Source organism: Ylistrum balloti, unplaced genomic scaffold (genome assembly GCF_031769215.1).
Source record: "Ylistrum balloti isolate Yb309-2 unplaced genomic scaffold, AGI_CSIRO_Ybal_v1 Utg371186, whole genome shotgun sequence".
NCBI classification, from domain to species: Eukaryota; Metazoa; Mollusca; class Bivalvia; order Pectinida; family Pectinidae; genus Ylistrum; species Ylistrum balloti.
In genome coordinates this window covers 522,693-660,566 of record NW_026782646.1, presented here as the reverse complement: position 1 = coordinate 660,566, position 137,874 = coordinate 522,693, and the positions used below count along the sequence as shown (strand labels likewise).

Here is a 137,874-nt window from a genome sequence, read left to right as displayed (position 1 = left end):
AGATTCTAATTAGTCAGTCAATGACTTTGTCTACTTAAGTAAGATTCTAATTAGTCAGTCAATGACTTTATCTTCCTAAGATTCTAATTAGTCAGTCAATGATTTTATCTACCTAAGTAAGATTCTAATTAGTCAGTAAATTACTTTATCTACCTTAGATTCTAATTAGTCAGTCAATGACTTTATCTACCTAAGTAAGATTCTAATTAGTCAGTCAATGACTTTATCTACCTAAGTAAGATTCTAATTAGTCAGTCAATGACTTTATCTACCTAAGTAAGATTCTAATTAGTCAGTCAATGACTTTATCTACCTAAGTAAGATTCTACTTAGTCAGTCAATGACTTTCTCTAAGTTATATTCTAATTAGTCAGTCAATGACTTTATCTACCTAAGTAAGATTCTAATTAGTTAGTCTACCTAAGTAAGATTCTAGTTAGTCAGTCAATGACTTTATCTACCTAAGATTCTAATTAGTCAGTCAATGACTTTATCTACATAAGTAAGATTCTAATTAGTCAGTCAATGACTTTATCTACCTAAGTAAGATTCTAATTAGTCAGTCAATGACTTTATCTACCTAAGTAAGATTCTAATTAGTCAGTCAATGACTTTATCCACCTAAGTAAGATTCTAATTAGTCAGTCAATGACTTTATCTACCTAAGTAAGATTCTAGTTAGTCAGTCAATGACTTCATCTACCTAAGATTCTAATTAGTCAGTCAATGACTTTATCCACCTAAGTAAGATTCTAGTTAGTCAGTCAATGACTTTATCTACATAAGTAACATTCCAATTTGTCAGTCAATGACTTTATCTACCTAAGTAAGATTCTAATTAGTCAGTCAATGACTTTATCTACCTAAGATTCTAATTAGTCAGTCAATGACTTTATCTACCTAAGATTCTAATTAGTCAGTCAATGACTTTATCTACCTAAGTAAGATTCTAATTAGTCAGTCAATGACTTTATCTACCTAAGTAAGATTCTAATTAGTCAGTCAATGACTTTATCTACCTAAGTAAGATTCTAATTAGTCAGTCAATGACTTTATCTACCTAAGTAAGATTCTAATTAGTCAGTCAATGATTTTATCTACCTAAGTAAGATTCTACTTAGTCAGTCAATGACTTTATCTACCTAAGTAAGATTCTAATTAGTCAGTCAATGACTTTGTCTACTTAAGTAAGATTCTAATTAGTCAGTCAATGACTTTATCTACCTAAGTAAGATTCTAATTAGTCAGTCAATGACTTTATCTACCTAAGATTCTAATTAGTCAGTCAATGACTTTATATACCTAAGTAAGATTCTAATTAGTCAGTCAATGACTTTATCTACCTAAGTAAGATTCTAATTAGTCAGTCAATGACTTTATCTACCTAAGTAAGATTCTAATTAGTCAGTCAATGACTTTATCTACCTAAGTAAGATTCTAATTAGTCAGTCAATGACTTTATCTACCTAAGTAAGATTCTACTTAGTCAGTCAATGACTTTATCTACCTAAGTAAGATTCTAATTAATCAGTCAATGACTTAATCTACCTAAGATTCTAATTAGTCAGTCAATGACTTTATCTACCTAAGTAAGATTCTAATTAGTCAGTCAATGACTTTATCTACCTAAGATTCTAATTAGTCAGTCAATGACTTTATCTACCTAAGTAAGATTCTAATTAGTCAGTCAATGACTTTATCTACCTAAGTAAGATTCTAATTAGTCAGTCAATGACTTTATCTACCTAAGTAAGATTCTAATTAGCCAGTCAATGACTTTATCTACCTTAGATTCTAATTAGTCAGTCAATGACTTTATCTACTTAAGTAAGATTCTAATTAGTCAGTCAATGATTTTATCTACCTAAGTAAGATTCTAATTAGTCAGTCAATGACTTTGTCTACCTTAAATTCTAATTAGTCAGTCAATGACTTTATCTACCTAAGTAAGATTCTAATTAGTCATTCAATGACTTCATCTACCTAAGATTCTAAAGTGTCAGTCAATGACTTTATCTACCTAAGATTCTAATTAGTCAGTCAATGACTTTATCTACCTAAGTAAGATTCTAATTAGTCAGTCAATGACTTTATCCACCTAAGTAAGATTCTAATTAGTCAGTCAATGACTTTATCTACCTAAGTAAGATTCTAATTAGTCAGTCAATGACTTTATCTACCTAAGATTCTAATTAGTCAGTCAATGACTTTATCTACCTTAAGTCAATGACTTCTAATTAGTCAGTCAATGACTTTATCTACCTAAGTAAGATTCTAATTAGTCAGTCAATGACTTTATCTACCTAAGTAAGATTCTAATTAGTCAGTCAATGACTTTATCTACCTAAGTAAGATTCTAATTAGTCAGTCAATGACTTTATCTACCTAAGTAAGATTCTAATTAGTCAGTCAATGACTTTATCTACCTAAGTAAGATTCTAATTAGCCAGTCAATGACTTTATCTACCTTAAATTCTAATTAGTCTGTCAATGACTTTATCTACTTAAGTAAGATTCTAATTAGTCAGTCAATGACTTTATCTACCTAAGTAAGATTCTACTTAGTCAGTCAATGACTTTATCTACCTAAGTAAGATTCTAATTAGTCAGTCAATGACTTTATCTACCTAAGTAAGATTCTAATTAGTCAGTCAATAACTTTATCTACCTAAGTAAGATTCTAATTAGTCAGTCAATGACTTTATCTACCTAAGATTCTAATTAAAAGATTCTAATTAGTCAGTCAATGATTTTATCTACCTAAGTAAGATTCTAATTAGTCAGTCAATGACTTTGTCTACCTTAAATTCTAATTAGTCAGTCAATGACTTTATCTACCTAAGTAAGATTCTAGTTAGTCAGTCAATGACTTTATCTACATAAGTAACATTCCAATTTGTCAGTCAATGACTTTATCTACCTAAGTAAGATTCTAATTAGTCAGTCAATGACTTTATCTACCTAAGATTCTAATTAGTCAGTCAATGACTTTATCTACCTAAGATTCTAATTAGTCAGTCAATGACTTTATCTACCTAAGATTCTAATTAGTCAGTCAATGACTTTATCTACCTAAGTAAGATTCTAATTAGTCAGTCAATGACTTTATCCACCTAAGTAAGATTCTAATTAGTCAGTCAATGACTTTATCTACATAAGTAACATTCCAATTTGTCAGTCAATGACTTTATCTACCTTAGATTCTAATTAGTCAGTCAATGACTTTATCTACCTAAGTAAGATTCTAATTAGTCAGTCAATGACTTTATCTACCTAAGTAAGATTCTAATTAGTCAGTCAATGACTTTATCTACCTAAGTAAGATTCTAATTAGTCAGTCAATGACTTTATCTACCTAAGATTCTAATTAGTCAGTCAATGACTTTATCTACCTAAGATTCTAATTAGTCAGTCAATGACTTTATCTACCTAAGTAAGATTCTAATTAGTCAGTCAATGACTTTATCTACCTAAGATTCTAATTAGTCATTCTAATTAGTCAGTCAATGACCTTGTCTACTTAAGTAAGATTCTAATTAGTCAGTCAATGATTTTATCTACCTAAGTAAGATTCTAATTAGTCAGTCAATGACTTTATCTACCTAAGTAAGATTCTAATTAGTCAGTCAATGACTTTATCTACCTAAATGACTTTAACCTAAGATTCTAATTAGTCAGTCAATGACTTTATCTACCTAAGTAAGATTCTAATTAGTCAGTCAATGACTTTATCTACCTAAGTAAGATTCTAATTAGTCAGTCAATGACTTTATCTACCTAAGTAAGATTCTAATTAGTCAGTCAATGACTTTATCTACCTAAGTAAGATTCTAATTAGTCAGTCAATGACTTTATCTACCTAAGTAAGATTCTAATTAGTCAGTCAATGACTTTATCTACCTAAGTAAGATTCTAATTAGTCAGTCAATGACTTTATCTACCTAAGTAAGATTCTAATTAGTCAGTCAATGACTTTATCAACCTAAGTAAGATTCTAGTTAGTCAGTCAATGACTTTATCTACATAAGTAACATTCCAATTTGTCAGTCAATGACTTTATCTATCTTAGATTCTAATTAGTCAGTCAATGACTTTATCCACCTAAGTAAGATTCTAATTAGTCAGTCAATGACTTTATCTACCTAAGATTCTAATTAGTCAGTCAATGACTTTATCTACCTAAGTAAGATTCTAATTAGTCAGTCAATGACTTTATCTACCTAAGTAAGATTCTAATTAGTCAGTCAATGACTTTATCTACCTAAGATTCTAATTAGTCAGTCAATGACTTTATCTACCTAAGTAAGATTCTAATTAGTCAGTCAATGACTTTATCTACCTAAGTAAGATTCTAATTAGTCAGTCAATGACTTTATCTACCTAAGTAAGATTCTAATTAGTCAGTCAATGACTTTATCTACCTAAGTAAGATTCTAATTAGTCAGTCAATGACTTTATCTACCTAAGATTCTAATTAGTCAGTCAATGACTTTATCTACCTAAGTAAGATTCTAATTAGTCAGTCAATGACTTTATTCCACCTAAGTAAGATTCTAATTAGTCAGTCAATGACTTTGTCTACATAAGTAACATTCCAATTTGTCAGTCAATGACTTTATCTACCTAAGTAAGATTCTAATTAGTCAGTCAATGACTTTATCTACCTAAGTAAGATTCTAATTAGTCAGTCAATGACTTTATCTACCTAAGTAAGATTCTAATTAGTCAGTCAATGACTTTATCTACCTAAGTAAGATTCTACTTAGTCAGTCAATGACTTTATCTACCTAAGTAAGATTCTAATTAGTCAGTCAATGACTTTATCTACCTAAGTAAGATTCTAATTAGTCAGTCAATGACTTTATCCACCTAAGTAAGATTCTAATTAGTCAGTCAATGACTTTATCTACCTAAGTAAGATTGTAATTAGTCAGTCAATGACTTTATTACCTAATTTCTAATTAGTCAGTCAATGACTTTATCTACCTAAGTAAGATTCTAATTAGTCAGTCAATGACTTTATCTACCTAAGTAAGATTCTAATTAGTCAGTCAATGACTTTATCTACCTAAGTAAGATTCTAATTAATCAGTCAATGACTTTATCTACCTAAGTAAGATTCTAATTAATCAGTCAATGACTTTATCTACCTAAGTAAGATTCTAATTAGTCAGTCAATGACTTTATCCACCTAAGTAAGATTCTAATTAGCCAGTCAATGACTTTATCTACCTTAGATTCTAATTAGTCAGTCAATGACTTTGTCTACTTAAGTAAGATTCTACTTAGTCAGTCAATGACTTTATCTACCTAAGTAAGATTCTAATTAGTCAGTCAATGACTTTATCTAAGTAAGATTCTAATTAATCAGTCAATGACTTTATCTACCTAAGATTCTAATTAGTCAGTCAATGTCTTTATATACCTAAGTAAGATTCTAATTAGTCAGTCAATGACTTTATCTACCTAAGTAAGATTCTAATTAGTCAGTCAATGACTTTATCTACCTAAGATTCTAAAGTGTCAGTCAATGACTTTATCTACCTAAGATTCTAATTAGTCCGTCAATGACTTTATCTACCTGAGTAAGATTCTAATTAGTCAGTGAATGACTTTATCCACCTAAGTAAGATTCTAGTTAGTTAGTCAATGACTTTATCTACCTAAGTAAGATTCTAATTAGTCAGTCAATGACTTTATCTACCTAAGATTCTAATTAGTCAGTCAATGACTTTATCTACCTAAGATTCTAATTAGTCAGTCAATGACTTTATCTACATAAGTAAGATTCTAATTAGTCAGTCAATGACTTTATCTACCTTAGATTCTAATTAGTCAGTCAATGACTTTATCTACCTAAGTAAGATTCTAATTAGTCAGTCAATGACTTTATCTACCTAAGTAAGATTCTAATTAGTCAGTCAATGACTTTATCTACCTAAGTAAGATTCTAATTAGTCAGTCAATGACTTTATCTACCTAAGTAAGATTCTACTTAGTCAGTCAATGACTTTATCTACCTAAGTAAGATTCTAATTAGTCAGTCAATGACTTTATCTACCTAAGTAAGATTCTAATTAGTCAGTCAATGACTTTATCTACCTAAGTAAGATTCTAATTAGTCAGTCAATGATTTTATCTACCTAAGTAAGATTCTAATTAGTCAGTCAATGACTTTATCTACCTAAGATTCTAATTAGTCAGTCAATGACTTTATCTACCTAAGATTCTAATTAGTCAGTCAATGACTTTATCTACATAAGTAAGATTCTAATTAGTCAGTCAATGACTTTATCCACCTAAGTAAGATTCTAGTTAGTCAGTCAATGACTTTTTCTACATAAGTAACATTCCAATTTGTCAGTCAATGACTTTATCTACCTTAAATTCTAATTAGTCAGTCAATGACTTTATCTACCTAAGTAAGATTCTAATTAGTCATTCAATGACTTCATCTACCTAAGAAAGATTCTAATTAGTCAGTCAATGACTTTATCTACCTAAGTAAGATTCTAATTAGTCAGTCAATGACTTTATCTACCTAAGTAAGATTCTAATTAGTCAGTCAATGACTTTATCTACCTTAGATTCTAATTAGTCAGTCAATGACTTTATCTACCTAAGTAAGATTCTAATTAGTCAGTCAATGACTTTATCTACCTAAGTAAGATTCTAATTAGTCAGTCAATGACTTTATCTACCTAAGTAAGATTCTAATTAGTCAGTCAATGACTTTATCTACCTAAGTAAGATTCTAATTAGTCAGTCAATGACTTTATCCACCTAAGTAAGATTCTAATTAGCCAGTCAATGACTTTATCTACCTTAGATTCTAATTAGTCAGTCAATGACTTTGTCTACTTAAGTAAGATTCTAATTAGTCAGTCAATGATTTTATCTACCTAAGTAAGATTCTAATTAGTCAGTCAATGATTTTATCTACTTAAGTAAGATTCTAATTAGTCAGTCAATGATTTTATCTACCTAAGTAAGATTCTAATTAGTCAGTCAATGACTTTATCTACCTTAGATTCTAATTAGTCAGTCAATGACTTTATCTACTTAAGTAAGATTCTAATTAGTCAGTCAATGATTTTATCTACTTAAGTAAGATTCTAATTAGTCAGTCAATGATTTTATCTACCTAAGTAAGATTCTAATTAGTCAGTCAATGACTTTATCTACCTAAGTAAGATTCTAATTAGTCAGTCAATGACTTTATCTACCTAAGTATTCTAATTAGTCAGTCAATGACTTTATCATCCTAAGATTCTAATTAGTCAGTCAATGACTTTATCCACCTAAGTAAGATTCTAATTAGCCAGTCAATGACTTTATCTACATAAGTAAGATTCTAATTAGTCAGTCAATGACTTTATCCACCTAAGTAAGATTCTAATTAGTCAGTCAATGACTTTATCAACCTAAGTAAGATTCTAGTTAGTCAGTCAATGACTTTATCTACATAAGTAACATTCCAATTTGTCAGTCAATGACTTTATCTACCTTAGATTCTAATTAGTCAGTCAATGACTTTATCTACCTAAGATTCTAATTAGTCAGTCAATGACTTTATCTACCTAAGTAAGATTCTAATTAGTCAGTCAATGACTTTATCTACCTAAGTAAGATTCTAATTAGTCAGTCAATGAGTTTATCTACCTAAGTAAGATTCTAATTAGTCAGTCAATGACTTTATCTACCTAAGTAAGAATCTAATTAATCAGTCAATGTCTTAATCTACCTAAGATTCTAATTAGTCAGTCAATGACTTTATCTACCTAAGTAAGATTCTAATTAGTCAGTCAATGACTTTATCTACCTAAGTAAGATTCTAATTAGTCAGTCAATGACTTTATCTACACTAAGTAAGATTCTAATTAGTCAGTCAATGACTTTATCTACCTAAGATTCTAATTAGTCAGTCAATGACTTTATCTACCTAAGTAAGATTCTAATTAGTCAGTCAATGACTTTATCTACCTAAGTAAGATTCTAATTAGTCAGTCAATGACTTTATCTACCTAAGTAAGATTCTAATTAGTCAGTCAATGACTTTATCTACCTAAGTAAGATTCTAATTAGTCAGTCAATGACTTTATCTACCTAAGTAAGATTCTAATTAGTCAGTCAATGATTTTATCTACCTAAGTAAGATTCTAATTAGTCAGTCAATGACTCTATCTACCTAAGTAAGATTCTAATTAGTCAGTCAATGACTTTATCTACCTAAGATTCTAATTAGTCAGTCAATGACTTTATCTACCTTAAGATTCTAATTAGTCAGTCAATGACTTTATCTACCTAAGTAAGATTCTAATTAGTCAGTCAATGACTTTATCTACCTAAGTAAGATTCTACTTAGTCAGTCAATGACTTTATCTACCTAAGTAAGATTCTAATTAGTCAGTCAATGACTTTATCTACCTAAGTAAGATTCTAATTAGTCAGTCAATGACTTTATCTCCCTAAGTAAGATTCTAATTAGTCAGTCAATGACTTTATCTACCTAAGTAAGATTCTACTTAGTCAGTCAATGACTTTATCTACCTAAGTAAGATTCTAATTAATCAGTCAATGACTTAATCTACCTAAGATTCTAATTAGTCAGTCAATGACTTTATCTACCTAAGTAAGATTCTAATTAGTCAGTCAATGACTTTATCCACCTAAGTAAGATTCTAATTAGTCAGTCAATGACTTTATCTACCTAAGTAAGATTCTAATTAGTCAGTCAATGACTTTATCTACCTAAGATTCTAATTAGTCAGTCAATGACTTTATCTACCTAAGTAAGATTCTAATTAGTCAGTCAATGACTTTATCTACCTAAGTAAGATTCTAATTAGTCAGTCAATGACTTTATCCACCTAAGTAAGATTCTAATTAGTCAGTCAATGACTTTATCTACCTTAGATTCTAATTAGTCAGTCAATGACTTTATCTACTTAAGTAAGATTCTAATTAGTCAGTCAATGACTTTATCTACCTAAGTAAGATTCTAATTAGTCAGTCAATGACTTTATCTACCTAAGTAAGATTCTACTTAGTCAGTCAATGACTTTATCTACCTAAGTAAGATTCTAATTAGTCAGTCAATGACTTTATCTCCCTAAGTAAGATTCTAATTAGTCAGTCAATGACTTTATCTACCTAAGTAAGATTCTAATTAGTCAGTCAATGACTTTATCTACCTAAGTAAGATTCTAATTAGTCAGTCAATGACTTTATCTACCTAAGATTCTAATTAGTCAGTCAATGACTTTATCTACCTAAGATTCTAATTAGTCAGTCAATGACTTTATCTACCTAAGTAAGATTCTAATTAGTCAGTCAATGACTTTATCTACCTAAGTAAGATTCTAATTAGTCAGTCAATGACTTTATCTACCTAAGTAAGATTCTAATTAGTCAGTCAATGACTTTATCTACCTAAGTAAGATTCTACTTAGTCAGTCAATGACTTTATCTACCTAAGTAAGATTCTAATTAGCCAGTCAATGACTTTATCTACCTTAGATTCTAATTAGTCAGTCAATGACTTTATCTACTTAAGTAAGATTCTAATTAGTCAGTCAATGATTTTATCTACCTAAGTAAGATTCTAATTAGTCAGTCAATGACTTTATCTACCTAAGTAAGATTCTAATTAGTCAGTCAATGACTTTATCTACCTAAGTAAGATTCTAATTAGTCAGTCAATGACTTTATCTACCTAAGTAAGATTCTAATTAGTCAGTCAATGACTTTATCTACCTAAGTAAGATTCTAATTAGTCAGTCAATGACTTTATCTACCTAAGTAAGATTCTAATTAGTCAGTCAATGACTTTATCTACCTAAGTCAATGACTTTAACCTAAGATTCTAATTAGTCAGTCAATGACTTTATCTACCTAAGTAAGATTCTACTTAGTCAGTCAATGACTTTATCTACCTAAGTAAGATTCTAATTAATCAGTCAATGACTTTATCTACCTAAGTAAGATTCTAATTAGTCAGTCAATGACTTTATCTACCTAAGTATTCTAATTAGTCAGTCAATGACTTTATCTACCTAAGATTCTAATTAGTCAGTCAATGACTTTATCTACCTAAGAAGATTCTAATTAGTCAGTCAATGACTTTATCTACCTAAGTAAGATTCTAATTAGTCAGTCAATGACTTTATCTACCTAAGTAAGATTCTAATTAGTCAGTCAATGACTTTATCTACCTAAGTAAGATTCTAATTAGTCAGTCAATGACTTTATCTACCTAAGTAAGATTCTAATTAGTCAGTCAATGACTTTATCTACCTAAGTAAGATTCTAATTAGTCAGTCAATGACTTCATCTACCTAAGATTCTAAAGTGTCAGTCAATGACTTTATCTACCTAAGATTCTAATTAGTCAGTCAATGACTTTATCTACCTAAGTAAGATTCTAATTAGTCAGTCAATGACTTTATCTACCTAAGTAAGATTCTAATTAGTCAGTCAATGACTTTATCTACCTAAGTAAGATTCTAATTAGTCAGTCAATAACTTTATCTACCTAAGTAAGATTCTAATTAGTCAGTCAATGACTTTATCCACCTAAGTAAGATTCTAATTAGTCAGTCAATGACTTTATCTACCTAAGTAAGATTCTAATTAGTCAGTCAATGACTTTATCTACCTAAGTAAGATTCTAATTAGTCAGTCAATGACTTTATCTAGTCAATGACTTTTTATCTACCTAAGATTCTAATTAGTCAGTCAATGACTTTATCTACCTAAGTAAGATTCTAATTAGTCAGTCAATGACTTTATCTACCTAAGTAAGATTCTAGTTAGTCAGTCAATGACTTTATCTACATAAGTAACATTCCAATTTGTCAGTCAATGACTTTATCTACCTTAGATTCTAATTAGTCAGTCAATGACTTTATCTACCTAAGTAAGATTCTAATTAGTCAGTCAATGACTTTATCTACCTAAGTAAGATTCTAATTAGTCAGTCAATGACTTTATCTACCTAAGTAAGATTCTAATTAGTCAGTCAATGACTTTAACTACCTAAGTAAGATTCTAATTAGTCAGTCAATAACTTTATCTACCTAAGTAAGATTCTAATTAGTCAGTCAATGACTTTATCTACCTAAGTAAGATTCTAATTAGTCAGTCAATGACTTTATCTACCTAAGTAAGATTCTAATTAGTCAGTCAATGACTTTATCTACCTAAGTAAGATTCTAATTAGTCAGTCAATGACTTTATCTACCTAAGTAAGATTCTAATTAGTCAGTCAATGACTTTATCTACCTAAGTAAGATTCTAATTAGTCAGTCAATGACTTTATCCACCTAAGTAAGATTCTAATTAGTCAGTCAATGACTTTATCAACCTAAGTAAGATTCTAGTTAGTCAGTCAATGACTGTATCCACCTAAGTAAGATTCTAATTAGTCAGTCAATGATTTTATCTACCTAAATAAGATTCTACTTAGTCAGTCAATGACTTTATCTACCTAAGTAAGATTCTAATTAATCAGTCAATGACTTTATCTACCTAAGTAAGATTCTAATTAGTCAGTCAATGACTTTATCTTCCTAAGATTCTAATTAGTCAGTCAATGACTTTATCTACCTAAGTAAGATTCTAATTAGTCAGTCAATGATTTTATCTTCCTAAGATTCTAATTAGTCAGTAAATTACTTTATCTACCTTAGATTCTAATTAGTCAGTCAATGACTTTATCTACCTAAGTAAGATTCTAATTAGTCAGTCAATGACTTTATCTACCTAAGTAAGATTCTAATTAGTCAGTCAATGACTTTATCTACCTAAGTAAGATTCTAATTAGTCTGTCAATGATTTTATCTACCTAAGTAAGATTCTAATTAGTCAGTCAATGACTTTTTCTACATAAGTAACATTCCAATTTGTCAGTCAATGACTTTATCTACCTAAGATTCTAATTAGTCAGTCAATGACTTTATCTACCTAAGTAAGATTCTAATTAGTCAGTCAATGACTTTATCTACCTAAGTAAGATTCTAATTAGTCAGTCAATGACTTTATCTACCTAAGTAAGATTCTAATTAGTCAGTCAATGACTTTATATACCTAAGTAAGATTCTAATTAGTCAGTCAATGACTTTATCTACCTAAGTAAGATTCTGATTAGTCAGTCAATGACTTCATCCACCTAAGATTCTAAAGTGTCAGTCAATGACTTTATCTACCTTAGATTCTAATTAGTCTGTCAATGACTTTATCTACCTAAGTAAGATTCTAATTAGTCAGTCAATGACTTTATCTACCTTAAATTCTAATTAGTCATTCTAATTAGTCAGTCAATGAGTCAATGACTTTATCTACCTAAGTAAGATTCTAATTAGCCAGTCAATGACTTTATCTACCTTAGATTCTAATTAGTCAGTCAATGACTTTATCTACCTAAGTAAGATTCTAATTAGTCAGTCAATGACTTTTTCTACCTAAGTAAGATTCTAATTAGTCAGTCAATGACTTTATCTACCTAAGTAAGATTCTAATTAGTCAGTCAATGACTTTATCTACCTAAGATTCTAATTAGTCAGTCAATGACTTTATCTACCTAAGTAAGATTCTAATTAGTCAGTCAATGACTTTATCTACCTAAGTAAGATTCTAATTAGTCAGTCAATGACTTTATCTACCTAAGTAAGATTCTAATTAGTCAGTCAATGACTTTATCTACCTAAGTAGATTCTAATTAGTCAGTCAATGACTTTATCTACCTAAGATTCTAATTAGTCAGTCAATGACTTTATCTACCTAAGTAAGATTCTAATTAGTCAGTCAATGACTTTATCTACCTTAGATTCTAATTAGTCAGTCAATGACTTTATCTACCTAAGATTCTAATTAGTCAGTCAATGACTTTATCTACCTAAGATTCTAATTAGTCAGTCAATGACTTTATCTACCTAAGTAAGATTCTAATTAGTCAGTCAATGACTTTATCTACCTAAGATTCTAATTAGTCAGTCAATGACTTTATCTACCTAAGATTCTAATTAGTCAGTCAATGACTTTATCTACCTAAGTAAGATTCTAATTAATCAGTCAATGACTTTATCTACCTAAGATTCTAATTAGTCAGTCAATGACTTTATCTACCTAAGTAAGATTCTAATTAGTCAGTCAATGACTTTATCTACTTAAGTAAGATTCTAATTAGTCAGTCAATGATTTTATCTACCTAAGTAAGATTCTAATTAGTCAGTCAATGACTTTGTCTACCTTAGATTCTAATTAGTCAGTCAATGACTTTATCTACCTAAGTAAGAATTAGTCAGTCAATGACTTTATCTAGTAAGATTCTAATTCAGTCAATGACTTTATCTACCTAAGTAAGATTCTAATTAGTCAGTCAATGACTTTATCTACCTAAGTAAGATTCTAATTAGTCAGTCAATGACTTTATCTACCTAAGTAAGATTCTAATTAGTCAGTCAATGACTTTATCTACCTAAGATTCTAATTAGTCAGTCAATGACTTTATCTAAGATTCTAATTAGTCAGTCAATGACTTTATCTACCTTAGATTCTAATTAGTCAGTCAATGACTTTATCTACCTAAGTAAGATTCTAATTAGTCAGTCAATGACTTTATCTACCTAAGTAAGATTCTAATTAGCCAGTCAATGACTTTATCTACCTTAGATTCTAATTAGTCAGTCAATGACTTTATCTACCTAAGTAAGATTCTAATTAGTCAGTCAATGACTTTATCTACTTAAGTAAGATTCTAATTAGTCAGTCAATGATTTTATCTACCTAAATAAGATTCTAATTAGTCAGTCAATGACTTTATCTACCTAAGTAAGATTCTAGTTAGTCAGTCAATGACTTTATCGACATAAGTAACATTCCAATTTGTCAGTCAATGGCTTTATCTACCCTAGATTCTAATTAGTCAGTCAATGACTTTGTCTACTTAAGTAAGATTCTAATTAGTCAGTCAATGATTTTATCTACCTAAGTAAGATTCTAATTAGTCAGTCAATGACTTTGTCTACTTAAGTAAGATTCTAATTAGTCAGTCAATGATTTTATCTACCTAAGTAAGATTCTAATTAGTCATTCAATGACTTCATCTACCTAAGTAAGATTCTAATTAGTCAGTCAATGACTTTATCTACCTAAGTAAGTCATTCTAATTTCTAGTCAGTCAATGACTTTATCTACCTAAGTAAGATTCTAATTAGTCAGTCAATGACTTTATCTACCTAAGTAAGATTCTAATTAGTCAGTCAATGACTTTATCTACCTAAGTAAGATTCTAATTAGTCAGTCAATGACTTTATCTACCTAAGATTCTAATTAGTCAGTCAATGACTTTATCTTCCTAAGATTCTAATTAGTCAGTCAATGACTTTATCTACCTAAGTAAGATTCTAATTAGTCAGTCAATGACTTTATCTACCTAAGATTCTAATTAGTCAGTCAATGACTTTATCTACCTAAGTAAGATTCTAATTAGTCAGTCAATGACTTTATCTACCTAAGATTCTAATTAGTCAGTCAATGACTTTATCTACCTAAGTAAGATTCTAATTAGTCAGTGAATGACTTTATCCACCTAAGTAAGATTCTAATTAGACAGTCAATGACTTTATCTACCTAAGTTTCTAATTAGTCAGTCAATTTTTTTATATAACTAAGTAAGATTGTAATTAGTCAGTCAATGACTTTATCTACCTAAGTAAGATTCTAATTAGTCAGTCAATGACTTTATCTACCTAATTAGTAAGATTCTAATTAGTCAGTCAATGACTTTATCTACCTAAGTAAGATTCTAATTAGTCAGTCAATGACTTTATCTACCTAAGATTCTAATTAGTCAGTCAATGACTTTATCTACCTAAGATTCTAATTAGTCAGTCAATGACTTTATCTACCTAAGATTCTAATTAGTCAGTCAATGACTTTATCTACCTTAGATTCTAATTAGTCAGTCAATGACTTTGTCTACCTTAGATTCTAATTAGTCAGTCAATGACTTTATCTACCTTAGATTCTAATTAGTCAGTCAATGACTTTATCTACTTAAGTAAGATTCTAATTAGTCAGTCAATGATTTTATCTACCTAAGTAAGATTCTAATTAGTCAGTCAATGACTTTATCTACCTAAGTAAGATTCTAATTAGTCAGTCAATGACTTTATCTACCTAAGTAAGATTCTAATTAGTCAGTCAATGACTTTATCTACCTAAGTAAGATTCTAATTAGTCAGTCAATGACTTTATCTACCTAAGATTCTAATTAGTCAGTCAATGACTTTATCTACCTAAGATTCTAATTAGTCAGTCAATGACTTTATCTACCTTAGATTCTAATTAGTCAGTCAATGACTTTATCTACCTAAGTAAGATTCTAATTAGTCAGTCAATGACTTTATCTACCTAAGAAGATTCTAATTATTCAGTCAATGACTTTATCTTCCTAAGTAAGATTCTCATTGGTCAGTAAATGACTTTATCCACCTTAGATTCTAATTAGTCAGTCAATGACTTTATCTTCCTAAGATTCTAATTTATCAGTCAATGAGTCAATGATTTATCTACCTAAGATTCTAATTAGTCAGTCAATGACTTTATCTACTTAAGTAAGATTCTAATTAATCAGTCAATGACTTTATCTACCTAAGTAAGATTCTAATTAGTCAGTCAATGACTTTATCCACCTAAGTAAGATTCTAATTAGTCAGTCAATGACTTTATCCACCTAAGTAAGATTCTAATTAGTCAGTCAATGACTTTATCTACCTAAGTAAGATTCTGCTGTGGAAGGATGGACAATTTTTATCCAATGTGTTTGTGATAGTTGCCATGGATATATACGTAGCATAAAGAACTTACAGATAATATCTTTATAGGTATTTATTGTATATTTATACTTTTAATTCACATAAGCATATAACAGTGTAAGCAGAAATAAATGCATCAGATCAGATGACTTTAAGAATGGGGGATCCTTAATTCCCTGTTTGTAGTTGGGAGTAGTAAAATGTATAAGATGTATTGATGAATTGAGCAGCATGATTATATTTATGTTAAATACTGATAAGTACATTTAATGAGTAACAATAAAATTCAAGCAAACATCCACCCACTTCTTATACTGTTGGGCAATAAAAAGCAGCTCATCAAGCTAACAACTATAGGAAGATACTGACACCGGTGGTCAGATTCCTTTGCGAAAAGTTCATGTACAATGATATAAAAGCTTGCTAGAGCAATATACTCATATGCGCAAAAAAGCTCACATGACCGAAAGATCAAAGTCCTTATCAGTGGTCCATTTGAGAGAATTATGTAGTAAATGAAATTGCAATATGTTAGTGTATATGACATTATGAACATAACAGCAACTTTCATCAATATCCTTTACAAGTTAAGTGATATAGCCTGTTCCTGTTACAATTAGTACTTTTCGCAATAAACAGTATATTTCATTCGAAACATTAACATCCATTATATTTTGATATTATGAAGGAACAGACAGACTGGAAACTACACTTGTCAATGGCATATTGAGGCTACCGATGGTTCTGCTGGAATATTGCTTGATTTTGAAATGGGTGGTCTGAGTATTAACACATATGTCAACATACACGAAGGTAGGGTACATATTTTCGTTGCATGTGTTACTCGTACTTCAGATCAGAATTTTCTATATTTACACATTAGTTTTGGTGAATTATATGTTATTTGATTGGTTACATATTTATTTAAACATACTAATAAAACTTTAATAAACATGGAACATGGCTGTGGATTTGACATCTATTGAAGTTACTACCTCAATGTTTGCAGAAATTAGCAAAATTCTTTATTTAGAGTTTATAATTAAATGTGATTTTGGTATCCAAGATTCTTGCTTCAGTCTTCCTTTCAAATGACAAAATATGATATTTTTATCTGCGGTAATAAAATGTGGAGATGCTTTATCTGTTGTCAGGATGTGATAAGACTGGAACAAATCTCTACCCTGAAGAAAATGCAGCACCTGTTACAATAGCAGAGCGGATACAGATCGCCACAGGAAACTCCACATTTATTGAATTTATTGTCGAATCAGCCGGAGGTCAAGGCTTTCGGATAAATTATCTCTCCATTGCTTCAAGTGGTATGTTGTATGTTATTCTTAGTGCCAGTCTGTCAGATGTAGCGTTCAATATGTAAAAGGTAGAGATCAGTCGGTAAAAGAAATTTTCAAGTCTTTCTGATGTAGGGTCTGGTCATCAGATAAATTGTTTGTTCTGTCAGATGTATCTGGTAGATTAGTTTACGGTTCTGGTTGGCCAGATGAAGATTCTTGTCACTCAGATGTAGGTGTGATCTGTCTCTCAGATGTAGGTGTGATCTGTACATAAAAGGCTTTAGTCTTTCAGATGTAGACTTGGTCTGTCAGGTGTAGGTTCTTGTCTCTCAGATGTAGGTGTGATCTGTCTCTCAGATGTAGGTGTGATCTGTCTCTCAGATGAAGGTGTGATCTGTCTCTCAGATGTAGATGTGATCTGTCTCTCAGATGTAGGTGTGATCTGTCTCTCAGATGTAGGTGTGATCTGTCTCTCAGATGTAGGTGTGATCTGTCTCTCAGATGTAGATGTGATCTGTCTCTCAGATGTAGGTGTGATCTGTCTCTCAGATGTAGGTGTGATCTGTCTCTCAGATGTAGATGTGATCTGTCTCTCAGATGTAGATGTGATCTGTCTCTCAGATGTAGATGTGATCTGTCTCTCAGATGTAGGTGTGATCTGTCTCTCATATGTAGGTGTGATCTGTCTCTCAGATGTAGGTGTGATCTGTCTCTCAGATGTAGATGTGATCTGTATATAAAAGGCTTTAGTCTTTCAGATGTAGGTTAAATGTCACCCATGATAACTTTGAAAGTAAAGGATTATGTACAAGATATTGCACAAATCACTGGCCAACTTTTAGTTATATTCACAACATATCATCATGCCATTAAGGTCTACAACAGAGAAGATTTTTGTGGTAATCAGTCATGGTTAAGGTCAAAGGTCGCTCTTCATGAACACATTGACAGTTTAGCTTCATCTTCACAACAAAGCTTATCTATAGCTATGTCTACTACTGATAACAATTTAAAGATCATTGGTAAAGTTTAAACATGAAAGGTCATCCTTAACCAATTTAAGATAGGGTTTTGTCCGAGATATAACATGAACCACTAAGCAGATTTAATTCAGATTTACAACAAAGCATTACCTTACCAATGTTTACAATTGGTCATTAATCAAGGTTAAAGGTCAAAGTTCACCCTTGACCACTTTTGAAATAATAAAGCCTGTGTACACAATATGTACTTCTTCACAGTTTTATATTACACTATACATCACATTATCTCTGATTAGGTTTTCTAGGTCATCAGTCAAGTTTAAAGGTCAAAACATCTCTGTTGGCCACTTTTGAAATTTGAAACTTGTGTAAAGATATTTTATGAACCCTGAAAAATGTTAACCTCTTGAAAATATTTTGATCGAAAGTCATTTTGAACATTTTCTGGAACCTATATGCTGCTTATGTGTGTTGAGCCATAGTGATAGTTAATGTAGATTTCCCGTACTGATAAATGTCGGAATTACCTTCCACGAAGTATATCTACCCTGACAATGAACAGAAGGTTGGTGATTAAACACAGATTTAGAATTAGATGCAGTACAACCAAATCAATTCAATTAAATCTTTGTACCAAGCTCCTGTTTCATTTTTCTAGGATTCACCACTTATACTAGGGACCGGAAGTTTTGAAATTTCGGAGGTGAATGAGGAAATCAAACTAGGAATAAATCACTGTGAAAATAGGAAATGGAGAGGTGCAAAAACTGCATCATATTTGTCATGATTTTCAATAATGAATATTTCATCGATAATATAAAGTGCATTTGTTTATAATTTATCAACAATATAAAGTTCATTTGTATATCCTGAGCTGTGGTATTGAATCATGGCAGGCAAGATTACTAGCCTTCTCTACAATCACAAACTAATATATATCTCTTTCCTTTACATGAAGTAAAATGCATTTTGAAGTCTTTATTGTAAATACAATACACATATACTAATCTTTGTTTTTAAAGATAATAGCCAAGCATGTTCTGATAACGCTGGCGTGACATTGGTTGCTACAGATAGCCTCCAGTACATTACAAGTAACAACTTCCCTCAATTGTATAGTAGGTAAGTTTTATGTAATTTTGATGCTTGTGATGTTCTCAGAGTAGTAGATAATATCTGGTATATTACTAACTGTGATAAGATTATAGCCTTTTAATTTAATAAATGAATGAATATCTCTACATTTATCATTTTTCATGTTGTACATTTCATACTGTGGTACAATTGCAATATGAAAGACTAGGTATGTTACACATGGAAGTATGTTTATAGGAGGGTTATAGGCTAAGTACGTTACACAATGGTACAATTATAGGGATTGATGCAACTCTTAATGTAATAATGGCGCTTAATGTAATAATTATTACAATAAGCGTTATAGACTTTGTATGTTACACATTCTGTTACAATCATATGAGTGTTATAGGCTTTGTATGTTATACATTCTGGTACAATTATAGGAGTGTTATAGACTTTGTATGTTACACATTCTGGTACAATTATAGGAGTGTTATAGACTTTGTATGTTACACATTCTGGTACAATTATAGGAGTGTTATAGACTTTGTATGTTACACATTCTGGTACAATTATAGGAGTGTTATAGACTTTGTGACACATTCTGGTACAATTATAGGAGTGTTATAGACTTTGTGACACATTCTGGTACAATTATAGGACTGTTATAGGCTTTGTATGTTACACATTCTGGTACAATTATAGGAGTGTTATAGGCTACATATATTATGTTATGCATGATGGTACAATTATAGAAAAATTATGTTTCTTTTTTGTTTCAGCAACTTAATGTGCAAGTGGCGAATTAATGATGCAGGGTCCGGCAGAGGTGTCTTCCTTAAACTTCATCTCAACCATATCGAATGTACCAATGATAAATTAGAGTTGAGAGGTGCTTCATTTTATTATTATGTTTGTATTCATCTCCCTTTGGTCACACTATTCTTTAATATACTTATTCATGAGATACACATTTACTCACCAATTTGAAATGAATTCTTTTTTCAAAATGTTTAAAAATATTTTGCTTTTTGTCACTTTCATAAGCCAAAGTCTTCATTATGTGAAATTATATTGCATTTTAGATGCCAGTGGGACCACAACAACAAAGTGTAGTGACACACTGATCACATCACCAGAGAATTTTACCAGTGAAAGTTTTGTTTTGGACTTTATTTCAAATGCTGCTATACAAAAGCATGGCTTTGTATTAAGTTATATATTAGGACCTCCATGCAATGGAAGCCAAGTCCGGCTTGTAGCAAGTGAAAACATTCAGGAGTTTTCCTCTCCTTTTTATCCCAACAACTACCCAAGGTAAGTGGTTTTAGTCAAATGTAGCGGAGCTAGACTGTGTGTCAATCATCAGTTACCAGGTACATCTTAGCTCATATAATAGAGCATCTGCCTAGAATTTGAAGGGTCTTCGTTTCGATCCCCAATCTGGCGGTGCATTTTTCTGCTCCTGTTACACAAACATCTGTTGGACCAAGAGTAACAGAAACCATTGTGTAATCTTATGTTAACAATCAGTTTCTTGAAGTTATGGAAATATTCAACTCAAAAGTGCTTTAGTGTGCCCACGAGGTAAATTCAGAAGGAACCTTAACAGCATTCAAAACAGCCAATCAGAGAACTGTTATTTATTAAATTGACATAAAATTCAAGGCTTATCAAGCCTTTGTTATATGATTGGTGAACGTGTATATAAATTAGGTCATTTGAAGGTATTACATGTGAGAATCACTGAGAATTAAGTATGTGTTTGATGAAGGTGTAGAGGATATATTAAAAAACACAGACATTAGGGTTATAAATATTCGAAAAGTGATATTTGTTTAGATTAATCTGTCCTCAATTAATACCATGTGGTCCCTTACATCACGTTAACAATTCTACTGAAGAATTCTAGATGGTCAAAAATCAAACAATGAATTAGTCAGTACATAATGATATTAAATGTAAAAAATTGTTTATTGTGTGTGTGACTACTGCACATTTTTTTTGTATTAAAGCGCCATTCCTATCGGTTCTTATCAATGTATATGGCTAATTGAGTCATCTGACAATGTTGCCAATCTACTGCTAGCAATTGAAATCAAGAACTTGACTGCAGGGAATTCATTGGAGATGTTCCAAGGTAGGCAAAATATTCACTTCCTCTTGGTTACTGCTTTATGAATGTTTCCTTTCACATTTTTACGTTCTGGTATATCATTTCACATTGAATATGCTAAAAAAACTGAAATATTTGAACTGGAACAAAGTATTGGAGGTGATGTTGAGATGAATATTGATGATAGGAAATATATAGTCTATGGATGGAAAAGCTGAAATAAAATTATTGTTTTTTCTGTCTTAGGAACCATTTCAGGGACTAAACTTTTCCCAGAAAATAGTGTTGATTTGACATTGGCAGTTGGGGCTAATTTTGAAGTGGCCCCAGGAAAGGTGGTGATCGCGAGATTCTCTGTTACAAATTCTGAAAGTAGTGGATTCATCATCAAATATGTTGAACAGAGACCCATAGGTAAGTTCTGGATGTAGTCGATTCATCGTGAAATATGTCAGACAGAGAACCATAGGTAGGTTGTAGATGTAGTGGATTCATCGTGAAATATGTCAGACAGAGAACCATAGGTAGGTTGTAGATGTAGTGGATTCATCGTAAGATATGTTGAACAGAGACTTATAGGTAGGTTCTGAAAATAGTATTAGCGGATTCATTATGAAGTATGTGGAACACAGAACTAAGGTACATGTAGGTCTTAAATTAGTCGTTAAAACTGTTGATATATAGTCAGACCCTGAATTGTTTAACGTTCCCTCCATATACAATCAAATAAAAAAGGAACAGTGATAACTACAAATGAGAAATGAAAAATTGAGATAGAAGTAGGAAAACTGAAAAACAAGGACGCAGAATGCACACAAAAACAATTGACGAATCAAATGCTAACAATCCCAAATAAATGAACTTCAGCGCATCTACAACACATTTGTGGGAATGTTACACACTTCGGGGTCTGTATTTGTAAATGCATAGATATTAGATTTTATACAGTTATTTTATGTCTAGAGTGCTACAGGATAGTTTTACGAAGATTTGAACAACTGTGTTCCATCTCGCTGAGTGTCTGGTGATATCTATGTATAAATATACAATAACAAATGTGATGTGCACTTTTAAATATAAAATAATTTGTAAATTGAATGTCGAAGAATGAAAGAACGAATACGCAATAAAAGGAGAGATAGAGAAGATGACAGAGACCTAGACCTCGTGTTTAAAGCCACATTATATTGAAATTGACAATCTATTCGGTGGATTCCAGCCCCGGCATTTCTCAAAAAGTGCTAGCAAAATGAAAAGACTTTAACCAGAACAAATACTTTTTTAACTACTGCCATTTTTTCTCAACTTTGCATCTTTTGTTTTGTTCATTTGATAATAATTAATATACTAGCCCGCAATGAGACTGATGATGTAAAGAGTTTGAATTTCTGATTGCGGTAGATACCACACAAGCCTGCAGTGCAACTAATCTACAGATTACAGCTACGTCCAGCCCAGCATATCTTACAAGTCCAAACTTCCCAGATTTGTATCCAAAGTGAGTTATTCATTATTGGTATAATTTTATTCACATTGTAACCAAATCATTGTTCTTTTTTCCCTTAGGTATAATAATTATATCATGTGGCACTTTTGCAACACGAATCTCTTAACAATCACAGTAATTTGACACCTCATGATGAAATTACATATATCGTATGCAAATATTTTGTCAAATATAATGTTAATAGTTTCCAGTAACATTCTTGTAGTCAGTATATGTATTATAATATCAATATAAAGATGGAGAAATGTCTGTCAAATATCGCCCATTGTACAGTCAATAAAAACAACTTTCATATGTCACTGTACAGTTTATAAAATAGCTATCAAATGTCACTCACCGTACAGGCAATAAGATAGCTGTCAAATGTCACTCACTATACAGGCATTCAAATAGCTGTCAAATGTCACTCACTGTACAGGCAATCAAATAGCTGTCAAATGTCACTCACTGTACAGGCAATAAGATAGCTGTCAAATGTCACTCACTGTACAGGCAATAAGATAGCTGACAAATGTCACTCACTATACAGGCAATAAGATAGCTGACAAATGTCACTCACTATACAGGCAATAAGATAGCTGTCATTTGTCACTCACTAAACAGGCAATCAAATAGCTGTCAAATGTCACTCACTGTACAGACAATCAAATACCTGTAAAATGGCACCCACTATACAGGCAATAAAATAGCTGTCAAATGTCACTCACTGTACAGACCATCCAATAGCTGTCAAATGTCACTCACTATACACGCAATCAAATAGCTGTCAAATGTCACTCACTATACAGGCAATGTCAAATGTCACTGCCAAATGTCAAATGTCACTCACTATACAGGCAATCAAATGTCAGCTGTACAGGCAATCAAATAGCTGTCAAATGTCACTCACTATACACGCAATCAAATAGCTGTCAAATGTCACTCACTATACACGCAATCAAATAGCTGTCAAATGTCACTCACTATACAGGCAATAAGATAGCTGACAAATGTCACTCACTATACAGGCAATAAGATAGCTGTCATTTGTCACTCACTAAACAGGCAATCAAATAGCTGTCAAATGTCACTCACTGTACAGGCAATCAAATACCTGTAAAATGGCACCCACTATACAGGCAATAAAATAGCTGTCAAATGTCACTCACTGTACAGACAATCCAATAGCTGTCAAATGTCACTCACTAAACAGGCAATCAAATAGCTGTCAAATGTCACTCACTGTACAGGCAATCAAATAGCTGTCAAATGTCACTCACTATACACGCAATCAAATAGCTGTCAAATGTCACTCACTATACAGGCAATAAGTTAGCTGCCAAATGTCACTCACTGTACAGGCAATCAAATAGCTGTCAAATGTCACTCACTATACACGCAATCAAATAGCTGTCAAATGTCACTCACTATACACGCAATCAAATAGCTGTCAAATGTCACTCACTATACACGCAATCAAATAGCTACATGTATCATATGATGTTAGGTTTTGTCTTTTGTGTCAATTGTTATTATCTATGAAATATTAATAAGCTTTTGAATTCCAGTAACCAGAAGTGTACGTGGAGTATACACGACGGGGGAAGCTACAGAGGGGTCATCCTTCAGCTACTCATGTATGCGATCCATAATTCTACAAATTGTCAAAATGATGAACTTACATTACGTGCAGGTTGGTGTCAATAGAGATAAAGGTAAACATGTTTTGGTAATATTGAGATAAAGGTAAACATGTTTTGGTAATATTGAGATAAAGGTAAACATGTTTTGGTACTATTGAGATAAAGGTAAACATGGTTTGGGACAACTGAGATGAAGATAAACATGTTTTGGTACTATTAAAATAAAGGTAAACATTTCTTAGAAGTAATGAGATAAAGGTAAGTATATTTTGGTACTAATGAGATTAAGGTAAGCATGTTTTTGTACTATTGACATAAAGGTAAACATGGTTTTGGATAATTGAAATAAAGGCAAACATGTTTAAGCACTATTGAGTTATAGGTAAACATTTCTTAGTATTATTGTGATAAAGGTAAACATTTCTTTGTATTATTGTGATAAAGATAAACATTTCTTAGTATTATTGTGATAAAGGTAAACATTTCTTAGTATTATTGTGATAAGGGTAAACATTTCTTTGTATTATTGTGATAAGGGTAAACATTTCTTTTCATTATTGTGATAAAGGTAAAACATTTCTTAGTATTATTGTGATAAGGGTAAACATTTCTTTGTATTATTGTGATAAAGGTAAACATTTCTTAGTATTATTGTGATAAAGGTAAAGATTTCTTTGTATTATTGTGATAAAGGTAAAGATTTCTTTGTATTATTGTGATAAAGATAAACATTTCTTTGTATTATTGTGATAAAGGTAAACATTTCTTTGTATTATTGTGATAAAGGTAAACATTTCTTTGTATTATTGTGATAAGGGTAAACATTTCTTTGTATTATTGTGATAAAGGTAATAATGTTTTGTTACTATTGAGATAAAGATAAACATATTCTAATACTACTGAGCAAAAACTTAACATGTTTTGATGCTATTGAAATTAAAAGGAAACATGTTTATGCACCTTTTGATGAAATGTAGATACACACATCTTTACCTAGTACACGTATAATTGTCACATTTGTGTAATATCAATTTAGAGCAAATCAAAAATATAGACCAGACAAATTAAAACCCTAATTAAGAACACCATCGATATAAACGCTTTGAAATGTAAGTGACACATTAAAACAAGCAAACAGATGTAATTAGGTATTATTGCTATGGGTTTTGTTCAGTACCTGATGCAGTTGTACTTGAAGAATCAATAATTTTGTGCAATTCATCAGATATACACAATTCGTAAAATGACTTGATTTTGCATTTTTAAATGAATGAAACTAATCAGCTATATTCACTTACATTTGGGCTGATTTGATGTTGTGTCAAGTTCAGTTGATGTTGAGTGATCACTGACTATCACTAAATGTATTACTGTTTTACTTACTGGCTTTAATCATAGAGAACATTTTGTAGGACCAACAAGAGAAGAGACGAAGTTTTGCTCCGACACTCTGGAAACATCAACACAGAATTTTACTGATACTAGTTTTGAGATATACTTCAAGACAGATGCAACGATCAACAAGCGCGGATTTCAATTAAGGCATATTCTTGGTGCTCCATGTAATGATTCAGTTATTGAACTGAACGCCATCTCTGAACTACAGCAATTGGTATCGCCTGAATACCCTGCATATCCTGGGTGAGTTGAAGTGCGTCTCTGTCAGACTTGTCTCTGATAGCTGGCTCCTTGAGTGATTTTGTATGACACTTAAAATATTACACATGTTGATTACAAAGGTGAAAATTGCATCCTTTTTACTTATATTGAGATAGACAAAATGTGTTCTTGTTGTATTGATTGACTTTTTTCGAGGTTGCCTCATCTCTTAATATGGTAGTGATTTTTTTTATGTTCGCGTTTCAAGATGTATGTCGATAATAGTTTGCATTTGATGATTAGATTTCATGTTTTTGTTCAGATATTTATTAACAATTTCTTATTTTTTACCCTTTGCGCAAATGTCAGAACGTTGTACTCTGGTCCATATACGTGCTACTTCGTGATAACCCCCCAGAACAGTGCGGATGGAAATCTGATGTCCTTCAACCTATCTGGTATTGACGCAGTTGATAATGTAGTTATATATGATGGTAAGTTTATATCTGGTACTCCATAGAATGCAAAGAACTGTCAATTATGTCATCCTCTCTCGAATCAATACAAATGTTGTTTTTTTTTCATTTTTTGTAGTCTATATTCCAGTCACGTATACACACAAATTTATATTTAATACAAAATTTGATTTTGGTGAAGTCCTAAATAAGTTAGTATTGTCAGATGGGAATAGTGTAAATTGCTAAATGATTGTTGATATCATTAATTACCAATCATATTTGTATACCATGTTTTTGTACACACCAGGAATTAACAATTCTGGGACTCGGCTTTACCCAATCACTCGCAGAAAACGTTCAACTGGTATCACCAACCAGGTACTTGTACGTAACTCTGGATCAAGTGCATTTATTGAGTTTAGTGTAAAAAGTCCGACAGGATCAACTGGATTTACAGTGGACTATGTCTCCCATCCTGTCACAAGTATGTTGGTGTTTTAAATTATTCTGTACGTCTGAGCAACAGTTTGTTGTTAAGTTACCTTAGTTATAGATGGTGAAACAATTTATGACTGTTGAGGAACGTTCAAGATCTGTGATAATCACATTTATTTTCATAATTATCTCCTTCAGTTGTTACTCATAGTTTCTCACCAGAAAATTTGTATTGTTTTGTCTTCTCCTTCATCTGACTTTCTGCCACATATTACTTTTCTTGCAATAACTCTGTGCAACCCTGAGGTCCTTATCATTTAACTATGTAACAAAATACAATATTTAATAGTATTCAATTTAAGAATTGGGCCACTGTAAATCACTTAAGATTCAGCAAATACTATATTTGTAAGCTTACCTCTTTAGACATATTCACAAATTTTCACAAATGTTGATCTAGAATTTTGAGAATAATGAGGTATTAAAACATGGACTTTTCAAGAGTCAGATATCGGTTAACAAATCAACATGGATGCCATCTGTCGTGATTGGTTCTCCTCGTGTATTAATGCAGAAATACATCCCAAGCAAAATATAACTGATTATCAGTAGCTAATGTTCTAGGACAAGGAGATTAACTGCTAGAGGAGGTCACCACTCAACCAATTAACAGGTGTCCATCCCACATGTTCAATCCTTGTATTTGTTACCACACCATCAAATGATGCATTAACATTTTACCACATAGTGTATTATGACCAGATTTTGAAAAAAAAATCACGAAAATGAATTTTCTACCACGGAGTTTAGACCTGTAGGCAGTGAACATTACAATTAAGTTTGAATCCTGAATAAAAATGCAGGATAGTAAAATTGATATTTGTAAAATATAGATAATGTATATATCTTTCATTGAAAAAGTGTTGTACCTTCCCGATCAAGTGTGTAAATAACAAACATATTTCTATATTTGGTACGACTATTTAGATATTGATTTTGGTAATAAGTTAAATCAGTTAGCTAAAATCTTGGGTAACATCTTCCATTAATTATCATGGAAACAACAACATTTGTATTTGAGAACTGTATAAATGGTACATTCACCAGTGTTATAATTATTTACAACATTTATACTTGCATAGTTATCATCACATGTTGCTGCATATATACTGATACAGTTTTCCATAAACCCCAAGTCATTGTTCTTAAAAGTCAACAAAGGTAGTATGATGATGATGATGATAATGATGATGATGATGATGATGATGATACATGATTTTACTCAAACTTGTCCGTTGCTACTATTTGTTTCAGATAATACTGCAGCGTGTAACTCGTCCATGTCCCAGCTGGTTGCCACATCTACAATACAGTATATCACGAGTAACAACTTCCCCGCGGTTTATCCTAGGTAAACGTGGTCATTGCAAGGTGTCATTATTACCATTGACAAAAACAATCTTTTCATACATTTGCCTTTTAATTTGTAACTGCCTTTTTATGGTACTAAATGGATGTCACACATTTTATATTCCAGCAATGAGAACTGTACGTGGCAAATATCTGATGGTAACTCCGGAATTAGGATAATGTTTACACTCATCACCTATCAGATTCAGGAACAAGGCTTGGCGTGTGATGGTGATAAACTCGTTATCCAACAAGGTTTGTCTCCATACAGTTGAACCACGTTATCTCAAACTCTTTTAACTCTTAAAGCGGCTATTACCTTAGCTTTCAATATTGGGAAATGGAAAATTCGGCTTATGAATAATAAAATATGTCCATATTGTTTTTGTACATATTTTTGGCATCGGATCATTGTTTATCTTGACTATTGTTTATAAACATGTTCACGCTCGGTTTATTATGAAGAAAGCCGAGTGGGTCACATGGCTTGTTACGTAACAAAGTCATTTTGGCTTGTCGTGCGAGATTTATCTATGTCAATCGCGGACCTAAACTAGTTGGGCCCCAAAGTGGGTAATTACAATCAGAAAAGAAAAAAAACTCATTGTGCAGAAATGCACAGTAATTGATACATTGTCTGTACACATTAATAGATATTGTTTACCATTCAACATGTGTCTATGTGTTTATTATGAAGGTTATATTTATCACCACAGTCGTTATTCTCACAGTAACACCAGTACCGTCATATTTTACACTCAGAACGAATACCCCCACTTTGCAGCCAACAACAAACACATGTTGTCGATAGTAAATTTAAGTGAATAACAAAACTATTTTCATTCAACATTTATCAAATAACACTTTTATTAGTTTTCATAACATATTCACGCGTCAAACACTGAATATTGGACTATAATCAATGACAGACGGATACATTATGATTATAGGGCTAACGTTAAGCTAACCAGTCAAGCAGCAGTTTCGCGAATTCCGAATTCGTATTCAGTCCAAGATCCTCCTTCATTTTTTGCCATGTATTGATCTTCCTGTCTAATATACCTTCTAATATAAATCCTTGTCTGTCCTCTTTTCTGGTCTGACTCCTTCCTCTTAAGCTTGCTTGCACTTTCTGTAAGGTAACTTTTAGGTCCTTGACGCCTTGTCGTATTTGCGTCCACCATATTGCTTCTTTCTAGGCTTAAACGCATGCACAGCGTCTGGGTTACGAGCGGTAATGTATGAATGAAATCAAGACCACACCGTTTATATTCTTTATTTTTTAGATATCAATAAAAATGGTTGCAGTGACTTTTAATTTTAGTAATTAACAGAAAGTCTTAGTTTTGTAACATACTATTTGAAAATAGAACGTTTTATATCGTTTTCTTGTAGTGTTTTTTAACATTATAGTCGCTTTAAGATCCTGAAGAATTCCCACGGTTCCCACCAAGCTTTACACTAAGCATTCAAACTTACTTAAATCAAATACTTGGATAACTCCAAGATTTCCTATGGTCCCACTCACGAGTATAACAATGGTAAATCAGACCTTTCACATTGTCGCCTGACGGTTCTAATCAACTGCTAGTAGCTGGTAAGATCAATATTTCTTGTCCGCTGCTAGACTTGTTGAAGATGGTAGCATGGATTTCAGGGTAAAACTTTGTATTTTATGTGTCTCTCCAGTAACAAAGTTTTGTAGATAAACTCTAGAATCAGGTTGTCTATGCTTTATATGTCCGTCAGTTAACAAAAATGTATACACAGTGATGCTGACCTCTCTGTGAATCAGATTTTATGAAACATGCATTTCTGAAAGAAGTTGTGAGCATAGATGTTGTTCCTAGTTTCATAATTGTCTTGTGTTTCGTCCCTTTTGATGTGAAAGCTCACTTTATCATTAGCACATATATTATGTTTGGACTGTGCATCAATTTCTTTCTTATACATAAAAATGTCTGTTTTTTGTACACTGTTATAGGTCAAGGTGGGTCACCAAATGTGAGATGCAGCAACTCGCTAGTTCTGACACCCGAAGTTTTTAAAAGTAGCAGTTTTGATGTACAATTCCTATCTGACAATACCACCAATACAAACGAACATGGTTTCCTCTTCAGCTATATATTAGACATACCCTGTCAAGGAGGGCCTACACAGCTTTCAGCTGATGTTCAATTAAGGAATTTTACTTCTCCAGAATATCCAAGTAACTACCCCAGGTAAGTAACGCAGACATTTTCAGATATGCTATTGAAATGTTCAAGTGTATATATTTTAAGTTTAGTTTTACTTGAATGTCACAATATATTCATCAACACTAAACAGATGTTTTTCTTTCTTTTATCCCCATATAAGTTCAAAGATATATAATTACTTATTATCAATTCTTTTTTAAAGTGTACCACATCACCAGTTGTCTTTTGGCAACACATGACAGACATAACATCAACACCACATGGCAGACATCACATCAGCATCACATGGCAGACATTACATCAACACCACATGACAGACAATACATCAACACTTCATTACAGACATTACATCAATACCACATGGCAGACATCACATCAATACCACATGGCAGACATCACATCAATACCACATGACAGACATTACATCAACACTACATCACAGACATCACATCGATACCACATGGCAGACATCACATCAATACCACATGACAGACATTACATCAACACTACATCACAGACATTACATCAACACTGCATCATAGACATTACATCAACACTACATCACAGACATTACATCAACACCACATGACAGACATTACATCAACACTACATCGCAGACATTACATCAACACTTCATTACAGACATTACATCAATACCACATGGCAGACATCACATCAATACCACATGGCAGACATCACATCAATACCACATGACAGACATTACATCAACACTACATCACAGACATCACATCGATACCACATGGCAGACATCACATCAATACCACATGACAGACATTACATCAACACTACATCACAGACATTACATCAACACTGCATCATAGACATTACATCAACACTACATCACAGACATTACATCAACACCACATGACAGACATTACATCAACACTACATCGCAGACATTACATAAACACTACATCACAGACATAACATAAACACTACATCACAGACATTACATCAACACTACATCACAGACATTACATCAACACCACATGACAGACATTATATCAACACTACATCGCAGACATTACATAAACACTACATCACAGACATAACATAAACACTACATAACATACATTACATCAACACTACATTACAGACATTACATCAACACTACATCACAGACATTACATCAACATCACGTGGCAGACATTACATCAACACCATATCACAGACATTTCATCAACACCACATCACAGACATTACATCAACACTGCATCATAGACATTACATCAACACTACATCACAGACATTACATCAACACTACATCACAGACATTACATCAACACCACATGACAGACATTTCATCAACACCACATCACAGACATTACATCAACACCACATGACAGACATTACATCAACACCACATCAAAGACATTACATCAACAATACATCACAGACATTAAATCAACACTACATCACAGACATTACATCAACACCACATGACAGTCATTACATCAACACTACATCACAGACATTACATCAACACCACATGACAGACATTACATCAACAATACATCACAGACATTACATCAACACTACATCACAGACATTACATAACACTACATCACAGACTTAACATAAACACTACATTACAGACATTACATCAACAATACATCACAGACATTACATCAACACTACATCACAGACATAACATAAACACTACATTACAGACATTACATCAACACTACATCACAGACATTACATCAACACCACATGACAGACATTATATCAACACTACATCGCAGACATCACATCGATACCACATGGCAGACATCACATCAATACCACATGACAGACATTACATCAACACTACATCACAGACATTACATCAACACTGCATCATAGACATTACATCAACACTACATCACAGACATTACATCAACACCACATGACAGACATTACATCAACACTACATCGCAGACATTACATAAACACTACATCACAGACATAACATAAACACTACATCACAGACATTACATCAACACTACATCACAGACATTACATCAACACCACATGACAGACATTATATCAACACTACATCGCAGACATTACATAAACACTACATCACAGACATAACATAAACACTACATAACATACATTACATCAACACTACATTACAGACATTACATCAACACTACATCACAGACATTACATCAACATCACGTGGCAGACATTACATCAACACCATATCACAGACATTTCATCAACACCACATCACAGACATTACATCAACACTGCATCATAGACATTACATCAACACTACATCACAGACATTACATAACACTACATCACAGACATAACATAAACACTACATTACAGACATTACATCAACAATACATCACAGACATTACATCAACACTTCATCAGAGACATAACATAAACACTACATTACAGACATTACATCAACACCACATGACAAACATTACATCAACATCACATGACAAACATTACATCAACAATACTTGACAGACATTTCTATTTTGTAAATTCAGTTGTTTTACATAAGGACAAATTTCATTGCTTATCGTGTATTTTTTAAAAATGTTATATTTTATCACATTATCTTCATCAAATTTATTTGCAGTACTGCCTTCATTGGAAATTACACATGTAGCTGGTTGATACAAACACAGGAATCTGGAGCTGGTATTCTGCTTCTATTGAACATGGATGGACTGAATGCTGGAGATACGTTACTAGTATATTCAGGTATTAGCCAATGTGATTGCTTGTAACTCGGTCACACTAGCTACTGATACTGGTGAATAAAACAGCTTTGTCATTAATAACATGCAGAAGAAGCAATGATAGTTAGTATGAACAATTTCATATTCTATACCAGAAGTATGTTAACATCTAACAATTTCTAACACAGTTGCATGCTTAGTTCAGCGTCATATCATCAAAATACAGATAAATCAAATGGTTGGGATCGGTGTTATTTACATTGTAAACATAAACTTATGAAGACACATTCTTAGAAGAAGTGTGTATTGTATGCTGTAAGTTGAAAACATAATAACATGCACAAATTTGTTGTGTTTTATTAGCAATGTCAGTACCAGAATAATACACCTATTCATTGTTTAATATTATATTGTCTTTAGGAACCAATAATACAGGGACACGACTTTATCCTACAATTATCAACATGCAAGACAACACTAGCAGCTCCACCTTCCATTTTGCTCCAGGCAGTTCTTCCTTTGTATCATTCACAGCAACGACTACTGCAAACAAAGGATTTAGTTTTGTATATATGGCAATAAAACCAAGCAGTAAGTATTAACAAAGTGTGTTCATTCAAATAGGGAGGAATTCGAGTTTCAATATGACCTGTTCACCTCATAAGTTATGAGAAAATTATTCATGAAATTGTAGCTTGTTGCTGGTTTTTACTGTATTTTCCTCATGAAACATTTTTTTAGTTGAAATTGCATATTAAGCTGAAATTTGGGTCTAGCTTGCCTGGATATTGGTTCAGAACTCAGTCTTAATATCAATTTTCCACCTTGCTTAGTAAATGTCTTAAAATGAAACATTTGTTGTATTTGATTTGTGCTCTGATTAATGAATGTAATGTGTCTGACGAGGAATCCTTACTAGAATGGACAAATTTAGAACTCGGCTAAAAGCATCTAAGTAAGATTAGTGAGGAGGAGAGTTGTGTTATAAAGTACATTTATATCAATTGTATCAGGAAGAGTGAATCATGCACATTAAAATTGATGTTGATAGGATAGGAAATAACTGTATATGTCTGTCACTGTTTTACATTTTGTGTTGATTCCCTTTTTAGATACAACCTTTGCTTGTTCTGACAATGCTATTCATCCACTGCTCGCTACAAGCAGCATCCGGTATCTCACTTCGCCCAACTTTCCAGATATGTATACATCGTAAGTCACCCTTGCCAATACTAGGATGTAACTTTTATAAATTTCTATTAAGTTACATATGATAATACTTTGGATATATCCTGCAGTGAGAAAAGGCTTTCTGTAAGCTCCAGCACATTTGTTTCTTTATTATGTAAGTCACCATTTTGTATCTCTGAGTCTCTTCAAAAACAAATTTGGGATCAGTAACAAGAAATTTTGTTGAATACCTGCTTTAATGAGACCAAACCTCTGTTTTTAGCTCATCCAGCATCTGTCACCTTTTTACTAAAGATTGCTGCTAATCATGAATGACACAACAAATTTTGACCAAATTTGGTCAGAAGCATCCTTGGGGAAGTTTGTTTATTGGTTTTTGGTCCTCAAGGACCAGTGTTGTAGGGCCCATAAAAGGAAATTTTGCATGTTTTATAAAATCCTTCTGAAAGAATGAACGGATATTACCCAAATTTGATCTGAAACATTCTTGGATGAAGAGGAATCAATCAAATATAGATGTTAGAGCTTGACCCCTTGGGGACTGGAGAAGTAGGGCTCTATAAGGAAAATAGAGTAAATCATTCAAAATCCTACTCCTGCAGGAATCAATGAATATTTCCCAAATTTTGTCTGAAACATTCTTCAGTGAAGGGGAATCAATCTGAGTTGGGAGGGGCAGGGCCCAATAGGGGTAATGGAACAAGTTCTGTAAAATTCCTCTTGTCCTGTAGGAATCAATGGATATATATCAATTGACAGTGGATTCCAATCAGCTGGGGCAGAGGGGGAGGGGATCAATTGAGGAAATATAGCGAATTCTTAAAAGTCCTACTCTTCCTGTAGGAATGATTGGAAATTGCCTGAATTTGACCTAAAAATGTTTTTGTGAAGGGGAAAAATTTTATATAAGAGGTGGGTCTCTGCCCCCAGTGGTGGGAGGGATGGAGCTTAGTAGGTGAAATAGCACAAATTCTTTAAAATCCTATTCCTATATGAATGAATGGATTTTGTCAAAATTTGGTTTGATTTTTTCTTGGGTGAAAGGAATCAGTTCTGTATATAAACTGTGGATCCCTGCCCCATGGGACTGGAGGGATGGGGTCCAAATGGGGAAATGTAAGTTCTTAAAAATCTTTCTGACCTACAAGGTTATTGTCCAAGTTTGGTCTGAAGCAATTTTTAGGTCATCTTAAAATCCAATAAACTATCATTTAAAACACCATATTTTACTGCAAATAAGCCCCCCAGCCAGTTCAAAAAGACTTGTCAAAAGAGGGGAGGGAGCTTATTTGCGGGCAATCCCCTGTTCAGAAGATGTATGTGTATCTGCCATCTTGGATTTTTCGTCATAAGGAATGATAACTATTTGTCAGAAAAAAACCCAAAGACGAAAATAGGATCAATAATTTTATTAACAATATAACAGGCTCCTTGAGCTCCTTGTTAATTATTGGTAAATAAATGATTGCAAATCTATGATATGTTCAGCTTAATTATCCCTTATATCAGGCAACAGCAAGAAAACTTAAGAATCATTCGCTGAAATTCACATAGAAGATATTATTGATTGGAGTTTGGAAATGAAGCAAGCTATGGTGGTTGATTTTTATTAAATTTCTTTCTACCAATCGATAATTGATTGAGAAACTACATAATTTGCCATACATAATTCTGCAAGGATACGGAAAAAACTAAACCTTATCAGTACATTATTGGTAAGAAAACCTGCATATAATATTTGTCATTTTTCTAGATAAATCTCAGTATAATTTCCTAAGATATTTTCTTTTAAACTTTAGAGGGCTTGCCTGTAATTGGACAATTTCAAGAGGATTTGTGAATGCAGATGTGATTCTGACAGTTAGGGTCCTACACACCGAGAGTGATGTATGTACAAATGATACACTCATCATTAAAGGTATGTTATAGTCCTCTACACAGAGAGTGATGCATGTACAAATGATACACACAGAGGGTGATGTATGTACAAATGATACAGAGAGTGATGTATGTACAAATGATACACACAGAGAGTGATGTGTGTACAAATGATACACACAGAGAGTGATGTGTGTACAAATGATACAGAGAGTGATGTATGTACAAATTATACACACAGAGAGTGATGTGTGTACAAATGATACACACAGAGAGTGATGTATGTACAAATGATACACTCATCATTAAAGGTATGTTATAGTCCTACACACAGAGAGTGATGTGTGTACAAATTATTCAAATAGAGAGTGATGTGTGAACAAATGATAGACACAGAGAGTGATGTAGATTTGTATGTACAAATGATACAAACAGAGTGTGATGTGTGTACAAATGATACACACAGAGAGTGATGTATGTACAATGATACACACAGAGAGTGATGTGTGTACAAATGATACACACAGAGAGTGATGTGTGTACAAATGATACACACAGAGAGTGATGTATGTACAAATGATACACACAGAGAGTGATGCATGTACAAATGATACACACAGAGGGTGATGTATGTACAAATGATACAGAGAGTGATGTATGTACAAATGATACAGACAGAGAGTGATGTGTGTACAAATGATACAAACAGAGTGTGATGTGTGTACAGATGATACACACAGATAGTGATGTGTGTACAAATGATACAAACAGAGTGTGATGTGTGTACAAATGATACACACAGACAGTGATGTATGTACAAATGACACAGAGAGTGATGTACATTTGTATGTACAAATGATACAAACAGTGATGTATGTACAAATGATACAGAGAGTGATGTACATTTGTATGTACAAATGATACAAACAGTGATGTATGTTCAAATGATACACACAGAGAGTGATGTATGTACAAATGATACACACAGAGAGTGATGCATGTACAAATGATACACACAGAGAGTGATGTATGTACAATGATACACTCATAATTAAAGGTATGTTATAGTCCTACACACAGAGAGTGATGTGTGTACAAATGATACAAACAGAGTGATGTATGTTCAAATGATACACACAGAGAGTGATGTATGTACAAATGATACACACAGAGATTGATGTATGTTCATATGATACACACAGAGAGTGATGTGTGTACAAATGATACACTCATCATTAAAGGTATGTTATAGTCCTCTACACAGAGAATGATGTATGTACAAATGATACACACAGAGAGTGATGCATGTACAAATGATACAAACAGATAGTGATGTATGTACAATGATACACTCATCATTAAAGGTATGTTATAGTCCTACACACAGAGAGTGATGTGTGTACAAATGATTCACATAGAGAGTAATGTGTATACAAATGATACACACAGAGAGTGATGTGTGTACAAATGATACAAACAGAGTGATGTATGTTCAAATGATACACACAGAGAGTGATGTATGTACAAATGATACACACAGAGATTGATGTATGTTCATATGATACACACAGAGAGTGATGTGTGTACAAATGATACACTCATCATTAAAGGTATGTTATAGTCCTCTACACAGAGAATGATGTATGTAAGAATCATACAAACAGATAGTGATGTATGTACAATGATACACTCATCATTAAAGGTATGTTATAGTCCTACACACAGAGAGTGATGTGTGTACAAATGATTCACATAGAGAGTGATGTGTGTACAAATGATAGACACAGAGAGTGATGTACATTTGTATGTACAAATGATACAAACAGAGTGATGTATGTTCAAATGATACACACAGAGAGTGATGTATGTTCAAATGATACACAGAGAGAGTGATGTGTGTACAAATGATACACTCATCATTAAAGGTATGTTATAGTCCTCTACACAGAGAATGATGTATGTACAAATGATACAGAGAGTGATGTATGTACAAATGATACAGACAGAGAGTGATGTGTGCACAAATTATACACACAGAGAGTGATGTTTGTACAAATGATACAAACAGAGTGTGATGTGTGTACAGATGATACACACAGATAGTGATGTGTGTACAAATGATACAACCAGAGTGTGATGTGTGTACAAATGATACACCCAGAGATTGATGTATGTACAAATGATACACACAGAGAGTGATGCATGTACAAATGATACAAACAGATAGTGATGTATGTACAATGATACACTCATCATTAAAGGTAGGTTATAGTCCTACACACAGAGAGTGATGTGTGTACAAATGATTCACATAGAGAGTAATGTGTGTACAAATGATAGACACAGAGAGTGATGTACATTTGTATGTACAAATGATACAAACAGAGTGATGTATGTTCAAATGATACACACAGAGAGTGATGTATGTACAAATGATACACACAGAGATTGATGTATGTTCAAATGATACACACAGAGAGTGATGTGTGTACAAATGATAGACACAGAGAGTGATGTACATTTGTATGTACAAATGATACAAACAGAGTGATGTATGTTCAAATGATACACACAGAGAGTGATGTATGTACAAATGATACACACAGAGATTGATGTATGTTCAAATGATACACACAGAGAGTGATGTGTGTACAAATGATACACTCATCATTAAAGGTATGTTATAGTCCTCTACACAGAGAATGATGTATGTATAAATGATACACACAGAGAGTGATGTATGTATAAATGATACAGAGAGTGATGTATGTACAAATGATACAGACAGAGAGTGATGTGTGTACAAATTATACACACAGAGAGTGATGTGTGTACAAATGATACAAACAGAGTGTGATGTGTGTACAGAAGATACACACAGATAGTGATGTGTGTACAAATGATACAAACAGAGTGTGATGTGTGTACAAATGATACACACAGAGTGATGTATGTACAAATGATACACACACAGAGAGTGATGTGTGTACAAATGATACACACAGAGAGTGATGTATGTACAAATGATACACACAGAGAATGATGCATGTACAAATGATACAAACAGATAGTGATGTATGTACAATGATACACTTATCATTAAAGGTATGTTATAGTCCTACACACAGAGAGTGATGTGTGTACAAATGATTCACATAGAGAGTAATGTGTGTACAAATGATAGACACAGAGAGTGATGTACATTTGTATGTACAAATGATACAAACAGAGTGATGTATGTTCAAATGATACACACAGAGAGTGATGTATGTACAAATGATACACACAGAGATTGATGTATGTTCAAATGATACACACAGAGAGTGATGTATGTACAAATGATACACACAGAGAGTGATGTAGTGATACACACATACACACAGAGAGTGATGTATGTACAAATGATACACACAGAGAGTGATGTATGTACAAATGATACACACAGAGAGTGTATGTAAATGAGAGTGATGTGTGTACAAATGATACACACAGAGAGTGATGTATGTACAAATGATACACACAGAGAGAGATGTGTATGTACAAATGATACACACAGAGAGTGATGTATGTACAAAGAGATGATACACACAGAGAGTGATGTATGTTCAAACACACAGAGAGTGATGTGTGTACAAATGATACACACAGAGAGTGATACACACAAGAGTGATGTATGTACAAATGATACACACAGAGATTGATGTATGTACAAATGATACACACAGAGAGTGATGTGTGTACAAATGATACACACACACAGAGAGTGAGATGATACACACAGAGAGTGATGTATGTACAAACAGAGAGTGATGACACAGAGAGTGATGTGTATGTACAAATGATACACACAGAGAGTGATGTATGTACAATTGATACACACAGAGAGTGATGTATGTACAAATGATACACACAGAGAGTGATGTACAAATGATACACACAGAGAGTGATGTGTGTACAAATGATACACACAGAGATGTATGTACAAATGACACACAGAGAGTGAATGATACACACAGAGAGTGATGTGTGTACAAATGATACACACAGAGAGTGATGTGTGTACAAATGATACACAGTGAGAGTGATGTATGTTCAAATGATACACACAGAGAGTGATGTGTGTACAAATGATACACACAGAGAGTGATGTGTGTACAAATGATACACACAGAGAGTGATGTACAAATGATACACACAGAGAGTGATGTGTGTACAAATGATACACACAGAGAGTGATGTATGTACAAATGATACACACAGAGAGTCATATGTATTAAAGGTATGTTATAGTCCTACACACAGAGAGTGATGTGTGTACAAATGATTCACATAGAGAGTAATGTGTGTACAAATGATAGACACAGAGAGTGATGTACATTTGTATGTACAAATGATACAAACAGAGTGGTATGTTCAAATGATACACACAGAGAGTGATGTATGTACAAATGATACACACAGAGATTGATGATACACACAGAGAGTGTGTGTACAAATGATACACACAGAGAGTGATGTGTGTACAAATGATAGACACAGAGAGTGATGTACATTTGAGAGTGTACAAATGATACAAATGATACAATGACAGAGAGTGATGTATGTACAAATGATACAAATGATGTACACACAGAGAGTGATGTGTGTACAAATGATACACACAGAGAGTGATGTATGTGTACAAATGATACACTCATACATTAAAGGTATGTTATAGTCCTACACACAGAGAGTACACAAATGATTCAGAGAGTGATGTGTGTACATGTGATGTATGTATAAATGATACACACAGAGAGTGATGTATGTATAAATGATACAGAGAGTGATGTATGTACAAATGATACAGACAGAGAGTGATGTGTGTACAAATTATACACACAGAGACTGATATATGTACAAATGATACAGAGAGTGATGTGTGTACAAATGATACACACAGATAGTGATGTGTGTACAAATGATACAAACAGAGTGTGATGTGTGTACAAATGATACACACAGAGTGATGTATGTACAATGATACACACAGAGAGTGATGTGTGTACAAATGATACACACAGAGAGTGATGTATGTACAAATGATACACACAGAGAATGATGCATGTACAAATGATACAAACAGATAGTGATGTATGTACAATGATACACTTATCATTAAAGGTATGTTATAGTCCTACACACAGAGAGTGATGTGTGTACAAATGATTCACATACAGAGTAATGTGTGTACAAATGATAGACACAGAGAGTGATGTACATTTGTATGTACAAATGATACAAACAGAGTGATGTATGTTCAAATGATACACACAGAGAGTGATGTATGTACAAATGATACACACAGAGATTGATGTATGTTCAAATGATACACACAGACAGTGATGTATGTACAAATGACACAGAGAGTGATGTACATTTGTATGTACAAATGATACAAACAGTGATGTATGTACAAATGATACAGAGAGTGATGTACATTTGTATGTACAAATGATACAAACAGTGATGTATGTTCAAATGATACACACAGAGAGTGATGTATGTACAAATGATACACACAGAGATTGATGTATGTTCAAATGATACACACAGAGAGTGATGTGTGTACAAATGATACACTCATCATAAAAGGTGTTATAGTCCTCTAAACAGAGAGTGATGTATGTACAAATGATACAGAGAGTGATGTATGTACAAATGATACACACAGAGAGTGATGCATGTACAAATGATACACACAGAGAGTGATGTATGTACAAATGATAGAGACTGATGTATGTACAAATGATACACACAGAGAGTGATGTGTCTACAAATGATACACACAGAGAGTGATGTTTGTACAAATGATACACACAGAGAGTGATGTGTGTACAAATGATACACACAGAGAGTGATGTATGTAGAAATGAAACAAACAGAGAGTGATGTATGTACAAATGATACACACAGAGATTGATGTATGTTCAAATGATACACACAGAGAGTGATGTGTGTACAAATGATACACTCATCATTAAAGGTGTTATAGTCCTCTAAACAGAGAGTGATGCATGTACAAATGATACAGAGAGTGATGTATGTACAAATGATACACACAGAGAGTGATGCATGTACAAATGATACACACAGAGAGTGATGTATGTACAAATGATAGAGACTGATGTATGTACAAATGATACACACAGAGAGTGATGTGTGTACAAATGATACACACAGAGAGTGATGTGTGTACAAATGATACACACAGAGAGTGATGTGTGTACAAATGATACACACAGAGAGTGATGTATGTACAAATGATACAGAGAGTGATGTATGTAGAAATGATACACACAGAGGGTGATGTGTGTACAAATGATACACACAGAGAGTGATGTGTGTACAAATGATACACACAGAGAGTGATGTATGTACAAATAATACACACAGAGAGTGATGTATGTACAAATGATACACACAGAGTGATGTATGTACAATGATACACACAGAGAGTGATGTGTGTACAAATGATACACACAGAGAGTGATGTGTGTACAAATGATACACACAGAGAGTGATGTATGTACAAATGATACACACAGAGAGTGATGCATGTACAAATGATACAAACAGATAGTGATGTATGTACAATGATACACTCATCATTAAAGGTATGTTATAGTCCTACACACAGAGAGTGATGTGTGTACAAATGATTCACATAGAGAGTAATGTGTATACAAATGATAGACACAGAGTGTGATGTACATTTGTATGTACAAATGATACAAAGACAGTGATGTATGTTCAAATGATACACACAGAGAGTGATGTATGTACAAATGATACACACAGAGATTGATGTATGTTCAAATGATACACACAGAGAGTGATGTGTGTACAAATGATAGACACAGAGAGTGATGTACATTTGTATGTACAAATGATACAAACAGAGTGATGTATGTTCAAATGATACACACAGAGAGTGATGTATGTACAAATGATACACACAGAGATTGATGTATGTTCAAATGATACACACAGAGAGTGATGTGTGTACAAATGATAGACACAGAGAGTGATGTACATTTGTATGTACAAATGATACAAACAGAGTGATGTATGTTCAAATGATACACACAGAGAGTGATGTATCTACAAATGATACACACAGAGATTGATGTATGTTCAAATGATACACACAGAGAGTGATGTGTGTACAAATGATACACACAGAGAGTGATTTATGTACAATGATACACTCATAATTAAAGGTATGTTATAGTCCTACACACATAGAGTGATATGTGTACAAATGATTCACATAGAGAGTAATGTGTGTACAAATGATAGACACAGAGAGTGATGTACATTTGTATGTACAAATGATAAAAACAGAGTGATGTATGTTCAAATGATACACACAGAGAGTGATGTGTGTACAAATGATACACACAGAGAGTGATGTATGTACAAATAATACACACAGAGAGTGATGTATGTACAAATAATACACACAGAGAGTGATGTATGTATAAATGATACAGAGACTGATGTATGTACAAATGATACAGAGAGTGATGTGTGTACAAATGATACACACAGAGAGTGATGTGTGTACAAATGATACACACAGAGAGTGATGTATGTACAAATAATACACACAGAGAGTGATGTATGTACAAATGTTACAGAGACTGATATATGTACAAATGATACAGAGAGTGATGTGTGTACAAATGATACACACAGAGAGTGATGTGTGTACAAATGATACAAACAGAGATTGATGTATGTACAAATGATACACACAGAGAGTGATGCATGTACAAATGATACAAACAGATAGTGATGTATGTACAATGATACACTCATCATTAAAGGTATGTTATAGTCCTACACACAGAGAGTGATGTGTGTACAAATGATTCACATAGAGAGTAATGTGTGTACAAATGATAGACACAGAGAGTGATGTACATTTGTATGTACAAATGATACAAACAGAGTGATGTATGTTCAAATGATACACACAGAGAGTGATGTATGTACAAATGATACACACAGAGATTGAGGTATGTTCAAATGATACACACAGAGAGTGATGTGTGTACAAATGATAGACACAGAGAGTGATGTACATTTGTATGTACAAATGATACAAACAGAGTGATGTATGTTCAAATGATACACACAGAGAGTGATGTATGTACAAATGATACACACAGAGAGTGATGTATGTTCAAATGATACACACAGAGAGTGATGTGTGTACAAATGATACACTCATCATTAAAGGTATGTTATAGTCCTCTACACAGAGAATGATGTATGTACAAATGATACACACAGAGAGTGATGTATGTACAAATGATACACACAGAGGGTGATGTATGTACAAATGATACAGATAGTGATGTATGTACAAATGATACACACAGAGAGTGATGTGTGTGCAAATGATACACACAGAGATTGATGTATGTACAAATGATACACACAGAGAGTGATGCATGTACAAATGATACAAACAGATAGTGATGTATGTACAATGATACACTCATCATTAAAGGTATGTTATAGTCCTACACACAGAGAGTGATGTGTGTACAAATGATTCACATAGAGAGTAATGTGTGTACAAATGATAGACACAGAGAGTGATGTACATTTGTATGTACAAATGATACAAACAGAGTGATGTATGTTCAAATGATACACACAGAGAGTGATGTATGTACAAATGATACACACAGAGATTGATGTATATTCAAATGATACACACAGAGAGTGATGTGTGTACAAATGATAGACACAGAGAGTGATGTACATTTGTATGTACAAATGATACAAACAGAGTGATGTATGTTCAAATGATACACACAGAGAGTGATGTATGTACAATTGATACACACAGAGAGTGATGTATGTTCAAATGATACACACAGAGAGTGATGTGTGTACAAATGATACACTCATCATTAAAGGTATGTTATAGTCCTCTACACAGAGAATGATGTATGTACAAATGATACACACAGAGAGTGATGTATGTACAAATGATACACACAGAGGGTGATGTATGTACAAATGATACAGAGAGTGATGTATGTACAAATGATACAGACAGAGAGTAATGTGTGTACAAATTATACACACAGAGAGTGATGTGTGTACAAATGATACAAACAGAGTGTGATGTGTGTACAGAAGATACACACAGATAGTGATGTGTGTACAAATGATACAAACAGAGTGTGATGTGTGTACAAATGATACACACAGAGTGATGTATGTACAATGATACACACAGAGAGTGATGTGTGTAGAAATGATACACACAGAGAGTGATGTGTGTTCAAATGATACACACAGAGAGTGATGTGTGTACAAATGATACACACAGAGAGTGATTTATGTACAATGATACACTCATAATTAAAGGTATGTTATAGTCCTACACACAGAGAGTGATATGTGTACAAATGATTCACATAGAGAGTAATGTGTGTACAAATAATAGACACAGAGAGTGATGTACATTTGTATGTACAAATGATAACAACAGAGTGATGTATGTTCAAATGATACACACAGAGAGTGATGTATGTACAAATGATACACTCATCATTAAGGGTATGTTATAGTCCTCTACACAGAGAGTGATGTATGTACAAATGATACACACAGAGAGTGATGTATGTACAAATGATACACACAGAGAGTGATGTATGTACAAATGATACACACAGAGAGTGATGTATGTACAAATGATACACACAGAGAGTGATGTATGTACACATGATGCACACAGAGAGTGATGTATGTTCAAATGATACACACAGAGAGTGATGTATGTACAAATGATACACTCATCATTAAGGGTATGTTATAGTCCTCTACACAGAGAGTGATGTATGTACAAATGATACACACAGAGAGTGATGTATGTACAAATGATACACACAGAGAGTGATGTATGTACAAATGATACACACAGAGAGTGATGTATGTACAAATGACACAGAGAGTGATGTACATTTGTATGTACAAATGATACAAACAGTGATGTATGTACAAATGATACAGAGAGTGATGTACATTTGTATGTACAAATGATACAAACGGTGATGTATGTACAAATGATACACACAGAGATTGATGTATGTACAAATGATACACACAGAGAGTGATGTGTGTACAAATGATACACTCATCATTAAAGGTATGTTATAGTCATCTAAACAGAGAGTGATGTATGTACAAATGATACACACAGAGAGTGATGCATGTACAAATGATACACACAGAGAGTGATGTATGTACAAATGATACAGAGACAGATGTATGTACAAATGATACAGAGACTGATGTATGTACAAATAATACAGAGAGTGATGTGTGTACAAATGATACACACAGAGAGTGATGTGTGTACAAATGATACACACAGAGAGTGATGTATGTACAAATGATACAAACAGAGAGTGATGTATGTACAAATGATACAGAGAGTGATGTATGTAGAAATGATACACACAGAGGGTGATGTGTGTACAAATGATACACACAGAGAGTGATGTGTGTACAAATGATACACACAGAGAGTGATGTATGTACAAATAATACACACAGAGAGTTTACAAATGATGCACTCATCATTAAAGGTATGTTTAAGTCCTACACACAGAGAGTGATGTATGTACAAATGATGCACATAGAGAGTGATGTGTGTACAAATGATAGACACAGAGAGTGATATGTGTACAAATGATGCACTCTTCATTAAAGGTATGTTATAGTCCTACACACAGAGAGTGATGTTTGTACAAATGATACACACAGAGAGTGATGTATGTACAAATGATACCCAGAGAGTGATGTGTGTACAAATGATGCACTCATCATTAAAGGTATGTTATAGTCCTACTCACAGAGAGTGATGATATTATCTTTTCAATCAGTCCGAAATCAAGAATGGCTGCCATATTCAACCTTCTCAAGTTTCATTTGTACAATGAGCTGAAAATTGGTAGGGATGTTGAGGAAATGAAGCTGACAAAATGTTGTTACTATTCAGCCTTGTCAAAACGTTGATGTGTTAGCCATGACAGCCATTTTGTAACATGATTTCAAAATTGTGGTTTTGATGAACAACGCTCCGTTACAGATTTATTGCCCTTTGTTAGAACTACATGTCCAGAGCATAACATACAAACAATGTGCAGTGTACCAATGCTCAGGCCCACCACCCCTTAATTACAGAGTTAGTCATCTTTGTTAAAATATCATGTCGATAACATAACTTTGCCTACATTTAAGCTAGGAAAATGAATCTTTGTGGATACATAAGTCATGCTAAGAGGATGTACATGGTGCCAAATTCAGTGCCTTAAACTCCATGATTACAGAATTATTGCCCTTTGTCAAAATTTTGAGTCCAATAAAGTCCTTTTCTGGGATCATTCATAATTTTCACTTATACTCATTTATCATTTGTTTGAACAATTATTGAATATATCAGCACACAAATGAATTATGTTTAGAACCTGTCACAACAATTTGTTTCTATGCTGAAAATATGATCTATGATTTCAGGGGAAGGTGTCGATGCCATTAATTTATGTAGTGAACAAGTGTCTACCACTGGAATAGAGTATCGTTACAGGAGCTATGATATTCAGTTCATAACAAACAATGGCGACAACAACAGAGGTTTTCTGATCAGTTATGTTCTTGGCCCAGAACAACCAAATTTACCTCCAGGTGTGTACACTATCTACCGTTATAGTTTCACATGAGTATATGTCTTATTATAGATAGGAGCAATATGTTTCAAGCTTTGCTGTAAAGATGATATAATGTAATTGCGAATCATGTTTGTCTAGATATTTGCAAACAAATTGTGTCAACAAATTTGTTCACTGCTAAATGGTCGATCTAGAGTGTTCTTACGTAGTTAGTGACGGCATTGTTTAACAGGAGAAACATACAGATAGGTCGCTTTCTGTATAGAGTATCTAGAGTAACAGTGTTTTCGCAAATGATGGTCTGTATACAGGAACTAGAGTAATGGTGTTATCACAGGTGGTGGTCTGTATACAGGAACTAGAGTAATAGTGTTACCACAGGTGGTAGTCTGTATACAGGAACTAGAGTAATAGACCACAGGTGGTAGTCTGTATACAGGAACTAGAGTAATAGATCACAGGTGGTAGTCTGTATACAGGAACTAGAGTAATAGATCACAGGTGGTGGTCTGTATACAGGAACTAGAGTAATAGATCACAGGTGGTGGTCTGTATACAGGAACTAGAGTAATAGATCACAGGTGGTAGTCTGTATACAGGAACTAGAGTAATAGATCACAGGTGGTGGTCTGTATACAGGAACTAGAGTAATGGTGTTATCACAGGTGGTAGTCTGTATACAGGAACTAGAGTAATAGATCACAGGTGGTAGTCTGTATACAGGAACTAGAGTAATAGATCACAGGTGGTAGTCTGTATACAGGAACTAGAGTAATAGATCACAGGTGGTGGTCTGTATACAGGAACTAGAGTAATGGTGTTATCACAGGTGGTAGTCTGTATACAGGAACTAGAGTAATAGATCACAGGTGGTAGTCTGTATACAGGAACTAGAGTAATAGTGTTATCACAGGTGGTGGTCTGTATACAGGAACTAGAGTAATAGTGTTACCACAGGTGGTAGTCTGTATACAGGAACTAGAGTAATAGATCACAGGTGGTAGTCTGTATACAGGAACTAGAGTAATGGTGTTATCACAGGTGGTAGTCTGTATACAGGAACTAGAGTAATAGATCACAGGTGGTAGTCTGTATACAGGAACTAGAGTAATAGTGTTATCACAGGTGGTGGTCTGTATACAGGAACTAGAGTAATGGTGTTATCACAGGTGGTGGTCTGTATACAGGAACTGGAGTAATGGTGTTATCACAGGTGGTGGTCTGTATACAGGAACTAGAGTAATGGTGTTATCACAGGTGGTGGTCTGTATACAGGAACTAGAGTATTGTTGTTATCACAGGTGGTAGTCTGTATACAGGAACTGGAGTAATAGTGTTATCACAGGTGGTCGTCTTATCCAGGAACTACGGTATTGGTGTTATCACAGATGGTGTTCTGTACAGAGGAACTATAGTAATGGTGTTACCACAGGTGGTGGTCTGTATACAGGAACTAGAGTAATGGTGTTATCACAGATGGTGTTCTGTATACAGGAACTGGAGTAATGGTGTTATCACAGGTGGTGGTCTGTATACAGGAACTAGAGTAATGGTGTTATCACAGGTGGTGGTCTGTATACAGGAACTGGAGTAATAGATCACAGGTGGTAGTCTGTATACAGGAACTAGAGTAATAGATCACAGGTGGTGGTCTGTATACGGGAACTAGAGTAATAGTGTTATCACAGATGGTAGTCTGTATACAGGAACTGGAGTAATAGATCACAGGTGGTAGTCTGTATACAGGAACTAGAGTAATAGATCACAGGTGGTCGTCTGTATACAGGAACTAGAGTAATGGTGTTATCACAGGTGGTAGTCTGTATACAGGAACTAGAGTAATGGTGTTATCACAGGTGGTGGTCTGTATACAGGAACTAGAGTAATAGATCACAGGTGGTAGTCTGTATACAAGAACTAAAGTAATAGATCACAGGTGGTGGTTTTTATACAGGAACTAGAGTAATAGATCACAGGTGGTCGTCTGTATACAGGAACTAGAGTAATGGTGTTATCACAGATGGTGTTCTGTACAAAGGAACTATAGTAATGGTGTTACCACAGGTGGTGGTCTGTATACAGGAACTAGAGAAATAGTAATATTACAGGTGGTGTTCTGTATACAGGAACTAGAGTAATAGATCACAGGTGGTGGTGGTCTGTATACAGGAACTGGAGTAATAGTGTTATCACAGGTGGTGGTCTGTATACAGGAACTGGAGTAATAGTGTTATCACAGGTGGTGGTCTGTATACAGGAACTAGAGTAATGGTGTTATCACAGGTGGTCGTCTTATCCAGGAACTACGGTATTGGTGTTATCACAGATGGTGTTCTGTACAGAGGAACTATAGTAATGGTGTTACCACAGGTGGTGGTCTGTATACAGGAACTAGAGAAATAGTATTATCACAGGTGGAGGTCTGTATACAGGAACTAGAGTAATGTTGTTACCACAGATGGTGTTCTATACAGAGGAACTAGATTAATAGTGTTATCACAGGTGGTGGTCTATATACAGGAACTAGAGTAGTGGTGTTATCACAAGTGGCAGTGAAGCAGTGTGTCATGTATCTGCTTATTGACTGTTGGCCTACATCAAAGAAATTTGTTTGGATGCTATTTCCCATAATGCTAGTCTTCTAACTTCATATCTTTGGTATGGATTATTCTTTATGAGGTCTTGAGTCTTGTTTCAAAATTAGGTCACTCCATCCACTGTTTGTTAACATTCCATATAAAAGACTTCTTCTCAATAACCAAAAAGCCCAGAGTGCTGATATTGGTCGGATGAAGGGCTACTAAGTTTGTGAAAATAAATAACCTTGACTTACGTTCAAGGTCACAGTAGGTAATTATATTAAAAATCTTTTAAACAAATTATCCATAACCAAAAGGCCCAAGGTGCTGATGTTCAGCCCATAGCATAATGGTAAAATGTACTACCAAGTTTGAAAATAGAATGACCTTGACCCATTTTCAAGGTCATAGGGGACAAATGTGCAAAAGAAATTTTAATGACTTCTCTTAAGTTCAAGAGTGCTGATAATTGGCCTGTAGCATGCTGGGATGAAGGGTTACCAAGTTTGGTTATATTTATGACCTGGATCATTTTGCAAGGTCACTGGTGTCAAATATGTCTAAATTTTGAAACGACATTCTCAATAACCTTAAGGCTTAAAGTGCTGATATTGAACATGTGACTAGGATGAAGAGTTACCACTCTTGTTCATGTGGTTGACATTTTCTCATTTTGAATGTCACAGGGTTCAGATGTGCTAAAGGACTTCTTCTCAATAACGAAAAGGTCCAGGCTGTTGATATGGGTTCTCTAATATAGGTAGATGAAGGGCTGCTGATTTGTTCAAATAATTGACCTAAGCTTGCAGAAAATGTTTTTATGAACCAACAATGTCTTCTTTGCAAGCTGTAGAACAGTTGAACAATTTGTTTTGTACTCTTTTATATATAGGTCTTTATAGTAAGATTACCATTAATGCCTGTTTGCCTCTCGTTTATTTTTGAAGTGTACACCAGGAGTGAGAAGATCGCCATAGCGATAGCAGCATCTGCCGGTCCTGCTGTGTTCTTCCTTGTGCTTGCTACTTTCACAGTATGCTTCTGCCTCAGACGAAGTATGAATTTACGTCAACCAAAACCCATAAGGCATACAAATGGTAGCTTTATGAATGGTCAGGTATCCAGAACAAATGGTCACTTGAATTTTGATTATGTAAAAACAGAGCGAGAGACAGGGCCAAGCTGGGTGAATATGTTTAAGACACTACCATCCAGTCCATATGTTCGCTATGAGCTGCCACAGAGTAATGCTGCAACATGAATGACAGGTGATCGTCGACTGTCTTCCTTTGAATTGTAACATTGGTCAGTGATAGACATTGATTAAAGCTTACAATACATTTGGACCTCCACTAAGATTGTAACACAATGAATAGATTGACCTTCATATATTAAGTGTATACCTGATGATGTTACCATTTTTATTTACAGAAACAAAATATAGAGACAATAATGTAAACATTTGGTTAGTGAATTGTTTAACAAATTCTCCTTAACCATTGATTGTCAGTTTAATGGATTTTTATGTCTCCCCTTCTCCAGAAGATAACAGAGATATTGTCCTTTGTAAAATAAACTTGTCGGGAGCATAAATCTCTTCATAATTGAGATAGGATGATGATATTTGGTATACATGTTCATGACTTAAAGACGGTGTGTCAGGTACAAAAATTAAGGGCCATGGCCCTTTTATAATAGAGTTATTGCCCTTTGTAAAAACAAAACTTGTCTGGAGCATAACTCTCTTCTTAAGATCCTTCATCCTGCCTGGCTTCCTTTTTAGCAGACTTGATTGTTTGCGACAATTCATGCTCGGACATGTATGAAGACCTCATCTTATCTCTAGCTCATGGAAAAAATACAAACCAGTACCTGTTCTTCAGCATGAATTTGAGTCATTTCCATATCACTTTCCATTTGGATCTGGCACATTTTCTGATCAGAGAAACACAAAACTTTCACTGAAGAGATATTTGAATGCAAGACAATTAAGTCATGACAAAAGATTTGCAAAACATGAAGTTGAACGACATGCATAAACATGATGAACTGACGACCCATTTTCAGAAATTTAAAAATATATTTAGGATGTTATATTTTGCTCAAGACTCACTGTTGACTTCAATAACTGGGAGATGGAGGGAGAGGTTGAAGTTTTAGCGTACCACAGATAGTTCAACTGACATTTGTATTGATGAATATTAGATACACATTTCATACACATTTATCCATATGATATATGGATGACGGTTGCCTCTTTGGTATTATTCTTTCTGAACATTTCTTATAAACAGAATTAATTTAGATTTGGCAGTGATTGTTTATATCTTTTTTCAACACATCATTTCGATATATCAGCCTGAATATTCTGCTTTAATTGGTATGCATTAATATTCATATTTGCCCTCAATTGCACAAATAGTGCAGCACATTACAGCTAAGAATTGTGTACGTTTATCCTCACAATATATTTTGCAACTACAATCTTATTGTTTTTATAACTTTTAATACATTTTATTCAAATCACCCTCCGTCCGTGGTCCATGGTCAAGGGTCCAAAACAATTTTTGTTATCACTATTTCTTGAGAAGTATTGGATGGATCAAATTTCATATGTAGGTTTCCATTGGTCCCTAGTTGTGCCTGATTGACTTTGGGTGTGATCAGGAAAAAAATGACTGACAGACGGCCATCTTGGATTTTTCCTTCTAAAGTTTATTATTGCTATTTCTTGAGAAGTTATGGGAAGAGCTTTCTTAAATTTCACATGTAGGTTCCCTTTGGCTGACAGACATCCATTCGGATTTCAGCAATGAATGTTTGTTATCACTTGAAGATGGATCTTTCCCAATTCCATATGTAGATTTCCCTTGGCCTCTTTTAAAGAACAAAGAAAGATCAAACAATGGTGGTTGTAAACATCCCTCATTTTTACAAAAATTGAATCATGTTACAATGTATATTATTATCATAATTTTATTATATCAATGTTATGTGTCTTCAATATTCAAGAAGCTATGACAATTTTGATAAACATTTGAACTGAAATATATTGATGTTGATATTTGTTTTTACTGTTTACTTGTCACTCACCAGTGAATTTTATGTTTTTTCCTGGTTTATCTGCCTGTCCAAACACATATGTCCTTGGTTATATTTTTCAGGCATTCAGAAAATGTTTTTTTTTCAGTATGTGGCCATGCAATGATTTTTTTATAGGACCATTATAACTTTAGTTCATTCTTGCCCCTTTTGTCAGTTTTGGCTCTTTAAAGGTTTTAGAAAAATTATTCCCACTATGCTCAGATAATACACCTTGTCACCGTTACTTAGGAATTATTGAAATCTACATGTACAATTCTCAAAATGACAAAAAGAGAATCCTTTAAAATTATGGAACCATTCCGTATGAACCACAGCTTTATTATACATTTGTATAAAGCACTGGACATAAATTGATGTATCACATATATAATTACATGTGAACTAAAAATTATTTAATGATGGTTGTATTAAACTACATTTTTATGATTCAAGAAACTCCATTGTTGTGTGTTTAATATATTTTATTAACTTTATGTATGCTTCACCCAAAGGGTCAAGATCGTTTGCCATCGATCATCGTCAGTCATCCATAAACTTCCTTTATAACACTACTCTTCCTTAATGTCTGGGCAGATTTCATCCAAATTTGATCTGAAACATCATTTGGGGTGGCAAATCATTTCTTGAATTCAGAAATTTAATCTGATCTTTAAGGACCTGGGGGCAAGGTCCCAAATACAGGATATATGCTTCAAAGCATTACTCCTCCATAATGCTTGAATAGATTCCATTTAAATTTCATCTGAAGCATCAAGATTAGCCCAGATGGAATAAACTTTGAATCATACTTCCATTCTGAAAAAAACATAATTTTATGTTATCATTATAAATCTAACCAAGTTTGAACAAGATTGGTTGAAAACTGAGAGATCTAAGAAGAAGATTAAGATTATGAAAAACTCTCACAAACGAAACATAGTGGAATCAAATTGTAGTTCAGGCAAACCCAGTTTCATGCCAGAGTGATTGAGTATAAAGTATTGGTTGAAAACTAAGGGAGATCTCTGGACACATAAAATATTACAATCTACGAAGGTCCACGGCATACGTGGATACATTTCTTAGTTTTGAGGAATACATGAAAATCAGTAAAAGCAATAGTAAATACTACTTCAAGTGAAAAGTTGATATCATTTAAACAGCATGCCTTCAAAATGCACGTGTACAATGGTTAGAAGAAACTTTACAAATACATTTGGCCTGATGTTTGGACTCTTTTTTTCAACTTTGTAATTAAAACAAATCTCACCAAATTTTTCTAGAGATTAGAAAAATGAGAATTCGAAGTTTATTGTTGGGGTTGTGTAGAATGAAAATGCTAAATTGTAGTTTAGGAAAACCCAGTTTCATGCCAGAGTGATTGAGTATAGAGTGTTGGTTGAAAACTGTAAATGTATCTTTACAAGATACATCTTGGTTAGAATTCAATGTATGTCCATTTATATCAATTTGAGCTAGATTTTCAATGCATGTCTAGTACGTCCACGAGACAACGGAAAGGTAAAAAGGAACCCAGTCATATTGATTGGTTCCAGTCATTGGTTTATTTCAGATACAGTTATTGAAAATATATTGATTATTAAGTAACAAAGTAACCAACCAGGTACATGTATTTCACTATAAAACATTTCGTGTGTTTTAAAGAGAACCTTCCGGCATAATTGTTTCAATTAATTGTGTAAAACTTCAATGAAATCAGGAACATACATAACATTAAAGCATTATTGTAAATACGGTATAGAAATAATACCACTTATACAGCTTCATCCGGCATCTGAAGTGCATAAGAACATCTCTGGGAGTTTGATGAAATGAATGAAAAGTGTCGTACATATAGATCACCAAATAAAACATTGGTCATAAAGACCATCCCTATTTCTGTGTAAAACAAAGTAGGTGTAGTGTGAGCATTGTTACCATATTTCTGTTTAAATAAATAGTATAAATATCATGTTTAGTTTTCAATGCAGGAAAACAGTGTGATCTTGAAAGACTACAATGCATTGAAAATACATAATTTAACAACAATGAAGTAACACGAGAAAGGACAATTGTCTAAAAAATATTGTTCAACCGAAAATGTTACCAGTATATAGATGCGTAGATCGCATGAATAACAGTCAGTTAAAAATCTCGTAAGTTATTTGAATGATTGATTAGAATGATTATATGATATGTAGATAATGTGATACACATGGAAACAATTAACATATCTATGCTTCCCATTTCCAAAGAACATCTGCTTTTGTTAGCCCTAGTTGTGGTCTGATATTGGCTACAACTGTTTCATTAGTAGCAATAATAGACGTCTGTCTACGTGGAGGTGGTGGCAGCGGTGGGAAATCTTTTGGCTGCCCTCCGGTTGATACCAATACTTGATTAGGCGTCTGTATAGCAACTTGCTTAAAAGGTTTAGATGTTGTTTGTATAAGTGCAGCAGGCGTGGTTGGTGGGGGCGGAGCAGGAGTCGTTGGTGACGGCGTCTTTTGGTTCAAGAGATTTTCACGCAGCAGTTGCACCAAGACGTCGGTAATATCATTGTTCAATGGCGGTTTGGTAGGGAGGATCTGAGGTTGTATTTCTAAGACTATTGGTTTATTTACCACATCTATGGTGGGACTAGGTTGCGATGCCGCTACTGCTGCCAGAATGTTTTCAGCCGTCAAGCTATTTGTCATTGGACTGTCTGGCATTGACATCCTGTTTGCTGCTAGACTGTTTATTAGATCTATGGTGTTCGTTCCACCGATGAAATTGTCATTGTTTGCAATAGGTATCACGGATGGCTGTCCTTTTGTTTCATTCAAGATTTGTATTGGAGGCCCCAAACTATTAAGGAAAGAATTTTCAATATTGTTTAAGGTAACAAGATGTATTGAAGGATCGACAGGTGGTTCTGTTGGAGTTAATGAAACGGTTGGTCCTACATTGTCTATTGCTATATTAGGTTGTTGTGCACTTATCTGAGCCAGCAGTTCTTCTATTGAGTTTTCAATTGCATTACGTTTTTGTGAGTTGCTCATTAATGCAACTGGTTTGGCCCCATTGCCTGAGATAGCAGATTTTTCAGGACCTGTTTTCCAATTACTTTCAGAAACAGCAACAATTTGATTAGACTCTGGACTTGTACTCCCTAATATTGCGGCTAGGCTACTGCTTTTGCTATTTAATATTGTGTTTTGAGCTCGTTTCCTCATTTCATCATTTTGTTGTATGATAGAAGGTAGCTGGAGGTCGGTTATTCTCCCACTATCTGAATTTGTAGCTACAATTCGTCGACTGTTGGTGGTGGTTCTTCCTTCATTAACCACTGACTGCTGTCTATTGTTCCCAGGTGCCTGAACGCCAACCGCTGTTTGTTGGAGTGAAATGTCAGGTCTTTGACCTGTTATAGTTGTTTGTTGACGGTCGTTTCCAGAACGTTGAATACCGACCACCGTTCGTTGATGATCTTTACTTTCAATTGTTCTTTGACGTTGAACCCCAATTGATGGTCGTTGGCGATCAGATTGTTGAACTCCGGCAGCTGTTCTTTTGTCACTTTGAACACCAACTGATGTCCTTTGGCGATCATTTCCTGAACGCTGAACGCCGATCGCTGTTCTTTGTCTATCAATACTTTTGATGCCTATTGAAGGTTTTTGACGATCTGATAGCGAACTTTGAACTCCTACAGATGTTCGTTGACGTCCATTACCTGAACGTTGGACACCAATTGATGTTCGTTGGCGATCAATATTTTGAACGCCAAAAGCTGTTATTTGACGGTCGCTTGTTGAACCTTGAACTGCTACTGATGATCGTTGACGATCATTTCCAGTGCGTTGAACTTCAATCGCGGTTCTTTGTCGTTCACCATTTTGAACACCTATTGTTGATCTTTTGCGATCCGTTTCTGAACCTTGAACACCCACTGGTGCTCGTGGTCTCTCGTTACCTAAACGTTGAACACCTATTACTGATCTCTGACGATCATTTGCGACTCCAATCGCTGCTCTTTGCCTGTCCATCGATGATCTCTGAACTCCGATTCCTGACCGTTGACGACTGACTCTTCCGTTTTGACCTGTTAGAGGAGCTATTCCTATTGATGGTCTTTGACGGTCATTTCCGGCTCTTTGGCCATTTGCCACTGCCCTTTGACGGTCAGAGGTTTGAACGCCAACTGCTGATCGTTGACGGTCGGTTCCCAAACCCTGACCTCCTCTCATTGCACGTTGACTTGTTCCTACACTTTGACGACGATCGGTTCCAGTTCCTGTGCTTTCAACTGAGATAGGTGTTCTCTGGCGATTATTTCTTGTTCCAGGTACACCAGCTGCTGCTATTCTTTGACGATCAGAACTTTGCACTGCTACACTTGTTCTCTGACGATCAGAACTTTGCACTGCTACATTCGTTCTCTGGCGGTCAGTACCTGCATTGGTAATTCCAATTGATGCTCGCTGACGCTCATTTCCTGCATCATTGATACCTATTGTAGTTCTTCTTCTGGTTGATGCAACATTTTGACGTCCTAAAGAATTACGTCCACGGTCCCTTCCAGGTCCCTGGGTGCCAGTCGCAATGCGTTGGCGATCATTGCCTAAAACAGTTGATACCCCTGAACTTTGAGTACCTAAAGATGTTCTTTGTGTTCCGTCAGCAGAATTTTGTCGGTCTGTTCCAGATCCTTGAAGTCCAATAACTGTCCTTGGACGAGAAACGCGTCTTTGAACACTTCTTGCATTGTCCATAATGCGATTCCTATTATTGAAAGAATCTACGGCAATATTTCGTCGTGAATTTGAATTTCTTGACAACATACTTGCTTCTGAATTTGGAAACCTTCCGCCGTTAGCTTGTCTTGTATCAGACTGGGAACGTCCACGTCCTCTTTCGGTGGTCTGAATGTTAGTCGCTACACCTGGATTCCCGCGGGAACGTCCTGTATCTGACATGCGCCGTCGCAATGTTTCCACTAATCCAGGTTCGCGGGAGCGTATCAACGCCGGATCCCTGATTTGTGCTTGAAGTATTTCTCTTTGAATCGGGTCATTAATGCCCAACTGATCTCGTGTAAGCAGAAGTTCCGCTTCATTTCTTAACTGATCTCTTCCCATGGGACGTATTGTGTTTTGTGAAATAAGTGGACCGGGGTCTGGTAACTGTTCAGATAGAATTAATGCATCAAGTGCCCTTTCACGAGGTGTTCGCGTGTCCTCTAGAGGTGTTCCCCTAATTCGTTCCTGAATGCCCAATGTTCGTGAAGCCCTGGAAAGTGAGGATCTTCCTCCACGGAGTCTCTGATCTCGTGGGTCTATGGAATCAAATGGGTTTGCAGTTGTGGGAAGAGGACTGACGTCAGTAAGAGTTTCGATTGGGAACTGATTTGATCTACTTGGAACATTGGATGCACGATCGACAGCTATAGATCTTTCTCTTCCCCGTCTAGATAAGGAACGATCCCTAGTATTCATTGTACGATCTATTGTATTAACAGAACTCTCCCTATTGTTGATTGCAACCGATGGACGATCTCGGGAAGTGGATGTGCGTCCTTGCCTCCCATTTCGAAATCGTTGTCGAGCCAGGCGGTTATCGCCACGGATATCGTTCGGTCCGGTATTGAACGAAAATGGATCATCAGTTACTGAAGACCTTATCGGGAAAACATCACTCCTTCGTTCCTGTGGTCTTTGTCCTCGTGTGAAGCCTGACATCATTCCAAATAAGGAATTTATCATCCCTCCAAGTCCACCTTCATTCCTCTCCTCAGGCATTCCTGGAAAACTCGTGTCAGTCATTTGAAGTAATTTTCTGGAGGTAAATTTAGATATTTCGCTTTTCCCGTTTTCCTTTCCCGTTTCCGACTGAGTTTTACTGTCAGTTGCGGTGTCTGTCTTGTCTGTTGATTGTTTTGTTGATTTTGACATTTTTACTGCTGTGTTTTTTCCCGGTTTTGTTTTCTTGTATGGGGTTTCAACTGTTGTACTTGCTGTAGGCGGTACAGATGGGCTTTCAGGTTCAGCATTGTTTTCGACTTTCCCTGCAGATGTATCTGATTGAATAATAGGCAGGATTGGATTTTTATCTTTAAGATGATCAAGGGTTCTTTGTTTGTCTGTCCGTTGTTTAGCCGCAGAATGGCTGGCAGCTAACTGTAGATCGCTCAAATCAGGGGCACTGTATACGGGAGGCCCACCTGTGAATGAAGAAGTTCCTATTTTCTTGGTGGTTTTTCCTTTTGTAATTATGGCAGAGCTTAAATGTGTACCCGGAACAGTTCCTGCTTGCACTTTTGTTTCAGATTTGTTTTCAGTTTTTTTCTTCTTGTTTGTTACACTTTTCTCATTATGTTTACCAACAATCTTCCTGTTATCGTCCTTAGAAGGAGTGGAATTGGCTTGTGTGACTGTTTTTAAAAGCGGGACTGTTTCACCCGAATTCGTGATAACTGTCTTCGTTTGCTTTTCTGTAGATTTCTCCGTGCCATTATCAAATGCACTTAGCTCATCTAGGACGTTTGCTTTTGCAATAATGTTGTCGTGACTTTGAATTTTGTGCTTTAAGGAATCGCTTAGGACAGTACCTGTCACAACAGGAGTTTGTGCACCATCCGTAGCTGTTTTTCTAACACCATTTTTCACTTGACCACTTGTTTCTAGTATTGACAGGCCACTTCGTGCCTTTCCGTCTGATTTCAGGTCTGGTGACCGATTTTCAATTTTATTTGAACTTGCTTCGATCAACGGCTGTTCTTGCGCTGGAATTGATTTCAATAGCTGTTTTCTTTCTTCTTTGCTAGATTTTACCTTTGTAATCACTGCTTTCTCTGGATTTATTATAACATCACTTAATTTTTCCTTTTTTGTATCATAGATATCTGTGTTTTTTTTCTTTTTCGTTTCACTTTTACCCGTTTCAGATACTGGTTTATTTCGTCCGTCCTTAGCACTACTCACATGGCCACTCTGGTCTTTAGCGTTTTCCAGAAGAATTTTCGCGTTGCTCGATGACGTTTGCAAGAGTGGTCCCTCTTGTGTTGTATCCATATTGACCATAGTTTCGTTGACTCGATATGACGAACCCACAGGGAAGCTATCAAACGGTATGGTGTCCGAGATGATTTTGTTTGATGAAGTTGGTGTGAGGCCATCAGATTGTATAGGGTCCGAGCTGTCACGGTTTGCTATGCCCGGAGCAGTGTCAGGTCGGTTGAGCTCGTCGATTATATTGCGAAGGATAGGGTATGTTCTCCCTTCGCTGCACTGGTCTCCCCTGAAATCATCGAGTGGAAGCGCCCATACCATAATTCCGCCAAACTTATAGTTCTTGAACCATTTCACCTATCAAGTAAAAGTTTCCAATAAAAATAAGTAAAATAACATGTGATTAGAATACAGGAATGTTAAATCTGAGCAAATTCTCGGCATTGTGATGTTGATTTCTCACACAGGGCACGCTATGGCGTAAAATCATTTACCTTTTCTCTGATACTGCGCTCGTTGTCGAAACCAATCCACTGATCACCAAGCACCAGATGTGGAACTTTCTGTACATCATCCCAAGTTACTGCCGCTCCAGATTTCAACATCTTGCAAATCTACAACAGAATATGCCTCTATTGTTATAAATTAACAAATTCAAGTACGGTTAACACACAGATTGAAGATTGAATGAAAATAGATTTGATTCATGTATTATTTTTTTATGAAATATCGACAATGTACATCGTGTTATAGTGAAGGGAAATGCAGTGTTAAGTTATTCAGTGTCAATTCAAATTAAATAAAGATTTTTTAAACAAGGGCTATATCAGGGTTTTCGCCTAAATTATATCATCTGGTTGTACTCAAAGCCGCACTTTGCTTTCAACCCGTTATGTTACAACTTTTGTTTTAATTATATAAATATCTCGTTTCTGTATACATGGCAACATGATTCGATCCATGGCAACATCCTTCAGTCGATTTTTAATAGTTAATCTTTCGGGGTAAATCTTGTAGGTAATCAAGACACTTGTTTTTGGATCATGCTCAACTTGATAAGCTGTGTGTATAGAAGTGTACCTCGTAGTAGGCCAGGAAGCCCGCTTCTTTTGTAAACGTGCCACTGACACTCCCGCCACTAACACCATCCCCGACTGCTTTCTTGTTGGAATCAGTCAGTGTAAATCCTCGACCGAACTGTGGAAACCCGAGGATGAGTTTGTTGGCTTGAGCACCCATGCGTATCCAATAGTTCATCGTCCATGCCTGCATAAACAGTAAAAGCATGACTATTGTATTACAGACAGAAAGTTAGTAGTAAATCAGGTTTCCACAGGGAGACCAACGTTCTGAAACCCCATGGGAGTTTTGCACCTATTTTTGTAGCTCAAATATTAGTCGTTTGGATAGAGGGAACCCACAGTACTAATAGATACAATAAGGGCAAACTGAAAGCTTACCGAACATGGTGTTAGGGTGGTCGGAAACAGCTTATGTCTCGTCGGAATCATTGTACATAGGAGTATAGTACAGTCGAAAAGACACTACGTACGCCAGTGCTAGTACGATTCATACTGGTCATCTGACTGATGAAGGTGACAGTGTAGTCATCGAAACGTAGCACACTAATCTTCTACTTCTTTCATTCTTTTGACATTACCAGCATGAAAAAAAAATGTTCTGAAATACTTACAACATTGAGTTTGGACTGGTACTCAGTGGTGTCGACTTTTCGTTTGAACAGGGCGCTGTGATGGCCGGTAGATTTGTCCCACATTCCGTGATAGTTGTATGTCATCACATTGATCATATCACAATACCTGAAATAAGTTGGCAGTGTACACGACATTTAGTAGGTAATTCCTTGCATTGTGTATTAATAGTTTTGTATATAAAAAGCTCTTTTTTAATATAACCTTATCTCATTCCTAGCTGATGGAACGCCTACGTTCGCTTATTAGGTCCTACCAGTGAAAGTGGGGAAGGGACTATTCCTCTCCGTCGGGCGTCCGTCCGTTCGTGCATAGCCTCCCAATCTACCACATAGCCTCCCAATCTATCAATAGAAGTGTGTCCAAAAACCCGCGCTGCATGTTTAAAAACCAATCTATCAACTGGGGCTAATACATTCTAAACATGCCTTTGAAAATTACGGAGCGCTCCCTCACAACCACACCGACTCGGAAGTTGACACTATAATAATATAGTACTAGTAATCATTCAATTTAAGGCATTGTATTGATTAAAATTGGAAAAATAAGTATTGAAAGTCTGTATTTGTACCAATAATATTTGTTTAACAATTTGGGCGTGTTGATTTACGACTAATTTGTGTGGCGATATCTACAGGAATCAGTCATAATAATTCACATCCGTTGTGATGGTCGCGGAATGGGCGAACGGTTTACACATCGGCGTTCCAAAAATGATACTATTGACAAGTGGTTCGAAACTCGGATAAAAATCAATAGAATATTTCGTTAAAATCAAACACATTCATTTTGAAAATCAATTGATTATCTGTTCTGAATGTGTCGAGTTCCTGTAGATAGGCATGAACGTCTAAAAAACATGGGGTGTTGTCAGAGTCAGATGTATGTTGTCGTGCAGTCCTTTCGGAGCTTGGAACTGACTTCTGTGATACAGCTCGGTGTTATATTCCAGTAATAAATACATTGTAAGTAATATTCCTATCATTATCAATCACAGAAAAATTCAGACGTAACTTTTTATTAGCTTATGTCTAAAAACAGGAAGCATTTAATCAGTGTACATAAATGACACATGTACCTTTCAATGTTGTATTGCTTTCCATTTGGAACTATGATTCAGAGAAAGTTTGATAACTTGTGCTCAATCCCATGGTATATATTTGACGCAAATAAAATGTTTAACTGAATTTAAAATTAAACAAGATAAATAAATGGAAATACCTCTTTTGAATTTGAACTGTGATGAAATTATCATTTTATTTCACCATCACTATAGTCTCGGTATTACATGTATATTACTTGATTTTCAGTCACGAGTGCAGGTGGATGACCAAATGTTGACCTTAGGAGGTCCTCTAATAAGTTAGTATTTGAATATTAATCTATGTTTGTACACCGTAGACGGATAATACCTTCTATACTGACTGAAAATGGTACCATGCTGAAACTTAGGTTAGGAAAAGTTTTATCGTTGATGTTTTGACGAAGGACCAGACCTTACAATTTAAACATCGTATGATGCATCTTCGCACACAGCGCTTGTTTAGAACTGTTCTGTATAGTGGTTTTCAGTAAATGTCGGGACTCTCTTATTTATCAACTAAAATCTGTTAAAACAATTTCTTGGCATGCATGGCCATGTACATTAATCAGGATAATGAAAAGTTTCGAAATTATAACATTACTACTCTCCCTCGGAAACGGATATGATCCAGGTCCTGTTTAAAGTGAAATAATAATCATTTGCAGAAAAACGAAAGTAGCAAATTCGCATGACAAGATGGCCAGGCTCATATCTAAAACTTGTTCGGCGTCGTGAAAATGTTTATTTTCTTAAATCGTTTGAAAGATTTGAATCTAAAGATTAGACAAATGTGTCTGAATCCAGATAATCAGTGTTAAAACCGGGCATGGTAGTGAATAAAAAAGTGCATGAAATAAGATATATTAGAGACGTATTTAACACAAGACAAATCCTGTAGGCGTCTCTGGATATCTGTGTGCGTGAATGTTGCCGTATAGGGGCCGTATAGGGAGTCGTCCATTACTTCCGGTACCAATATTTTTGAACGCCCTCTGGCGTCACAAATTTAAGTTGAATATTCGGGTCATTATTCTAACTTGTCCTTTTATTTTATCTTATAGTATTGTATTTCATTTTGTTTGATTTTTTTCTTTTTCTATTTTGTGTTTTCAATCTTAGTTTTCACATTTCGAATAACATTTGTATTACTTGCTCAGTCCCGTTTTTAATGAAAAAATAACAAATGATGAAAGAATCTTAAGCAAAAATTGTACCGCAACTATCATTATTATCACGGGAAAAATCAATGACAAATATGAAAAGTTGATTAAAACTGCAAAATACTGACGCTAAATTTCAAGTTCAAAAATACAAAATACAACAGGAAGGTAATCAATATAAACAACAAAAGAGTTTATAACATGTTAAACCTGAATTTTTAAGTTAAAATACAGAAATGGAAATTCTAAAAAGTAAAAATCAAGAGTTAAAATTGTCATCTAATATCATATTGGTAAAAGAAAACAATTTTTTAACATTAGCGATGATTACATAAATAATAAAAAAATAGTTAGAAAAATAGAATAAAATAAGAATGAAAACATTATGTAAGAATTATGGCTCTTTTAACCCTCCATACATTGGTGATGAAAATGTATAATTATGCTTTATAAGCACTTTTAACCCTCCATACATTGGTGATGAAAATGTATAGATATGCTTTATAAGCACTTTTAACCCTCCATAAATTGGTGATGAAAATGTATAGATATGCTTTATAAGCACTTTTAACCCTCCATAAATTGGTGATGACAATGTATAGTTATGCTTTATAAGCACTTTTAACCCTCCATACATTGGTGATGAAAATGTATAATTATGCTTTATAAGCACTTTTAACCCTCCATACATTGGTGATGAAAATGTATAGCTATGCTTTATAAGCACTTTTAACCCTCCATAAATTGGTGATGAAAATGTATAGATATGCTTTATAAGCACTTTTAACCCTCCATAAATTGGTGATGACAATGTATAGTTATGCTTTATAAGCACTTTTAACCCTCCATACATCGGTATATATCATTACAGTTTAATCATCATTAGTTTGTCGGGGCCGGTGTGTGCTGCTTTAGCAATACTCCGTTTTCTTGTTATACAAACCTTTCTCTTAAGGGGTTGGGGGGTTGGGGGGGGGGGTTGGGGGGCTGGGGGCGAGAGCCTGTGGCCCTGAACTACATTTTAATTTGAAATTCATATCGTGCCTGGTGACCGGTTTTTAGTTAATACTGCGACAGATGCCAAACGAAGTATACTCCGGATAAATTTCAGTCTTCCCAATACCTACATGATATAGAGCATTACAGCTGGTAGGAATATTAACATAAGTATGTAGACCTTACTTACAGTGACACATCAGGCACTTTGTAACCTTGGTCGATCTTGTCCTGGCTAGCCGGAACTGCAATAGACAGCAAAAGTCTATCTCGTACTGCTGCCCTCTCCTCCTTTTCAAACACAGTGCTGACTTCCTATACCATATAATAAAAAACAAATGAGTATTTTATCATTATTATTATCATCAATAATTTTGGTTCTACACCACGCTGTCGACAGGTTTCACTCCAACATTTGTACTGCTCAGGTACAATACATACCTTGAGAAGAAGAGAGAGGTTTTCTTTATCACTTGGAGCACCGCCATTACTACCAGGGAATTCCCAGTCGATATCGAGTCCATCAAAATGTCTTTTTCGTAGAAAAGTAACAGAAGTTGTCGCAAATTCCTTTCTTCCCGCTGCGGTTGCTGCCAAATCAGAGAAAGGTTTTCCACCGGCATTCCATCCTCCCACCGAAAGTAAAACCTTCAACTTGGGATTAATTTTCTTCAGGTCTGTCACGTGTTCATATCTAAAATACAGACGTTTTTATAGAAATTTTTTTAAGTTAACACATTTCTGATTTATTTTACATGATAGGAGACATGATTAATGATTTAACTTTTTTGTGTTTCTTTGTTGACAAGAAAAAAAACCCAATAACACTTAACATAGTTATAGGCAACTTACAGTAATTAATCACGGGGCAAGCATAAGGTGACAGGCAAAACGTCACAAACAATGTGTTAAACGTCATACAGAATGTGTTAAACGTCATAAACATTGTGTTAAAAGTCACAAACAAAGTGTTAAAGTTTTAGAACCAAACATCTTTCGATGTCTATTGACCTGTGCGACGAAACATTGACCCTAATTAATGAATACCGATGAACTCGTCATTTTTAAGCACCCTTGATACTAGGACAATACACCCGCAGTTTGTACTGTTAAACCCCATCAGACTTGTAGTGTGTATCTTATATATCACATCTTTGTTTAATTGTAAAACAAATATAGGTGTGAATCCGAATCACCTCGTTAGAAATACAGGTGTCCGTAAAACTACTATTGTTGGTGTTTGTAGGCGAGCACCTGGTGGTTGTCGAGGCCTCTCTAGACACGTCACTTCGGTAATATTTTATGTCTAAGTAACGACCCTCTTACGATGCACATGTTCAACAACATGATGATATTGGTAATATATGTCTCGCGGCATCACGATCGTTCCTCTGGACATATACACCCACACTGAATACAGTATTCAGAAGTCCAAACAAACAATAAGGCGCTGGATGGGTTATTATAAACGCTACCTAGCCGATTTGCATTCCTTCCATAGCATTCTGAATGGTAGATTTCCTTTCTGAGAGAGAGAGAGAGAGAGAGAGAGAGAGAGAGAGAGAGAGAGAGAGAGAGAGAGAGAGAGAGAGAGAGAGAGAGAGAGAGAGAGAGAGAGAGAGAGAGAGAGAGAGAGAGAGAGAGAGAGAGAGAGAGAGAGAGAGAGAGAGAGAGAGAGAGAGAGAGAGAGAGAGAGAGAGAGAGAGAGAGAGAGAGAGAGAGAGAGAGAGAGAGAGAGAGAGAGAGAAACTATATATTGGTAGTTCTGTGTAATTAAGATAACTCAGGGCATGGGCCAGACGTGATCAGATAAAGTAATAGTACAATAGCTTCTGACATCAGAAATGACGACATTGCCTCAGGCGGCGCCACGTGAAGTAATATTTTCTCCAGTCCTCAATATAAATGGTCACTCCTTTATCCCAGAACCCGTAGGCAGTCTACAGATTATTGTATTATATCTCTGCACTCAATGGCATCACCATGTTTTTGAAATATCCCGATAGCATGCCATATGGAAACTGGAAAATCTTCTGACATTTTAGTTATTTTCATAAGCTACTAAAAAGGAAAAAATCCTGTTTCCAAGAATAATGCAAGATACACTTTCTTAATTTAGAGAATTGGAGATTTTTACCACAAGCGCTATAATGTGATTTGTCCTTTAACACTTCAAAGTATTTCTACGATAAGAAAAAAACGACCTGTCTTTGTCAAGGCCAGTAAAACGATCCCATGAGAATATATGGTACATGTTTGTTCCTTTATCGAGGTTATGTATCGCTGGCGATGCTATTTCGTTACGACATTGTCAGTATATTTTCTATCAATCTGAGGATTTCAGTCCCGGCAATATTTTGAAAATAATATGTGAATTGCTTGATGTTATAGAACACACTCATATAATTGACCCAAATAATAATTGATGATCATAAGTCAAATCATTTTTTTTTTTTTTGAAAATAAAATAATATCAAATGAAAAAAGAAGACAAGTGGTCGATTCCTGGGAGGATAAACCAGACAGATATCTAGTTCCTCCAGGACAAACACTGTGGTGGAGTGACTGATATCTAGTTCCTCCAGGACAAACACTGTGGTGGAGTGACTAATATCTAGTTCCTCCAGGACAAACATTTTGGTGGAGTGACTGAAATCAATTACTCAAATACAACACTGTGGTGGAGTGACAGATATCTAGTTCCTCCAGGACAAACATTGTGGTGGAGTGACTGAAATCAATTACTCAAATACAACACTGTGGTGGAGTGACAGATATCTAGTTCCTCCAGGACAAACATTGTGGTGGAGTGACTGAAATCAATTACTCAAATACAACACTGTGGTGGAGTGACAGATATCTAGTTCCTCCAGGACAAACACTGTTGTGGAGTGACAGATATCTAGTTCCTCCAGGACAAACACTGTGGTGGAGTGACAGATATCTAGTTCCTCCAGGACAAACACTGTGGTGGAGTGACTGATATCTAGTTCCTCCAGGACAAACATTTTGGTGGAGTGACTGAAATCAATTACTCAAATACAACACTGTGGTGGAGTGACAGATATCTAGTTCCTCCAGGACAAACACTGTGGTGGAGTGACAGATATCTAGTTCCTCCAGGACAAACACTGTGGTGGAGTGACAGATATCTAGTTCCTCCAGGACAAACACTGTGGTGGAGTGACAGATATCTAGTTCCTCCAGGACAAACACTGTGGTGGAGTGACAGATATCTAGTTCCTCCAGGACAAACACTGTGGTGGAGTGACTGATATCTAGTTCCTCCAGGACAAACATTGTGGTGGAGTGACTGATATCTAGTTCCTCCAGGACAAACATTGTGGTGGAGTGACAGATATCTAGTTCCTCCAGGACAAACATTGTGGTGGAGTGACTGAAATCAATTACTCAAATACAACACTGTGGTGGAGTGACAGATATCTAGTTCCTCCAGGACAAACATTGTGGTGGAGTGACTGAAATCAATTACTCAAATACAACACTGTGGTGGAGTGACAGATATCAAGTTCCTCCAGGACAAACACTGTGGTGGAGTGTTAGATTTCTAGTTCCTCCAGGACAAACACTGTGGTAGAGTGACAGATATCTAGTTCCTCCAGGACAAACACTGTAGTGAAGTGACAAATATCTAGTTCCTCCAGGACAAACACTGTAGTGAAGTGACAGATATCTAGTTCCTCCAGGACAAACACTGTGGTGGAGTGACAGATATCTAGTTCCTCCAGGACAAACACTGTAGTGAAGTGACAGATATCTAGTTCCTCCAGGACAAACACTGTGGTGGGAGTGACAGATACCTAGTTCCTCAAGGACAAACACTGTAGTGAAGTGACAGATATCTAGTTCCTCCAGGACAAACACTGTAGTGAAGTGACAGATATCTAGTTCCTCCAGGACAAACACTGTGGTGGAGTGTTAGATTTCTAGTTCCTCCAGGACAAACACTGTGGTAGAGTGACAGATATCTAGTTCCTCCAGGACAAACACTGTAGTGAAGTGACAGATATCTAGTTCCTCCAGGACAAACATTGTGGTGGAGTGACTGATATCTAGTTCCTCCAGGACAAACATTGTGGTGGAGTGACTGAAATAAATTACTCAAATACAACACTGTGGTGGAGTGACAGATATCTAGTTCCTCCAGGACAAACATTGTGGTGGAGTGACTGAAATCAATTACTCAAATACAACACTGTGGTGGAGTGACAGATATCTAGTTCCTCCAGGACAAACACTGTGGTGGAGTGACAGATATCTAGTTCCTCCAGGACAAACACTGTGGTGGAGTGACAGATATCTAGTTCCTCCAGGACAAACACTGTGGTGGAGTGACTGATATCTAGTTCCTCCAGGACAAACATTTTGGTGGAGTGACTGAAATCAATTACTCAAATACAACACTGTGGTGGAGTGACAGATATCTAGTTCCTCCAGGACAAACATTGTGGTGGAGTGACTGAAGGGATCTCAAATACACACTGTGGTGGAATTATCAATTACTCAAATACAACACTGTGGTGGAGTGACAGATATCTAGTTCCTCCAGGACAAACATTGTGGTGGAGTGACTGAAATCAATTACTCAAATACAACACTGTGGTGGAGTGACAGATATCTAGTTCCTCCAGGACAAACACTGTGGTGGAGTGACAGATATCTAGTTCCTCCAGGACAAACACTGTGGTGGAGTGACAGATATCTAGTTCCTCCAGGACAAACACTGTGGTGGAGTGACAGATATCTAGTTCCTCCAGGACAAACACTGTGGTGGAGTGACTGATATCTAGTTCCTCCAGGACAAACACTGTGGTGGAGTGACAGATATCTAGTTCCTCCAGGACAAACACTGTGGTGGAGTGACAGATATCTAGTTCCTCCAGGACAAACACTGTGGTGGAGTGACAGATATCTAGTTCCTCCAGGACAAACACTGTGGTGGAGTGACAGATATCTAGTTCCTCCAGGACAAACACTGTGGTGGAGTGACTGATATCTAGTTCCTCCAGGACAAACACTGTGGTGGAGTGACTGATATCTAGTTCCTCCAGGACAAACACTGTGGTGGAGTGACATATATCTAGTTCCTCCAGGACAAACATTGTGGTGGAGTGACTGAAATCAATTACTCAAATACAACACTGTGGTGGAGTGACAGATATCTAGTTCCTCCAGGACAAACATTGTGGTGGAGTGACTGAAATCAATTACTCAAATACAACACTGTGGTGGAGTGACAGATATCAAGTTCCTCCAGGACAAACACTGTGGTGGAGTGTTAGATTTCTAGTTCCTCCAGGACAAACACTGTGGTGGAGTGACAGATATCTAGTTCCTCCAGGACAAACACTGTGGTGGAGTGACAGATATCTAGTTCCTCCAGGACAAACACTGTGGTGAAGTGACAGATATCTAGTTCCTCCAGGACAAACACTGTGGTGGAGTGACAGATATCTAGTTCCTCCAGGACAAACACTGTGGTGGAGTGACAGATATCTAGTTCCTCCAGGACAAACACTGTGGTGGGAGTGACAGATACCTAGTTCCTCCAGGACAAACACTGTAGTGAAGTGACAGATATCTAGTTCCTCCAGGACAAACACTGTGGTGGAGTGACAGATATCTAGTTCCTCCAGGACAAACACTGTGGTGGAGTGACAGATATCTAGTTCCTCCAGGACAAACACTGTGGTGGAGTGACAGATATCTAGTTCCTCCAGGACAAACACTGTAGTGCAGTGACAGATATCTAGTTCCTCCAGGACAAACACTGTAGTGAAGTGACAAATATCTAGTTCCTCCAGGACAAACACTGTGGTGGAGTGACAGATATCTAGTTCCTCTGGTGGAGTGACCAGGACAAACACTGTGGTGGAGTGACAGATATCTAGTTCCTCCAGGACAAACACTGTGGTGGAGTGACAGATATCTAGTTCCTCCAGGACAAACACTGTGGTGGAGTGACAGATATCTAGTTCCTCCAGGACAAACACTGTGGTGGAGTGACAGATATCTAGTTCCTCCAGGACAAACACTGTGGTGGAGTGACAGATATATCTAGTTCCTCCAGGACAAACACTGTGGTGGAGTGACAGATATCTAGTTCCTCCAGGACAAACACTGTGGTGGAGTGACAGATATCTAGTTCCTCCAGGACAAACACTGTGGTGGAGTGACAGATATCTAGTTCCTCCAGGACAAACACTGTGGTGGAGTGACAGATATCTAGTTCCTCCAGGACAAACACTGTGGTGGAGTGACAGATATCTAGTTCCTCCAGGACAAACACTGTGGTGGAGTGACAGATATCTAGTTCCTCCAGGACAAACACTGTGGTGGAGTGACAGATATCTAGTTCCTCCAGGACAAACACTGTGGTGGAGTGACAGATTTCTAGTTCCTCCAGGACAAACACTGTGGTGGAGTGTTAGATTTCTAGTTCCTCCAGGACAAACACTGTGGTAGAGTGACAGATATCTAGTTCCTCCAGGACAAACACTGTGGTGGAGTGACAGATATCTAGTTCCTCCAGGACAAACACTGTGGTGGAGTGACATATATCTAGTTCCTCCAGGACAAACACTGTGGTGGAGTGACAGATATCTAGTTCCTCCAGGACAAACACTGTGGTGGAGTGACATATATCTAGTTCCTCCAGGACAAACACTGTGGTGGAGTGACAGATATCTAGTTCCTCCAGGACAAACACTGTGGTGGAGTGACAGATTTCTAGTTCCTCCAGGACAAACACTGTGGTGGAGTGACATATATCTAGTTCCTCCAGGACAAACACTGTGGTGGAGTGACATATATCTAGTTCCTCCAGGACAAACACTGTGGTGGAGTGACAGATATCTAGTTCCTCCAGGACAAACACTGTGGTGGAGTGACAGATATCTAGTTCCTCCAGGACAAACACTGTGGTGGAGTGACAGATATCTAGTTCCTCCAGGACAAACACTGTGGTGGAGTGACAGATATCTAGTTCCTCCAGGACAAACATTGTGGTGGAGTGACTGATTTCTAGTTCCTCCTGGACAAACATTGTGGTGGAGTGACTGTCAATTCCTGGAGTGACATTATCTAGTTCCTCCAGGACAAACACTGTGGTGGAGTGACAGATTTCTAGTTCCTCCAGGACAAACACTGTGGTGGAGTGACATTAGATATTATTCTCCAATACAAACACTGTGGTGGAGTGAAAAATATCTAGTTCCTGACAAACACTGTGGTGGAAGTGACATTTCTTTCCTCCAAATCAGAATGGTCGAGATAGTTTCTGAGCACTACTTATCATTCCTAGGATATAGGTTCTTGTTTCTTGTCTGTTTGGACGTTACTTTGTTTCCAAATTCACTACATGTATCAATATTCTATTATGATTCATAAACTCGGGGCCTACAAACCATGATTTTATGAGGTGACATCGAAAAGTTTGGAATCTCTCACCTCTTTTCCCTGTAGAGTGTTTCAATGCACCACATCTAATAACCAGTCTTATCATATCTACTGATTTCAGGTAGGATTGCTGTCTACAACTGACTACACTGATTTGGTAAAATGGACAACGTTGAATATTGAACGACGATGAAGTTTCCAGTCCTGAATGGTAAATATGAAAAAAAGGTTGGAAAACAAGTGACTGACGTTTATACTGAGTATTCCCCTTCGACGTCTAGCGAACGGCGGGTGAAATTATACCAGCGTGGAGGGAGTTTAGAAGATGATCCCTCCGACAAAGACGTTTGTCAACCAATACCGACACTGTGCACACACTAGAGATGGGAAACAAGTTAACAGAAACAAAGGGTTTTCTATTATGATACATGCATGGCATACTACACGACAAAAGACAAACTGCTCAAGCTACGCGCAAACTGGGTCTCAAGAATGCTTTCGGACGATACCGCGAGTGAAGCCGAAAAATAAGCAGCATTTGATAGGATGGAAGCAAGCCCGAAGCCATCGGGTCCATCAAGAAGGTTATGGCGACCACTTTTAGGGAAAGGACAGTGCCTTACATCGATTACCTGTCTCATGTAACCACAATTAATCAGGTTCGCTAAAGCTCAAATTAATCAAGATTACACATGGCGGGAAGAAATATCCAGGAATTCGGCTGAGTTAGGACAACGCTTAAGTCCCCACCAGTGGCGTGAGTTACGATGGAAGCTGTGCACTAGAGTGTGGCTAACTCCTTTCGTCCTATATAGTAATGTTAGATCATTCTGCGTGTATAGCGTGGTTCCTGGGACATGATATGAATTGACCTTGCCCATTACCATACCATTAAACATATTTATTTTTTGACATTTTGATATAGTGTTAAAATCAGAATTGTAAGTATGTTCATCAAATCCACTCCGGAACTGTACATCACGACACTACACAACTAGTCTCTACTCCGGAACTGTACATCACGACACTACACAACTAGTCTCTACTCCGGAACTGTACATCACGACACTACACAACTAGTCTCTACTCCGGAACTGTACATCACGACACTACACAACTAGTCTCTACTCCGGAACTGTACATCACGACACTACACAACTAGTCTCTACTCCGGAACTGTACATCACGACACTACACAACTAGTCTCTACTCCGGAACTGTACATCACGACACTACACAACTAGTCTCTACTCCGGAACTGTACATCACGACACTACACAACTAGTCTCTACTCCGGAACTGTACATCACGACACTACACAACTAGTCTCTACTCCGGAACTGTACATCACGACACTACACAACTAGTCTCTACTCCGGAACTGTACATCACGACACTACACAACTAGTCTCTACTCCGGAACTGTACATCACGACACTACACAACTAGTCTCTACTCCGGAACTGTACATCACGACACTACACAACTAGTATCTACTCCGGAACTGTACATCACGACACTACACAACTAGTCTCTACTCCGGAACTGTACATCACGACACTACACAACTAGTATCTACTCCGGAACTGTACATCACGACACTACACAACTAGTATCTACTCCGGAACTGTACATCACGACACTACACAACTAGTCTCTACTCCGTGTACATCACGACACTACACAACTAGTCTCTACTCCGGAACTGTACATCACGACACTACACAACTAGTATCTACTCCGGAACTGTACATCACGACACTACACAACTAGTATCTACTCCGGAACTGTACATCACGACACTACACAACTAGTATCTACTCCGGAACTGTACATCACGACACTACACAACTAGTCTCTACTCCGGAACTGTACATCACGACACTACACAACTAGTATCTACTCCGGAACTGTACATCACGACACTACACAACTAGTACATCTACTCCGGAACTGTACATCACGACACTACACAACTAGTATCTACTCCGGAACTGTACATCACGACACTACACAACTAGTATCTACTCCGGAACTGTACATCACGACACTACACAACTAGTATCTACTCCGGAACTGTACATCACGACACTACACAACTAGTATCTACTCCGGAACTGTACATCACGACACTACACAACTAGTATCTACTCCGGAACTGTACATCACGACACTACACAACTAGTATCTACTCCGGAACTGTACATCACGACACTACACAACTAATATCTACTCCGGAACTGTACATCACGACACTACACAACTAGTATCTACTCCGGAACTGTACATCACGACACTACACAACTAGTATCTACTCCGGAACTGTACATCACGACACTACACAACTAATATCTACTCCGGAACTGTACATCACGACACTACACAACTAGTATCTACTCCGGAACTGTACATCACGACACTACACAACTAGTATCTACTCCGGAACTGTACATCACGACACTACACAACTAGTATATACTCCGGAACTGTACATCACGACACTACACAACTAGTAACTCCGGAACTGTACATCACGACACTACACAACTAGTATATACTCCGGAACTGTACATCACGACACTACACAACTAGTATCTACTCCGGAACTGTACATCACGACACTACACAACTAGTATCTACTCCGGAACTGTACATCACGACACTACACAACTAGTATCTACTCCGGAACTGTACATCACGACACTACACAACTAGTATCTAATCCGGAACTGTACATCACGACACTACACAACTAGTATCTACTCCGGAACTGTACATCACGACACTACACAACTAGTATCTACTCCGGAACTGTACATCACGACACTACACAACTAGTATCTACTCCGGAACTGTACATCACGACACTACACAACTAGTATATACTTCGGAACTGTACATCACGACACTACACAACTAGTATCTACTCCGGAACTGTACATCACGACACTACACAACTAGTATCTACTCCGGAACTGTACATCACGACACTACACAACTAGTATATACTCCGGAACTGTACATCACGACACTACACAACTAGTATCTACTCCGGAACTGTACATCACGACACTACACAACTAGTCTCTACTCCGGAACTGTACATCACGACACTACACAACTAGTATATACTCCGGAACTGTACATCACGACACTACACAACTAGTATCTACTCCGGAACTGTACATCACGACACTACACAACTAGTATCTACTCCGGAACTGTACATCACGACACTACACAACTAGTATCTACTCCGGAACTGTACATCACGACACTACACAACTAGTATCTACTCCGGAACTGTACATCACGACACTACACAACTAGTATATACTCCGGAACTGTACATCACGACACTACACAACTAGTATCTACTCCGGAACTGTACATCACGACACTACACAACTAGTATCTACTCCGGAACTGTACATCACGACACTACACAACTAGTATATACTACGGAACTGTACATCACGACACTACACAACTAGTATCTACTCCGGAACTGTACATCACGACACTACACAACTAGTCTCTACTCCGGAACTGTACATCACGACACTACACAACTAGTATCTACTCCGGAACTGTACATCACGACACTACACAACTAGTATCTACTCCGGAACTGTACATCACGACACTACACAACTAGTATCTACTCCGGAACTGTACATCACGACACTACACAACTAGTATCTACTCCGGAACTGTACATCACGACACTACACAACTAGTATCTACTCCGGAACTGTACATCACGACACTACACAACTAGTATCTACTCCGGAACTGTACATCACGACACTACACAACTAGTATCTACTCCGGAACTGTACATCACGACACTACACAACTAGTATCTACTCCGGAACTGTACATCACGACACTACACAACTAGTATCTACTCCGGAACTGTACATCACGACCCTACACAACTAGTATATACTTCGGAACTGCACATCACGTCACTACACAACTAGTATCTACTCCGGAACTGTACATCACGACACTACACAACTAGTATCTACTCCGGAACTGTACATCACGACACTACACAACTAGTCTCTACTACATCACGACACTACACAACTAGTATCTACTCCGGAACTGTACATCACGACACTACACAACTAGTATCTACTCCGGAACTGTACATCACGACACTACACAACTAGTATCTACTCCGGAACTGTACATCACGACACTACACAACTAGTATCTACTCCGGAACTGTACATCACGACACTACACAACTAGTATCTACTCCGGAACTGTACATCACGACACTACACAACTAGTATCTACTCCGGAACTGTACATCACGACACTACACAACTAGTATATACTCCGGAACTGTACATCACGACACTACACAACTAGTATCTACTCCGGAACTGTACATCACGACACTACACAACTAGTATCTACTCCGGAACTGTACATCACGACACTACACAACTAGTCTCTACTCCGGAACTGTACATCACGACCCTACACAACTAGTATATACTTCGGAACTGTACATCACGACACTACACAACTAGTATCTACTCCGGAACTGTACATCACGACACTACACAACTAGTATCTACTCCGGAACTGTACATCACGACCCTACACAACTAGTCTCTACTCCGGAACTGTACATCACGACACTACACAACTAGTATATACTCCGGAACTGTACATCACGACACTACACAACTAGTATATACTCCGGAACTGTACATCACGACACTACACAACTAGTATCTACTCCGGAACTGTACATCACGACACTACACAACTAGTATCTTCTCCGGAACTGTACATCTACACAACTCCGGAACTATACATCACGACAATTCACAACTAGTATCTACTCCGGAACTGTACATCACGACACTACACAACTAATATCTACTCCGGAACTGTACATCACGACACTACACAACTAGTATCTACTCCGGAACTGTACATCATGACCCTACACAACTAGTATATACTTCGGAACTGCACATCACGTCACTACACAACTAGTATCTACTCCGGAACTGTACATCACGACACTACACAACTAGTATCTACTCCGGAACTGTACATCATGACCCTACACAACTAGTATATAATTCGGAACTGCACATCACGTCACTACACAACTAGTATCTACTCCGGAACTGTACATCACGACACTACACAACTAGTATCTACTCCGGAACTGTACATCACGACACTACACAACTAGTATATACTCCGGAATTGTACATCACGACACTACACAACTAGTATCTACTCCGGAACTGTACATCACGACACTACACAACTAGTATCTTCTCCGGAACTGTACATCACGACCCTACACAACTAGTATCTACTCCGGAACTATACATCACGACAATTCACAACTAGTATCTACTCCGGAACTGTACATCACGACACTACACAACTAATATCTACTCCGGAACTGTACATCACGACACTACACAACTAGTATCTACTCCGGAACTGTACATCATGACCCTACACAACTAGTATATACTTCGGAACTGCACATCACGTCACTACACAACTAGTATCTACTCCGGAACTGTACATCACGACACTACACAACTAATATCTACTCCGGAACTGTACATCACGACACTACACAACTAGTATCTACTCCGGAACTGTACATCACGACACTACACAACTAGTATCTACTCCGGAACTGTACATCATGACACTACACAACTAGTTTCTACTCCGGAACTGTACATCACGACACTACACAACTAGTATCTACCCCGGAACTGTACATCACGACACTACACAACTAGTATCTACTCCGGAAATGTACATCACGACACTACACAACTAGTATCTACTCCGGAATTGTACATCACGACACTACACAACTAGTATCTACTCCGGAACTGTACATCACGACACTACACAACTAGTTTCTACTCCGGAAATGTACATCACGACACTACACAACTAGTATCTACTCCGGAACTGTACATCACGACACTACACAACTAGTTTCTACTCCGGAACTGTACATCACGACACTACACAACTAGTATCTACTCCGGAACTGTACTTCACGACACTACACAACTAGTATCTACTCCGGAACTGTACATCACGACACTACACAACTAGTATCTACTCCGGAACTGTACATCACGACACTACAAAACTAGTATCTACTCCGGAACTGTACATCACGACACTACACAACTAGTATCTACTCCGGAACTGTACATCACGACACTACACAACTAGTTTCTACTCCGGAACTGTACATCACGACACTACACAACTAGTATCTACTCCGGAACTGTACATCACGACACTACACAACTAGTTTCTACTCCGGAACTGTACATCACGACACTACACAACTAGTATCTACTCCGGAACTGTACATCACGACACTACACAACTAGTATCTATTCCGGAACTGTACATCACGACACTACACAACTAGTATCTACAGAAATACACTCCAGTAAAACTAAACGTCGCGTTTAAAAATGTATCATTGTTTCCAGTGGAAGGTGAACTGCAGACAACAATCTGATTGGTCACCAGGATAAATGACATATGTCACACGTTATTTCTACGATTTAGCATGAAAGTCGGGGGTGGTCACCATCCCGTACACCATACACAATGGAAATAAAGATGGTCTCTGCGTACTGGATCTCGGTCATGTGAAGACATAAGATGGTAGAATCTACTGCGAAAGTCCTCCTAAGGTCTAGTGACGATTTCCATTATACCATGGAAAGGATGGTGTAGGTATAGGGGGGTCTAGAGGGGTATTTTTATATGTAATTTTCATAAACTGATATCACATTATCATCAAAGACTGAAAGTACAAGACTCCCGTGCGAGCGGTCAGTAAAATGCACAGGTTCTTGGGACACTACAAAGTCATGTACTCAAAAACTTACAATCCGGTTTTGAGTAAGATACATATCACGGACGAATGGTATGGACTCCTGACCAGAAAAATGGGCCTATTTCTGAACGTTGGGAGTAAATTTGAAATACATATATGTTTTACTTGCTGTGTCCAAAACAGGCGGAGTTGTACAGTACACATGGCCTTCTTTTGCCTTTTTGAGATCAATTTTCAGGCGGGTCAGTAAATCTAATAACGGTAAAGTAGGTATAAATGAGAAACCACGGCCCGGTGCTTCAGCATCAAGAAAGAACATCGCTGCTGTGAAATCACTGGTTGACAAAGATAATCGTTAAACTGATGATAGCTCGTGTGATTGTAAATTAAGATTTCGTAAAATGTGCTCTTTGGGGGTTCAAATTCATGACATATGAAAGAAATCAGCATTTATTTGGCTTCATGAAAATATATAGTTTAAACACATTTCAACGTATCTGGGGCGGATTTCGACAGGTGTAAGATGTCGGAGTAGTTTTACTGGTAACCCCTCCTCAATTCGTTGATATCTAAACAGACCATGCAAAATTCTCCGAGTTACTTACAGGGGACAAGACATGTTGGGATACTTTGAACTCTATGGAGCATAAATTAATGATCAGTATGGTTATCGATAGATCAAATAATTCTAGCAATCATTAAAGCACAAAGAAGGCTCTGTGTGTCATTTTGTTCAATTCTAGTGAATTTGAGTTCAGACGTTCAGAGATATGGTACCATGCCAGGAAGGGAGGATAAGTATTTGATGTAGAACTAGAAAAGGTCTATGCTTGATAGAGTCTTTCTTCCTCTTCAGGATGAGACAGGGGGATCTCTACTCAAGGGGAAGGGGGATAATTAAGTTTTCGAACAGGCGGGGTTCTCAACCCGAGAGAGAGAATTATTAAGTTGTCAAACACGAGGCTTGACCATTCAATGCCTTGTCCCGAGTGCAAGTACGCGTTGATGGCGCTTCACTCATAGTGGTTAAATCAAATATAATTATATTGTACGTGACAATAAAACGTCAAATGTAACCATACTTATATCTTATATATAAATATTAATAATAAATTGTGGATTAAGATGAGTTTCAATCTTGATGACAACACAGGATTTTCAGTTTTGAGGATAACAAAAAGATTTCAGTAGCAGACGAACTAGCGTATGTGTGTGATTTCATAAATGTCATTCGACTTCCGGGTCACGTCTTTAACGCCACTTTAATTGTTTTCAGAACGTGCAAAGATCACGTGAAGCTTGTCTAGAAATCTAGGATGAGACAAGGAAATCTCATATCGGTGAAATGCGTTGATCTATCAGTCCAGGAAAAGAAAAATAGATTTCCCTTCCGCCAAGGCTTTGACCTTGGACCCCTGAAACACAGCGATGTCCGAAGTATTCTTATACTGGACCTTTGCATAAAGTTTGGCCAAATTCCATGAAAAAACTAATTTATTGAGTGTTAAAATTTAATTTATTCATGAATTCCTATAGATATCAAGGGTGACCTCGACTTTGGGTATCTGAAATACAACGATATCCAAATATACTCATAATTGACCTTTGTATAAAGTTTGATCCTTGTGGAATGGAACAGATACATTGAATCAGGACGGGGTGGGATGGGACGGGAGTCATTGAATCAGGACGGGGTGAGATGGGACAGATACATTGAATCAGGACGGGTTGGGACGGGACGGATACATTGAATCAGGACGGGGTGGGACGGGACGGATTTATTGAATCAGGACGGGGTGGGATGGGACGGGAGTCATTGAATCAGGACGGGGTGAGATGGGACGGAGTCATTGAATCAGGACGGGGTGGGATGGGACGGGAGTCATTGAATCAGGACGGGGTGAGATGGGACGGAGTCATTGAATCAGGACGGGGTGGGATGGGACGGGAGTCATTGAATCAGGACGGGGTGGGATGGGACGGGAGTCATTGAATCAGGACGGGGTGAGATGGGACGGAGTCATTGAATCAGGACGGGGTGGGATGGGACGGATACATTGAATCAGGACGGGGTGGGATGGGACGGGAGTCATTGAATCAGGACGGGGTGAGATGGGACGGAGTCATTGAATCAGGACGGGGTGGGGTGGGACGGGAGTCATTGAATCAGGACGGGGTGAGATGGGACAGATACATTGAATCAGGACGGGGTGGGATGGGACGGGAGTCATTGAATCAGGACGGGGTGAGATGGGACGGAGTCATTGAATCAGGACGGGGTGGGATGGGACGGATACATTGAATCAGGACGGGTGAGATGGGACGGATACATTGAATCAGGACGGGGTGAGATGGGACGGATTTATTGAATCAGGACGGCCCGGGATGGAACGGATACATTGAATCAGGACGGGGTGGGACGGGACGGATACATTGAATCAGGACGGGGTGGGACGGGACGGATTTATTGAATCAGGACGGGTGAGATGGGATGGATACATTGAATCAGGACGGGGTGAGATGGGACGGAGTCATTGAATCAGGACGGGGTGAGATGGGACGGAGTCATTGAATCAGGACGGGGTGGGATGTGACGGAGTCATTGAATCAGGACGGGGTGGGATGTGACGGAGTCATTGAATCAGGACGGGGTGAGATGGGACAGATACATTGAATCAGGACGGGGTGAGATGGGACAGATACATTGAATCAGGACGGGGTGGGATGGGACGGAGTCATTGAATCAGGACGGGGTGGGATGTGACGGAGTCATTGAATCAGGACGGGGTGAGATGGGACGGAGTCATTGAATCAGGACGGGGTGGGATGGGACAGATACATTGAATCAGGACGGGGTGGGATGGGACGGAGTCATTGAATCAGGACGGGGTGGGATGTGACGGAGTCATTGAATCAGGACGGGGTGAGATGGGACGGAGTCATTGAATCAGGACGGGGTGGGACGGAACGGATACATTGAATCAGGACGGGTGAGATGGGACAGATACATTGAATCAGGACGGGGTGAGATGGGACGGAGTCATTGAATCAGGACGGGGTGGGATGGGACGGAGTCATTGAATCAGGATGCGATGGGACGGGATGGATACATTGAATCAGGACGGGTGGGATGGGACAGATACATTGAATCAGGACGGGGTGGGATGGGACGGAGTCATTGAATCAGGACGGGGTGGGATGGGACGGATACATTGAATCAGGACGGGATGGGACGGGACGGAGTCATTTAATCGGAACAGGCTGGGATGGGCCGGATACATTGAATCAGGACGGGGTGGGATGGGCCGGATTTATTGAATCAGGACGGGGTGGGATGGGCCGGATTTATTGAATCAGGACGGGGTGGGATGGGACGGATACATTGAATCAGGACGGGGTGGGATGGGACGGATACATTGAATCAGGACGGGGTGGGATGGGACGGATTTATTGAATCAGGACGGGTGAGATGGGACGGATACATTGAATCAGGACGGGTTGGGACGGGACGGATACATTGAATCAGGACGGGGTGGGACGGGACGGATACATTGAATCAGGACGGGGTGGGACGGGACGGATTTATTGAATCAGGACGGGTGAGATGGGACGGATACATTGAATCAGGACGGGGTGGGATGGGACGGGAGTCATTGAATCAGGACGGGGTGAGATGGGACAGATACATTGAATCAGGACGGGGTGGGATGGGACGGGAGTCATTGAATCAGGACGGGGTGAGATGGGACGGAGTCATTGAATCAGGACGGGGTGGGATGGGACGGATACATTGAATCAGGACGGGTGAGATGGGACGGATACATTGAATCAGGACGGGTGAGATGGGATGGATACATTGAATCAGGACGGGGTGAGATGGGACGGAGTCATTGAATCAGGACGGGGTGAGATGGGACGGAGTCATTGAATCAGGACGGGTGGGATGGGACAGATACATTGAATCAGGACGGGGTGGGATGTGACGGAGTCATTGAATCAGGACGGGGTGGGACGGGACGGATACATTGAATCAGGACGGGTGAGATGGGACAGATACATTGAATCAGGACGGGGTGAGATGGGATGGATACATTGAATCAGGACGGGTGGGATGGGACAGATACATTGAATCAGGACGGGGTGGGATGGGACGGAGTCATTGAATCAGGACGGGGTGGGATGGGACGGATACATTGAATCAGGACGGGATGGGACGGGACGGAGTCATTTAATCGGAACAGGCTGGGATGGGACGGATTTATTGAATCAGGACGGGCGGCTGGGATGGGACGGATACATTGAATCAGGACGGGGTGGGATGGGCCGGATTTATTGAATCAGGACGGGGTGGGATGGGCCGGATTTATTGAATCAGGACGGGGTGGGATGGGACGGATACATTGAATCAGGACGGGGTGGGATGGGACGGATACATTGAATCAGGACGGGGTGGGATGGGACGGATTTATTGAATCAGGACGGGTGAGATGGGACGGATACATTGAATCAGGACGGGTTGGGACGGGACGGATACATTGAATCAGGACGGGGTGGGACGGGACGGATACATTGAATCAGGACGGGGTGGGACGGGACGGATTTATTGAATCAGGACGGGTGAGATGGGACGGATACATTGAATCAGGACGGGTGAGATGGGACGGAGTCATTGAATCAGGACGGGTGGGATGGGAGTGATACATTGAATCAGGACGGGTGGGATGGGACGGATATGGGAAACATCATTTGCCAACCCCCTACCCAGTTTTAAGGCAGGGACGTAAATATTTACATAAAAATCGTCCATGTAATGGGTGAAATAACATACAGCTTAATTACGATAAATAATGCTTCATTTCACAATAAGGTATACATGTTTTCGAAACAAGAGAAAGCAATATAGATTGTTCTGGCATACTACTTTTTCTGTTTTCTTTACTAGAAAAAAATCATCCTTATAGATAAATGTGCATTCGGAAGCGTATTAGGTGCTTCAATAATCATGTTCCTCGCCAGATTAAGATTGGGAGATCACTGGTAATTTGCAGTGCACAGACAAAAATAAAGATAACATCATAATTATTAAGGAGGAAAAATACATACAAGCCTTTCTTCCACGGAACCGTTTCATCATTCCACTCTCGCGCCACAATACGGTTCCCGACGAGCTTTGCAAAGGCAAAGATGACGTGCGTACAAAGGAAGGGGTCTATATCATTGGGAAGGAACTTGCCGACGTCAGGACGGTACTGGGACCAGTTGGTATAATAGCAAACCTTTTTATATGTCACGCGATCTGCACACGCAGAGTATATCAAATAAAGTGTCACTGTAAAAAAAGGAGCAAACTAAAATAATTGTCCTATCGGAGGAAAAAGGTTCATGAAGTATTTACAAGTACAAAATTTCAATCAGAATACCTTTATTATGATTGATATCTCAAAGCCTTCCCCGCAATTTAGCGATACCAACTGACGTTTGTACACTATCGACACCACCGACTCATGTTCATTCTATAATGACCTCCGCTGACTGATGTTCATTCTGTTATGACCCCCGCCGACTCATGTTCATTCTATAATGACCTCCGCTGACTGATGTTCATTCTGTTATGACCCCCGCCGACTCATGTTCATTCTATAACGACCCCCGCCGACTGATGTTCATTCTATAATGACCCCCGCCAACTCATGTTCATTCTATAATGACCCCCGCCGACTCATGTTCATTCTATAATAATCCCCGCCGACTGATGTTCATTCTATAATGACCTCCGCTGACTGATGTTCATTCTGATATGACCCCCGCCGACTCATGTTCATTCTATAACGACCCCCGCCGACTGATGTTCATTCTATAGTGACCTCCGCTGACTGATGTTCATTCTGTTATGACCCCCGCCGACTCATGTTCATTCTATAACGACCCCCGCCGACTGATGTTCATTCTATAATGACCTCCGCTGACTGATGTTCATTCTGTTATGACCCCCGCCGACTCATGTTCATTCTATAACGACCCCCGCCGACTGATGTTCATTCTATAATGACCCCCGCCGACTGATGTTCATTCTATAGTGACCTCCGCCGACTCATGTTTATTCTATAATGACCCCCGCCGACTGATGTTCATTCTATAATGACCCCCGCAGACTGATGTTCATTCTATAATAACCCCCGCCGACTCATGTTCATTCTATAACGACCCCCGCCGACTGATGTTCATTCTATAATGACCTCCGCTGACTGATGTTCATTCTGTTATGACCCCCGCCGACTCATGTTCATTCTATAACGACCCCCGCCGACTGATGTTCATTCTATAATGACCCCCGCCGACTGATGTTCATTCTATAGTGACCTCCGCCGACTCATGTTTATTCTATAATGACCCCCGCCGACTGATGTTCATTCTATAATGACCCCCGCAGACTGATGTTCATTCTATAATAACCCCCGCCGACTCATGTTCATTCTATAATGACTCCCGCCGACTGATGTTCATTCTATAATGACTCCCGCCGACTGATGTTCATTCTATAATGACTCCCGCCGACTCATGTTCATTCTATAACGACCCCCGCCGACTCATGTTCATTCTATAATGACTCCCGCCGACTCACATGTTCATTCTATAAAGACCCCCGCCGACTCATGTTTATTCTATAATGACCCCCATCGACTGATGTTCATTCTATAATGACCCCCGCCGACTGATGTTTATTCTATAATGACCTCCGCTGACTGATGTTCATTCTGTTATGACCCCCGCCGACTCATGTTCATTCTATAACGACCCCCGCCGACTCATGTTCATTCTATAATGACCCCCGCCGACTGATGTTTATTCTATAATGACCCCGCCGACTCATGTTCATTCTATAATGACCCCCGCCGACTGATGTTCATTCTATAATGACCCCCGCCGACTGATGTACATTATTGTTCTATGATGACCCCCGCCGACTGATGTACATTATTGTTCTATGATGAACCCCGCCGACTGATGTACATTATTGTTCTATAACGACCCCCGCCGACTGATGTACATTATTGTTCTATGATGACCCCCGCCGACTGATGTACATTATTGTTCTATGATGAACCCCGCCGACTGATGTACATTATTGTTCTATGATGACCCCCGCCGACTGATGTACATTATTGTTCTATGATGACCCCCGCCGACTGATGTACATTATTGTTCTATGATGACCCCCGCCGACTGATGTACATTATTGTTCTATGATGAACCCCGCCGACTGATGTACATTATTGTTCTATGATGAACCCCGCCGACTGATGTACATTATTGTTCTATGATGAACCCCGCCGACTGATGTACATTATTGTTCTATGATGAACCCCGCCGACTGATGTACATTATTGTTCTATGATGACCCCCGCCGACTGATGTACATTATTGTTCTATGATGAACCCTGTTACGTTTAGTCACACACAAATGAGAAATAAGATGACAAATGTTTACCGCGAAATACTTTTTGTAGCGAACAAATACTTTTTGTAGCGAACAAATACTTTTTGTAGCGAACAAATACTTTAGGAATGAGAAATTCTACAATATGCATCTAAACAACAAATTTACAAAGCACATTCGGTCAGTTATCTAGTTAGGGAGAAGACAATTATCCCCAACGCTATACTATAGACTTCTCAATGTCTCATGGTCCAATTATAAATTGTAATTTTGTGACAAAGTGTAAGTCTGGTATTATTAATCTACATAATATCCTGTATAATACACCGAAATTTGTCACGATGAACAAGTGTTTCGTAGAACAGATGTTATAGACTATGGCGTAAATAGCAGATATTAATGTCACCAGGTGGTAACCTCGTTAAGTTAACAGACGCGTATATTTTGTTAAATTTGGCAAAACATCGTTTTCCTTTTTTAATTATATATAATGCCTTTTCAACATAGGATTTTTATATACTAATCATTATATTATTTAAATGTTACTTAAGATATTCAAAATTCAAATTCAAAATGAGTTCTTTATTGTCTCCAAATTTGAAGAACAACAGCTTCGTTCATTACAAGTAGTTACGTAAAAAGAATGAAAATATGTTTCATAAATGATACAGATAAAAAGTCAAACCATCAAAACAAATGAATAAATAATGAACTATATAAACAGATGATTGGTTATGTCTGCCCGTCGGTCCTCGTGACATGATATAAGTTATACAACTTTAATTACATGGACTCGGTTGTACGATCAAAAATTGGCATCAGATTTTCCTTAGAAAGTTTTAATGCGGTTAATCGTTAAAAATAAGTCTATAGCCATTGATCAAAACTTACCTGTTAAAACGGATTTCAGTTCCATGATATAAATTAGGATAATTTCGGAAAAATTAAACTCCTCTAACACAACAAACAGTGGAGTCACACCTTGTCATCTCGTAGACATCACACTGTTACGTCCTGGCCAGTCTTCCAGTACACGGCGCGTTCGATAACAACACCTTCTAGTATCGTAATACAGACGACAGCGGGACAAAGCACATTCAGCGTTCACCGAGTTTTGATCGATCTCGTTTGTCAGAATATACTGCGTCTTGCTTGTCTCGTGTGCATCGTTGACCATTAAACAGTAGTGCCCACCGTAGTTCCTGTTCGTCAGGGTTTACCTGTCAAATGACCGACGTTTACGACCGGAGACCATTCTAGTCGGCTACATGTAAGTTGACCACGTGAAGGAATAAACATGGCGTGATTACCCATTAAATGATACCGTGTTGCCAAGCTGTCGAAAACCTTCCTCTCCGTAATCACACCAAATGGCAGATTTCTTCAGTAAATAATTTGTGTTACGTACAATGGTTATACAAGGCAAAGTCATTGTGAACTACTTTATATTTTGTTACTGTGTTGTAAAATACGTCCTCTAAGAATGGTTGATTATTGAGTTTTCAGGGAATGTACCGATGTTTAGGGAGTTTTCAGGGAATGTACCGATGTTTAGGGAGTTTTCAGGGAATGTACCGATGTTTAGGGAGTTTTCAGGGAATGTACCGATGTTAAGGGAATTTTCAGGGAATGTACCGATGTTTAGGGAGTTTTCAGGGAATGTACCGATGTTTAGGGAGTTTTCAGGGAATGTACCGATGTTAAGGGAGTTTCAGGGAATGTAATGTTTAGGGAGTTTTCAGGGAATGTACCGATGTTTAGGGAGTTTTCAGGAAATGTACCGATGTTTAGGGAGTTTTCAGGGAATGTACCGATGTTTAGGCAGTTTTCAGGGAATGTACCGATGTTTAGGGAGTTTTCAGGGAATGTACCGATGTTTAGGGAGTTTTCAGGGAATGTACCGATGTTTAGGGAGTTTTCAGGGAATGTACCGATGTTTAGGGAGTTTTCAGGGAATGTACCGATGTTAAGGGAGTTTTCAGGGAATGTACCGATGTTTAGGGAGTTTTCAGGGAATGTACCGATGTTAAGGGAGTTTTCAAGGAGTGTACCGATGTTAAGGGAGTTTCAGGGAATGTACCGATGTTAAGGGAGTTTTCAGGGAATGTACCGATGTTAAGGGAGTTTCAGGGAATGTACCGATGTTAAGGGAGTTTTCAGGGAATGTACCGATGTTAAGGGAGTTTCAGGGAATGTACCGATGTTAAGGGAGTTTTCAGGAAATGTACCGATGTTAAAGGAGTTTTCAGGGAATGTACCGATGTTTAGGGAGTTTTCAGGGAATGTACCGATGTTAAGGGAGTTTTCAGGGAATGTACCGATGTTTAGGGAGTTTTCAGGGAATGTACCGATGTTTAGGCAGTTTTCAGGGAATGTACCGGTGTTTAGGGAGTTTTCAGGGAATGTACCGATGTTAAGGGAGATTTCAGGGAATGTACCGATGTTAAGGGAGTTTTCAGGTAGGGAGTTTTCAGGGAATGTACCGATGTTTAGGCAGTTTTCAGGGAATGTACCGATGTTTAGGGAGTTTTCAGGGAATGTACCGATGTTAAGGGAGTTTTCAGGGAATGTACCGATGTTAAGGGAGTTTTCAGGGAATGTACCGATAATTAGAGAGTTTTCAGGGAATGTACCGATGTTAAGGCAGTTTTCAGGGAATGTACCGATGTTAAGGCAGTTTTCAGGGAATGAACCGATGTAAAGGGAGTTTTCAGGGAATGTACCGATGTTTAGGGAGTTTTCAGGGAATGTACCGATGTTTAGGGAGTTTTCAGGGAATGTACCGATGTTTAGGGAGTTTTCAGGGAATGTACCGATGTTTAGGCAGTTTTCAGGGAATGTACCGATGTTTAGGGAGTTTTCAGGGAATGTACCGATGTTAAGGTAGTTTTCAGGGAATGAGGGACCAATGTACCGATGTTAAGGGAGTTTTCAGGGAATGTACCGATGTTTAGGGAGTTTTCAGGGAATGTACCGATGTTTAGGGAGTTTTCAGGGAATGTACCGATGTTAAGGGAGTTTTCAGGGAATGTACCGATGTTTAGGGAGTTTTCAGGGAATGTACCGATGTTTTTTCAGGGAATGTACCGATGTTTAGGGAGTTTTCAGGGAATGTACCGATCCCAGTTTAGGGAGTTTTCAGTTTAGGGAGTTTTCAGGGAATGTACCGATGTTTAGGCAGTTTTCAGGGAATGTACCGATGTTTAGGGAGTTTTCAGGAAATGTACCGATGTTAAGGGAGTTTTCAGGGAATGTACCGATAATTAGAGAGTTTTCAGGGAATGTACCGATGTTAAGGCAGTTTTCAGGGAATGTACCGATGTTAAAGGAGTTTTCAGGGAATGTACCGATGTTTAGGGAGTTTTCAGGGAATGTACCGATGTTTAGGGAGTTTTCAGGGAATGTACCGATGTTAAGGGAGTTTTCAGGGAATGTACCGATGTTTAGGGAGTTTTCAGGGAATGTACCGATGTTAAGGGAGTTTTCAGGGAATGTACCGATGTTTAGGGAGTTTTCAGGGAATGTACCGATGTTTAGGGAGTTTTCAGGGAATGTACCGATGTTTAGGGAGTTTTCAGGGAATGTACCGATGTTTAGGGAGTTTTCAGGGAATGTACCGATGTTTAGGGAGTTTTCAGGAAATGTACCGATGTTTAGGGAGTTTTCAGGGAATGTAGGGAGTTTTCAGGGAATGTACCGATGTTTAGGCAGTTTTCAGGGAATGTACCGGTGTTAAGGGAGTTTTCAGGGAATGTACCGATGTTTAGGGAGTTTTCAGGAAATGTACCGATGTTTAGGGAGTTTTCAGGGAATGTACCGATGTTTAGGGAGATTTCAGGGAATGTACCGATGTTAAGGGAGTTTTCAGGAAATGTACCGATGTTAAGGGAGTTTTCAGGGAATGTACCGATGTTTAGAGAGTTTTCAGGGAATGAACCGATGTTTAGGGAGTTTTCAGCGAGTGTACCGATGTTAAGGGAGTTTTCAGCGAGTGTACCGATGTTTAGGGAGTTCTCAGGGAATGTACCGATGTTAAGGGAGATTTCAGGGAATGTACCGATGTTTAGGGAGTTTTCAGGGAATGTACCGATTTTTCGGTAGTGAGTTGATGTTGAGGGAGTTTTCGGTAGTGAGTTGATGTTTAGGGAGTTTTCTGTAGTGAGTTGATGTCTAGGGAGTTTTCTGTAGTGAGTTGATGCTGAGGGAGTTTTCTGTAGTGAGTTGATGTTTAGGGAGTTTTCTGTAGTGAGTTGATGTCTAGGGAGTTTTCTGTAGTGAGTTGATGTCTAGGGAGTTTTCTGTAGTGAGTTGATGTTGAGGGAGTTTTCTGTAGTGAGTTGATGTTGAAGGAGTTTTCTGTAGTGAGTTGATGTTGAGGGAGTTTTCTGTAGTGAGTTGATGTTTAGGGAGTTTTCGGTAGTGAGTTGATGTTTAGGGAGTTTTCGGTAGTGAGTTGATGTTGAGGGAGTTTTCTGTAGTGAGTTGATGTTTAGGGAGTTTTCTGTAGTGAGTTGATGTTGAGGGAGTTTTCTGTAGTGAGTTGATGTTGAGGGAGTTTTCTGTAGTGAGTTGATGTTGAGGGAGTTTTCTGTAGTGAGTTGATGTTTAGGGGGTTTTCTGTAGTGAGTTGATGTCTAGGAAGTTTTCGGTAGTGAGCTGATGTTTAGGGAGTTTTCGTGGAATCTGACCGGCCTCTGCGTTTTTCTATCAACATATTGAACCTGTATGAGACTAAATCCAATACTGAGTCCTGATAGGTAGAAGTAAAGCCTCTTACACAACAGCGACCCGCAAGATCCAGTCGGAAACTTCTTACTAGCACTACCTCAGCTGTCTACATCCCAGATAGCATTGGATTATTTTCCAAGTCAGCGTTTTATTCAATAAGAAAACGCTAACACAGTAATCGGTGGTAAACAAAATGTTTTCCGTGAAGGTCGGAGCACCATTGACCATAGATCTACATTATAGATATATAATTATACCTCTCTCAACTCCATCCATACAAACAGCGTCCTAATCAGGGTACCGGCGACCAGATATTTACCGCTATTTTGTCTTTTTATCACATAACTTAGGAAGGTGACAAAGTGTCAGGCTTTAAAAAGAACCTCAAAAGTAGGCAGCCATTCTGCAGCGCCATGTTTTTCGTTTTTGTTTTTTATGGGATCAAACTTGATTCTAACTTGCGCAGCCAGAAAAACACAGTGTAAACATTCACCCGATAACATGCAGATTATATGATACACAGACGACATTTCATGTTTTCCATTTAAAGGGACTTAATGGTTAGACTTTCATTTCATAACTGATAAAAAGCATCATAGCGTTTAAATATCTCTTTGAAATTGTGTGTTTTCTGCTAATTGTAATATTTTAAAGTTTGCATAACCGTTTTATTAACAGCGTCAAAAAAATTAAATCAAATAGAAGTGACGCAACACTCATTGATATCATTATCGTTTAGAGAGTGTAAACAATGTCTTTGTGCATGCAATTTTAGATTCAGATTAATTCAAATTCATTTATTTCGCTCTGTCACGCGTATAACGTGAAACATGATGTCATTTTATAAAGAAAGAATTGAAACATGGCAAACTAAGTTTTTTGCTAATTACATAATTATACATGTTAAGATATCATATCGAACGGCGGGTTAAAACGAGGCTCCGTAAGGTCACGTGATGAACTCGACCATCTCTGATAAAAAAAAGCGATGTGTGATAGACACAACAGCGAGTGTCGACTAGTGTTAACTTGAAGCTGATAATCTTTATCAATTGCTCATACAGTGTTATAATTTTGTGAACAGTCTTATTCTAAGTATTACCATGCTTGCCCGAAATCAAACATAAAGGAAAAAATAACGAAATCTAACCGTTAAGTCCCTTGAATAACATATATCACAGAATATCTCTATCTTAAAGGGTGTGAAGCACAGGTGAATATTATCGATAGATTCTGTTTTACGAGTAAAATATGTATGATATTAAACAGGAAACCATTTAATATTCCTCTTAAAAGGAAATACAAATATAGAAAATCGACGTGAAATTAACGAGTGTTCAGTATGGTTAAGGAAATGCCAGCTAGTTCTCTGACGATTGACACGTTCACGTTTCGCTTTACGATAAGACGACGCCATTGTGATCCGCTTTGACGTGTTATTCTACCACTGTATGTTGTTTTCTTATAAGAATAACTTACGAAACTGCAAACTAAGGGAACATCGATATTTAACGTTACATGGAAAATATGTGATGGAAATTGACGTCGGACAGGAAAATAGATAAAGTGACTAAAAATTGACACACGGTTAGATAGAATCTCTAGGTATCTAGACCTACATTAGAACGTATTGGAATTGTTAGATGGAATCTCCAGGTGTCTAGACCTACATTAGAACGTATTGACACGGTAAGATGGAATCTCCAGGTGTCTAGTTCTAGATTAGAACTTATTGACACGTTTAGATGGAGTCTCCAGGTGTCTTGACCTACATTAGAACGTATTAACACGTTTAGATGGAGTCTCCAGGTGTCTAAACCTACATTAGAACGTCTTAACACGGTTAGATGGAATCTTCAGGTGTCTAGACCTACATTAGAACGTATTGGGACGGTTAAATGGAATCCCCAGGTGTCGAGACCTACATTAGAACGTATTGACACGGTTAGATGGAGTCTCCAGGTGTCGAGACCTACATTAGAACGTATTGACACGGTTAGATGGAGTCTCCAGGTGTCTAGACCTACATTAGAACTTATAAGCACGGTTAGATGGAATCTCCAGGTGTCTAGACCTACATTAGAACGTATTGGAACGGTTAGATGGAGTCTCCAGGTGTCTTGACCTACATTAGAACGTATTAACACGTTTAGATGGAGTCTCCAGGTGTCTAAACCTACATTAGAACTTATTAACACGGTTAGATGGAATCTCCAGGTGTCTAGACCTACATTAGAACGTATTGACCCGTTTAGATGGTGTCTTATGGTGTCTTACCTGGCGTTGATATCATATAACAGACTCCGGGTGTTTACGAGGCGATGAACTCAGCAAAATTACAAACAGACTTAAAAAAATTAACTTAACTGAACGAATTTTAACTCAAAATTGATGGGACGATTGTAAAAGTTTGAACGATACACTCGGGCCAAGAACTGATGGTCATTACATCAGAAAATACGCCCACATATTTGTGAGAGCTTGCATTCAATAACGTTCAATGTCAGAGAGTCAAAGTTATTTTATCATCATTTAAATTTAGGTATGTTAGATTTTCACGAGCCATATCATTTGTGACGTCGTATTGACTCAACTATAAACGATTATATTAGTGTTGAAACAGAAACTAGATATTGTTGAAATATGCTGATGTGACCTGTTATATTACAGAAATCTGCCCCTAATTACTGGTGTTTTACCAGGGGAGAAAAAAAGTTGTGTTGCTGACCCTATAGACTGGCTACATATGTCCGTAAACACTGTGTGTGGTCTTCAGGTCTAGTGGTCACTATTATATACGTCATAGTATACATATATAGCACGATTAATGTGATAGGGTAGAGGTGGCCGGTGCTGATGACAAAATCTTGTTTCAAAACTATTCATCTTGGTGGGTTTTTTTTGCTTTATCGTTTATATCGACATCAAAACATAAAGCAAAAATGTAAAGCTTGCTTTTCCAAAGTAAGAAGTAAACAACGGTACATGAACTTCTGTAACAAGTAAACAACGGTACGTGTACTTCTGTAGGAAGTTCACAACGGTACATGTACTTCTGTAGGAAGTTCACAACAGTACATGTACTTCTGTAACAAGTAAACAACGGTACATGTACTTCTGTGTGAAGTAAACAACGGTACATGTACTCCTGTGTGAAGTAAACAACGGTACATGTACTTCTGTGCGAAGTAAACAACGGTACATGTACTTCTGTGTGAAGTAAACAACGGTACGTGTACTTCATTGCGAAGTAAACAACGGTACGTGTACTTCTGTGCGAAGTAAACAACGGTACATATACTTCTGTGTGAAGTAAACAACTGTACATGTACTTCTGTGTGAAGTAAACAACGGTACATGTACTCCTGTGTGAAGTAAACAACGGTACATGTACTTCTGTGCGAAGTAAACAACGGTACATGTACTTCTGTAACAAGTAAACAACGGTACATGTACTTCTGTGTGAAGTAAACAACGGTACGTGTACTTCATTGCGAAGTAAACAACGGTACGTGTACTTCTGTGTGAAGTAAACAACGGTACATGTACTTCTGTGTGAAGTAGACAACGGTACATGTACTTCTGTGTGAAGTAAACAACGGTACATGTACTCCTGTGTGAAGTAAACAACGGTACATGTACTTCTGTGCGAAGTAAACAACGGTACATGTACTTCTGTGTGAAGTAAACAACGGTACATGTACTTCTGTGCGAAGTAAACAACGGTACATGTACTTCTGTGTGAAGTAAACAACGGTACGTGTACTTCATTGCGAAGTAAACAACGGTACGTGTACTTCTGTGCGAAGTAAACAACGGTACATATACTTCTGTGTGAAGTAAACAACTGTACATGTACTTCTGTGTGAAGTAAACAACGGTACATGTACTCCTGTGTGAAGTAAACAACGGTACATGTACTTCTGTGCGAAGTAAACAACGGTACATGTACTTCTGTAACAAGTAAACAACGGTACATGTACTTCTGTAGGAAGTTCACAACGGTACATGTACTTCTGTAGGAAGTTCACAACAGTACATGTACTTCTGTAACAAGTAAACGCCGGTACATGTACTTCTGTGTGAAGTAAACAACGGTACATGTACTCCTGTGTGAAGTAAACAACGGTACATGTACTCCTGTGCGAAGTAAACAACGGTACATGTACTTCTGTGTGAAGTAAACAACGGTACGTGTACTTCATTGCGAAGTAAACAACGGTACATGTACTTCTGTGCGAAGTAAACAACGGTACATATACTTCTGTGTGAAGTTAACAACTGTACATGTACTTCTGTGTGAAGTAAACAACGGTACATGTACTCCTGTGTGAAGTAAACAACGGTACATGTACTTCTGTGCGAATTAAACAACGGTACATGTACTTCTGTAACAAGTAAACAACGGTACATGTACTTCTGTGTGAAGTAAACAACGGCACGTGTACTTCATTTCGAAGTAAACAACGGTACGTGTACTTCTGTGCGAAGTAAACAACGGTACGTGTACTTCTGTGCGAAGTAAACAACGGTACATGTACTTCTGTGTGAAGTAGACAACGGTACATGTACTTCTGTGTGAAGTAAACAACGGTACATGTACTCCTGTGTGAAGTAAACAACGGTACATGTACTTCTGTGCGAAGTAAACAACGGTACATGTACTTCTGTGTGAAGTAAACAACGGTACGTGTACTTCATTGCGAAGTAAACAACGGTACGTGTACTTCTGTGCGAAGTAAACAACGGTACATATACTTCTGTGTGAAGTAAACAACTGTACATGTACTTCTGTGTGAAGTAAACAACGGTACATGTACTCCTGTGCGAAGTAAACAACGGTACATGTACTTCTGTAACAAGTAAACAACGGTACATGTACTTCTGTGTGAAGTAAACAACGGTACGTGTACTTCATTGCGAAGTAAACAACGGTACGTGTACTTCTGTGCGAAGTAAACAACGGTACATGTACTTCTGTGTGAAGTAGACAACGGTACATGTACTTCTGTGTGAAGTAAACAACGGTACATGTACTTCTGTGCGAAGTAAACAACGGTACGTGTACTTCTGTAACAAGTAAACAACGGTACATGTACTTCTGTGTGAAGTAAACAACGGTACGTGTACTTCATTGCGAAGTAAACAACGGTACGTGTACTTCTGTGCGAAGTAAACAACGGTACATATACTTCTGTGTGAAGTAAACAACTGTACATGTACTTCTGTGTGAAGTAAACAACGGTACATGTACTCCTGTGTGAAGTAAACAACGGTACATGTACTTCTGTGCGAAGTAAACAACGGTACATGTACTTCTGTAACAAGTAAACAACGGTACATGTACTTCTGTGTGAAGTAAACAACGGTACGTGTACTTCATTGCGAAGTAAACAACGGTACGTGTACTTCTGTGCGAAGTAAACAACGGTACATGTACTTCTGTGTGAAGTAGACAACGGTACATGTACTTCTGTGTGAAGTAAACAACGGTACATGTACTTCTGTGCGAAGTAAACAACGGTACGTGTACTTCTGTAACAAGTAAACAACGGTACATGTACTTCTGTGTGAAGTAAACAACGGTATATGTACTTCTGTAGGAAGTTCACAACGGTACATGTATTTTGTAACAAGTAAACAACGGTACATGTACTTCTGTAGGAAGTAAACAACTGTACATGTACTTCTGTGTGAAGTAAACAACGGTACATGTACTTCTGTTTGAAGTAAACAACTGTACATGTACTTCTGTAGGGAGTAAACAACTGTACATGTACTTCTGTAAGCCATGTGGGTGTTATTCAAACTATAAAGAGACATTTAAAAGAAGAAACAAGAATGAAAAGAAAAAAAAGCGACAGATGTACCATGTTAACATAGTGTTTAATTAAAACCTTCTCCTATTGATAGGATAATACAGATCCTCTATCAGTCTTCATCAGGTTTATAACCAATGGTGCAGGCCACATACAGGCACCTGACATTTCTTCATCAGGTTTATAACCAATGGTGCAGGCCACATACAGGCACCTGACATTTCTTCATCAGGTTTATAACCAATGGTGCAGGTCACATACAGGAACCTGACATTTCTTCATCAGGTTTATAACCAATGGTGCAGGCCACATACAGGCACCTGACATTTCTTCATCAAGTTTATAACCAATGGTGCAGGTCACATACAGGAACCTGACATTTCTTCATCAGGTTTATAACCAATGGTGCAGGTCACATACAGGAACCTGACATTTCTTTATCAGGTTTATAAAATATAATGATTTAAATATGAATACTATAACAAAATGTCCAGGTGAAATTCCCTTCCTTTATTTTTCGGTGTTTTGACAACATGAAGACAGTGGAATGACTAACAATATTTTCTAAGTCGTCCAGATGATTGTAAAATATACAAATAGCACAACACATTGATATGGACTAAATAATCTTCTCCTGCCACGCTGTCGTAAACAGCGAGGTTGACTATTTTATACGAGTTACTTCCCTTCTATTACGTTTTTTAGTACATGATGCGACAAACATCGTAAATACCACCAAGTGACCCGTATGCTCGAGAATTCTGTGATAATCAGGTGGGTTACTTCACACATTACACTGTTTTCAATCACTTTGTTTACATTATTGATAATTGGTATTGCTAATTAGAATTACCATTATTGGTTACGTTTTACTGGTCTAAAAAAACCTTTTTATCACTATCAGTATATCTATTGTCGACGCTGACGGCCGATATCATGACGAATACTATCCACACAGTATTCCACACTTTTTACATGCGGACGAAAAGCAATAGAAGGTTCACGACGGTGTAATCGAATTGAATGAGGGTTTAGAGATAACAGTGGCGAAATACAGATTTGTTTACGGTCTATACTCGTTTGAATTCGATCTCAATTTACTAAAACGTCATATAGACTACTTCTACTCTTTTGAATTTGGTTCCCGCTCAATTTCAATGACTTTCTCCATTTGTTCGGTAACACCTTTGACCCGACCTTTGATCTCCAATAAGCCCTCGTCCGTGACAACTGCATTCATACTTTCTGTGTCGATGTTCTGCAGAGAAAGTATAAGCAATATATAAAGAATAATTTCAACTGTTTAATAACAAACGTTCTTTCGGAAAGAAAGGTCGTATTTCACCCCAGTTCACTGAAGACTTTATGAAAACAATTTTCGGCCAATTGGTTTTAAAAGCATTCAAGGAAAAATTGAAAGAAAACTTGTACCTCTGGGATAAGGAATTCTCGAGTTATCTCCCTTGAGACGCACCCGTTGCTGTCTGGATTATCTTGTTTTGCCGAAATCACGAGTCGGTTGTTGTTGATTTTTACCCTCATCTGGTCTTGTTTAAAGTCTCGCATATTCATTTTCAAAGAAAAGGCTTTATTGTCAATCTTCAACTGAAAAATAATAAGTTTCATAATTGTAGTGGGTCATTTCTCAAAAGTCTTTCAGATCGAGAAAGTGACATTCTCAAAAGGCAACCATATTATACATATTATTCATACTTATCTTAAAGTTTCTCGTTGCTAGACCTTTAAAGTGTTAACAGATTAAAATAATGTTAAGTGTAAACACTTGGCATACCTCGACTGCCTCAGATCTCGATAAAACGTGTCTCCCCCGTCGCGGAATATCATCAGAAATCTCATCAAAAGCGAGCCGGGTCATCTGACCCATTTCATCCAAAATCGAACGGAAATGTTTTTCAAACGGACTTTGGTTCATCTTCATCCTGAAAAAAGAAGGTATGGTGTAGTCAGACCGACATCGTAATGGCTGGCGAGTTACCGCCTGAAGTTGGCGACAGAGCCGTGGTACAACGCTTCGTGCTCGATACATTTTGTAACTGAAGATATAACAGCACAATCTACATTTAAAAGCGGTTTGTCATGTCTAGACCAGTCTAGATCATTCTGATGCAAGTGCAGCGATACATTTCGCGTACACTCTGGAACGTTCTGATGTAAACAGCATTAACGACGTAGTTATGGGGATTCCCCCTCACGCCATTATTTCTATTAATAGCCTCGGCACAGCCCGTACAGATTCAACTCTCACAACGAGCAGAGAAGTATATAACACGTGTTATATACGTCTCTGCAACGAGTAAACTATATCTATAAGTATATATGTAGGAAAAAAATCTACAGACGTTGAAGTTGTCTGTGTGTATAGCAGTATAATGACCTGACATCCAAAACCTTTTCTAATACATATTTTATATCCATTTGTTATAATGATCAGCTGATTAGTCCTGGATACTTATCATTACAAATCACAAGGCGTATTTTTATTTATGTTTTCCGACGAGAAAAAACGAGACAAACTTAACTGAAATGAGAACGAAAATCACCATGGGTCGAACCATCAATTGCAATAGTGATATTTGTAAGAAAACGATATAATTCGCGATAATTTTGAGCGTTTAAAAGTTTTGGACATAAAAATAGTCCTAATGAAACATTATTTTGAGAAATTAAAATTCGAGCATCCGCTTAACTTATTTTAAATTATTTCAACTATTCGCTCTATATCTCCAGTCATTCGATAGTTGTTTTGACAGTGAGTTTGAATCATCTTTTGTCATCCTGGAATTTACTTATGTATGTGGGTGACACTGTATTGACAGTGGAGAAACTTTTAGATATACTGTATGTTTATAACTTAGCCGTGATGGAAGTTAAAATTTAATGTCTCCAAAACTAAAATCATTATTTTTCGAAATGGAGGGAACATAAGAAAGTTAGAAAAATGGACATACAACAGCAAGAAATCGATATAGTTAATGAATTCAATTACAGTTTGAGTGTATGTAGTATGCTGATGAAATTCAACAGCTCGATCAGCGACACTTTGCTAGCAAAGAAAGAAAGGCTTTGTTTGTAATAAATAGTAAATTGAATAAAAATACTTCTGATGTTTCAATAAAATGTTTCGTGTTTGATGCATATGTCAACAACATACTAGAACATGGAAACGAGATGAGGAGCTTTCACAAATCACCAGATATAGAGAAACTCCATTCTGGGTTTTGTAAGCGATTGTTGTACAGAATGTACACAAAGATTTAAAGACTGAAAAAGAGCAAAAATATTAATGTTGCTCGAGGTGACCTATACAAACAATTAATTTGCCATTTTTAGTATGCAATATTACTTATTGAAGCCTTTTGAGGATGTATATAAAATGATAAAAATGGTCACAATTACAACGTTGAGAGAAGACGTAGAATATGAGTGTGAATTAATGAATTGATAAATTATTGTGGGTGGGTGTGGGTATGTGTGTGTGTGTGAGTGCTTTATTTTTCCTTTTATTTTTTTGCGAAAATATTGCTTCGTAGCTGGTTATTTTAGATGTGAATACCTTTCGATAGGTTGCTTTTACAGACTGCATTGAACTTTTAAGTGAATCAGCACCGTGTATGCTAATGACGCTACACCCACATAGACGATTTCATGAGACCAATATGAGAAAAATACTCAAGGGAGGAGGGTGGGCGAGAGTCTGTCTCAAAAGAGGATACTTAAAACTTGTAAAAATTGTACAACATATTTAAATGAGTTATTTGAATATGCAAATTGAATTTTACTCTATATTTCCGGTCTTCGCTTGCTCAAAGACTACATATTATAAAAAAAGTAATACACAAGGACTAGAAAGGTGAGTCTTTAATTTGCGAGTGAAAAGAACAGATGATGTAAGTATTACCTTTTCATTTTCTATTAACATTTTCTTAAAAAATTATTATTGAATCGTAGTTAAATGTTTAAATGAACTTTTTTTTTATATTTTATCTAATTACACGTGACCAGTTTCTAACAGATAGTTAAATCCAGGATTAGCTTTTGTAACGATTACACATAATTCATGGAAAATGTAAACGCACATTGAAAGCGTCTTCTTACACTGTAATACAGGTTATCTTAAAGAAAAAAAACACAATGAATACAAACTTCGCTTCCCGAATAAGAGATCACACTCGTGTAATGTATACTCTCTCTGTGTGTGTGTGTGTGTGTGTGTGTGTGTGTGTGTGTGTGTGTGTGTGTGTGTGTGTGTGTGTGGGTGGGTGTGTGGGTGGGTGTGTGTTGTGTGTGAGGGTGTGTGTGTGTGTGTGTGTGTGTGTGTGTGTGTGTGTGTGTGTGTGTGGGTGTGTGTGTGTGTGTGTGTGTGTGTGTGTGTGTGTGTGTGTGTGTGTGTGAGGGTGGTGGTGTGTGTGTGTGTGTGTGTATAGGTGTGTGGGTGTATAGATGGGGGTGGGTGGGTGTTGGGTTCCTTAGAATAAAAATGAGTTAGAATTGACGTTCATCGAGTACAAGCCGATATATAAAAGTCGACAGAACGTAGACTAGGTTCATCAACTGTGTCGTGGACCACACAACCTTTCGTTAAAGATACAGTGAAGACAGGGAGATGTTTAATCAAGTAAAATATTGATTTTGACAAAGCCAAAGAGAGAAGTATTATCAGGTTTTTTTAACGTGGTAAACAGATGTGGCCACAATCTTCCGAGAATGTTATTTAAATGTGACTTTAAGGACCATCTTCCTCCCTCTGCACACTGTACATCAGGATATATCCACTCAGAGCATCACTAGAGATTAACACTACGTATAACAATGAAGATACTTAAAGCAGGTCGAGTTGGTAATGTTCTATACATAAATCCTAAGTGGATCCATCTACATTTAATATGAAACGTGACCATACAGGGTAGATATACGAATCTTTGGGACCTTCTTCCTGTCTCGGCGTATCTTGAGATGCTTTGCTTCCTTGGCCTGCCTCTAAAAAGACTTGCTTCCTCTAACATTTACTTTAGAATTGTCCTAGTCAATGATGTGTTTATTCTAAGTCACGTGATATGTGCCGTTTTATCGACCTGGAACTCGGAATGTTTTCTTTATGACCTGGTAATATTCATTCCCTCTTCAGATTTTCGCATCTTACTGACGTTCCCATGTTCGGACTGCAAATATCTCCGATATGTCACAGTTTTTACACTCAACATCTTTGGGATGGAGATAGCTATTTCTGACAATCTTGTAAGGTTTCATCCTCTGATAACCATATTTTTAGTGGACAAATTTCCATTAATTTTTTTCTTGTGTCGTTTCGTTGATGAAGTAGTATAGTATCTATTTTTTTCGGGGAGCATTTAGCCGTCCGTCGGTTTGTTTGGCCGTCCGTCCGTCATAATTTTGTCTGGAGCATATATACTGAGAGGAAAAAGAAACGCAATTAGCAGAAAGTTAATATTGACATTAAATCCTTGACGTACACCCTTGAAACTTGACAAATGTGTGCATTTGAGTTAGGTCCCTATGGTACCGTATCAAAATCACTGATGCATAACTAAACTGCGCACGCCGCTTGTACAAAAGAATAAGTGACGAAGGCACGATATCTCGAACCCAGTATAAAGGATTGGTTCAAAATCTGTGTGTGCGAATCTTCAGACATATCCGTCTTGATTTTCAACATTTTAAGCATAAACAGTTCACCGTAAAAAATCCCACGACTGTCCGAAGTTGACAGAGGTCGTGCCATTGCACTTCTTATGCAAGGTACCCCGAAAAATCAGGTCGCTAATAAATTTGGAGTCCATCCATCGAACATTTGCCGTCTCATCCAAAGACTACATGCCACCGGAAGGGTTGCAAATCGTCCCCGAAGCAGTCGCCCTCGTGTGACGACGCGTCGGCAGGAAAGGACAATGCGACTTTCGCACCTACGCAATCGCTTTCTGACGGCCACGGAAACAGCAAGGAACACAATTGGGCGTCATCATGTTCCAATTGATCCAAAGACAGTGCGTACTCGACTGCGTGCCTTCGGTCTAAGACCGCGGCGGCCATATGTTGGACCACAGCTTAATGCGCGGCGACGTGCCAGACGAATGCAATGGCTGAACGCACATTCCGTAAGACGCTTCCCAATGCAACGTTGGAGAAGGGTCCTTTTCTCAGATGAGTCCAGGTTTTTGCTTTACCGGGCAGACGGCCAACGTTGTGTCCATAGACCCCACGAGCGCTATGCAGATGCTTGCGTGATAGAGAATGACCGCTTTTGGGGAGGATCGGTCATGGTATGAGGAGGGATTGCGCATGGTGTCAAGACTGCTCTAGTCGTTATTCAGGGAAATCTCACGGCCGTCCGCTATAGAGATCAAGTCCTATCGCCGCATGTTGTTTCTCTAGTACATCAGTGTCAACTGACGTTTCAGCAGGACAACGCCCGGCCGCATGTAGCGAGGGTTTGCCGTGGTTATATCGCAGCAAACAATGTCCCCACCCTAGACTGGCCCCATACAGCCCTGACCTCTCCCCAATAGAACATTTATGGGACGAGTTGGACAGAAAGATAAGACGTAGGCCGAATCCTCCAATCAACGTCGCTCAGTTGGCGTTGGCGTTGGCGCTGTATGAGGAATGAAATCATATACCAATGATGAGGGTTAATACCCCGGTCAATTCAATGCACAAAAGAGTTCGTGCAGTTACTGCAGCTCGCGGGGGGCACACACGATATTGATGGGTCCAGAACGCACTTCATTTTGAGTGGGGTACTCTTGAATCAACGTCAAATTTGAAAGGTTTACTTAACGGAAACGAACGAAATTCTCGTAGATGACAGAGTGGTCATCTATCTTTCAGTTACAACATAATTACTTTCTAAAACCCTTTTCTATTTCCCGTAGTTGACCTGGAAATTCCTAATTGCATTTCTTTTTCCTCTCAGTATAACAAAAACTATAAGAGACGTCCTAGGTAGATAGATCTCGATAAGAAGTGCAGTGTACGTGAACCTGTACGGGAACCATAACTCTCATTTGCATAGTTAGGAGTTTTCGCCCTATATTACTTTTCATACTTAAATTTAGTTCGGAGCATAACACAAGAACTATAAGATGTATCAACATGAAACTTGGAGCGTTTATTCGGAGAACATCCATCGGTGATACCAATTCTCTTGTCTAACTGGTTGCGATACAAAAAATGCATTGAGTGTTCAATGTCTCGAAAGAGAAAGAGCTAACTTTTACCTGCATCATAACACAGTTATAATTGTACATGAAATAAAAAAAGATTATACTAATAACACATAAGTGAAAAGCACATTTCAATTCAAAATATTTGGGTACACTATAGCCAAATCATGGATAGTCGATCTTCTGATACTAGTCACTGATGCTTAGAGCTGATTTTTTAACAATGGAGGCGACTGTGGAAAAAGTAAAAGTGAGAAGCTAAATGGATGAGGCACTAGCACAAATTATCCAGTATGTATATAGATAATAGATAAGGAATGTATATTCCTGAACCGAGCTTTAACAATACAATTCAACAAATGCCGCAGTTTTTTTTAAACATTCTGAATTTTAGTCAGTAAAATTAATTGCTTAGAATGAATTAACCCATGACACGGATTATTATGTTAAGATGTGTCGTTGCGTGATAAAAGCGATTTACCGGTCAATCTTTTTAGGAATTTAGTAAATTGCGTGATGTCCCTTCCCATCTGTTTATACCAGGTCAGCTTTATGGCTCTGTGTTAACTAGGACTTACTGATTACGTTAGGTTGATTCACCCTGTCTTGGAGTGTAACGCTTTCTTTGTGATTGGCTGGATGAGTGTGTCAGATTGTCAATCTTCAAGTATATGTTATAAGGAGAGAGCCGAAAGTATTTAATATAGGACAACGAATAGTTATAGTTTACGTATATAATCACACATATACACATCGTGACTACAACACACATAGGTTCACATTCCCGCGGACAATAATACTCGGTTAATTTTCAGTGACTACAATACTCTGATCCAGTGGCTACAATACTCTGATCCAGTGTCTACAATACTCAGATCCAGTGTCTACAATACTCAGATCCAGTGACTACAATACTCTGATCCAGTGACTACAATACTCTGATCCAGTGACTACAATACTCTGATCCAGTGTCTACAATACTCTGATCCAGTGACTACAATACTCTGATCCAGTGACTACAATACTCTGATCCAGTGACTACAATACTCTGATCCAGTGACTACAATACTCTGATCCAGTGACTACAATACTCTGATCCAGTGACTACAATACTCTGATCCAGTGACTACAATACTCTGGTCCTTTCCACTTACGAATAAAATGCTGGATTACACAGGCGTGTTCTTTCTGATCCTGAAGATGATCAATCTCTCGTCAGGAGGTATGTAAACCAAATCACAGTCCTTACTATATCGTCATACATCCAGGCTGATGTAGGTATCTCTGTGAATTCACGTCAGCGTAAACACGGGGCAGCGACAAAAGCTGTTGATAAAACCTCTGGCTTAAATGCAATGTGATATCTTGATGATTTCCTCGCTGTTCTCATCTGCCAGACAAACACTTGATTCGCACACATTCGTTTCATGTTAAAATAAATTTTCGTTTATTTTACTTGCAGAACCATGTGCCCATGACGTTAATGTGTTTCAAAACATGTCGGGATACTACGCGGTATGGTCAAAGATTGGACGAGGTTGTGGTGATTTGTGGTTTCGTATTGGTGATCAATCAGATACTCCATTAAGGTCATCACCTACGCTTATAGAATTGGGGAATAATCCAAGAATTATATGTCGGAACTGTAACATTGTCAACATCGATATCGGTAAGGCATGAGACATTTTTAAATATTAAATGATCAAGTTTAAAAGAATAGAATGTTATCATTTGTTTGACATTTCTCTATTTCCTTGTTTTCATTAATTAATTTAGCAAATGTAAAATTCGAAATAAGTATACCGTGTGTTTAGAAGTGTGAATACCTCTACAGTGTGGGGTCTGGTTTGTGTGTGAATCTCTCTACAGTGTGGGGTCTGGTTTGTGTGTGAATACCTCTACAGTGTGGGGTCTGGTTTGTGTGTGAATCTCTCTACAGTGTGGGGTCTGGTTTGTGTGTGAATACCTCTACAGTGTGGGGTCTGGTTTGTGTGTGAATCTCTCTACAGTGTGGGGTCTGGTTTGTGTGTGAATCTCTCTACAGTGTGGGGTCTGGTTTGTGTGTGAATCTCTCTACAGTGTGGGGTCTGGTTTGTGTGTGAATACCTCTACAGTGTGGGGTCTGGTTTGTGTGTGAATCTCTCTACAGTGTGGGGTCTGGTTTGTGTGTGAATCTCTCTACAGTGTGGGGTCTGGTTTGTGTGTGAATCTCTCTACAGTGTGGGGTCTGGTTTGTGTGTGAATCTCTCTACAGTGTGGGGTCTGGTTTGTGTGTGAATCTCTCTACAGTGTGGGGTCTGGTTTGTGTGTGAATCTCTCTACAGTGTGGGGTCTGGTTTGTGTGTGAATCTCTCTACAGTGTGGGGTCTGGTTTGTGTGTGTGAATCTCTCTACAGTGTGGGGTCTGGTTTGTGTGTGAATCTCTCTACAGTGTGGGGTCTGGTTTGTGTGTGAATCTCTCTACAGTGTGGGGTCTGGTTTGTGTGTGAATCTCTCTACAGTGTGGGGTCTGGTTTGTGTGTGAATCTCTCTACAGTGTGGGGTCTGGTTTGTGTGTGAATCTCTCTACAGTGTGGGGTCTGGTTTGTGTGTGAATCTCTCTACAGTGTGGGGTCTGGTTTGTGTGTGAATCTCTCTACAGTGTGGGGTCTGGTTTGTGTGTGAATCTCTCTACAGTGTGGGGTCTGGTTTGTGTGTGAATCTCTCTACAGTGTGGGGTCTGGTTTGTGTGTGAATCTCTCTACAGTGTGGGGTCTGGTTTGTGTGTGAATCTCTCTACAGTGTGGGGTCTGGTTTGTGTGTGAATCTCTCTACAGTGTGGGGTCTGGTTTGTGTGTGAATCTCTCTACAGTGTGGGGTCTGGTTTGTGTGTGAATCTCTCTACAGTGTGGGGTCTGGTTTGTGTGTGAATCTCTCTACAGTGTGGGGTCTGGTTTGTGTGTGAATCTCTCTACAGTGTGGGGTCTGGTTTGTGTGTGAATCTCTCTACAGTGTGGGGTCTGGTTTGTGTGTGAATCTCTCTACAGTGTGGGGTCTGGTTTGTGTGTGAATCTCTCTACAGTGTGGGGTCTGGTTTGTGTGTGAATCTCTCTACAGTGTGGGGTCTGGTTTGTGTGTGAATCTCTCTACAGTGTGGGGTCTGGTTTGTGTGTGAATCTCTCTACAGTGTGGGGTCTGGTTTGTGTGTGAATCTCTCTACAGTGTGGGGTCTGGTTTGTGTGTGAATCTCTCTACAGTGTGGGGTCTGGTTTGTGTGTGAATCTCTCTACAGTGTGGGGTCTGGTTTGTGTGTGAATCTCTCTACAGTGTGGGGTCTGGTTTGTGTGTGAATCTCTCTACAGTGTGGGGTCTGGTTTGTGTGTGAATCTCTCTACAGTGTGGGGTCTGGTTTGTGTGTGAATCTCTCTACAGTGTGGGGTCTGGTTTGTGTGTGAATCTCTCTACAGTGTGGGGTCTGGTTTGTGTGTGAATCTCTCTACAGTGTGGGGTCTGGTTTGTGTGTGAATCTCTCTACAGTGTGGGGTCTGGTTTGTGTGTGAATCTCTCTACAGTGTGGGGTCTGGTTTGTGTGTGAATCTCTCTACAGTGTGGGGTCTGGTTTGTGTGTGAATCTCTCTACAGTGTGGGGTCTGGTTTGTGTGTGAATCTCTCTACAGTGTGGGGTCTGGTTTGTGTGTGAATCTCTCTACAGTGTGGGGTCTGGTTTGTGTGTGAATCTCTCTACAGTGTGGGGTCTGGTTTGTGTGTGAATCTCTCTACAGTGTGGGGTCTGGTTTGTGTGTGAATCTCTCTACAGTGTGGGGTCTGGTTTGTGTGTGAATCTCTCTACAGTGTGGGGTCTGGTTTGTGTGTGAATCTCTCTACAGTGTGGGGTCTGGTTTGTGTGTGAATCTCTCTACAGTGTGGGGTCTGGTTTGTGTGTGAATCTCTCTACAGTGTGGGGTCTGGTTTGTGTGTGAATCTCTCTACAGTGTGGGGTCTGGTTTGTGTGTATGGACCTCTACAGTGTGGGATCTGGTTTGTGTGTGAATCTCTCTACAGTGTGGGGTCTGGTTTGTGTGTGAATCTCTCTACAGTGTGGGGTCTGGTTTGTGTGTGAATCTCTCTACAGTGTGGGGTCTGGTTTGTGTGTGAATCTCTCTACAGTGTGGGGTCTGGTTTGTGTGTGAATCTCTCTACAGTGTGGGGTCTGGTTTGTGTGTGAATCTCTCTACAGTGTGGGGTCTGGTTTGTGTGTGAATCTCTCTACAGTGTGGGGTCTGGTTTGTGTGTGAATCTCTCTACAGTGTGGGATCTGGTTTGTGTGTGAATCTCTCTACAGTGTGGGGTCTGGTTTGTGTGTGAATCTCTCTACAGTGTGGGGTCTGGTTTGTGTGTGAATCTCTCTACAGTGTGGGGTTTGGTTTGTGTGTGAATCTCTCTACAGTGTGGGGTTTGGTTTGTGTGTGAATCTCTCTACAGTGTGGGTTTTGGTTTGGGTGTATGGACCTCTACAGTGTGGCTTTTGGTTTGGGTGTATGGACCACTACAGTGTGGGGTCTGGTTTGTGTGTATGGACCTCTACAGTGTGGCTTTTGGTTTGTGTGTATGGACCTCTACAGTGTGGCTTTTGGTTTGTGTGTATGGACCTCTACAGTGTGGCTTTTGGTTTGTGTGTATGGAGCTCTACAGTGTGGCTTTTGGTTTGTGTGTATGGACCTCTACAGTGTGGCTTTTGGTTTGTGTGTATGGACCTCTACAGTGTGGCTTTTGGTTTGTGTGTATGGACCTCTACAGTGTGGGTTTTGGTTTGTGTGTATGGATCTCTACAGTGTGGGTTTTTGTTTGGGTGTGTGGACCTCTACAGTGTGGGTTTTGGTTTGTGTGTATGGACCTCTACAGTGTGGCTTTTGGTTTGTGTGTATGGACCTCTACAGTGTGGCTTTTGGTTTGTGTGTATGGACCTCTACAGTGTGGCTTTTGGTTTGTGTGTATGGACCTCTACAGTGTGGCTTTTGGTTTGTGTGTATGGACCTCTACAGTGTGGCTTTTGGTTTGTGTGTATGGACCTCTACAGTGTGGGTTTTGGTTTGGATGTATGGGCCTCTACAGTGTTGGTTTTGGTTTGGGTGTGATGTGACACTATCAAGTAGATCACTCTGTTGTTAAACCAGAAATGGTTATATGAACAGGAAGCAGTATTTTACTGTATATAATGTTGGTTGGAAATTTAAAATATGAAAATAATAATTTCCATGAATTTATTGTTGTTTAATTTAGCTTATAACAGGAATTGAGTGTTAAATATGTACATAGTATATTGCACCAAATATGACCTTTACCTGTCCAGCACTGAATAGCCAAGTAGGGACTTATGTAAACAATGGTAGCCAGAATTCATATAAACAAATGTGATGTGTATATATAAACAGTGCAGTACAGTTAGAGTAACGATGATTGTATAATTATAACGTAAAATATTTCAAGGTCATGAGAAAATAATAGTTTAGATAGTGAATTGTATATAGTTGCTTACAGCATTATGAGTATGTAAGGTAAACATGACCGATTTAGCAGATGTTAGGTTCTGCGTAATTGTTAAGTATTTGATTATTATATATGTAAATAGTGACCAATATGCGGTGGGTCTGAAGACTGGTAGTACCAATTGTCATTCCAGACAATAGCTTCCTGGGATTGGGGAATGGACCAATCAACGGTCGTTGCACTAAATGTGCATCCCCAATCCATCAGCACTTATCCCATACACAATAACAAATGGCGCCAAGATTCTGCATTTTGTGTCCAAATCGGTATCATTTTGACAGAATCTTGATATGGTTGGGTCGCCAGGATCAACCATTGTTCTTGAGGAATTTCCACCTGCGGAGTTGTCCGACTTTTGGCTTCCCCTGTAAATACTGGGCAGCTTTCGCTGCTCATTGCACTTGGATCTAGGGATGCCAAAGGGACAACTTCCGGTTGTGGGACTGACTCTACGGAAGCGTGATAGGGAGCGAGCCTTCTTGTGGACTTCACTGTGCTATATAAACAACAAGTAGAAAGGAATTTGGACTTGGCTTTTTCTTCGGGAAACACAACGCGAGCGGGGGCACAGTGGGGTTACAGTACGAATATCTACAGTGTGAGTTTTTGTTTGGGTGTGTTGATCTCTACAGTATGGGTTTTGGTTTGGGTGTATGGATCTCTACAGTGTGGGTTTTGGTTTGGGTGTATGGACCTTTACAGTGTGAGTTTTGGTTTGGATGTATGAACCTCTACAGTGTGTGTTTTGGTTTGGATGTATGAACCTCTACAGTGTGGGTTTTGGTTTGGGTGTATGGACCTCTACAGTGTGGCTTTTGGTTTGTGTGTATGGACCTCTACAGTGTGGCTTTTGGTTTGTGTGTATGGACCTCTACAGTGTGGCTTTTGGTTTGTGTGTATGGACCTCTACAGTGTGGCTTTTGGTTTGTGTGTATGGACCTCTACAGTGTGGCTTTTGGTTTGTGTGTATGGACCTCTACAGTGTGGGTTTTGGTTTGGATGTATGGGCCTCTACAGTGTTGGTTTTGGTTTGGGTGTGATGTGACACTATCAAGTAGATCACTCTGTTGTTAAACCAGAAATGGTTATATGAACAGGAAGCAGTATTTTACTGTATATAATGTTGGTTGGAAATTTAAAATATGAAAATAATAATTTCCATGAATTTATTGTTGTTTAATTTAGCTTATAACAGGAATTGAGTGTTAAATATGTACATAGTATATTGCACCAAATATGACCTTTACCTGTCCAGCACTGAATAGCCAAGTAGGGACTTATGTAAACAATGGTAGCCAGAATTCATATAAACAAATGTGATGTGTATATATAAACAGTGCAGTACAGTTAGAGTAACGATGATTGTATAATTATAACGTAAAATATTTCAAGGTCATGAGAAAATAATAGTTTAGATAGTGAATTGTATATAGTTGCTTACAGCATTATGAGTATGTAAGGTAAACATGACCGATTTAGCAGATGTTAGGTTCTGCGTAATTGTTAAGTATTTGATTATTATATATGTAAATAGTGACCAATATGCGGTGGGTCTGAAGACTGGTAGTACCAATTGTCATTCCAGACAATAGCTTCCTGGGATTGGGGAATGGACCAATCAACGGTCGTTGCACTAAATGTGCATCCCCAATCCATCAGCACTTATCCCATACACAATAACAAATGGCGCCAAGATTCTGCATTTTGTGTCCAAATCGGTATCATTTTGACAGAATCTTGATATGGTTGGGTCGCCAGGATCAACCATTGTTCTTGAGGAATTTCCACCTGCGGAGTTGTCCGACTTTTGGCTTCCCCTGTAAATACTGGGCAGCTTTCGCTGCTCATTGCACTTGGATCTAGGGATGCCAAAGGGACAACTTCCGGTTGTGGGACTGACTCTACGGAAGCGTGATAGGGAGCGAGCCTTCTTGTGGACTTCACTGTGCTATATAAACAACAAGTAGAAAGGAATTTGGACTTGGCTTTTTCTTCGGGAAACACAACGCGAGCGGGGGCACAGTGGGGTTACAGTACGAATATCTACAGTGTGAGTTTTTGTTTGGGTGTGTTGATCTCTACAGTATGGGTTTTGGTTTGGGTGTATGGATCTCTACAGTGTGGGTTTTGGTTTGGGTGTATGGACCTTTACAGTGTGAGTTTTGGTTTGGATGTATGAACCTCTACAGTGTGTGTTTTGGTTTGGATGTATGAACCTCTACAGTGTGGGTTTTGGTTTGGGTGTATGGACCTCTACAGTGTGGCTTTTGGTTTGTGTGTATGGACCTCTACAGTGTGGCTTTTGGTTTGTGTGTATGGACCTCTACAGTGTGGCTTTTGGTTTGTGTGTATGGACCTCTACAGTGTGGCTTTTGGTTTGTGTGTATGGACCTCTACAGTGTGGCTTTTGGTTTGTGTGTATGGACCTCTACAGTGTGGGTTTTGGTTTGGATGTATGGGCCTCTACAGTGTTGGTTTTGGTTTGGGTGTGATGTGACACTATCAAGTAGATCACTCTGTTGTTAAACCAGAAATGGTTATATGAACAGGAAGCAGTATTTTACTGTATATAATGTTGGTTGGAAATTTAAAATATGAAAATAATAATTTCCATGAATTTATTGTTGTTTAATTTAGCTTATAACAGGAATTGAGTGTTAAATATGTACATAGTATATTGCACCAAATATGACCTTTACCTGTCCAGCACTGAATAGCCAAGTAGGGACTTATGTAAACAATGGTAGCCAGAATTCATATAAACAAATGTGATGTGTATATATAAACAGTGCAGTACAGTTAGAGTAACGATGATTGTATAATTATAACGTAAAATATTTCAAGGTCATGAGAAAATAATAGTTTAGATAGTGAATTGTATATAGTTGCTTACAGCATTATGAGTATGTAAGGTAAACATGACCGATTTAGCAGATGTTAGGTTCTGCGTAATTGTTAAGTATTTGATTATTATATATGTAAATAGTGACCAATATGCGGTGGGTCTGAAGACTGGTAGTACCAATTGTCATTCCAGACAATAGCTTCCTGGGATTGGGGAATGGACCAATCAACGGTCGTTGCACTAAATGTGCATCCCCAATCCATCAGCACTTATCCCATACACAATAACAAATGGCGCCAAGATTCTGCATTTTGTGTCCAAATCGGTATCATTTTGACAGAATCTTGATATGGTTGGGTCGCCAGGATCAACCATTGTTCTTGAGGAATTTCCACCTGCGGAGTTGTCCGACTTTTGGCTTCCCCTGTAAATACTGGGCAGCTTTCGCTGCTCATTGCACTTGGATCTAGGGATGCCAAAGGGACAACTTCCGGTTGTGGGACTGACTCTACGGAAGCGTGATAGGGAGCGAGCCTTCTTGTGGACTTCACTGTGCTATATAAACAACAAGTAGAAAGGAATTTGGACTTGGCTTTTTCTTCGGGAAACACAACGCGAGCGGGGGCACAGTGGGGTTACAGTACGAATATCTACAGTGTGAGTTTTTGTTTGGGTGTGTTGATCTCTACAGTATGGGTTTTGGTTTGGGTGTATGGATCTCTACAGTGTGGGTTTTGGTTTGGGTGTATGGACCTTTACAGTGTGAGTTTTGGTTTGGATGTATGAACCTCTACAGTGTGTGTTTTGGTTTGGATGTATGAACCTCTACAGTGTGGGTTTTGGTTTGGGTGTATGGACCTTTACAGTGTGGGTTTTGGTTTGGGTGTGTTGATCTCTACAGTGTGGATTTTGGTTTGGATGTATGGACCTCTACAGTGTGGGTTTTGGTTTGGATGTATGGACCTCTACAGTGTGGGGTTTGGTTTGGGTGTGTTGATCTCTACAATGTGGATTTTGGTTTGTGTGTATGGACCACTACAGTGTGTGTTTTGGTTTGGATGTATGAACCTCTACAGTGTGGGTTTTGGTTTGGGTGTATGGACCTTTACAGTGTGGGTTTTGGTTTGGGTGTGTTGATCTCTACAGTGTGGATTTTGGTTTGGATGTATGGACCTCTACAGTGTGGGTTTTGGTTTGGATGTATGGACCTCTACAGTGTGGGGTTTGGTTTGGGTGTATTGGCTTCTACAGTGTGGGTTTTGGTTTGGATGTATGGACCACTACAGTGTGGGTTTTGGTTTGTGTGTATGGATCTCTACAGTGTGGGTTTTGGTTTGGATGTATGGACCTCTACAGTGTGAGTTTTGGTTTGGGTGTATGGATCTCTACAGTGTGGGTTTTGGTTTGTGTGTGTTGATCTCTACAGTGTGGGTTTTGGTTTGGGTGTATGGACCTCTACAGTGTGGGTTTTGGTTTGGGTGTATTGGCTTCTACAGTGTGGGTTTTGGTTTGGATGTATGGACCACTACAGTGTGGGTTTTGGTTTGTGTGTATGGATCTCTACAGTGTGGGTTTTGGTTTGGATGTATGGACCTCTACAGTGTGAGTTTTGGTTTGGATGTATGGATCTCTACAGTGTGGGTTTTGGTTTGTGTGTGTTGATCTCTACAGTGTGGGTTTTGGTTTGGGTGTATGGACCTCTACAGTGTGGGTTTTGGTTTGTGTGTGTTGATCTCTACAGTGTGGGTTTTGGTTTGTGTGTATGGATCTCTACAGTGTACGTTTTGGTTTGTGTGTATGGAACTTTACAGTGTGTGTTTTGGTTTGGATGTATGGACCTCTACAGTGTGGGTTTTGATTTGGGTGTATGGACCTCTACAGTGTGGGTTTTGGTTTGGGTGTGTTGATCTCTACAGTGTGGGTTTTGGTTTGTGTGTATGGACCTCTACAGTGTGGATTTTGGTTTGGATGTATGGACCTCTACAGTGTGGGTTTTGGTTTGAGTGTATGGATCTCTACAGTGTGGGTTTTGGTTTGTGTGTATGGAACTTTACAGTGTGTGTTTTGGTTTGGATGTATGGACCTCTACAGTGTGGGTTTTGGTTTGGGTGTATGGACCTCTACAGTGTGGGTTTTGGTTTGGGTGTGTTGATCTCTACAGTGTGGGTTTTGGTTTGTGTGTGTTGATCTCTACAGTGTGGATTTTGGTTTGGGTGTATGGACCTCTACAGTGTGGGTTTTGGTTTGTGTGTGTTGATCTCTACAGTGTGGGTTTTGGTTTGTGTGTGTTGATCTCTATAGTGTGGGTTTTGGTTTGGGTGTATGGACCTCTACAGTGTGGGTTTTGGTTTGTGTGTGTTGATCTCTACAGTGTGGGTTTTGGTTTGTGTGTATGGATCTCTACAGTGTGGGTTTTGGTTTGTGTGTATGGAACTTTACAGTGTGTGTTTTGGTTTGGATGTATGGACCTCTACAGTGTGGGTTTTGGTTTGGGTGTATGGACCTCTACAGTGTGGGTTTTGGTTTGGATGTATGGACCTCTACAGTGTGGGGTCTGGTTTGGATGTATGGACCTCTACAGTGTGGGTTTTGGTTTGGGTGTGTTGATCTCTACAGTGTGGGTTTTGGTTTGGGTGTGTTGATCTCTACAGTGTGGGTTTTGGTTTGGGTGTGTTGATCTCTACAGTGTGGGTTTTTGTTTGGGTGTGTGGACCTCTACAGTGTGGGTTTTGGTTTGTGTGTATGGACCTCTACAGTGTGGGTTTTGGTTTGTGTGTATGGACCTCTACAGTGTGGGTTTTGGTTTGTGTGTATGGATCTCTACAGAGTGGGTTTTGGTTTGGGTGTATGGACCTCTACAGTGTGGATTTTGGTTTGGGTGTATGGACCTCTACAGTGTGGGTTTTGGTTTGGATGTATGGACCTCTACAGTGTGGGTTTTGGTTTGGATGTATGGACCTCTACAGTGTGGGTTTTGGTTTGGGTGTGTTGATCTCTACAGTGTGGGTTTTGGTTTGGGTGTGTTGATCTCTACAGTGTGGATTTTGGTTTGGGTGTATGGACCTCTACAGTGTGGGTTTTGGTTTGGGTGTGTTGATCTCTACAGTGTGGGTTTTGGTTTGGGTGTGTTGATCTCTACAGTGTGGGTTTTGGTTTGGGTGTGTTGATCTCTACAGTGTGGATTTTGGTTTGGGTGTATGGACCTCTACAGTGTGGGTTTTGGTTTGGGTGTGTTGATCTCTACAGTTTGGGTTTAGGGTTTACATAGATACAAAATGTGGTTATTAATCTCTTAGTTCATATTTTACCATTTGTGATGTTAATGAGGAAATGTTTTGTTACAGATACGACCACGGTTGCAACTACAACATTCACGAACACGGCTTCGGCGATAAAACCAACAACTCAACTCAACGTATTTGTGACCAAAGAAGGAAGGAGAGCGGAAGATGAATTTCCAATCCTCGCAGTGGTTGTGTCTGCCAGCGGTTTAGTGGTAGTACTGTTTGTCATACTGATAGTGTGTGGTATGAGAAGACGACGGAATCATTCTGGTTTGTGTACTTGCTTGTAGTTACAAAATGTTCAAATAAAAGGTGTGACATGGAATTTTGAGGCGGGAGACATTGTTACATTCTGAGCAAACATCAACAATACATCCCATAGTCCGTATGTGAAATTTGATCTTTGTTTCTGTTTTTAAAAATGTATTTTCTGACAAGTTTGATGTTATGTTGAACGTCATACTCTTATGGCACTTTTCTTTGCCAACAGGTAAGGCAAAAGAAGGGGTGTTGGACAGTACCAGGACGCTGAGACGTGAAGACATAGAGCACAGAGGTAGGTGTATGAAAAACATTCACAAATACTTATGTGTGCTTTGTTACTGTAGCAAGAATAAATGATACCAGAGTGATATTAGTAAAAATGCAACAGCGTAATTTTCCATACACATAGAAAAACCTCCACGTTAGTGGTTATAAGTTACAGGGTTTCTTAACTCCTGATAGAACAACCTCCAAGTTAGTGGTTATAAGTTACAGGGCTTCTTAACTCCTGACAGAACAACCTCCAGGTTAGTGGTTATAAGTTACAGGGCTTCATAACTCCTGATAGAACAACCTCCAGGTTAGTGGTTATAAGTTACAGGGCTTCTTAACTCCTGATAGAACAACCTCCAGGTTAGTGGTTATAATATACAGGGCTTCTTAACTCCTGATAGAACAACCTCCAGGTTAGTGGTTATAAGTTACAGGGCTTTTTAACTCCTGATAGAACAACCTCCAGGTTAGTGGTTATAAGTTACAGGGCTTCTTAACTCCTGACAGAACAACCTCCAGGTTAGTGGTTATAAGTTACAGGGCTTCTTAACTCCTGACAGAACAACCTCCAAGTTAGTGGTTATAAGTTACAGGGCTTCTTAACTCCTGACAGAACAACCTCCAGGTTAGTGGTTATAAGTTACAGGGCTTCTTAACTCCTGACAGAACAACCTCCAGGTTAGTGGTTATAAGTTACAGGGCTTCTTAACTTTTGATAGAACAACCTCCAGGTTAGTGGTTATAAGTTACAGGGTGTCTATGTTGTTATTCGTGGAGGTAGTGCTTTAATGTTGATAAAGGAGACGAAGAAGCTGAATGTTACTAACATGGAAATGAAAGTTAACAATCGATTAATGACATTGATTAAACTATGCAGTATCGACACAGATAAAGACGCTGGTCGTTATGTGTCTGAGTTACCCATAGTCAGGATAATAAATCTTAGCGTGTACATCAGTGACATTAAGGTGTTGTGCTGTGTATTAGCTTCAAAGCCTACTACTTCTTATTGACAAGTAATTTCCCTTTGTTAAGTATCGTTTCCGGAACATAACTTTGCATGTATTTAGTGTAGAATGATGAAAGCTGGTGTATTCACTGGTCATACCATTGAGCATTGTTAAGATTTCATGTTTGGAGCGTAACTGTATTTTATCATTTTGATAGTAAGTACAGTCTTTGTAAACAGTTTAAAATCCTTTAATCTTTAAATTGCGGAATAGCTTCCATACAACTAACAAAAATATTCTTTTATATTTTGACTGCAGTAAACGTAGATGAAACAGACAAAGAAGACGGAACCTATGCTGATATAAATGAAGCTAACCTCTCGCCATCTGTCGATACATCTGTTGTTCCTGGAGATATGTATGCAGTCGTGCATAAGCCTGAAAAGGGTAAGATCCTATCAAACTGAACTGTCTGATAGAGAGAAAGATCTTACTCAACTGTCTGATAGCGAGAAAGATCTTACTGAACTGTTTGATAGAGAATAAGATCAAACTGAACTGTCTTACAGAACTGTCTGATAGACAGAATAAGATCTTACTGAACTGTCTGATAGAGAGTAAGATCTTACTGAACTGTCTGGTAGAGAGTAAGATCTTACTGAACTGTCTGGTAGAGAGAAAGATCTTACTGAACTGTCTGATAGAGAGTAAGATCTTACTGAACTGTCTGGTAGAGAGTAAGATCTTACTGAACTGTCTGATAGCGAGAAAGATCTTACTGAACTGTCTGATAGAGAGAAAGATCTTACTGAACTGTCTGATAGAGAGAAAGATCTTACTGAACTGTCTGATAGAGAGAAAGATCTTACTGAACTGTCTGATAGAGAGAAAGATCTTACTGAACTGTCTGATAGAGAATAAGATCTTACTGAACTGTCTGATAGCGAGAAAGATCTTACTGAACTGTCTGGTAGAGAGTAAGATCTTACTGAACTGTCATATAGAGAGTAAGATCTAACTGAACTGTCGATAGAGAGAAAGATCTTACTGAACTGTCTGATAGCGAGAAAGATCTTACTGAACTGTCTGATAGAGAGAAAGATCTTACTGAACTGTCTGATAGAGAGAAAGATCTTACTGAACTGTCTTACTGAACTGTCTGATAGAGAGTAAGATCTTACTGAACTGTCATATAGAGAGTAAGATCTAACTGAACTGTCGATAGAGAGAAAGATTTACTGAACTGTCTGATAGAGAGAAAGATCTTACTGAACTGTCTTACTGAACTGTCTGATAGAGAGTAAGATCTTACTGAACTGTCATATAGAGAGTAAGATCTAACTGAACTGTCGATAGAGAGAAAGATCTTACTGAACTGTCTGATAGCGAGAAAGATCTTACTGAACTGTCTGATAGAGAGAAAGATCTTACTGAACTGTCTGATAGAGAGAAAGATCTTACTGAACTGTCTGATAGAGAGAAAGATCTTACTGAACTGTCTGATAGCGAGTAAGATCTTACAGAACTGTCTGATAGAGAGAAAGATCTTACTGAACTGTTTGATAGAGAATAAGATCTTACTGAACTGTCTTACTGAACTGTCTGATAGGGAGTAAGATCTTACTGAACTGTCATATAGAGAGTAAGATCTTACTGAACTGTCTGATAGAGAGAAAGATCTTACTGAACTGTTTGATAGAGAATAAGATCTTACTGAACTGTCTTACTGAACTGTCTGGTAGAGAATAAGATCTTACTGAACTGTCTGGTAGAGAATAAGATCTTACTGAACTGTCTGATAGAGAGAAAGATCTTACTGAACTGTCTGATAGAGAGAAAGATCTTACTGAACTGTCTGGTAGAGAGTAAGATCTTACTGAACTGTTTGATAGAGAATAAGATCTTACTGAACTGTCGATAGAGAGAAAGATCTTACTGAACTGTCTGATAGAGAGAAAGATCTTACTGAACTGTTTGATAGAGAATAAGATCTTACTGAACTGTCGATAGAGAGAAAGATCTTACTGAACTGTCTGATAGAGAGAAAGATCTTACTGAACTGTCTGATAGAGAGTAAGATCTTACTGAACTGTCTTACTGAACTGTCTGATAGAGAGTAAGATCTTACTGAACTGTCTGATAGAGAGTAAGATCTTACTGAACTGTTTGATAGAGAATAAGATCTTACTGAACTGTCGATAGAGAGAAAGATCTTACTGAACTGTCTGATAGAGAGAAAGATCTTACTGAACTGTCTGATAGAGAGAAAGATCTTACTGAACTGTCTGGTAGAGAGTAAGATCTTACTGAACTGTCTTACTGAACTGTCTGGTAGAGAGTAAGATCTTACTGAACTGTCTGATAGAGAGTAAGATCTTACTGAACTGTTTGATAGAGAATAAGATCTTACTGAACTGTCGATAGAGAGAAAGATCTTACTGAACTGTTTGATAGAGAATAAGATCTTACTGAACTGTCTGATAGAGAGTAAGATCTTACTGAACTGTCTGATAGAGAGAAAGATCTTACTGAACTGTCTGATAGAGAGAAAGATCTTACTGAACTGTCTGATAGAGAGAAAGATCTTACTGAACTGTCTGATAGAGAGAAAGATCTTACTGAACTGTCTGATAGAGAATAAGATCTTACTGAACTGTCTGATAGAAAGAAAGATCTTACTAAACTGTCTGATAGAGAGAAAGATCTTACTGAACTGTCTGATAGAGAGAAAGATCTTACTGAACTGTCTGATAGAGAGTAAGATCTTACTGAACTGTTTGATAGAGAATAAGATCTTACTGAACTGTCTGATAGAGAGAAAGATCTTACTGAACTGTTTGGTAGAGAATAAGATCTTACTGAACTGTCGATAGAGAGAAAGATCTTACTGAACTGTTTGATAGAGAATAAGATCTTACTGAACTGTCTGATAGAGAGAAAGATCTTACTGAACTGTCTGATAGAGAGTAAGATCTTACTGAACTGTCATATAGAGAGTAAGATCTAACTGAACTGTCGATAGAGAGAAAGATCTTACTGAACTGTCTGATAGAGAGTAAGATCTTACTGAACTGTCTGATAGAGAGTAAGATCTTACTGAACTGTCTGGTAGAGAGTAAGATCTTACTGAACTGTCTGATAGAGAGAAAGATCTTACTGAACTGTCATATAGAGAGTAAGATCTAACTGAACTGTCGATAGAGAGAAAGATCTTACTGAACTGTCTGATAGAGAGTAAGATCTTACTGAACTGTCTGATAGAGAGTAAGATCTTACTGAACTGTCTGGTAGAGAGAAAGATCTTACTGAACTGTCTGATAGAGAGAAAGATCTTACTGAACTGTCTGGTAGAGAGTAAGATCTTACTGAACTGTCTTACTGAACTGTCTGATAGAGAGTAAGATCTTACTGAACTGTCTGATAGAGAGTAAGATCTTATTGAACTGTCTGATAGAGAGAAAGATCTTACTGAACTGTCTGATAGAGAGTAAGATCTTACTGAACTGTCTGATAGCGAGAAAGATCTTACTGAACTGTCTGATAGAGAGAAAGATCTTACTGAACTGTCTGATAGAGAGAAAGATCTTACTGAACTGTCTGATAGAGAGTAAGATCTTACTGAACTGTCTGATAGAGAGTAAGATCTAACTAAACTTTCTGATAGAAAGATCTTACTGAACTGTCTGATAGTGTTACTGATCTGCCTTATATAAAGTGAGATCTTACTGATCTGTGTTACACAGAATAAGATTCCAATGAACCTTTGGATATATATTCTGCTAAATAAAAACAGTGGCAATTATGACAGCCGTGCAACTTGTGCTGACAATATATACATATAATTATACAGGGACAAGGAAGTACTTGAAGCAGTGCTTATTATTAATACAGTGTTTTCTCACGAAAGAGTAGATTAATTAAACTGCATCATACAGCTGTTACGTCCTTCTAGGAGACATCAGTGATGTTCAGGCCTACAGTCTGAAATCCTGAAAGGTGTATGTGGAAAATCCAAAATGATAAAAAATGTGATATTCTAAATGGAGAGGCGTTATGAATCACATAAATTTCATAGTTTTCATATATCATATAACTTTAGAACAGCGTCAAGTACATGTGTTTATTCGGAACCACTATCCAAATGAAGTAACACGTGACATGCATGTTTCGGCAAGCCCCGTCAGCAGTGTCTCCTACCTGTGGTCTAAAAAGACGACAAGAAATATGTTATTCAAACAATCATGTGACGTTGAAAAATGGTCTTTGTAATCTGAGCCAAAGTTGCAAGAGGATTACGCCAAATCTAAAACATGTAAAAAAATCCAATGCTAAACACAGTAACAGAAGATTGCCAACTTACAAAATTTGACTACAAAACATAATACTTCAGTCAACCTAACCAGGTAAAGGGTTAGGGTCAACCTAGGTCACTAAGAGTCTCTGAGTTAAAAAACTTGTCCAACCTTGGAGGCTGCAAGCATGCCAGTTGCAAGGTTACGACCAAACCTGGAGACTGTTAGTTCACCAGTTATGAGCTTACGATCAGCCTTGGGCTGAACATTTACTAGGAACAAGGTTACGCCAGCCTTGGGGCTGGAAGTCTACCAGGAACAAGGTTACGACCAGCCTTGGGATTGGCAGTCTACCAGGAACAAGGTTACGACCAGCCTTGGGACTGGCAGTCTACCAGGAACAAAGTTACCACCAGCCTTGGGACTGGCAGTCTACCAGGAACAAGGTTACCACCAGCCTTGGGACTGGCAGTCTACCAGGAACAAGGTTACGACCAGCCTACTATTTACTATTCATTAGCTTTTTGAAGAAGAGTTTTAAAATCATTCAACATAAAACACAGCCATCATGAATCTTAAATACCGCTGTTAATTTGTGTGTTTTGTTGTCAGCTGGACCTGCTGCCGTTGGTGAGGACCTTGCCGTTGGTGAGGAACTTGCCGCTGACCCCGGGTCAATGTATGCACAGGTACAGAAATCTTCAGACGGTAAGTCACAAAATATTGACACCATAGTAACATCATCCATACATACATCATTTTTCTATTTAAATATGACGCACAAATCTAGTTTCAATCTTTTCTGACGAGACATTTGTGGTATTCGGTAAACGATATAAACATTATGGATATATTTGTTTGGAAGAGTTCGCCATTATGCTGTTAATCCAGACAAAAAGGAAAAAGAAAAAAGTCAATATCTGTGTGTTAAGGAGCGTTTGGATGATTGGAGATTCCAAAGATTTTCATCTTCAAAGAAGAAATATACCAAAACTATAATTTGAAAATCAATAAAATATGTTTATTGTTTCTTTTTTAACCCCTTAACACTTAAACAGTAGATCTGTTGTTTATGTCATTTTAGAGCGAGTAAGTAGTTTTGTGTGTGTTAATATCAGTGTCAACAATGGCATTTACTCTTAAAATCACGTGTCAGAAAAGGTCGATATTTTACAAATTACAAAAATAAGAAAATGAATATTCTTTACATCTCTCTTGAAATACATTGTGTTACAGAATGCATTGTACTGTATGAATTACCCACCTGCTGTAGAAATGTCCTCGGCATACAGGATCAGTGTATGTGTTGGGATCCTGTGGATGTATCCTAAAAGATGACAGTAGGACATTACCCTAGATCGTGTTTTTGTACTTATCAATTATCGTTTACTTAACATACAAAGTGAAGACAATATGAATTCATTTATAGGTAAACAAAGCCTAATTTTGCCAGCGGAAGCCAGCAGGCCGAGTCCACAGGTAAGAAATACTTTGGTGAATATGATGATAAATGGCAGTGTTTACTTGGGGAAATTGCCAAGACATTTTTGTCTTTAGTTGTAAAATTGTCATATACAGTTTCTACAGAATATTGTTGTTCCAACATCAAGCGAGTGATTGAATATTTCAAAGCATGAGGGAGCAGATCAATATATAACCCTAGTGAAATACTAGCCGCACTACACTGCTTGGCTACAGAGAACTTCTCTTTAGATTGATTGGTTGAGTGTCAGACTTGTAAGTCAGGGGTTCGAATCCAAGCGGAGGCATTGGAATAAACAATGGCCTGTGTTACATTAGCGCCGAAGTTCGCCAAAGCCGAGCAGTATATTGTGGGTAGTATTTACCACAGTTGCAAATATTAAATATCTTGTTTTCCTTATCTAGGTTTCACGGTACGAAAACAAGGACGGGCTGATTTATTTGGACGTGGAGATTAACAACACAACGTGTCAGAAAAATATTGACAAACAGTTGTTAAACGAATCACAGAGTGGTTGTCAGTATGCAGAGGTTCGGCACAAGTGATCACGGCTAATAGATATTGGATGTGAAAATTAATTTCTCTTTCTATGACAGGAATAGAGGATTTCTATATAAATATGAATATTCATGGCAAAACAGTATTTCATGTGAAATATAGACTTCATCCAATCTTTAATGTAAATATTTGAATTCGTGTTATGAAATGAATCACCACTATGTTCGAGATATATCTCATTTGCCCCGGACAGATTATGAAAATCAGATCAAGGTTATGTCAGTTAAAACTGAGAATTTTGTAATGATTTTATGTCCCACTTACTTCTGTGTTGACAACTCTGATCGATGCCAAGTACATGCTTTGATATAGTAAAGTGAAAGTACGTCTGATCGTATCTTTCAAACGCATGAAAGACTGGAATATCAGGACGAGTCCAAAATTCAGTCAATTCCCCTCGAGAACTTCGGATGGGATGACCTAGGCTCGGTTATAACTGGAACAAGGACGTTAAGCTCCAAAAGAGAAGGAAAAGATCTGGTGTCTTATGTTCCTATCGACCGCCGGGTGACGACCGTAGAAGTTATGAGTAGCAGTATAGCGTGCATGCAATATAGCAGAGGACTGATAGGGTTTACTGGTGATAAGCCTGAAAGATTGCCTCATCCGCTGTAATTAACGTTGCCTTAGTGAGATAGTCGCTATATGGTTCCTGTGAATTGGTTCCTTAGGCCTAGTTCGAACTACGTGTAGATATTTTCGAGGCGACAGTAAGATTAGTTGCTCAACTCAATAGTTTGCTTGGCTTAGTTCAAACTAAAGAAGTCCCTTCCTGCAACTCTTGTTTGCACTGAATTCCAGTGCAGTTATAAACCATAAGAGTAGGAAACCCCGCGTAACCGGAGTAATTGCTTTAACAACGCTAAATAAGCATATACAGGATCAGAGTTCATTCATTGGTGATGTTTAGTCCCCTTAACCTGTACGTAGTGTAATCCGTGTGTATATAGTGTGTTCCATTCATATGCATATCTGTATATATTTTGCTTCGTCAGTAGTCCCTCAATTCGTCAAGCTGATTCAAATAGATTCCCAGCAAGGTAATCTGGGGCTTGCTCACGTTTCTGACCCACATAACAAATTGTTGATAGGGTTGCACGTTAAAATATCAACATATTTACACAACCATAATTAAAAATTGATTAAAAGAGGGCAACACATGAACAAAAGAAAGGCATGGGAAATCATAAAAAGGACCAAATAAGATCAGGTGTTTCGAAATGGTAAGCGTGTTCAGCTACATCGATGACACCTATCGTTTAAATCTAGGTTGATGTTAGCATGGAATGTGTTCCCTGGTTCTTGATAATGCAACTGCACGGACATCCTCGATACTCCAGAGGTTACGATCACTTTCACTCTCCGCACCCCCTGGAACATGTGATGGCAAAACAGAAGGCACAAACGAAGTAAGTTGATTGGTTTAAGGAGCAAATACTTACCAATCACAGACCGCTCTTTTTTAAGTGTGACGCCAAACATCAAAGTCATTACAATACACCGTTATGTGACCTCGGGATTCGTTTGATGTACATCAAAGAATCAAACAAGTCTTTTTGTCTTGTCCACAAGGTGTCGGACATGGAACCATCAATTTTACCATGACATGTTCTAAGGTTGCAGCAAGCAAACATGACCGTAACCCCTGAAATATCGAGGATGACACAAACTACACAAACAGACATTCAACATAAACTGCCTATCGCACAAAGAAATAGCAACATAATGAGATCTCTCAAAATCATGAATCAGGCGACTTCTTTGATTGTACTTCGTTTTCTTATCAAAATGGCTGTTATTGAATAAAGCTAATTTTCTTATTGAAAAGGACGTGTGTCTCTTTATATGAAAGGTTTAATCCACCGTTGATAGTATCAAGCCAAATGCTTCCGTTTCACACACTCTCTGTGGTAATTTTTCCAGTGATGATTTACAGTATCCGAATTTCACCGTCTATGGCCGACTAAATACGGGATTTACAGTATCCGAATTTCACCGTCTATGGCCGACTAAATACGGGATTTACAGTATCCGAATTTCACCGTCTATGGCCGACTAAATACGGGATTTACAGTATCCGAATTTCACCGTCTATGGCCGACTAAATACGGGATTAACAGTATCCGAATTTCACCGTCTATGGCCGACTAAATACGGGATTTACAGTATCAGAATTTAACCATCTATGGAGGCCTAAATAACGGATTGACAGTATCCGAATTTCACAATCTATGGAGGCCTAAATAACGGATTTACAGTAGCCGAACTTCACCATCTATGGGCGCCTGGATATAGAATTTACAGTATCCAAATTGCACCATATATGACCGCATAGATATAGGATTTACAGTAGCCGAATTTCACAATCTATTGGCGCCTAGATATAGGATTTACAGTATCCGAATTTCACCGTCTATGACCAACTTGATACAGAACTTACAGTATCCGAATTTCACCATCTATGGAGGCCTTAAAAACAGATTTACAGTATCAGAATTTAACCATCTATGGAGGCTTAGATATAGGATTTACAGTATCCGAATTTCACCATCTATGGAGGCCTTAAAAACAGATTTACAGTATCAGAATTTAACCATCTATGGAGGCTTAGATATAGGATTTACAGTATCCGAATTTCACCATCTATTGGCGCATATATATATAATTTACAGTATCCGAATTTCACCATATATGACTGCCTATATATATGATTTACAATATTTTAATATTTTAACATCTAGTTTTTCTATTGCCATGGCAACTATGTTACTGCAAATTTTGATTCCTTTTTAACTTCACTGCTCAGTTGAAAATTACATATTGATAAATGCATAATGGATGAAAGACGATCCCCGACACTTCGTCAAAAGTGACCTAATTTAACATCGAAATAACAAACTAGCTTTCTTTTTTTAAATCTTTATTCAATTTTAGCTTATAAAGATACATGAATGTAAACATTCACATGATTCAATTTCAACATACAACCGGTATGATAGACGAGACAACAGATCTTTATACAAGATATTGTGATTTTTGACAGGTGAGATGGGCGGAGTCATCCAGTCCAACGCTTTTTCATACAAATACATGCACAAATAGACCCAAATACAGTGTTATTTCAACAGTTAATTCATCGTGATGTTGGTATGAAATACTTTAATGCGGGTTGTATCCCTTTTAAACAAGACAATTTACTGACACCATATAGTCGTCATATTTTCATTTTCCCTCAAAAACTTGCATGTTTATATCAAAAGAACAATGGATAGTATGGACTCCTTTAAAACACTATGAAGTTGCTGAGCGAATTTCATGCCAATTCGGTCTAGTGTTCAGTGGGTTTACGTACACTAGTTGTACACATGTTTGGCGTGCGTCTGTGTGTGTAATGGCATGTGTTGTGTACATGTATTGTTGCTGACCAGTGATTTGCCTATGTAAACAGATGGCTATAACAATATGTAAGACAGAAAACAGAACAAAAGTTATATAAAAGCACATACAGAAATCTTACAGTGAACACAATGACCACGGCCCTGTTGATGGACATGTAAGCTATGACCAGTACACGATTATTTATAGACAGACCAGCGTATCCTTCAAATATGTAACCCGTATAAAAGTGTAGCCCTGTACAAAACAGTGACGTCACCTGATCCAAACCTACAGATCAATAATCTTGTGTATATATGTAATTATTAGAAAGATATACATGTATGGCTGGTAATTTTCAGATATAATACAGAAACAATGGAAAAGATAATGTATTTTTTTAACAAATGTGTTTACATGAAGTGCTCCCCTCCTCCCCATACCCAGCCTTCCCATTAGGTTCATCAGTAACTAATTCATAATCCTTTGATAAATTCATCCAAAAAAGCACAAAAAGAATATCACAGCTTATGTTTGGCATAAAAAAATGACATTTAAAACAGATGAAGCAAATAATGAGTCACTTAATCTAATTAGCATTACAAAGTCTTAATCAGGAAACAGGAGATTTCAACTGTTATACTTCACGATATATTTTTGCAAGACAAGCAATATGTCATCCAGATTTTTGCAGTCAATTCACAAAATATCTTAACACAACTGCAATTTTAAAAATCAGCGATCCTTCACAGTGAATATAAGCACAGGATGTGATTCCTGTGTGTCTTTAAGGGAGCAGAACTAACACATCCAGGCTTGATTGCAATATATAGTTGTGTTTTGATAGGACAATGATGTTTATTAAAAAACTAAATCACCATCGAAAGAAAAGACCACATTACAGAGGCTTTGTCCTAAAATTTCTTTTACAAAAGAAAACATGATTAATGTAATAATACAAATATAACACAGCCTTCAATGTCAATACATTGACAGTTTTACCTGATACCAGCATACCTCATTATCAACAATAGTCACTCCTACTAGAAACATAAACACACCCAATGAAAAATTTTGGCAATTAAAAATATGAGTTAAAATAGATAAGATTAAAATTACAGTATGGAGTCAACTGACAACTAGACATCTATACTGCAAAGATTATCAAACAAAATCGGCTTAATGATGAGGTATATAGTATTCAGATCAGCAATCATTTTCATGTATATTTTACTGGCCATTAAAAAAAGGGTATTTTTTCAAAGATTGCATACAGCACGTTATATGAAACTTTATGGCTGTTTGTTTTTGACATATTTGTGTGGCTGTACCTTGAGAGAAGCTGATCCTTTCATTGTGGAAGTAGACAACATATACAGTGAAATGGACACCATAAGTTACAAGGAAACAAATATCTATCAATGAAATAAATGTAAGTCAGCTTGGTCATGTGACACATGAAATACATCATGTGATCCTGACCAAGATTACATGACACAACAGGATGATTTCTATTGGTGTATAGCAACCTTGATAGACTGATGATAATATTATGTGTGATGTATATAAGTTCATCAATACATTTTCTGCATGCAAAATACAGTGTAAACATTGTAAAATACATATACGCCATCATATACATTATATACAGTGTACACAATAATATCTCCAAATGATATAGATTGTAAGCTAAAACCAATAACGGTCAACGAAAATGATGGCAAAGTATACCTCAAGTATCCACAAACATTTCTGACAACGGTTTTTTACCTTGTTTTTTCTACATGTAAAATCACATGGCAAATAAATAAAACAACCATACAAAAGCTCATGGTTTATGTAATAGGACGAGTCATTGATGGAGAGTCAACTTCTTAAAAAATCTTTAACTGCTGATACAGTGTTGTGTTACAATTATCATTCCTGGTAAAAAGTAGGTTTAGATCAATAGGTTCAAATCATGGAGAGATGACAGGCAGTGAAAAAACTATTGTGTCACCTTCAATAGAGAAACAAGGAGTAAAAAGTATCTACTTGTCTACATATAATGACAATCACTCAAGTTGATCCAAGTACATCCCAAGTATGTGTACTTTAGTGTAAATGAAGTACACAATTACACTACAGTTGTAGAAAATGAAGAACATTGCTTTTGCTATACTTTTAACACTGGTACAATTACTACATCAGACTTTATTTAGAATCTGCCCTGGTGGTTTGTAAGACAAGTGTGGTAATCAGTGACTGGGTAGTTTTACTACTGCTACCTGAACATTTGTTCTCCCTTGAAATATTTCACATTCAAAGAGGACCTCTGAAAGAGGCTAGAGTTTGTCCTAAATATCTGTGGACACTTCAAATATACTCATCTTGAAGATTTGTCAAATATCAAACATTTCATGTCTACCATTTTATCTTGAATCATGTAAATTTCTCTTCCCAATTTAATAATCTGTATAACTTCACTGAGAAATTTTGAAACTTTTACAAAGCTGTAATTAAGGTGAGAGTGAAAAATGTTTGATTTTTTCGTTCGATTGATGATAAAATGGCACACGTTTAATGTTTCATTATTGACAATCTTTCATGTACAAAATCACTGTTCTGAAAAAAATATACTTATTTATTAAAATTAAACACATGAACATACATAAACATGTTTCAAATTGAGGTAGGAGGCACCATATATAAGGTAATTCAAACAACAATATGGTCAAGTTACAACGGACAGGTTCACAACAGTAGCATACAATCATTCACCGAAGCCTCATTTCACTCCAAAGTAATTTTTCAGTTGAAAATGCTGCTTCTCCAGTGACTTTTCTATATACATCAGTAACAATATACAACCATCTTAAAAATTATTTCACTGAATATACTGAAGTTAGATCCCTGTAACACGAAACCTTTCAGCTTCACTTAAAAAAGCTACCATAAAAATTTATTTCTTGTCATGAGGTGAGAAAGGAAACTTCACTAAAGGGAAATAACTGCAATTATTTCAGTGTATCAATATAATATCTGTGTGAAAAAAAAATCACCATCAACAATCAGTTACCGGTAATCATTCATAGATAAAACAAAACAAGTATGATTCCTACTTCACAAGCTCTTATTTTACTTGAAGCTGGGCTGTAAGACACAGGAACACATACTGAAAAGCTGCTTTTGTTTCGTTTAACAAAATGCAAATTATGAGTGCATTTTAGTATAAGATGATCCACATTTACCCATGCATCAACACAAGGATTACCTGAAATGTGGCAATTCTAAAATCATGTGACAATTCTAAAATCATGTGACAATTCTAAAATCATGTGACAAATCATTTAAACCTTGAAACATAATTTCTATGTCAAACAGCTAAAAAAGTCAGCATTTCAACATCACATTTAACATGACTTACATAATCAGTTACAAACATGAGATGGTTCTAGGGAACAGATTATAGATTCTATTGCTCACTCAACTCTTCACCACACTAGCACACAGAAAATCTAAGAAACCAATGATGATGTTCAAATCTCAAACCAAACAAACTCTGAGGAACAATAATAAACTAATTCCATTGTTGTTATCTAGTTGGTGAAATTTCATTGAAAACTCTTTAAAAGCTAGATTGACTAATAAAATAAATTATGTTTTCTGAGAAAATGCCCCCCCATCACTAAAAAAGAAAAAAAAAAAAAAATGGGTCTCAAATTGATCACTATTAAGTAAAATGTCATTTTCTTTAAACATACAATGCATATATCTATATATCTATATATTTAAAATAAAAAAGATTAAAGTACAATGTAGTATATGGAGATAAATAACAAAAGATCTGTCTCCAATTTAATCATTACATTGATACATCAACATTTAACATCTAGTAAGTGATCTAAACTTCCATAACATATCATACATGTATGTTTTCTCATTTTATTGAACATCAAATCATTTTCATTCCACAAACTGGCAATCACACAAAGCTGAGAATTTCAAATGCCAAGTTTTATAAATAAAACTACTAAAATACAAGAGATAATATCTATGTAAACAAAGATTACAACAACACTATGATCGTTTCACTACCATGCCAAGCTAGAAAAATGAGTTCAGAGTTTTCCAAAATTTGGCAAAATGGTTTCTTTTTTTTAAGTTAAAAGAAAACATATTTATGTTGATTAGAAATTTTTACATTAAATGAATTGTTATGGTCATTGAAAGCTTGACCACACAAAAACCACCGGTCATTTAGGTCATATTCACTCACTGAAGTCAAACTTTACAAAAGGCACTTATTTAAGAAAAGCAGATACATTCTCATTCTTCAAAAATTCAAAACACCTGAAATGTTTAAGAAATGTGCTCCAGATGAATCTGTGTACAATAGTTACAGACCTCTCCATACAACAGCCATCATGTGAGGAGCTCTCCCTGCTTTAGGCCAACACATTTATTTTTTTGTTTGACAAACCCTCCCACACAAGACTTTGACAAAAATCAACCAATGACTTTCTTACAAATTCCCCCCCCCCTCCAAGTTCAAATTTCTGACATCAAATCTTGTAACACCAAAGAATTATTTGTTCAGTACTTATGGAGATCAGTTCAATTTCAACAAAATCAATGGATAGCATATGCAAGAATGCAGTCCGACTTCAAAAAAAAAAAAAAAAAACTATCAGTAAATTTTTTTTTCGCCAGGAAAGAAAGGTCTTGAAAAATAAATTGTTGGCCTAATTTGAAAAATTTATTCAAATCATGGAAATATTTCCAGTATGAATGGTTTTGGCTGGAAACTTGATAATTTTACTTTTGACTGAAGTAACAGTATATATCATTGTCTGCTACATTTCCTAACATTCATCTATCTCCCTTTAAAAAGCTTCAAAGCTATTTAACATTGCCTCTAGACATACATTAAATCTTGAATTTTTTTATGCCAATTTACCTGAAAGTAAATCTGAGACACTGCTATGAGACACATTCTACACATTGAGAAGATATGAAGAGAAGTCTAAAATCATATGGGTAAAACAATAACGGATAATGTTACCTGAATTTCATGGCTGCTGACGATACCCGTAACACAGACCCAGTTTTACCACCATTTGGTAAGTCATTGAGCTATTTGGATGGCAAAATATATATGAATTTCAGTACAATTTCCAGTGCATAATACATGTGGGTAGTAGGGTTTCCTGATTGATTTCAGTACAGTTTCCTGATCAAGTAACAGCTACATCAGAGAAACAAGGAATAAAGCATTGAGAAATTAGTTAAGGTAATGCCAACGTCTTAACAATATGTGATATCAATCCTGTACAGGGGACTCTGTTCTTATACATCAACTTCTATCTTTATAAGGAAGCTTCCTATTGTAATCAACTAATAGCCATGATTTCAACTTTGAGGTCACAAATAGACACTTAATCTTACTGAAGCTTATGTAATACAATGTTCCTGATAAACATTTGGGTACTACTGAAGCTTATGTAATACAATGTTCCTGATAAACATTTGGGTACTACTGAAGCTTATGTAATACAATGTTCCTGATAAACATTTGGGTACTACTGAAGCTTATGTAATACAATGTTCCTGATAAACATTTGGGTACTACTGAAGCTTATGTAATACAATGTTCCTGATAAACATTTGGGTACTACTGAAGCTTATGTAATACAATGTTCCTGATAAACATTTGGGTACTACTGAAGCTTATGTAATACAATGTTCCTGATAAACATTTGGGTACTACTGAAGCTTATGTAATACAATGTTCCTGATAAACATTTAGGTACTACTGAAGCTTATGTAATACAATGTTCCTGATAAACATTTGGGTACTACTGAAGCTTATGTAATACAATGTTCCTGATAAACATTTGGGTACTACAATATACTGAAGCTTACATAATAAAAATGAAGATATTCAGATAACACACTGTATTTTTAATATGTAATTTGATGAGGAAAAGGTTAATAACTTGTGACCAAGCTCCTTAACTGATAAACAATAGAGTATAACCCAAATTTGAGGTAGCCCAGCCACTGTATAAAAGTCTTGTCTGGATGTATGCAAAACATTTCCCCTCTACACATGATTTATTGGGGAGGTAATAAAAAAAAATAAAAAAAAATTGAAACAAGCATTCTGGGAGATGCCGAAATGTTTTTAAATAGTTAATTAGAACAACAACCATCCCAGACATTTTCAACTGTCTGTTGATTACTTGCATTATGTTAAATAACACCAAAAAGCAGTTTTTGTACTGAAAAAAATCTGCTGATGACAGAAACAAAGAAAGACATTTAAAGTGATTGGTGGGCTAATTTGTGGATAATTATGCTTACAGGAAAATTTGTATTGACATCTTATTAAAACTGTAGTATCTGGTTTTGTCAATAATTTGCATAGAATTCCTTATATTATTCAAAACAACATGGTGAACACCAATTCCCTCAATAACTTGAATATACTGTTTTGTGTTTTATGAGATTGCCATTTATAATGAGATTTAACGGGGATGAATTCAACCTCGGCAACAAAAATTTTGAAAATAAATCATTTCAAACAAATATATAATACATATACACAGAATCGCACACCGTACAGTCATAATATATAACCATGCTTTATTTCTAGGGGCCCAGAGAAATTAAAAAGGCAATTCAACAGCTTCTAGATAATTGATAAAATAAATTTACTTGAAATTTAATTTTAAAAAGTGAACTAAAACATGTTTAAGATAAAATGAAGGAACATAAGGTCATGAAACAAATAACTGAAATAAAATGTCATGTATACAATAGTAATACATTGGAAAATCAACTAAAATAAACAGTGGCTTTCAACAACTGAAAAACATCGCAAAAATCAATAATCAATTGACAAATTTCTGTAAGAAATAGGTAAAATTCAACTATCACTGCTATGACAATTGCTGTTATTTTTTCAGTGTCACTGAAGTGAGAATTGCCTTATTTTACAACTTCCAACCCTACATGTTTCCTGTAATCAGCAGTCAAATGTACTGGGTAGTTCTCATTTTTGATCGTATATCATGATTTTTTCAACATAGGATAACAACAATTTAAAAAATTAAAAGAAAAAAGAAAATAATCTATTGACAGATCTTCAGATAAATGTCACTGTGTGCTTCTTGTGTACCATAGAGCTTATCTAGTGTACCATAGAACTTATCTAGTGTACCATAGAGCTTATCTGGTGTACCATAGAGCTTAACTAGTGCTTATCTGGTGTACCATAGAACTTATCTAGTGTACTATAGAGCTTATCTAGTGTACCATAGAACTTATCTAGTGTACCATAGAGCTTATGTAGTGCTTATCTGGTGTACCATAGAACTTATCTGGTGTACTATAGAACTTAACTGGTGTACCATAGAGCTTATCTAGTGCTTACCTGGTGTACCATAGAGCTTATCTGGTGCACCATAGAGCTTATCTGGTGTACCATTGAGCTTATCTAGTGTACCATAGAACTTATCTGGTGTACCATAGAGCTTATCTGGTGCACCATAGAGCTTATCTGGTGTACCATAGAACTTATCTAGTGTACCATAGAGCTTATCTGGTGCACCATAGAGCTTATCTGGTGTACCATTGAGCTTATCTAGTGTACCATAGAACTTATCTGGTGTACCATAGAGCTTATCTGGTGCACCATAGAGCTTATCTGGTGTACCATAGAGCTTATCTAGTGTACCATAGAACTTATCTAGTGTACCATAGAGCTTATCTGGTGTACCAAAGAGCTTATCTAGTGTACCATAGCGCTTATCTAGTGCACCATAGAGCTTATCTAGTGTAGCATAGAACTTATCTAGTGTACCATAGAGCTTATGTAGTGCTTATCTGGTGTACCATAGAACTTATCTGGTGTACCATAGAACTTATCTGGTGTACCACAGAACTTATCTAGTGTACCATAGAGCTTATGTAGTGCTTATCTGGTGTACCATAGAGCTTATCTAGTGTACCACAGAGCTTATCTAGTGTACCATAGAGCTTATCTAGTATACCATACAACTTATCTTAAATCTTTAATATCTGTAAAAACATCCTCTTCAGCATTATTTAAACATCATCATCAAAATTAATCTTTGTCATTAGTGATATTCCTCTCATTCAAAATTTACAAAAAGTGAAAATCTGAATAGTAAGACTTTTTCTAGATGTGTGTACTAGACTTTAACTAAACATGTACTGACCTTACACATGAAACACAATGTGGCTGTAATGCCCTTACACACTAGTGTACAAAAGACTTCAAACAAATTTGGTGTCAAAATATTCCAACGGAATTTATACTGAAACACCGCTTGTGACTGAGAAATCAAAACCTGTGCTCCTGTAAATAACTTGATGGGAGATGTGATTGTTAAAAACAATAAACAAAATTGACAAAAACATAAAGTAAGCTAACAAAGATTCCAGTGGTTTCCCTGTCCAATAAGGTAACCAAGTTACCGATGGTAACCTCAATCATGACCATAGTCAAACTGGTAACCAGGATGAGATCTCCTTCAGAAGACAACCAATGTTAAGATCTATGTGTGTAGTTACTGAAGTAGGACAATGTCTATAAGGTTTATCTACAGTCATGTACAAGATCTAAACAATCTCTGTGACTGTGGTAACCTAGATTACCATGAGAAGATCTGTGACTGTGGTAACCTAGGTTGCCAAGACAAGACCTGTAACTGTATGTGGTAACTAAGACAAGACCAGTGAGTGTATCTCGTAAGCTAAGTAACTAAGATAAGACCTGACTGCATGTGGTAACCTAGGTAACCGAGCCAAGATCTGACTGTATGTGAAAACCAAGTTAACCTTGACAAGACCTGACTGCATGTGGTAACCTAGGTAACCGAGACAAGATCTGTGACAATCTAGATATTAACAGAAAACAAAGATAGCTTTTCAAAAAAGATCATAATTCCATATTTTAAAGGAAGATTACACATTCATAGGCATGTCATTTGCCTTCCTTGTCATATACTTTGTAAAAAAATTAAACCACATGCTTGAAAAAAAAAAAAAAATGTTAACAGTCAGATCAATTTCTTATTTCTATTTATAAACACCAGTATACAATAGAGGGTTTAAAAGGACATTTCCTGTGAATACAGACAATCTCAATCCTCAAGAAGCTTGCAAATACAGATGATCCCAATCATCAAGGAGCTTGTGTGACTAATCAGTCTGATATTTGAGAAGGAAAAAACAACCATTAACAACAGAAACAAACATAACAACACATAGCCTTTTTTGACAAAAAACAAAATGTTGAAAACTACAAAGCACCAATATGTTGCATTAATCTAAAAGAGTAAGAGCACCATTACTCTATACGTAAGTAAGGTGTATGAGGTAAGGAGTTTATACAATAAATACCCGTTCTATTTCTACATTTCGTTCTCAGAATGGTCCAGACACTCATCAACCATGAGCGAGCCAGGCTGACCACAGATGACAGAACTGAAACCACATGACACATACACAGGACTGATTATTGGGTAATTACATTGGAAAATGCTGGAGTCAGAACACATTTTACAGTGTTTTGAGCAAAACAATTCCGAATGTTTTATAAATTTTGTAACTTATTTTGACAACTGTGAACTTCCTGATAATACCATGTAATGCTTCCTGTTTAGGTCAGCTTTCATCAACCACATGACTGAAAGCTTTCATCAACCACATGACTGAAAGCTTTCATCAACCACATGACAGAAAGCTTTCATCAATCACAGGACTGAAAGCTTTCATCAACCACATGACAGAAAGCTTTCATCAACCACATGATTGAAAGCTTTCATCAACCACATGTGACTGAAAGCTTTCATCAACCACATGACTGAAAGCTTTCATCAACCACATGACT

General features: G+C 37.3%; 4 protein-coding genes across 4 annotated transcripts; 1 reads left to right on the top strand and 3 right to left on the bottom strand.

The window, feature by feature from the left end:
- Nucleotides 1-17,393: 17,393 nt before the first annotated feature.
- LOC132561277 (beta-casein-like) lies at nucleotides 17,394-18,528 on the bottom strand. The gene is made up of 2 exons (XM_060226002.1): nucleotides 18,484-18,528; nucleotides 17,394-17,843 (listed from the first exon to the last, which is right to left on the bottom strand). The coding sequence occupies exons 1-2, from the start codon at nucleotides 18,526-18,528 to the stop codon at nucleotides 17,394-17,396; spliced, it is 495 nt and encodes a 164-aa protein (XP_060081985.1).
- Nucleotides 18,529-55,930: 37,402 nt separating this feature from the next.
- Nucleotides 55,931-88,290, bottom strand: LOC132561275 (uncharacterized). Its single transcript, XM_060226001.1, has 9 exons — nucleotides 88,266-88,290; nucleotides 85,040-85,265; nucleotides 66,082-66,334; nucleotides 65,831-65,955; nucleotides 62,382-62,508; nucleotides 61,769-61,954; nucleotides 61,183-61,302; nucleotides 58,078-61,045; nucleotides 55,931-58,038 (listed from the first exon to the last, which is right to left on the bottom strand). Exons 1-9 carry the CDS (start codon nucleotides 88,288-88,290, stop codon nucleotides 55,931-55,933), a joined length of 6,138 nt encoding a protein of 2,045 aa, XP_060081984.1.
- Nucleotides 88,291-98,416: 10,126 nt separating this feature from the next.
- Nucleotides 98,417-100,114, bottom strand: LOC132561278 (uncharacterized). Its single transcript, XM_060226003.1, has 3 exons — nucleotides 99,714-100,114; nucleotides 99,353-99,526; nucleotides 98,417-99,179 (listed from the first exon to the last, which is right to left on the bottom strand). The coding sequence occupies exons 1-3, from the start codon at nucleotides 99,966-99,968 to the stop codon at nucleotides 99,045-99,047; spliced, it is 564 nt and encodes a 187-aa protein (XP_060081986.1). The 5' UTR covers nucleotides 99,969-100,114; the 3' UTR covers nucleotides 98,417-99,044.
- Nucleotides 100,115-105,904: 5,790 nt separating this feature from the next.
- LOC132561280 (uncharacterized) lies at nucleotides 105,905-126,425 on the top strand. Its single transcript, XM_060226006.1, has 8 exons — nucleotides 105,905-106,345; nucleotides 106,586-106,792; nucleotides 116,839-117,048; nucleotides 117,269-117,334; nucleotides 118,584-118,712; nucleotides 123,170-123,265; nucleotides 123,987-124,036; nucleotides 124,445-126,425. Exons 1-8 carry the CDS (start codon nucleotides 106,285-106,287, stop codon nucleotides 124,583-124,585), a joined length of 960 nt encoding a protein of 319 aa, XP_060081989.1. The 5' UTR covers nucleotides 105,905-106,284; the 3' UTR covers nucleotides 124,586-126,425.
- Nucleotides 126,426-137,874: the final 11,449 nt, after the last annotated feature.

Coding starts and splice junctions, on each gene's coding strand:
- LOC132561275 (XM_060226001.1), bottom strand. CDS start 88,290: ATGGAACTGAAATCCGTTTTAACAG. Junction 65,956..66,081: donor ACCTCTCTCTTCTTCTCAAG/GTATGTATTGTA, acceptor TATATGGTATAG/GAAGTCAGCACTGTGTTTGA. Junction 61,046..61,182: donor AGCGCAGTATCAGAGAAAAG/GTAAATGATTTT, acceptor TTTACTTGATAG/GTGAAATGGTTCAAGAACTA.
- LOC132561278 (XM_060226003.1), bottom strand. CDS start 99,968: ATGTATCGAGCACGAAGCGTTGTACCACGGCTCTGTCGCCAACTTCAG. Junction 99,527..99,713: donor CGAGATCTGAGGCAGTCGAG/GTATGCCAAGTG, acceptor ATTATTTTTCAG/TTGAAGATTGACAATAAAGC. Junction 99,180..99,352: donor GAGAATTCCTTATCCCAGAG/GTACAAGTTTTC, acceptor CTTTCTCTGCAG/AACATCGACACAGAAAGTAT.
- LOC132561277 (XM_060226002.1), bottom strand. CDS start 18,528: ATGACTTTCGATCAAAATATTTTCAAGAGGTTAACATTTTTCAGG. Junction 17,844..18,483: donor AGAGGTTAACATTTTTCAGG/GTTCATAAAATA, acceptor TTTTATATACAG/ATCACATCTACATCTGAGAG.
- LOC132561280 (XM_060226006.1), top strand. CDS start 106,285: ATGCTGGATTACACAGGCGTGTTCTTTCTGATCCTGAAGATGATCAAT. Junction 106,346..106,585: donor GATCAATCTCTCGTCAGGAG/GTATGTAAACCA, acceptor TTTTACTTGCAG/AACCATGTGCCCATGACGTT. Junction 117,049..117,268: donor AAGACGACGGAATCATTCTG/GTTTGTGTACTT, acceptor CTTTGCCAACAG/GTAAGGCAAAAGAAGGGGTG.